This window comes from Triturus cristatus, chromosome 9 (assembly GCF_964204655.1).
Source record: "Triturus cristatus chromosome 9, aTriCri1.1, whole genome shotgun sequence".
Lineage (NCBI taxonomy): Eukaryota > Metazoa > Chordata > Amphibia > Caudata > Salamandridae > Triturus > Triturus cristatus.
This window is the reverse complement of record NC_140592.1, coordinates 1,186,052,472-1,186,196,650: the sequence shown is the minus strand read 5'-3', so window position 1 is coordinate 1,186,196,650 and position 144,179 is coordinate 1,186,052,472. Positions and strand designations below refer to the sequence as shown.

The window sequence follows — 144,179 nt, the reverse complement described above, 5'->3', positions numbered from 1 at the left end:
CTGCTGCGCACAGCCTTTGGTCTTCTGCAGTGGGATCTACCACAAGACCATGCTTCTGGTGAGCCCTGGCACCAAAACCCTCATCTTTCTTCCACTGGTTTAAAAAACTTTAACAACAATAGTGCTGGCCTTAGATAGTTAATCAGCACCTCTTTAAGGTTGTGTCTTTGGAAGTGACTCGTTTTACTTCAATGTGCAGTGAGAAATAAGGATTTTTGAACCCATTTGCCTAAACTGGCATTGCCTACCTTTTTAGTATGCAGTGATTGATCTTGCAACTTGGTCATACAGATTAGGATACAACTGGTTTATTCTTGTTTTCGGAAGCATGAGTGTGATCTGTGCAGCACTGGTCATTTTACAGCACAACTAGTTTTTATAATCAGACTGCATGTCATTATAGCCTATATGGATTGTGTTTGGGCACGTGGCCCAGAAGCATGTGTATGCTTTGTATGTTTGTGTATCTATGGTCCTTCTTTGCACATGATGACTGCAGGTGTGTTTTGAGCATGTTTTCTCTGGACTGTGGCGAGAATACCTGATGCAACCGTACTTTATTTTCCTGCATGGCCAAATATAACACATAGCCACTTGCCTAAGCCTCAGTTTAGGCCACAGCATGATCCTGTGCACACCTAGCCTTGTGTGCATGTTTCTTGACCCTTTTCTAAACCCCCCCCCCCCCTCAGCATGTCTCACAGTTGGACATTTCTCTGTGGATTTATCCTCCATGATTAATTGTAGGGGTCTTCTCTTTCTTCTTCCTCTATTCAGGGACTAACAACCATTTTTCTTTGAGACTAATTGATCCAAATTGATCTGGTTAGGGAAGACAATTTTTGTCTTCTGCGTACTCCTACCCAGTATTTTGTCAAATAGATTTGGGCTGAATGTCTATGTACTTCACTCTGTCCTGATGAAGACCCCAGTTGGTTGGTCTTGAAAGGGGTTGAAATGTCGCCACTCTATGGGTTTATCCATATCTTTAATTGAAGGACTTCCAAAATCAAATGCCCATATCATTGGGTTTGCTATTGATTCACTTGTGTATCATATGGGTATTGGCCCCTTGTACATATTGTAAATACGTATTGTTTTTTGTACCTTTTCTGTTATTTTGTATGGCTCACTGCATTGCACTTACACTGCGCCATCACTTGGAGCACCTATGGTTGATTATATATAATGATCAGTTGATTGCATTTGATGATTCAAATATAAAATCAACTATCTTCTTTCATGTGGCTCTTTGGACTCTTTTGTTAAGATTGACCTATTCCTTCTTCTTTTTTGTTAAGTTTTCTGTCTTTATTTGTGACTTGTTAACCCTACTTTAGAGTGTCAATGTACTACAAAAGAAAAGCATAATTCATGTTTTTTATTTCCTTACAAAGCGCTGCACATTTAAGATTTGATTTATAACATTGTTGCATTAAAACATATTTTAAATATTAGCACCTTAACCTAACAAAAAAGAACATTTCCAACAACATTCACAGACTTATCTGCAGTCTCAGGCAAACAATGATTACAAAATAGATGATGCTCAAATATTGTTTAAATACTTTAGAGCTATCTAAAGAGTACTAAAACCAATTAATACATTGTGTAATATAAAAAATATATATGGTGTAATATGGTCCTCTATTTCCATCCATTTTTAAACCTCTCAATCTTCTGCCACATAGTTTGCAAATGTTTAAACATTAACAGTTATAACCTAAACAAAAATATTAAAATATAAACAATGTATTCATTTAATAATTTATATTATTTACTTTTTTTTAATTATTTAATACACATTCATTTGGGGGTGTTGATGTGCTGAAAATGTGTATGTTAGTAATTCCAGGTTAGTATTAATGAAGTTTATGTATTTTGCATTTATATTTTACATAAAAATATAGTTAAATATTTAAAAGAACCATAAATAACATTTTTTAAATTCCCTTACACTGTTCCTCAGGGAAATCTCCACCCTGGTGGTGGTGATCGCTACTATTAGTTGAAAGGTTACTTGTAGTAACTTTACGCATGTAAATTATTTATAGGAGGCTCATCTTCTTACATATTTATTTACTTAAATACAGATCCAACCTCAGCAGTGATGGTGTGTCTCTTATCGCACATACAATTTTGGGTCTTACACTGCAAACATCTCCATTAAGCTCCGATAGGGAGCACCTGGCATTAAGTTGTATAATGAAAAATGCAAAATACTTTTTTATATCTATATGATGACCTCCTGAATTGGCACTAACCATAGATTGTAGATTCTACTATTCAGCTTGCCCAATTATTACAGCCAGAGTCTATTAGTGAACTTGTGGCTTAAAGTTCCTAAAGGAGCACCTATATATTTTTATACAACCGGATGGTCTTCAATCTGGAATTGTGCAGTCTATGATCTACAAATACAGGAGGGCGCATACTTTATCTTATTTTCTATCCAGCAATACACAAATAATCCCTTATCTTTAGTTTGGACCGATCATCATGAGATACATTTATGCACATAACACCTGTTCATTCGCGCCCAAATAATATTTAAGACTAAACGAAATGGAAAGACATCAATAGTGAATTTTCCTCCTCCTTCCTAAGACCACAATGCTAGGATGATGATGTATCTTACTTTGAAATTAAATATAATTAATCAATGTATATCCCACACCCAAGATGAAATCGTTCCGCTAAAGGAGATAAAACAATAAACTAAATAGAAAACATTCACAGATTAAGCTGTTTTTTTTTAAATCTGAGGAAACCAAATCCTGAAGTACATCAGCATGAGACTATAGACTGTTTCATAGATGCTTCTAATGACTGTAAGGAATTATTCAGAATAGTATTGGGGCTCCGTTACACAGCAGCAAAAAGAGTCACCAATGTTCTATCTTAAAGTGAAGGCAATGATTTAGCAACTTTTATCTTCTTACAATATCTAAAAGATTTGCTCTTGGATGAATACATCACAATAGCATTGATACTGGAGCAGCTGAGAGAGCACATCTTTAGTAAACATAGCAGATGGCATCACTGAGGCAGAGGGCAGTTTGCAAGAAGAGGAAGTCAAATGAAGTGTGTATGAATCAATTCATTCAAATGATGACCAGGTAGGGATTTTGCGAGCTTGGAATAAGTCATCAGAAGCATTTGTATCGTGCATTATAGGGCAAGCTGTTCCAAGGCTTTGATGGAAGGGGATGTTGTAAGACTGACTCTTTGAGTTAAGGTCAATACAATAATCAGATATTTTAGCAACAGTTTAAGAAGAAGAATTGAAGGAAATTGAATAGGGGTAGTAAATTAGTTAAAGATAGTGAAAAGGTGCCTCAGATTTGTTCATGGCTGGGTTTAATTTGGGTGTTTTACATATTGTTCTTTTGCGCTTTGAGCCATAATGTTTTGACATTTTCATTGAGAATTATGTGGCCCAATTAGCTTTGTGGTCGTAATTATCTACAGTTCTTTTCAAACTTTCTTGAAGGCTTGACACTTAAATCCAGGTCTTGAGAATGCAAAATAACACTCCGTTATTAAATGCTCTGGCAATCTCGTATAATAACGAGTGTGATGTTGACATGCAACCACAACCATATCTTAACTGCACAATTGGAAAATCTGCCTTACCCAAATATTGGCTGCAAGGTTGAGACATTACAAATTAAAGTCTTTAACCCAAACTGGCAGCTCCTTTCCAATATTGTTAAGTGCAGGCTGTGCGGCTGCGACTCTGCAACTTTTATGCATCTATTATGATGCTGCCCGATGACTGTAGGCAGTCACTGTTAAAGCCACTCTTTTTAACTCATGGCATAAGGACTTGTAATGATGCCACAAACTGGATTTTCAGCACTATGGTTTCTTCTGAACTGGCAATAATCGGCAAATATTTAAATATGGTGCAGGATCTTCTTAAAAAATCTCGAGAAGATCGTTGATATCCAGAACTTTTCACCATTTCTTAACTTTTTAACACACATCTTTGCACCTTGGAAAATATGCACCTTTTACTTTGACTTTAGCCACAATTGACTCCAAATAACAACATAGCTCTTAAGTCAACTATAGCTGTTTTTTGAACAATTGCTTTTAATTTATGTGTTTGCTCTCGATACCACACGTCTGCTTTCATCAGACGGATTCATATTGTTTTGCTCTTTTACCCTGTTTTTCTTATAACATGTCCTTTTTTAAATGTTCATATGGTTACGGTTCTAACTAACCATACAATAAAATGTTTGACTTAAACACCCGCTTGAAGGTCTTCCACTGCGAAGTAAAAAGGGGAATCTCTGTCTGTGGTGTCCAAGAAGGCCACTACCAATGTTAATTCTATAAAGCAAAGGGGCTAGCTAAAATACGATTATATGTATATATATGTAATTAAATGGGAAGTCTATTCACAATCTGCATGACTAACAAGTTTCATTATGCTGGAAGAGAGATCTCTCAGATGTAATGATAAGTAAAAACAAACCTCAAGATGGGAACAGATCTATTAGGGTGCTATCCACCAATCTGAGGTAAAAAACTCAGAATGTTGCACATCCGGTAAATATCCCACCTCACAAAATTGGCCCCGCCAGGGATTTCAGGCCGCTTGGAATGAGTGCCCTGAGAGTAAGTAAGGGTCAGCATTATAGGAGTTAGAACATTGCTACTTTGCGTCATTGTCAGATGATCTTGTCTGTAATTCAAAGAAATTGGCATCAATTAAAGAGGAGCACACTGAATGAGATGTGGGTTCTACCCATAAAACCCTCAGTTTAATTATTTTTTGCTTTGGACAGCTGCTTTTGACCACTGCTGTTGTTGAGATTCATTACTGGAACCTCGCTCACTGTAATGCTCGGTATGAAGTCGCTACGAGCTGTAGTTTCCTAGGCTCACTTTTCAATACAAGGTCAACTGTTGTGGAGAACTGCGGTAAGTGGCTGTAAGCAGGTTGTGTATGACACATATTACCATGTAGGAGGAGAGAGGAAAACTAGCATCTGCACATAGGTAGCTCAATTGCAGATGATGCACAGTCTAAATTGTTATAATTCAGTCTGATACTGAAAGGATCTATTCATTTTTAGGCCAAGCGTACTAAACAGTGCATGAGGTGTTGCGAGGAATGTTGGGGCTAACCAAGAACAAAGCGGTGCTCAAAGCCCATCCATTGCTTTCCATTGGTTGGTTTAACTTGTCACTCTCATTTGCCTGCTTCTTACTCCTGCCCCAGCTTGTCAAGCTTATGTTTGTCCAACCCAGAGAGCATTGCCTCCCTACAATCTGTTTGATTTTCTGGCATCAGTGCTTTCACCGCTTGCTTTTCAAGCACTACTTTTGTCTTTGTGCGAAGCCCTCCTTTAGACTGATTGTGTTTTGAAGCCACCTACCGCTTTGTTGCCTGATCGCTTCTCCCCACCATTCTCCCTTGTAGGCTCACCATTGGGCTTCTCCCCGTTGCTTCCCTCCACCCATACCTTCCATGTTGCTTTCCCCCAACCTCCATGTTGCTTTTGCCTTCACCCTATTGCTTTTGCATCTCCTCCAACCCGCCCCAATTGCCTTTGCGTCCACTGCTGTGTTGCTTCAGTGCTCCCCTACCATCTTCCATGTTTCTTTGCCATTCCCTCACCATCCCCCATGTTCCTTATGCTCATCCCACATCCCTGTGTTGTTTCTCTGTTCGCCTCCCAACATCCCCTGTGTTGCTTTACCATTCCTCCATCCTCCACTGTTTTGCTTGGCCGTTTGTCCACCACATTGTCCTGTTGTGCTCCACTGTCCCTCACCCTTCCCATGTTGCTTCCACTCACACTGCTCGCCCGCTTTAAAAAATAAATGCTTTTGTGCATTTTATTGTCTTTTTAGTTACTGAGCCAACTCAAATCAAATCAAATCGATCTTTATTCGGATGTCAATAAACAACCATAAAAGCACAAAAGAATACAATTTACAGAAGAAAGAAGATAAAATAACCAACATCTATTTAAGTAACCTACCAAAGCAAGTTAAAAACAAATAGAAAGAGTGCCGTGCAGGTAGAATATTGTACAGCCACTATAAAAGTAAACAGTTTTTCAGAAATTTTGTAAAAGGAAAAAGTAACTTGACTAGCTACAAGTTCTGCCTGTGTCTTACTGCTAATTTCAAAAAAGTAGCTATCAGGTTAACAAATAACTCAGCATCCAGAAATTGAAGAGCAAGAAAAGCGGGGCGGCACCTGCGCAAGCCCCAAATTTTTAAAATCGGGATAAGCCACTGCTTTCTCAAATCCTGATAGAATTTACAAAACAGTACTGTATGTATCGTGGATTGGGAAGAACTCATATCACAGGGGCAAAGTTGAAGAGATTTTTCCCAGGTATTGGATTTAGGGAAAGTGACCAAATGATGAAAAATTTTTAGTCTAAATTTTGTTAGGAGGGATCTCTCATAGTCCGTGGTATTAAAGGTCAAGTAGGGCTGGATAAACAAAGTCGTTTTGACCTGTAATGAATATTGCACTCATATTAGCAAGTAAAAGGAAATAAAACATACCTATCTCATTTTGTAGGCACGCACATGCATGGTGTTTCGAAATTAGGCAGGTGGCTGAGTCAATTACTTTGTTTTTATGTAGCCACACTGCACAGCAAACGGCCGGTTTCGCCAAAATCTAACGTCTGCTAAAATCCTGATTTAGCTATCCCTAACATAGGAGGTGGATTCTGCTGATACGACCACAGGGTCGTATCAGCAAGGTTATCGCCGTTTTGCAGGGAACATCGCTGGAAAACCAGCGATGTTCCCTGCAAAAGGGCGATAACCTCGCTATCTCTGGAATTTTTATCGCCCTGGAGAAACGCGTTGTTATTAACGCGCTACCAGGGAGATAAATTCCAGAGATAGCCTGCGATAATATTATTATCAACGGCCAGCGATAATTCTCGCTGGCCCCCACGAAACCCCGATAAACCAGCATTCTGCAGTTATTGATGCCCGATGCATCCCTAATTTCGGATGCAGGATTACCAGTGCCTTATTTCAGTGGGACCCATGGTGCAGCCAGTGCTTAATTTATTTTAAGAAAAGTGTCAGGGCCCTCGTCAGGAGGCCACTGAAGTTTGCACCATCAATTGCCCCTTCCAGCGCTACCAATGACAGTACCAAGACATCTACTAACCATCACACTTCTGCAAATATGACAATTCAGACTATTCTAGACCCTGAAACCTATAAGAATGGCTTTGGCGGCAGGTATTAGTAATTTTTCATGTATATTGAATTAATAAACAATTGTTTTTGTCCTCCTCTCTAAACTAGCCACCAGGTGGCAGACTGTGGTAAGTGCCGGAGTTGAAAATTAATTGGTAGTGCTAAGCACCGGAAACCACCAGCTCAAATTAAGCACTGTAGCTGACATGCTTATGATGGCAGGAGTGCATGTAATAGTTGAACTGTCTGAGTGCTTTTGCGTCCAAGAAAGGAAACGTTAAATTCAAAGTGAAGAAGTTGGTTGCGAGGTTTGCAGTGGTGGAGTGTGTCGCATTCCTGTGTTCATTTGCACAAACTTTATTTGATTCTCAGGCCGGTTTCCGTGTTTATTTTTGTCCCGAGCGGAAATATGTTGTCGTCTGTGCAAAGCATGGGAATAGAGCAACATTCCTCGGCCGTCTGGAAGCAGGCAGACTTCTCAGTCACTAGCAGCGAAATGTCTTGGCGGGAAACGAGGAGAAAAAAAGAACCCATCTGAAGAGTGAATTAAAGTGATATGGCAGAGGTTCGGAAGCCTTTACACGAGACATCTGGGAGGGGAAGAAAGAGGGATTCGCCCTAATCCGTACTGAAACGCAATATACATTTGAGAGGTCTGGGGCAGAACAATGGGATTTCTGTTCCTACCGCCCGTGAGCGACATAGCGGCTCGGGGGTCGGTCTAACAGCGGCGAGCAGCTGTTACTGAGGGGCGGGTCCCGGCGGGATTTATCGATGTATCAAGCACACGGGTTCAAGGCACTTAATGGGAAGGCTTGCACAAGCCACAAGGGCCACAATGTGCAAGGGGTGTTTGAGCCTGGAATCCCTTCTACATGAAGCACGGATCCTAGAATGTGCCTGGTACCAAGATAATCTGTTTTTTTGTTTTTAAATAAGAGTGGAAGATCAAAAGATGATAGTTTTTTCGTGTGTGGGGGCGGGGGGGGTAGAGAGAGGGAGTGGGTGTGTGTGTCTGTTTGTTTTTGTTACTCATCTTCATGTGTCTGCTCAGAACATAGCTAGCACATTTATCAACTGTTCCACAACCTCTAACCAGGCAACTACAAGTTTAGGAAGTTAGAGAAAACCAGCCTCTTCCACTAGTTCTGCATCAGACAGCGAACCCTAATGAACACTAACGAGTTGGGCTAAGGTTTGGTTCAGGTAGACTCAATCTCACCACATACAAAGATGAAGAATCCAACTCTCGCGCAGGTATGGCCACAAACACCATTACACAAACTTTTTAAAATCCTTTGTAGGTCCTGAGCTACTCTTAGCACAGCCCTATTGCTTAGTAACATGCTGTTCTCATTACATGTAAACACAACACCTACGTCTTTCTTTTTCCATTATTAAAATTCTAATTTTAATCTTGTTCAGGGTTCTCATCAGGTGTTTGTCATTACAATAGGTTTCCATCGCAGACAGTGCCAAGTGTAGAAGTCAAGTACGATAGTGTGGTTAACATAACATGGTACTTGAATCTAGAAGCAAACACAAGGAGATGATAGAGCGCTGAAACTTTTCAGACACCCACCCCCAGTCACAGATCTGGGTTGAATCCATCATCATTCTTTAGCTCACTTCACCACCCCAGGTAAGACACAGCTATATGCAAATCAGTCTAGACCCTGTGCCTCATGGGAATAGTCTAGCCTGAACTGCCAAACTATGTCTTCCCTGGACCGGAAACAAGCATCGTGGGACCGGTTTCGGGGTAACATCCCTCTTCAGCCAGGCTTGCTTGAGTCCAGTGGCAAAGTGAGCAAGGGGCTCACGTTATGGCATACCCTGCCAACTTAGGGCGAACAAAGCAAACAGAAGGAGATGATGGACGGAGCACTGAAACTTTTCAGACTCTCACCCCGTCACAGATCTGGGTTGAATTCATCTTCATTCTTTAGCTCACTTTGCAACCCCAGTTCAGACACAGCTGTATACAAACCAGTCTTGACCCTGTGCCTCATGGGAACAGTCCAGCTCGAACTGACAAGCCAGGTCTTCCCTGCACCGGAAACAAGCATCCTGGGACCGGTTTCGGGGTAACACCCCTCATCAGCCAGGCTAGCTTGAGTCCAGTGGCAAAGTGAGCAAGCGCCCACATCTGGGCGTACCCTGCTAACTTAGGGCAAACAAAGGAAACAGAAGGCGATGATGGACGGAGCACTGAAACTTTTCAGACTCTCACCCCCAGTCACAGATCTGGGTTGAATCCATCATCATTCTTTAGCTTACTTACGGGATAGTGACAGTACTTTTACAAAAAAGCTGTCAAACAACCAGGCAGTTTTGTCCATTTTTACTTGCCTTATGCTACACCTCTTTTCATACGGCACCCATAAAAGGTATGGCATTTGGTGCCAATTCAATCACAAAAAAATAAAATAATTAATGCACCATTGAGAGCCTACCCCTTCTCTACAAAGAGGTGTGGCAGGCATGGAGTCCTCTCTGAGCTGACAGAAGTAGGAGATACGGCTTCCTACTGTTTTATGTAACTTCTGAGTTCCCTTTTTTCTCAGAGTCCCGAGCCCCGATGTTGGGATTCAGAACCCATAAGATATAGGGGCAATGGTTTGACGCAGATACCGATTGGTATGGACTTGTTTATTTGTTTATTTTGTTTATTGAGTTTTATATAGTGCTGGCTAGTCCCGGAGGTATCAGAGCGCTTTACATAAGGAACAACAGCGAGTTAAAGGTACAATAATTTAAACATTTCTTCACAGAAATTTCAAAGTAAATGACAAATCATAAGAGGCAGAGAAGGAAAGGGGGGAAAAGAATATGAGGGTAAGAATAGGTGAGAGGGGGGAAGGGAACCTGTGGGGGAATGGAGTAAAGGGAGTCCAGCAAAAAGAGAAAAACGTTCCACACAAAAGTCAAGGTATCTGAGCGCTTAACATAAGGAACAGAAATAGTGGGTTACAAGGTACAATAATTTAAAAACATTAGTTGCACGGTTTTAACAAAGTGAGTGGAAAAATCATAGGGGTGAGAGAATGTAGAGGGGGCAAGAGTAGTGTTCTGAGAGAGGGTGAGGGGAGAGGAGGGAACCAGAGGGGGGATGGAGTTAAGGCAGACCAGAAAGAGGGAGAGAAACATTTGAGGATCGTCAGGGGGAGACCAGAGGAAAGGGGGAAAGGACAGAGGTCAAACAAAATGGCGGGTCCGGGTCGTGGGTATCGACGGAGGCCAACAACAAAATGGCGGGATGAGCAAAAGTCACAAATCCATAACTAAGAACCAGAGAGCAGGATTTAAGTGCGAAGAGTCAGAGGGGGGATGCAGCCACAAAACCAAAGGGGGTTGGAAGGGTGAATAGGTGTGCAGAGGCTCAGGACCACAGGGGCATCGGTGTTAGCAATCCGCCGGGCTTAGCTCCCGCACCCCCATACTTGGAAAGGACTCTTGGGTCCCAGAAGTCGTAACCGAGGCGGAGCACATCCAAGCAAGGCAGCAGCGAGGACTGTGAGAGCGAGCCGCCCCCAGATGGGCAGACTGCAGGCGGGAACTCGGGTACAGCGGACCAACAGCGCCGTGGCACTTACCTTCGACCCAGCTTAACTCTGCAGGTGAATAAGCGTTGGGGCAGTCAGTTACTCGTGATCTAGAGGGCAAAGGGACGGTCCGGAAGAGTGGAATCTCGTCCCTGATCAGTCAGCCGCCATCTGGAGCCTTCCGATGATGACAGACTGCGCCAAGGCTGGTCCAATCAACAGCCATCCACTGTGACTCACTCCGAGGGAGGCAGCAGAGGGAGAAAACAGCAGCAGTGGGATGAGGAATGCCATGCCCCGATTTCCAGCTGGGTAGGTGACGGACGCGGGAGAACCCCGGGCCAGACTCCTCTTTAGCCGAACCAAGAGGCTCCACTGGGCATCGGCCATGTCTTCTCGATCTCTGCTGTCGGGATACGTGAGAAATTGTGGGGAAAAAGGGGGATTTAAGCCAAAACGACAATCCCTGTCCGGGAGCTCCCGGCCGGAGCTCCTCACTGGATAGCCATCTTGGAACAATGGACTTGGACTTGGGAGTGGAGTAGAGGCTGAACCCTCCAATGAGGTCATCCTGGTCTCTGAACATGTAGGTAAAATTCAAGCAATGAAGCTGTATTCAGCTGGCTCATGGGTATGTCAGAGGGCTGCAGTCTCATAGACAGCACAGCATCTAGAGCCCCCATGGACCTCACCACGGCACACACTGTGAGCAGAAAGAAGCAGCATCCTCTTGCGCTGCGCATGGTGCCGTTTGCATTGATTTTCCTGCGCGGGACAAACTCCGGGCACAAAAAATCAGCACAAACGTTGCAACCTAACACATCTCGCTGCTTTTTGGAGTTTTCGGGTCACTTACTTGGAATTCCACCCAGGTCTAGTATCATGTCCTGAGTAAATGGTGAATTTATACATATAGTGATCTAGAAGACCTGGTGATTGGCTGGATCTTCTCATTATAGTTGTTACCTAAGGATCACCAGAAAGATACACACTGTACCACATGTCTGCCTAGTCAATAAAACATTGTGTCTTGCGGAACAAGGACATTGCTGGAGTTTCAACTGTAAATGATAAATCTAGACATGAGGAAGAACAACAACCACACGTATCCTTCCCTACTAAAGCCCTTGTTACCATTAGGTCACAATTGATGCTAAACTGTAAAAGAGGACAACGCCTCACCTGGCAGTGTGTGTGATCCTAAATGTGCCATTGTGGCATGTTCCCAGAGGCCAGGGAGTCAGCACTGACCTCACTGAGTGTTACTAGCAATCACTTTGCTCAATATAAAACTCTTGGATCAAGCCAGTCAGATTTTGAAGAGGAAGGTTGAGAAGATCTACAGATGGCAAAGCACCTATATGGGACAACATACGGTTTGAGATGGAAACATATTTTGAAAGTTGAGTAATGGCATTGACCAAATATTACTGATTTACTTATATAAAATCTTTGCAATGAAGATCATTCATTTACTGTGAACAGGTGGTCCAATTTCAACCTAAACCACGCTGTGGCTGTGATGATGTAGGAAGTCCATTACTTTTGAGATTGATGACCCCAGTTTTACAACAGCTTTCCGCCTTCAAGAGTTGAGCATCATTAGGTGCCACCAGGTGAAGATGTCCAAGATACTGCAGACATTCAGGTGATGCCACCACTCAATAACATGGATGAGATGAAAGCAAGAATAAAGGCATTGGTAGGGACCTGGAAATCTTAGCACTCAGAAGGTAAACACTTCTACCGCTCTTGAGTCAGCCAATGACACGCAGAGGGCAACAAACCCTAGAGAAACAAAGACTATCAGAAAAATACAAAAAACAACCATCTTTCCCTTGGAAGAATTCTTGGAGAATCTAAACATAAAATCATGCATGGATATTTTGCCAGAATGTACTGTGGGTGGGAGCTTGAGACAGATGAGACAGCAGCATGATGAACCCCACTGTCGAAGTCAAGGCTATGTGAGGTGGATTCAAGTAAATAAATACATTCTTATCCTATATTGTTGCCAGATATATTGTGTAGCTTGCTGCAAAATAGAGCAGACCCAATTCTACTAGGAAGAAAACATCTTTCCCTCATTCAAAAACTTTGGACAGACTTCCAGAGATCCAGATAGAGCAAGGATTTAAAGACTCAAGCAATTATATAAAAACTCTCATCTAGATCTAGTCAGCCAACTCGCATATCTTAGTTCTACTAGAGCAGAGTAGGTTCTTCCTGTTAAATGCTTACATTTAGTTGCAAAACCATTACCATGCTTATGCGTTTACCATTCATGCTTTTACAATGAAATTCCTTGTAAAGGCAGCGTGGTAAACGCATATTTGTTGTAAAAACATGCATGGTAATGGTAATGCATGGTAATGACATTCGAGTTGAAATAGCATGCGTTATAACAGAATGGTTTGTTCCGTCATACATCCATGGTACATAGTACAATTAATAGTAGCCAGCTTCTGTGTTATGGTGGCCCACTCGCCATTGTTTGTTTTTCAGAAAAAAATCCTATAACTGGTGGTTTATTTCTGCAGAATAAAATAGCATGGGCTCTGATTCTCTAGGAGTTTTCTTTGAATGCGTCTGGGAATTATTGTCAATTATTTCTGGGCGCAGCAGCCATGTCTATCAATCAATCAAGTCGTACATGTATAGCACGCCTAATCACCCCAGGGGGTATCCAGATTCTGTTCTTTCATGTATCTGTCAAAGAGCCAGGTCTTGAGTCCCTTCCTGAAGTGAGTCAGCGAGGGTGCGGTGCGGAGGTGAAGGGTGCTCCAGGCTTTGGCGGCAAGGTAGGAGAAAGAGTGGCAGCAGCGGGTACGTGGTGACTGAGCAAGGGTGATATGTGCGGAGTGGAGATTTCTAGTTGGTGGGTGGAAGAGCAGACGGTGGTTCATGTAGGCTTGTCCTTGGTTGTGGAGGGCTTTGTAGGCGTGTGTCAGAAGTTTGAAATGCCATCTCTCCTGGACAGGGAGCCAATGGAGGTCATTCAGGTGCTGGGTGATGTGTGGGCAGGTTGGAAATCAGTTTGACTGCTGTATTCTGGATTGTCTGGAGTCTTTGCATGAGTTCGGTGGTGGTGCCTGTATGGGGTGTTTTGCCGTAGTTGATTCGGGTGCTGATGAGGGCCTGTGTCACAGTTTTCTTTGTGTTGATGGGGAGCTATCTCTAGTTTGGGGAGCATGCAGATCATGTGGAAGGAGATTGACGAAACAACATTGACTTGACGTTTCATGGAGAGTTTGCAGTTCAGGATGTTGGTGAGGGTGCGGGCATGGACTTTTGGTGTGGGGGTGGCTCCGAACTCCGCCGGCCACCATGAACCATTCCAGAGGATGGTGTGTCTGCTGAATATCAGAACTTCTGTTTTGTCCTTGTTGAGTTTCAGGCAGTTGTCCTTCATCCATGGCGTGACTTTCTTTATGTAATTGTGGAAGTTGGACTTTGTCAAGGTGGGGTCCACCAAGAGCGAAGTCTCAAGCTGTGTATTGTCAGCATAGGAGATGGTGTTGATGTTGTGTGAGCTGATAATGTCTGCAAGTAGTGTCATGTACATGTTGAAGAGGTTTGGGCTGAAGGACTAGCCTTGGGGTACGTCGCAGATGGTGTGCTTGGGTTCGAGGTGGAGGTGGACTCTGGGTGCATCGTCTGTCATTCCAATCTGGCATAGTTGATCGATGAGTGTGCAGTGGGAGATGGTATCGAAAGATGCAGAGAGGTCCAGGAGGATTAGGGAGGCTGATTCTCCTTTGTCGAGTAGGGTGACGATGTTGTCTGTTGAGGCGATCAGTGCTGTCTCAGTGCTGTGGTTGGTTCTGAAACCTGATTGGGACGAGTCCAGCAGTTTGTTTCTCTCCAGATGATCGGTGAGTTGGAGGTTAATGGCCTTCTCCAGGACCCTTGGCGGGGAACAGATATGGGACAGTAGTTCTGGAGCTCACTGGGCTCTGTAGAATATCTCTTGAGGAGTGGTCTAACCTATGCGTGTTTCCATGCATTCGGAAAGGTGGGTGTTTTATGGAGGTGTTGAGGATGGACGTGAGCTGGTGGCTGATTTCGTCTCTTCCGAGGTTAACGGGTTGATTGGAGCATGGGTTGGTGGGTGCTCCTGAGTGGATGGAGTTTATCAGAGTGGTTGTGTTTATTATTGTGGAAGTGGTCAGCGAGGGTGTTGCAGAGTTCCTGTGAGGATGGGATTGAGTTTTCTGTGGCTGACGGGCAGGTGAATTCTCTGACAATGGGGAAGAGTTCCTTGGTTTGGTTGACTCTGGTCTCGAGCTGGTTTGTCTGGACCTCCTTTTTGCGGCTTTGAGCTGGCGGGGGTTGTTGTTGAGGACTGATTTGTAGGTGGCTGGTCGGTGTGGTTCCTGCTGCTTTCCAGGTGATTGCATCTGGGTTTTGATGTGCTAAGTTCTGGTGTGCACCAGCAGGCTCGTTTGGTGGGTCTGATAGTTTTGGCTGGTTTGATGGGAGTGACTTGGTCGGTGCACTGGTGATCCAGCCATTGAAGATCTCTACACTCTGGTCCAGGTTGGTGATGATGTTGAGCTGTGCGGTGCTGAGGCGTCGGTCCATTGCTGCTAAGTGACCTTGGACCAGCTGTAGTAGAGGCCATTGTGTCGGTTGGGGGTGGTGCAGGGAAGACCGGTGAGGGTGAAGTGTACGATGGAGTGTTCCGTCCAGGTGAGTTACCGGGTGTGGCTGTATCTGATTCTGTTGCTGGATGTAAAAATGGGGTCTACATGTGTCCTGCTGTGTTTGTGGGGTCGGTGACCTCTTGCTTGAGGCCAATGTTGTCCAGTCTTACCAGGAGATCAGTGGAGTTGGTGTCTGTGGAGTCATCCAGGTGGAAGCTGAGGTCTCCCAGGAAGACGTAATGTTCAGATTTGATGGTGAGCGGGGTGATGAATTCAGTAATGGCATTGCGGAGGCCGGTTTGTGGTCCTGGCAGTCTGTGTGTGAGGGTGCCTTTGATGGTGGTTTTGGTATCTGTGCAAATTTGGAAGTTTATGTGTTCCATGATTGGCGTGGTATCATCATCGGTGATGGTGCAGGTGATTGATTCCTTGTGTACGATAGCGATGTCACCTTCATGTCTTTTGGTGCGGTTGCGGCGTTTCATGTTGTAGCCGCTGGGAGTTGCCATATCGATGTCTGGGGCCGATGTGGTGGTGAGCCAGGTCTCAGTAATTAAGGTCACGTCGGGTCAAGGGTGGAGAGGGTGTCCCAGATTTTGGTGGAGTGTTTGCAGAGTTATCTGGCATTGATCAAGATGCAGCTGAGTTGTTCTGTAGGGGTGTCGGCATCCAGGCCTGGTGTGGCTCTGTTTGATATGGTGTTGATCTGTCCTGGGGTGAAGGTGAACCAGCAGTGAATGCAGGTGAATTCCCACTGTGGAGCACGGTGATGCAAGGCAGCAGTCGTTGTTGCATGCGAGGTCCAAGGCACAGAGCTCTGTGGCGGTATTCCTGTGGGAGTGTGGAGGACCATTGTCCTGGCACTGGGCACTGTCCAGGCACTCTTGGGCACAGACTGGCCTGCCTTTGGTGAGTCAGCGGCGTGCCCACTGCATGTGCCAACTCTGCGGCGATGCCGGACCTCCATTAAGTAGCCCTGGGAGGGTCTGTCTGGGAAGTGGGAGGGCAGGGGGCTTGAGTGACAGGAAAGACGGTGCAGTCGGAAACAGCACAAACAATCTTTAGCGAATGTGAAAAGTGGCGCAGTCAGAGAAAAGCACAATATCTAATGAGGGGACAGACAGTACTTCAAGAAATGACATAATGCCAAGAACAAGGCAAAATACACTTGTACCACACAGGATCAACACAATCACAAAACAAAACAATGTCTGACGAGGGGGCAGACAGCACTTCAACCAATAATGTAAAGACAAAAAACTAAGAAAAGTTTGTTTTAACCAAGCAGGACCACACTAGCACAGGACCAGCAAATTCAAAGGGGAGGGACCGTGGCTCGAACAGCGTTTTGAGAGTAGCTAGTGGACCGGGCCGGTGCCTCTGGCCTACAGAGATAGGCAGAGGGGGATCGGCAAGCAAGACCTAGGAATTCGAGGGCTACTGACTGGCGCCACGCTGCAGCCTCCATTAAGTAGCCCTGGAAGGTCGGAGGGGCAGTTCGAGAAGCTGGAGGGTAAGGGGCTTGAGCAGCAAGAAAGATGGTGCAGTCTGAAACAGCACAAACAATCTTTAGTTAGTGGGAAAAGCGACGCAGTCAGAGCACAGTACAATATTTAATGAGGGGACAGACAGTACTTCAACAAAAAACGTGATAGGACCGGATTCTTGCCTACCTGGTTCTCTCCAAGAATCCTCTCAGGTCGCCAGGATCTTTTTATCTGCTAAATAGTGTAGAGGGGAGGAAACCCAATTCTTAGTACATAATCACCAGAATCAAATCTCATTTAGGAAGGACCACTGACTCCGAATCTAAAATTTGTAAGATTTTATTACAACCAAAAACAACTGCACATACAGGCACCTTAGCACAAAGTGAAGAAGATAAATGGGCACTAGAACAAACGCAAGTCTACGTAAGAGTCTCATACGACTCAGAACAAAAAGAATAACAAGCTCTAGAAGCATAAGAAATGCAATGGTCAATCCCATGTCTACATTAGGAATCATTAGCCTAAAAGAAAATCAGTTAGTCTTTCCCTACTCTTTCTCTAAGGTGACATCCCTACTTAGCATTTCCTTCCCAGGCAAGAGAGTAAAAAGGTGTCAGAAGTGAAGACTTCCTTAGAAGTACATTCACTTAGTCAGAGCTTGTTCTAAAAGCTCCTTCTAGTTCCCATCTAAACCTCAACTGCTCAACCCACGGGGCACTGTCCCTAATACAAAATACCAAAAACGTAGAACATGCCCTTCGGCACACCTCTTCAGCCAGGTCTTCTTCCAGTAGTTTTCCAGCGAAACTTGTACTCCATCCAACGACGGTTAGCTTAAACTTGGGTCCCAGGCACCTTCTCCGCTGAAAGTTTCATCCGTAAATTCCAATGTACTCCCCTGTTGGCTTCTCGTACCATCCTAACTCCTAAAACAAAGACCTAGTCTCTCTAACGAGCTAAACGTCCTTGCACCTGCAACAGAACCATGAGAACGAAAAACTTTTCTCTTCTCTAAGATTTTCTATTCTCCCAAAACCCAAAGCCTTTACCAAGGGAAATCATTTTCGGCCTACAACATTGAGCTAACATAAGAAATGAACAGGCCTTTCTCTTTAAACGTATAAGCGATCAGGCCTTTACACTGTTAAACACATTACTAAATCACACATTAAGCATTAGTTCATTATTCTTTTAAACGTAAATAAGCAACTACACGTGCAACTTTAACATGGCACACATTTAACCTAACACATTGCATTACATGAAAACTAATCATTGTGCATTTACTAAGATACATTTGCAATGCTCTACGACATTATTCTTTGTGAAAATCATGGTTACATTTCTAATCACCTCTATGTTAAACAATTCTAATAATACATTTCTATGGCACGCTTAACCTACGTCGATTAATATGTGGGTGCTGACTAACAGTGAATAAGATGCACCCCTACAAATTTCAGAACAACGTGACGCTCTATCAAACGTAATGCCTAAAACGAAGCCTGTCACAGAAACGACAAAAAGTTAAAAGATGGGTCTGATGCTGCACAGCCAGTGGTACTGTGGTAGTTGGGCAACTGGCAGCCAATATGTTATGATTGAATTAATGCAGTTCTTCCATTATATGCATCTTTAATTGGTCATCTGCAATGAGTTCAAAACACAGCAGCCTGACTTGTCATGGGCATGAAACATCTCTTCTGTTCTACCATCCCTTGACTGACGTTTGTTTGCTAGTTGTTTCCTACATCACCCACAGGGGATGCTGGTCTATCATACACAATCTCCAGGTTTCAGCACTAGATACCTACTTGATCTCTGAGGTGATTTAACGCCTCCCCCCATTCTTGAAAATCCATTAAATCAATGGCAGTGAGACTCCAGAATTCCCTTTCTCCCTCCCTGAAAACTGTCAAAAAGTTGGCCTGTATCACTCACAAAACCTTACACTCTTCTACTCCAAACTCCTTAGTCAAGAAACTGGAAATCTCTGCTTCACTTTGAGCCACCTACATTCTAAAAAGAGCATTGCATGAAGTATTCTCTTTTGGCCGGCAACAACCCTAACTTGGAATTCACTTACCACCAGTGCTTCATACTATCGCCTCTCTGGTAACTTTGAAAAATAAGCTCTCACATGCAAGGTCCATTTCGTTTGAAATATATGCTTCCCATAATGCTTCCACTTGCAATGCTAAGGGGCGGGGTTCAATAATCGTTTTTTATATCTCCACATCAACTAGTTTGCAGCACAGTCACAAGAAGTTGTGGCATCTCTGGGACTTGAACGGAGTTCCCCACCTTCAAAGGCCCCAGCTCTGAACATACATAGCAATACAAGTCTAATTATCTGCAGGTCAGTGTCCTTTGAAGCTGGGAAACCTGTAAAAGTCCAGCGTCAGTGTTGAAAGCACATTTTCTCATCTCAAAGAAAACGTAATACAACAGAATGTGTGTAGAACAGACTAGCAGTTCGCCGAATGGTGATTATTTTGAGCTAAGAGTAAACAAACAATATTGTGCAAGGTCCCCTCGTAGTCATACGTTAAACTCATAAACTGAGGCAAATGAAAATTGTTTCAAAAAACCAAGTAAGGATGTCGCAAAGGTGCAGTTGGAAACGGCGGTTAAAGCTAAGTAAATAAGCGGACACAGATAAAGGGAGGTTGGAAAGGACAGAGCCAGCTACAAAAGATGCACTCTGTAGAGTGGCTGAACATAAAGAGAAAAATAGCTCCCAAAAATGCAAGCGGTGGAAGTACACAAATACTTGGGCCAGGTTCTGGGGGAGGGCCACATGCAAGAAGAGGATAGTGCCAACCACAAAGCTGACACGCAGGAAGCAAGCAATCAAGAGTGGCTTTGAAGCCTACCATTTGTACATAATGGGACGGCTCCAAGACCACTAACAGTATACAAAATGTCTTGGAGAGGCAGCGCATCCCCTGTCTGCGCAAGACCTAAATGATCTTAAATACCACCTGTTCCAAAGACAATTTGGTTGAGTATGAGTGCATCCATTAATCCTATGTTTAATACTATGTTTGCAGATTGACTGCCACAGATTCCTCTTCACCGTCCCATGCTTCCCCTCTCACCATGCCCTTAATTGTTACACCAGATGAGTGCCCTTGCTCCTTTCTGCTGACTAATCAATTCTTCTCCATGTCTATCCTCCCCTTCACCTATTTGTCCTACTCTTATCTCTATTTGGTGGCTAACCCACTACTTTCTATATTTATTGACTGTATTGTCAGTTTACCTTTTTGCTGGATGTACTCATTGTTCATAGTTATTACATGAAATAACAAAACATATAAAAATGTGTGAAATTTCTGCTAAATTTTGAGAATTTTTATGTGTTGCACAATTCAGGAATTCTGCACATTTTTGAAGGCCTAGTTAACACAGTATCACACCTTTAGTATAATACACACTAACAGGCCAGATGATCCTTAAATTAACTATGTCACACATTAGCACGACATGAGGTCCAGAACAAAGCAAAATCATACATGGCTATATATGGCTTTAGATCCTCAACACCCATGCAATAAGACATCACATCCTAAATACACAGGGTAATATGACTTCAAACCATTAAAATATTAGCAAGACATTAGGCCCTTAACAATAGGACGCACACTGACATGAATTAAATACCTTAAGTTGACACAACCGTTCACACAATATCAGACTGCGCTGATCTGCATGGGTTCTTATGCTAAAGATCATTACCATGGGCTGCTACAAATTTCTTGACGCCCAGCTGAAATATCGAGGTCCGCGTCTCTGAAGGACAAATCCATATGATGCTCCACATGTCCTGATGGACAGTTTCATACAATGGTCTGGAAGACCAGCCCATAAAATGTGGCCACATGATAGGCACTGGAATCACTAAACCATTGATGTCTACTGACACATCTACTGCCGGGAACACTGGTTAATGGGTTAAGATCTACAGTTTCTCCCATTTGTCAGTCCTTTCAGAATATTCTTACTTCTGCCCCTTACCCATACCGACAGTTAATTCCTTGCAGAGTAATACCACATGGGGTAAAAATTTCAGCAATGACTGAAATTTCCATTCAATTTGGAATTACTTAAAAACTCCATATGCAACATTTTTATTTTTGGTTGTTAGCACTTGCTTCGCTTTTTTGCCACTGAAGTCTTGGGATCATGTGTGACCACACAATAACAGCACCTGGGCAGCGCCTGGCCAGCCATGCTGACTCTGACAGCACTGTTTCAATCAGGGTCCTCCTATTCAAGTGCACCAAGTCGTTACCCCCAAGATGTAAGATGATAGCGTCGGGGGGAGTGCCCAAGGAAGCTAGCATGTGACCTATCCGTTCTCTGAACATGTTGAAACGCAGCCCCCCGTGCCCGAAAAAGGAGACCCTGAAACCTAACTGTTTTGCGCGCGCTGCCCCATTTCCTGCAACAAAAAGTTACTTAGACATAAGAATGAGGGTGTACTGTCGCCTTGGTTGTGTCTTCTCCTTGGTGAGGTGTCGCTGTCTCTCTTCCTTCGTGACAGGCCGAGGGAACCAAGCACGCTGGCACCTCTTGAGCTTTTCCATTGATCGCCCATCAGCCTTGAATCCGCTGCTTGCCACTCCCGTCCTGGATCATCCGATCCCCCTGCCTGCCCACATCTTGCAGTCATTGTGGTGCGGAGCGCCTCCCATGTAACAGTCATGGATCCAGCCATACATAAATGAAAACCAAACACAGATGATTAGTGTTTTGTCTTTGGGTAAACGATACAGTGTGATACAATGCGTGACACAAACGAATGCAAGATATCTTAGGCATCCAACACACTATAAGTGCACAAGCCATGACCGGTAGCGTGTGCCACAACCAGACATCCAAAGAAACAATGATCTGGCACCTGGGTGCAGAGATAGTGTGTGACACCATAAATTAGTAGTATGGATACATACAAGAAGAGCACATGGGTGCACCGGTACCACGCGACAACCACCGGCCTATATTGCTGCACCCTCCTTGTGACCTAACGGGTTTCTAATGTATAGGTGTTATTGCAATGGGTGTCTAGATGCTTTTCAGCAATCCCCTACTTTGTATGTGTAACTGCACACGCGTGCTTAAGTACTCATGAAGGCGTGACAGCAAGGTATGGGGTGCACAGATGTGACATCATACGTGGCGATAATGTGCTTGGGTGACTTCACCCGGGCCAGCGCCTCGCAAGACTGACCCCAAAACCGTGGAATGGGTTGCTGTCACAAGAGTGTTTCTAAAATTATATTAAATAGACGTTTTATTGTGAGAGTCCAGCCTAGCGTTGGTTGTATTGCGAGCAGAACTTTGAAACCAGACGTTCAAAAAGAGAGCGCCCAGCATAGCACCGAATGCATTATCGTCAGACTTACAGCTGAGAGCGCCTAGCATCGCACCAGTTGTATTACCCCCAGACTTTCAACTGCGAGCGCTTAGCATAGCATCAATTTTATTACATGGGGAAGATTGAAATTAGGCTTACAGTGAGGGTGGCTAGCATAGCACCTGTTGCATACATGGGGACCTCTTTATATTTTTCCGCAAGAGACTAAATGATTTTCTCCTGCTTACCCGTGTCAATATCATTGATACGACCCGATAAAGGAAGCCTTTGAAGGGGAAGGACAAGTACTATCTCCCATCTTGGACCCTTATGAGAAGTGTTGCAACAAAGTGAAATGCTCCTGGCTAACCCCTGTCTTCGACTAGAGGGGAATGCAATCCATTAATTTTGTTATAGATTAGGCTTCTATTTAACCGCATACCATGTACCCGGCCCCCCCGAAGGTGTACTTCACGTGTGCGAGTGCCCCACTAATAAAAGAATAGAAGTATGCAGTGGAATATAATAGCACATTCATGGTTACTTAACCCCTTCGCTGCGGCGGAAATTCCGCCGCAGCGCTGGGGGGTGCGGGGGGGCAGCGCGGTGGCGAGGTGCTCATGACGGAGCCACTCCGTCATGAGTCACGGTTGGGCTGTGCTCATGACGGAGTGGTTCCGTCATGACTCCGCCCACGGCGCTCATCGCCCGCACAGGCGGGGAATTAGCGCCGCGTGGGCGGCGCGGCCGCCAACGGCCGCAGCATGACGGAACCACTCCGTCATGAGCACACGGCAACCGTGGCTCATGACGCGTGGTTCCGTCATGAGCACGGAACGAGTTAAGGAAGGTATGGGGTATAGAGTGGAGTGTACTAGCGCATTCATGGCTACTTAATAACGGCTGAAGCCATGGCACGAAATGCACATCCCTTGCCAAACTGGTGCTATTGGTATTGCCAAATCCTTTTTAAACATAAATGCATCAAAACACACACGATATTTCCTAACGCTTGGTACCAATCAAGGCAGAAACCATAGATGAGGGGTTACCTCTTGCGTGCCCTTTTAGTGCACCTATTAAAATACCAACCCACCATCGTGTGCATGGGGAGGAGGCCCTCCCCGAGTAACTATTTTATTGTCTTCAGATCTAGACATACACATTCAGTCTGTAAATATGACACTAAGTGTATATATATAAATATTGTACATACAGACCATAAAATTGAGGTTAAGTATCCATGTATCATGGGCCCCATGTATACGCAGACTACAAACCCGGTACTGTGTGCATCTCCCTGTCCCCAGTGTAACACAAAACAGAGTGTGTCATTTGGTATCGTGCCTGGTGCACATACGGACTATGTATGTTCATGTAGCCTCGGTGCACCTTACAGACTATACAAATGGTAGTATGTGCATTATGTCCTGAGTCAACCTGTCCAAATATAAACACCGTACTATGTAGTTGCTCGCATTTTGTTTGCGCACATTCAGACTGTAAACATGCCACTGTGCTATCTCATGGAACTAGTGCATACACACGCAAACTGTAAACATGGCAGTGACTGCCTTGAGTGTTTAGTGCATATGCAATATGCTCAGTGCACCAACAGCCGTACCAGAAACGTGATGTATCCAGCGCATACAACTGTATCCTGTGCTTAGCGTACCCACACATAAAATCGCTATCACAATGATTTATGTATATCCTGTGCTTAAAACATACATGGACATTGTCAATTTTACCCATGGTTGTCAGGTGCTTTGTGCACACACACCGACACTAAACAGTGTGGTATGTCTATCCTGCGCTTAAAAATTACACGTCACTATCAACCTTACACATGTTTATCATGTTAAGGTGAACGGACACATACACCGGCGTACTATGTACCATGTGTTATGTGTATCCTGTGGCAAACATGGTTACACCCTATTTATTAAACTTTTTAAATAACAACTGCACGCATTCCGGATCTTCCAGTTAGAGATTTGAAGGGAAGATATGTATATGACGAAGGGGAAGAAGCACAGTGAGGCAAGAAGATGGACATTTTTCCGCAAATGCAACTAACCCTCCAAAATCATAAGTGAAATAAATGGTCTCCCTTCCTCATACCTACAGGCCTGCAAGCTTTCTTATGCAGGATATTATTATGATACGCTGCGCCCCAGACAACGCGAAACAATAGAAAATAGGTCTGGTACTATCAACACGAATTGGGCCATTGAAGTTCATGTGATTGCTTTGTATTACTCTTGCATTTTGCAAAATGTTTACTAAAATGTGCAGCTCCCTGGCCCCCAATCCTTCCCCAAAGAATGGAATGAGGGCCGCACAAGACCTTGAGACTGTTGGCATGGGTAAAATCTTAGGGCACTAGCCTCTGGCCCACACGGTTCCCTCCTGGGTCGAGAGACAAAGCGCAACTCACCCGAATGGCCCCTCACTTTTACCACTCAAGCAAGTCATGACAGGCTGTGCTGTGACGCTCTACTTTGCAGGCATGACTGCACCAGCACTGCATTACAAAAGAGAAAACAGCAACGATTGTTCAAACCGTAACAAAATAATTCATAATTAAAAAACGTGTGTGTGTTGCGGCCTGCCAATGATGACGCAGCTCTTCACAAACCAAGCCATATATGTCCTGGCCTCGGGGTGCCCACTCCCTCAGAGGCAATTATCCTGCGATGAAGCCGGCAAGGGCGTTTCTCTGGCCTAATTAATGCCCAAGTTCCGGTCATAATGAAAGTACTTGGAAACACTCGCACATACCAAATTCATCGCCGCCTTATAATCAGTTAATAATTCACAGAATCGCCTCTAATTCATTGCCCCAACTCTGTTAAATTCACGGCGCTGGTTGCCAAGTTTCAGAACAGAGCCCGCAGCAGACACATGGGGCTTGTCTGGTAGCCCGGGGACGCGCTGCCAATCACACAGAGCATGCAGTTGCCACTTTTAAATGACCTAATATTCACCCCTCCATCATTGCATTACCCCGCAAGAGTTCGCGGCCGTTCGCCTGCACCGAAACGCTACCACTTGCATGCAAATCTCAATCAGCCTCGGGCGCGATCCCATTCGCCCGTGCTCTGTAACCAAGGGATCACACACCATGTAGAGGTGTGCTCCCTGCAAGCGCCTGATACCCCACAGGACCATACGCTGTCCCCAACGAACGATAAAAAAGAGGTTCCATGTAACATAGTTACGCACCAGGCAGATCTACTATACCGGACCTCAAACACCGTCTCCCGATGCACATCAGTATAAAACACGGCGGGCGCGGGTATATTCCCAAAATACGCTCGCTGACCACTACCACAAGTAAGGCAGACAAAGCGCCACATGTCCAGATTGCTCAATCGCGCTGCCCAGATAGAATAGTTCCAAATTATGCGTGCCCACCGCCCTTTTTAATGCGTTTTGTCCCGCTAAAAATTGGCTCTGGCACCCTTGCGCTACCCACGTGGTTTAACCTATCTCCTTGAACCCTTGCATGGGGAGATTACCAGAAAAAATCGGCTCAGAAGACGCCTGCCCCCCAACCTCGCTTTGACCGCGCTTAATTAAACGCGCACTTCCCTCCGCTGATTGCACCCGCCGTGAGGATATTTTTCGCCCCTGAAGTTGTACTCTTCACCCTCTTATTTGCCCCCAGGTCACTCATGCAACGCACTATACCTGCTCCTGAGGTCGCGCTCTTCACTCCGCCAGCACGCTACCTTGCTTGCACGTCGGTCCCAGCCCCTCGTGCCAAAACCAAGCGCTTGAGCGGCTTCCTGACTCCGAACCGATGCTCCCCGCAACTGGCGCTGGCTCTCACTTAAAAGCGCCCGATTCCCTCAAGCTGCTGCTCCACTTGCCACAACTGACTCCCGCTCTCTTCGCCCCTCACTCGCCGCCGGCGAAAAAATCCCGTGCTCGCCCTGCTGGAGACCAGGCGACAAACGTGTGAAAAGGCCTTCGAGCGAGGCTGTAAATTCCCCCCGGCTCCACGAGACAGCTGGCGACCTGAAAAACAGAAAAAAGGTTAGAAACCCTCCCAAGGGAGGGTGCACACGCGACGGGTGTGCCTTCGAGGGGAGCAGAGTGCAAAGAGACTGCACTCCACGCTCCCCACCGTTTTAAAGGAGGTGTCCCGTCACCAGCTGGAACTGGTTCTTGGTTGGGATTCCTCGTGACCCGGAAGCGATCAGATCACCTCCGGGGCGCGGGGGAGGCCCTCACGACCCGGAAGTGATCTAATCACCTCCGGGTCACGGCCCCCGACCAATGCGGGGCTATGGGACGTGGGAGAGACGGGGGGCACGGCCGACCACCATAATGGCGTCGGGGCCGATTCCGGCCCTGCCTTCCTCTACTCCTTGTTTTCTTCTTCTGTGCCATCTTTATCTTTGGTAATTCTCACCTCCTTCTCAGTTACCTTTCTGACTGCAAGAATCTTTAGCATTCTATTTTGGCCAATATATTGCCCTTCTACACTCTTTAGACGTTATCTTGTGTATTTGATAGATGTTTCACTTGGATGGTTTGTACAGTGAACATGTTGGACATGTCCTTTGGTGGTGTTTACTGGATTCTTAACGAGCTATGGTGAAATACCAAACAAGCTCAGGTGCGTCCCACTGGCTCAACAACCAATGACGACTTCCTATCTGCTGTAAGGAGGCCTTTAACATTTCACAAACGCGGTGTGGACACTAGACATGTTGCACCAATCCTCGTGAGACCTTATCGAAGATCCAGGTAAAACATCTAATTTTACACTTTTAAAACCTTATAACACATAAGTACTAGCTCAACCAGTGCTGGAAATCTCCTTACACGTTTCATGTTTTTTTGCCTCTCAACAGAAGTGACTGTTTATTTGAGTCAGGGTTGCTTTCATGCCACCTAAGGAGAAAGGCCTTTAGTGCTAAAACCTGTGATCGACAGTCGTGGCCGGTGGTGAGAGTGCTGCGGGGTGGTGGGGCGGGCGGGGGTGGAGCAGGTTGGGGGGTACTAAACTATGGAATACGGCCCAATGGAGGTAAGTAAACAAATAAATAAATAAATCGAATTTTGTTGCGCACGCTGCATTGCATTTGACAATGCAGCGTGCGCAATGAAATTTGTTTTATTTATTTATTTGTTTACTTACCTCTGTTCGGCCGTATGCTGTAGTTTACTATCCCCCACCCTGCTCCATCCCCGCCCCGCCCCACCGCCCCGCAACCCTCCCACCACCGGCCGCTACTGTATTTAAAAAAGTATGGGAACTATTAAGCTCTGCGCAATGGGGGCGTGATGAGTGAGTAAAGGAGTGTGGTCAAAGGCGTGGGTAAAAAAACTAAATATTCTGTAACTTTTTTCGGTCTTTCACACACAGCTTAAATGAAAATTAAAAGGAAGCTATGTTAATCAGTGGGAAATGCACTTTCGTACAATATGAAACCTCTAGTAGTTGATGCACTGCACCAGAGAGCCACAAAATTGAATCCTGGTTGGTGCAGTGCAGAATAGTGTTTTGTGTATATTTTGTGCTACAAGGTCCTAGTCTGTGACAGAAAGCACTGTGAACATGTAAACCATTATTTTGAACTTGCATTACTCACAGTATAAGGTAGGCTGCTACAAAATGCTCCAAAAGGATTAAGATAAAAAAGTGTTCCAAACAATAGGTTTTCGTAATGCCCAAGCTGTACGTAGTGCAATTCTTTTTATAACTGTGTTTTAAAAGCACACACTACACAGCTTAGCTGGTAGCTCCCTGTCAATACCTCTCAAAAAGAAGAAATATGTGTCATCAGGAAGCTTCAAATGGTTCCATCACTTAAAGCCAATACTGGCTTCCAGGCACCCATTACATTTGCAGATTGACCAGTTACGTGCATTTACATTTCTTCCAGGGAAGCAGGCACTCTAGCAGGAACGCTTGCTTAGTTGTCTGCCCCTCCCTCGGTTTCACAGCACAAGAGACTCCCTTCCTTCCACTTCAGCTGAAGCATTTCAACCGTCAGAATTAACCGTCCTGGGACAGTTGTCTTTTCACACAAAGTAGGGGAACTATTTTTCTAAAATTTAAAAAGTACGGGTACATAGTTCCCCTCCGATCCTTCCACTTCGGCTAATGGCTAAAATCTTTGAAAAAGTGAGTTAGAAGAACCATATGAACTTCATCTACCACAATGTATTGAGAGGACAGATGTAAAGTTTCCAGTGTACGTACCAATTTAGTTAAATGGATGCAGTTTAATAGATACAGGGCCACATGTACATAGTTTTCATTTTATGATTTCCTAATAGAGAATTTTTGTGATTCGCTATTAAGAAATCGCAAACACCTATGTACTAATGTTACCACGCATTACCATTACCACGCATGTTTTTACAACCAATATGCCTTTATCAAGCATGCCTTTACAGCAAATTTCATTGTAAAAGCATGAATGGTAAACTCATATGCGTGGTAATGGTTGTGAAACTACATTGTAAGTATCTTACAGGAAAGTATAAACATTTTCATATAAATTGCAATTGCATTTAAATAGCGCTTACTACCCCTGACGAGGCGTTGAAGCACAGTAGCATGCTACTCTGGAACCCAAAAAGTATTAGTGGGGAATTAGTATAGGGATATAGGGATGTATGAATTTAATCTGAGCTGTGGACATGTTAGTCTGTCGGTTGGATTAAAAAGGTAAGTCGAGGGATAGAAAAGGGGAGGGTCTAGAAAGTGTTTATTTGGAGATCATAGCAGTATGATGAGGTCTGGAAGGAGAGATGGAGGCGGAAAGAGTCACTAGACGTGTATTAGGGAGAAAGAGGAGGTATCGGATGAGTCTAGGAGGTATACATGAGGGAAGAGTTTAGAAAGGCTTGTTTGGGAGATCTGAATAATAAAAGAGGTTTGAGATGATGCAATGTGGGGTAGAGGAGGGAAGAGTCTAGAAAGGATTATTTTGGAGATCATGGTAATAGAAAGGGGTTTGGGATGAGACAGACAGTGGAGGTAGAGGATATATTGAGAGAGGCATAAGGTGATAAATATGGTAGTGCACTGGGCAGAGCAGTGGAAAGAGGTTTGGGATGAGGCAGAGAGTGGAGCTGGAGGAACCATTGAGAGAGGTATAGGGTGAGATATCGGTTAGTGGATTGGAGATGCTGAATTAGGAGTAAAGTAATAAATATTAAGGTACAAACGTACATGGAAGGTATATATGTATAAGGAAGGTAATATATCTAGATTTAAGTTGTATTGAATAAACTTAGACTTTCATGTGTTGCTGTATGTTAAGCTAATTTATTTGTTTGTATTTTTTTACTTTTAACCCCTTGAGTGCCCATGACGAGATGGTCTCGTCATGGGCCGCGGTTGCGCTGTGCCCATGACGAGACTATCTCGTCATGAGCCCCGCCCGCTAATGAAACGCCCGGCACAGGGCGTGGAAAGGGCGGGGCACTCAAGGGGTTAATAATTCGATAGTGAAGCAACTGTAGATAAATAGTTATGATAAAAATTTACTTATTTATGCAGTGGCCTATATACATGTTAAACATAGAATAACATAATCATAAGTCATAAAATACTTTATTTCGGTTCTTTTACAAACCATAAAAGTGCGTATACAATATACAATACTTTGTCACAAAAGAAAAAAAACATACATTTCACCAAGTGCCAGTGCAAAGGAGGAAATACATTGATGGTATAGGCACATAAAAAGGACAGCGTTTCACGATTTAAACATTACTGGTCCAGACAGTTTCTCAGTCTGACAGATAATTTTAAAAACTCCTTGATTTGGAGGATACTGTCACTGTGCAAAAGCTGCATATACAAAAGTGCCGGCCTGATTTGTTTAAAACCAAGTTTTTAAAAAAGAGTTACTAAGTATCGCTTGCGTGGAAATTCATAAAATTTACATAAATAAATAAAATGCAGCATATCCTGCGGAGACTTTCCGTCGCAGCCGCAAGGCGCTGCTGATTTATTAAAAATATCAGTCTTAGGTCTAATAAGCAGGTGATGGAACAGATTAAACCTGAATCTGGTCAGTAAGAATTTTTCATGTGTGGTCAGTGAACCTGCCATGTATGGTTCAAGAGCCTCAGTAGTCTTTAGCATAACAAACTTCCTCACACTATGTTTCTGAAGCTCCACTTCTTCTCTCAGGGTCCTCCTGTCCATCAAGAAGGCCTGTTTAACGGACTCCAGATCTCCCTTTGAAATTAGGCATGGATTGGCAAAAAGTTCAGATCGTCCAAGTTTTGCAAAGTTTGACTTTAAATAGTTTAGCCAAGGGGAACACATTGTCTTGTCCAGGCCCATAAAGTCCTTCACAATTAAATGTGTTAAGGGGTATGTCCTCATTTAGCCATAATTTGAGCCAGCATGTCAGGGGACGTAGAGAAAACAGATCACATAAATATTGCGTCCCCAACTCCTCATGTACAACAAGGTTAGACGTACCAATGGGGACACACAGTAGGCGCTTCATGAATGAATTTTCCACGATCTGTAATTGCTCCCCGCCAACATACCCCCAGATTTCGCTGCCATAAGATGCAGTTGCCACGGACTTAGCATTATACAATTTCAGCATGGCTCAAATGGGTTTTTTCCCCAGTTTGGCAGCAAGGTTGAAAATAGATGCATTAACCCTCACCATTTCTCCTTTCTTTTTTACAAGATGAGGTTCCCAATTTAATTTTGTGTCAAAAAGAACTCCTAGATAGGAGAAAGTTTTAGATAAGGGAATTACTTCTTCACCAATCTTAAATGAGAAGGACCTTTTTGGTTGCTGACCAACTTGTAGAACAAACAATTTTGTATTATTTACCAGAAGGTCTCTGTCCGTCATAAACAAATTAAAAACATTTAACAAGGATTGAAGCCCCTTCTCTGTTCTTAAAATTAAAACCGCATCATCTGCATAAAGAAGTATTGGAATTCCACGCCTGCCTACTCTTGGGCAGTCAGCACAAACATCCTGTAACAACATAATCATAAGTAATATGTACATTTGGTAAGCAGATCTAAGGAATATCTATATCTTTATAAACGTAGTTATAATACACATTTATAAAAAGGAATAGACATATCTAGATACATACAAATAATCCAAATAAAGGCTTATTTACACAGGAATTTGATGTACATTTATGTCTGAGTTTGGTGGTTATGTGGGGAAGCGTCAACAACTACTCAGAAGACTGAGTAGTCTTCTGAAGATAAGTTAGTTATCCGTGGATTTTAAATTTAGGGGTAAAGAGTTCCATAGTTTGGCTGCTTGAACAGAGAAGGATGTGCTACCTGTATTTGGTGATTTTATTCCTGGTGAAGAGAGGCCCTGTTCCATGTATCCCTTTGTGGGTGATACAAAGCAGCTTTAATGTGGAAACCGGTAACCAATGTAGGGCTTTCAAGACATGGGAGATGTGGGCTTGTGGCTTTACTTGTAGCAGTAGTCTGGCAGCAGAGTTCTAAATACGTTGTAGTCTCTTCATAGTTGTTAAAGATGATCTGTGGTAGATTCTTTTGGAGTAATCGAGTTTAGACAGTACAAGAGAGATAGTAGCCTTGACCTTGTGTGGAAATCCCAGGTGGGGGAAGATGCATCACAGAGGTTTTTAGAGCAATGAAGCTTGATTTTGCTGGTTTGTCCACTTGGGCATTCATTTATAACTTGGAGTCCATGGTAATTCTGAGGTTTCTTACTTCCTTAGATACTTTAGGCGGTGTTTCGGGGGCATCGGGTCAGGTGGCGAGTGGGGCGCTACACGTAAGTATTTCTATTTTGAAAGCATTCAATTTGAGATAGCTCCATGTCATCCACTGATCCACGGCTCGAAGGCAACTGAATATTTGTGAGTTTCCAATGTCTTTGGGACTTTCCTGTTTAAGGAGTATTTGTGTGTCATCTGTATAGTTATAGCATGTGGGATGAAAATCATTGATCAGTGCTGGCAATGACTTCATGTAGATGTTGAAAAGCATGAGTGGGATGATAGAGCCTTGAGGGACCCCTGCTTGGGTGAAGTAGTACGGTTTGGATGAGAAAGGGAGGGTATGGTTGACATTTGTTATGTTTTAATATAGGGTGTGGTCCAGTCGAGAGCAGTCCCCTTTATGCCAACTTCGCAGAGTCTTTGTGTTAGAGTGCCATGGCCAACTGTGTCAAATGCAGCTGAGTTCAAGAGAAGTAGTGCAGTAACCCCGTTCTGGTCAAATGTGTTCTTAAGGTCATCCCAGATGGCAATGAGGACAGATTATGTGCCTCTTCCTGGATGGAATCCTGTTTGGAAGTCTGAAAGTATGGAAATATATTCAATGAATGATGACATTTGGGTGAATGCTGCTCTTTCTATCAGTTTGCCCAGAAAATCTCCATTTGTAATTGATCTCTAGTTGTTGGGGTTACGCAGGCCTAGGTTTGTTTTGTTTAGCAATGGGCGTATGTATGCCTTTTTTTAGGTCTTCTGGAAATATTCCTGTAGTTAAAAAATTGTTGATTATTACTTCTTACTTGTGTGGCAGCAGAGTAGTTAGAAGAATTTTATATATAAAGGATTTATAATTTCCTGTAAAATGTACTATTTTTGTGGTGAAGGTTTGCTTAAAAATGTATAGGTAGGTACAAACACTTTTTTTCTGCACACACAAACACACACACATCATATATATATTCACTGAAAAAACCATAGGTTTCCGGGGCGTTATAGTTAGAAATTAGCATTTAAAAAACCCTTGAAATTCACTGAACAAACCATAGGTTTCAGGGATGTTATAGTTAGTTGGACATTTCACTCGTACAAAACCAGAGAAATTCTGCCGTTATACTTAGTTCAGCTAACTATAATTCGCGCACCCGCAATGCACTGCTGATGATGTCACATATTACATCATTCATGACATGGTCAGTGACATCACAACTGTGTATGTGGTTAGAGGTCTGCACGGGTAGTGCACAGGGGATTGTAGCGGTGCATGTGTTAGTGCCTGGGTCATTCCATGAGTACATGGGTACTGACTGGAAGATTAGAGTACTGCAAGGAGAGTGCATGGTGAATTTATAAGTGCTTGGGTTTTGGTGGAGTGATTGGATAAGTACATGGTGCTGGCTGGGTGATTGAAAGAGTGCATGGGTACTAACAGGGCGATGGCTGGACTGGATGGGTAGTGTTCAGAGGATTGTTGCAGTGCTTACGTTAGTGCCTGGGTCATTGTATAAGTACATGGGTACTGACTGGATGATTAGAGTGCTGCAAGGACAGTGCATGGTGAATTTATAAGTGCCTGGGTTTTGGCGGAGTGATTGGATAAGTACATGGTGCTCGCTGAGTGATTGGAGGAGTGCATGGGTAGTGACAGGGCGATGGCTGGACTGCATGGGTTCTGCTCAGGGTATTGTAGCAGTGCATGAGTTAGTGCATGAGTCATTGCATTAATGCATGGGTAGTGACTGGATGATTAGAGTGCTGCAAGGAGAGTGCATGGTGAATTTATAAGTGTTTCAGTTTTGGCGGAGTGATTACATAAGTACACACGTCATATCAGGCCCCGCCCCCTCCCTTCACCACTGTGCAAACGCGCCCCATGGCGGGTTTTAATTTGGGGGATTAAATCCCCTTGAGTCCTGAGGGTCCTTGGGGGCCAACTAGCCCACCAGCTACCTCCAGTAGGCGCCACAGAGCTGCGTTGAAGAGAGGTGTAAAAAGGGGCGTGGCCTCCCAACACCTCTCTGCAACGCAGCTCCCTGGCGCATACTGGAAGTACCTGGTGGCCTAGTTCGCCCCAGGGACTTAATCCACCAATTTACAATGTGCCAGGGTCCACTGTCTATCATACCACTATACACACCAGACATGTATTAAGTCCTGGGCTTTCCTTTCACTGGTCATTTCTATCAAGAGTGCTCACCCAACTGAGATACACAAACACAGAAAGTCTACAACTCCCAAAATTCACTGATTTGTTAAATGATTACACAGGGGTATGGGCGAATGCCTTGGACCAGCTATGAACCTGTGCCGTGTCAACCTTCATTTTGCTTTATCCTTGCATGTTCACTTGTCTTTTTTTAAAAACTATTTGCAACAGTATGTACAATCTCTGATCCTGAGGGACCCCTCAAAATTGCAAATGCTGTATTCCTAGAACAAAACTGGTGTGCACTGTGATGGGGAGGCCTCCATTGGTATCCCCACCATGTAATGGTGAGTGTACCCTGCAGAGGACCCCTCTTCTCAGACCCTTGGTGGTGCCACTATTTCTGTGTTTTTGGGTGCAGTCTCTGAATCCAGAGATGATGCCCACAGGTCTCCCTTATTAAATTAAGCCTAGTGTCTTGGGACACATGGTGGCCACTTTGTGTTTATTTTTTTGTGTTTTTAGGATGTTACCAGAATTTTTTGCATCGTTTTTGCAGTATTGTTTACAAACATCCAAATGGGTGAGCACAACAGATGCTTTGTGTAGACTTGTCATTAGAACTAACTTTAGCTAATGACAAACATCTATGTTAGTAAGTATGGTAGTTGCAAGACAGAGAAAGGATGCTGCCCTTGGAGAACACATTTAGTCCCACCTACCACCTCTTCATCTCTGTTCTATGTTTCCAGGGTCATCTGGAGAGAATAAGTATGGTTGCCATAGGAGAGTAGCCCAGAGGAGGTAGTACCTGGCCAGTTGCCCGAAGACAGTGGCCATGACAATCCGAAATAGGAAGAGGAACGGTAGCCCCCGCCCCCCTTCCCCCAGAAACTCTTCTAAGAAGGCAAACTCAGTTCCAACCAGGTTGATTGCAATATCAACTGGTAACACATTTTTCGCCTGATTGGCAGTGGGCTGTAGAAAACCACAGATAACTGATTACAAACATGGTGTTTAGCGCTCACGGATAGATGTGCGAAACCTAGTGGCACAGAGCATTTTGTAGCACACTACAGTTTGCATGTTAGTTGTATTTCTATACTCATCCTGAATTATGTATTTATCATCTGAACTATTTAATTTTTTTTGATTTGCTTTGCTACTTTCAAAGGAAAATGTTCTTAGATGTTCTACAACAAAACAGATGGAACTTGTATTCACCGGTCGGGCTATCCAATTTAATCAGCCTCTGCTTGTTAACATTTATAGCAGGCAGTACACTAAATACAATGAATCATCATAAGAGGACATAAGGTCTGAATTGCATGACTTTTTACCATGGTTTAGCAAAAGCTTTGATGTGATGCCAACACTGAGAAGTGGGGGTTATTTAAGGTTTGGTAGACGGTCTTCTATGCCACAAATGTGGCAGAGTACACTGTCCGCCATTTTTATTTAGAGTCAGGTGGACTGCCATGTTTCTGCCGACAGAGTACTTGGACCGACGGCCCTAGGAACATTGGGCCACTGCTCGAACATGCTCAGACCATCCGTCCTATATAGGGTGGACATTCTGATGTACTTACGAACAGTAAAAATAAATATGAGCCGCACACCCTGGGAGAAAGTTTCCAGGGGTGTCATGGAAATTTGGTTTCTTTTGTTGTTTTTTTGGGAGTTTGTTTCTAGAAAAAAACAAAAAAGTTTGCTGAGCATCCACATGAAACATGGCAGCTGCTCATCAAAGCTACAGTCTCTTGAGAGGAGCTTCTGTGGCAGAAGGTCATCCGAAGCCCTAGAGATCTCGTCAGGCAGTCAGAGATCTCTACATATATCGCGGTCTGGTACATACACTTCCCTGGCAGAATGGAGTCAAGCCTGCAACACACTACGGGCATGATTAGGATGTAGGTCGGTAAGCCTCCGACTGCTCGTCAGAGGCTTACGGACCGACATCTTTGGTTTGAAGTTGACCATGTGCAGTCGCATTGTAATTGCGGCTTCGGACCACCGACCCGAGGTCCGTCAGTTCCGAAACCGCAGAGATGTCAGTCGCAAGCAATTCCGACCGAAATCTTAATCAGGCTCTAAAGCACCCTCTTGGTTTCTACCAGCAGCAAACAATAAAAAAAACATCATATGAAGAACATGTCATATGAAGAGTACTTTGGCTAAAGTCCAATCCTGAACGTATTCTTTCTTGCTCAACCAATCGCATTAGCCCTCGGTGTATTACAGTCCATCTGGGATTTACTAGGGGTTTATATATGCACGTGCAAGCAGCATTCATGAAGCCAATGGAAGGGATGGAAGGTTCTCCGACACTTTAATCACTGTTCTATACTTCTAACACCACTCCTTGCAATGCTGCTGTGTAAACATGCACTGTTCGTGTTCGTTTTACTCTGCGTTTCCTCTGTTTTTTATTAGCTGGAGTAAAGCCATGCCGGAAACTCGTTGAAAAAGAAGACAGAGCAGCAGTGGTTATCTGTCCTCTGTCTCTGGTGCAAAACCATGATTGAACTTGGCAGAAAACAATGGAAAACTTGCAAGTGGCCTCTCTCCTCATCGTGCATAGATGACTTGGCAGGGAAAAGGCTGTGGACTATAATTGTAACCAGAGAAGGAAATTATAATTAAGGGAGAAAAGCCCGCAGCAGGGGGGCGAGATGCGCTGGGAAAACAAAACAACACTGGGGTTTTTAATATTATCCTTAAATTACACCGAGAGGGCGAGTGTCATGCACAAGTTCTGCTCTTTTCATGAGAGTGTGGGCGGATCCGTCACCCGCCCCAGCCAAGAAGAGTTTGGAGATAATGTGAAGAATGGCACAATGTTTTAGATACACTGGCCCTAAAGCAAGAGGTTTTACAGGCAGTACTGAGGGAGGACTAATGTCATTTAGAGGTCCTTCGTTAAATCGTCTTAGCGAGGCCTTTGGGGCCTCAGCATGTAAAGCTCCATGGTGAAGAAAGAATCTACCATGGATCAGTATGTAAAGTGTTCTTCTCAGGTCCTTATCCAGAAACACTACAGCAGCTTCCCAGGGCTGGTACTTGTGAGCACTAACCCATGCCAGAGGGTGCAATGCTCCACCCACAGACTACTGTCTATCATGCCTCATCATGGATAGTACAGAGCAAGAACAGGGTTCTTCAAAACTGAGAGTGTAAATAGTATGCTGGGGCCAGCCGGGGGTGGCTCCTCCCCACTGCCGCTGCCCAGCAGAGGCAACAGTGAAAAATAAAAACTATAATAACATTTTATTATCATTTTAATTTTCACTGAGCCAGCCGAGTCACAGGGTGGGTCTGGGCCTGGCCATCCTGGGCTTCAGGGATGAGGAGGGATGGGCACTGCTAAGTGGGCGTGTCGGTTTGGCTGGCCATCTTATGACGGTCAAACCAACATGCACACTTAGCATTTCTCCAACCCGAGCTGGGTTGTACAGCGGGTGGAGAACAGACACAGGCTCCATAGACCTATCTCAGCGCCAAACCAGGCAACTCAGACAAATGACAGTGCTTCTCTCATGTTGGGTAATAATATTCACAGCATGAGAGCAGTGTTGGGATCGGCATCTGGGAGCCTGTGTGCCCCAGCCGAGGATCGGGAGAGGTGCATGGCAAAGGACGCAATGTCAGCTAAGTGATATTTTATGTTTTTTCATGTTTTCCTTTGTGTTTTTATTTTTGTATTCCCACCCGCACTTCCACCCTACCACGATCAGTCGCCATTGAGGCCAGCAACCCCAATGCGCTGGGATGTTCAGGTATGAACTGCTCAGAATACACTGTCTACAATGTCCCAGTATGTAAAGTATTAATACTACCCATTCTCCAAGCCAGTATCCACAATGCCCCAGTATGTTCAGGTACTAACCTCCCAGAATGCAGTGTCCACAATGCCCCAGTTTGTAAAGTACTACTACTACCCTTTCTCCAAGCCAGTATCCACAATTCACCAGTATGTAAACCACAAATACTACCCAAGCCAGTGTCAACAATGTCCCAGTATGTGATGTAAAACACTAACATCACCCATTCTCTCAGCCAGTATCTGTGGTTCCCTAGTCCATAATATTAGTATCGAATGGTCAATGCGTCCAGTAACACTCACTCTACAGACCTGTGGTACCCCACTCACGCCCGCTGTAGGACTTCTTTCTGGTCTTCTTATGCAGCCGTTTGAGTGCAGCGTGCCCTGCACCTACAACACCTGCTGGTTGGGGAAGCAGCACACCGGCCCAGACCTACCTTTGGCATTATGCTGCTTCTCTTCCAGTCGCAGATTCAAGGTAAAGGGCCCAATGAGCAAGATTGACTGAGGTTTGGACACATTGTGGAGTAGGAGCTGAAAGATCAGGGGGGTCCAAGTTTAAGCCAGCCTTTGGTGCAGCTCTGGCGAATTATAGAGGTAAATATTTAAATTTCTTTGCCTTTTTTATTTCCTCTTTTAGCCTGCTGGAATGCCTGATGTAGCGCTTACAGTGTCAGTGCAAGTGCGACACAAAGGGGCTCATAAATATGCCTTTAGGTGTCGAAAAGTGGCTCATTCTTTATTCAGTATGCATATATCATTACACTACACACCACTGTCCAGGATCATTACATAGGGTTACAGTCAAACATATTATCATACTGATGGAATTGGTGGACAAACAAATCAGACGTCAAGTAAAAGTAGCATGGGGTGGAATGAGTGCTCCAAGGGCCAGTATTCCAATCCCAGCTCGCGTATATCGACCGCAGTCCACCATTACCCCCATAGTGTCCGCCCACCTTTCCAAAATAGGCAGACTGAAACTGCAAAAACAATCCCACCAATTCGAAACAGCCCTAGTAGTGGTGTCCTGATCCATTGTCACTTAACGTTGACACGTAATGCGTAAGGGACTCCCAGATATTCCTATAATGGGGGTGTATGGTAAATGTTCTATAGAATATATATATTTAATTATATTATTATAATTATGTAATTATAACTCATCCTAATCATATACATTCAGGTCAATATAATCACAACATGTCAGTAGATGAGCTTATGCTTACAGATTTATTTTACCAAATGACAATACATTCTATAGGGTCATATCTGGTATGTACATATATAATTAAAAAATAATTCATATATTTTCCTAAAATGGGAATGCCCCAGCTTGTAAATAACAATACACTTATGTACATATGGGTATCTTCAATAGTACACATAATTGCAGAAGCATAATGTTTGTGTATCTAACCATGTGTGTGTGTGTATATATATATTCACTTAAAAAACCATAGGTTTCACACATGTTATAGTTAGGTGGACATTTCACTCGTAAAAAACCAATGAAATTCCCCCGTTATAGTTAGTTGAGATAACTATAACTCGCGCGCCCGCAATCCTCTGCTCATGACGTCACATATTACATCACTCATGACATGGTCAGTGGCATCACTCATGACATCACTGATGACATCATCCTTGTGATAGAGTGGCGGTCGCGCGAGTTATAGTTTTCTCAACTAACTATAACGGGTGAATTTCATTGGTTTTTTAAGAGTGAAATGTCCACCTAACTATAACATGTGTGAAACCTATGGTTTTTTAAGTGAATTTGCAAGGTTTTTTAAATGCTAATTCCTAACTATAACGTGTGTGAAACCTATGGTTTTTTAAGTGAATTTGTACGTTTTTTTTAAATGCTAAGTTATGTATGTATTATTATATATTTTTTTTAAAGGTTTTTCACCGTACGCGCACCGTGCCATTTAAAAAAAAAAATGTTTTTTTCACCCTTCGGGGTCCTTTAGAGACCCCCTGACAAAGGCTGGGGGGTCAGGAACTCTCTACCCTGCCCCCTTTTCACGTTCGCCACCTCTCTTTTTCACTGTCTCACCCAAAACAAACAAAATGGCGGACGACACTTCCTGATTTCGACCGATTCGAACGTTGACTGACATGTAACCACCAATCAGAATTACGCTCGCGCACGTTAGGGTGTGCGCACCGTGCACGCACGGTGAGCGCACGGTACACGGCTATAGATATGTATGTACTTTTAACTGCAATTTTCTCAGGAAATACTGAACAGATTGACTCCATATATGCAAAAGGCACATGCCTGACCTGAGGACTACCTCTTTGCCAAATTTCAAGTAATTCTGTTCAGCCGTTCGGGCTGTACCTTCGACTAAAGGTCCTATGGGAAAATGCATGGGGAAAACGCGTTTTGGGACCCCCCTTTTTTCTCAGCCCCCGCTTGACGAATCACCCCGAGACTTTCAGGGTAGGAGCGCCCCATTAGTTTTGAAAATTTCGCGAGGATTCGTCAACCGGCGCCAAAGTTATTCAAAATAGAATTTTCAGATTTCCTATGGAAACACGGTCCTAACTATAACTATCTACTGGCGACCGCCAGTAGATAATATATATATATATATATATATCTTACCTACTGGTCACCAGTAGGTAGTTATTAGTTATAGTTACAACCTAGTTTCCATAGGAAAAGCATTTGCTAATAACTTTGGCGTCGTTTAACGAATCTTTATGAAATTTTCCAAAAAGTTGCACTTTTAGATCAGCTCCTATCTTGACAGTTTGGGGGTGATTCGTCAAGCGGGGGCTGAGGAAAAAGGGGGGTCCCAAAACGTTCATAAGTCTTACTATATGAGCATTGAAAAGCCATTTTGTGATTCAGTCCGTCCGCTGGCATCTGTCCGAGGCATTTCTGAAAACATACCGCAGCTCTGTTTGTGAGAGATACCCCTTTCATGCTGCCTCCCACCACATCAGCAGGTAATGCACACTATTCCCACAACACTAGCATACTGTCAACAACCTTCATGGGCCCGCAAGTCTCCCTCTGCGACTTCTCGGGCCCCCACTTTTACGAGCCAGGCCGCCGGTTTGCATCTCTCTGAGAAGAGATGCAATGGAGGCAACGATGATGCCGGTCAGACACCCAACCGTACTCCGACATCCCCCAGCAGCAGTTGCTTGTCTGCCATCCCCGCTCACCCCTCACAAACAAATGTAACAGGAACGTTTTTAAATGTGGAGCCTAACAAATCGGCTGGTGTTGCAGTTTTAATAAAAAAGATGCTTGTGAGGTTGGACAAATAAGAATCTTGGTCATGTATGGATTTACATATAAAACATTTTATAAAAACAAAACAACAACAAATAAAACAATGTTTGTAAAATATTTTATTAAAAGAAAACAACAACAAATAAAACTATGTACAGCCATGGCGTGTCATCCCTCGACAATTTGTGAATCACAGCCTGCAAGACAAAAAGAAACATAAGATGGTGCGTTATGCGTCCAGCAAAGAAGAGTGAGATACAAGGAAGTTATAAAGAGAGAAACAGTGTGAGAGAGAGGAAGAGAGAGAAAGTGAGAGAGTGTGGAAGAGAGAGAGCGAAAGAGAAAGTGAGAGAGGAAGACAGAAAGAGAGGAAGACAGAGAAGAAGACAGAGAGAGTGAAAGGGTGAGAGAGATACAAGGAAGAGAGAAAAAGAAACAGTGTGAGAGAGAAGAGAGAGAGAGAAAGAGAGAGAGACAGGAAGACAGAGAGAAAGAGAGGAGAGAGAGAGAAAGAGTGAGAGAGGAAGAGAGAAAGAGTGAAACAGTGTGAGAGAGGAAGAGAGAGAGAGGAAGAGAGAGGGAAAAAGAATGTGAGAGCAGAAGAGAGAGAGACAAAGAGTGAGAGAGAGGAAGAGAGAAATATTAAGAAAGAGTGAGATACAAGGAAGAGAGAAAGAAACAGTGTGAGAGAGAGGAAAAGAAACAAACTGTGTGAGAGAGAGGAAGAGAGAGAGAGGAAGTGAGAGAAAGAAAGAATGAGAGAGAGAGGAAGAGACAGAGAAAGAGAGAAGGTGTGAGAGAGAGAGAAAGGAAGAGATGGAGAGATGGAGAGGGAGTGTTGACACTGGAGCAAATATTCGCAGCTCACCTTTGTGTCACCGGTGTATCTCCAACCACGTGCCAGGACATACTGCACCCTCAAGTTTAGTTATCTGAAAGATAGTATAGAATTAGTAATTGCAGACTAAATACAACTGCACATGCGTAATTCTCTGTTTCGGCTCTGCGCACCCAGGCTGCTGCATCCCATCCACTTCCATTGACCAGAGGTGTCTAACAGCCGCTGCGCACCCAGGGCCATATTATCAAGAACGGCAATAACATTATCGCCGCTTTAGCGGCAGGGAACTGCCGCAAAAGCGGCGATAAGGGGCTTGATAATATGCCCTTGTGAATTCCCATAGAAGCCCAAGTTTGATGTCCTTCACACCAGAACCTGGGCTTCTATGGGAATTCTCAAGGGCATATTATCAAGCCACTTATCGCCGCTTTAGCGACAGTTTCCTGCCGCTAAAGCTATGATAATGTTATCGGCGTTCTTGATATTATGGTCCCCAGTTTGCTGTAGTCCATACACTTGCACTGCCCAGAGGTGTATAACAGTCGCTGTGCACCCAGGCTGCTGCACCCCATGCACTCCCACTATCCGGAGCTGACTGCCTGCCGCTCCGCATCCAGGCTGCTGCACCTCATCCACTCCCACTGGCCGGAGGTGAGTGCCCGCTGCTGCGCAAACAAGCCTCTCTGTTCACCTTCCGCCACCGGTGTGTGTCGAAGAGAGTCGACCACGTGCCGAAGGAACCTCCTCAGCCTCAATACACGCGGTCAACGGAGTTCACATTTCAGAATGAATGTTGATTGCCAGGATGGCCACGCATCATCGCAGGTTCTACACGTATTCAGCTCTGGTGGTGTTGGGGGGGACGTCAATTTGTGAATCAGAGTCTGTTAGATAAAAGCAAGATAAGATTTTGCGTCATGCGTCCATCAAAGGAGAGAGGAAGAGAGAGAGAGAGAAAGAGTGAGAGTGACACTGGAGAAAAATCTTCACAGCTCACCTTTGTGTCACCAGTGTGTCTCCAACCACGTGCCGGGACATAGTGCACCCTCAAGCTCCCACATCTGAAAGATAGTACAGATAGCCGCGGCCCGTGGAGGGAGTTCCGTGGGGCGGCAAGGCGGGGCGGGGGAGGGGCAGGGTGGGGGGAACTAAACACCGGAATATGGATAATTGGAGGTAAGTAAACAATTAAATAAATAAAACGAATTTCGTCGCGCGCCCTGCATCGCAAAATGCACGGCGACGTATACTCTGTATATTATTACCGTTAGTTGTTGTTCTCATTTGTGACAAAAAAAAATTGGGGGGAAGCTATTGCTGGAAAACTGGGGATATTGGCTGTTTTCACTAGGTTGACAATGAAGTGATAATTTAAAACCACTGAAAAAATTATAGGTTTCAAGAAGAAAATAATTACAAATTAGCATTTAAAAAACCTTTGAAATTCACTGAAAAAAACATATATATATATATATATATCCAAGTCAAAGGGATCCAAAACTCCGGGGCACACTGTCAGCGGGTGCTCTGCATGACGGGCCGGATCCTGGCCACGGAAAACCACATTATAAGTCCAAAGATGCGGCACTCGGGAAGGAGATGGTTTTAAACAGTGCTTTATTGAATTGCACAGCTCAACCAACGCGTTTCAGACTAACGTCCTTGCTCACGGTTAGTGAGTCCTTCTTCTATGGCACTATATATACCACTAGCCCTGATATGGCATTGTGGGAAATGTAGTGCATACAAAACAAAGTTATACAATTTGTATCAAAAGAAAAACAATCATATATTATGATTGACAGATGGATGGATTAGCATCAACAATTCATGGTATAGTACCTACGACGCAAAGGTATACATGCAACCTAGTAGGATAAAGGACCATTGTATAGTACAAAATGTCATCTGGCGGCGGGATACCTTGACTTTAGAAGTAAAGAATAAATAAATAAGAGAGAGTACGGAATCAGTGTTAAAGGTTCAGGAGGGAGGGAAGGAAAGGAAAATTGAAAACAGGGGGGGGAGAGAGAGAAAAGGGAGAAAAGGAGAGACGGGATAGCTACTAATATCTCAGAGTAACGTTTGTTGCTGAGGGAAGTTAATCTATGCCAAATGTACATAAAGTTCTTCATCATTGTTCATCCCAATCGGGGTCTTCGTTTGTAATCTAATAATGTAGCGGGATTCCAACTGTCGCAGTTTTTTAGTTCTGTCGCCACCCCGTTCATTTAGCGTGATCGTGTCGATTCCATAGTAGCACATCGCACGCCAATCTCCTTTTTGGCATGCTAACAGGTGTTTCGCAGTTGCGTAAGTAGTGTCCTTATTTTTGACTGCTCGGATGTGTTCCAAAATACGCTTTTTGAGTGGGCAGATAGCATTTTACATGGAACCAGCTTTCACCCTAAACCCTTGTTGAACAGTATTCCCTTTGGAGAATTCATAAGACTCAAGCGAAATTGCTCCAAACCAGAAGATGCAGAGAGCCGAATACACGAATCCATGGACAGGCTCAAACAAAGAGGATATACTGAATCCATCCTCAAGCGGAATAAAACCAAAATTGGAAAAAATGTGAAACATATTGCGGAGCCAAATGGAAACATCATAACATTAAGCAAAAGAATAACCTGCAACACTAAATTTGCCATCTACATCATTGAATGCACCTGCGGTCACAAGTACGTAGGTAGCACTATCTGCCCACTCAAAAAGCGTATTTTGGAACACATCCGAGCAGTCAAAAATAAGGACACTACTTACGCAACTGCGAAACACCTGTTAGCATGCCAAAAAGGAGATTGGCGTGCGATGTGCTACTATGGAATCGACACGATCACGCTAAATGAACGGGGTGGCGACAGAACTAAAAAACTGCGACAGTTGGAATCCCGCTACATTATTAGATTACAAACGAAGACCCCGATTGGGATGAACAATGATGAAGAACTTTATGTACATTTGGCATAGATTAACTTCCCTCAGCAACAAACGTTACTCTGAGATATTAGTAGCTATCCCGTCTCTCCTTTTCTCCCTTTTCTCTCTCTCCCCCCCCTGTTTTCAATTTTCCTTTCCTTCCCTCCCTCCTGAACCTTTAACACTGATTCCGTACTCTCTCTTATTTATTTATTCTTTACTTCTAAAGTCAAGGTATCCCGCCGCCAGATGACATTTTGTACTATACAATGGTCCTTTATCCTACTAGGTTGCATGTATACCTTTGCGTCGTAGGTACTATACCATGAATTGTTGATGCTAATCCATCCATCTGTCAATCATAATATATGATTGTTTTTCTTTTGATACAAATTGTATAACTTTGTTTTGTATGCACTACATTTCCCACAATGCCATATCAGGGCTAGTGGTATATATAGTGCCATAGAAGAAGGACTCACTAACCGTGAGCAAGGACGTTAGTCTGAAACGCGTTGGTTGAGCTGTGCAATTCAATAAAGCACTGTTTAAAACTATCTCCTTCCCGAGTGCCGCATCTTTGGACTTATAATATATATATATATATATATATCACAAATCTTCCTGTACCTCCTGGCGGCGAACAAGAAAAACAACGTCCCATGCGAAAGCTCGTCAATCACAGGTGATTTATTTGCTCATTACATTCGCTTGTCGTTCCTCACGACGCGTTTCGGGCATCTGGTGCCCTTGATCACATAATGAAATGGCGGTACAATTCAAGTATATATACTTTCTCTCTCTTTTTTTCTCCCTTGTTTTTTTACATTTGACACCACGTGATAATGGAAAGTGACAACATACTATACAAGTAGGCTTTTTTTCGCACTATTTCTTCTTACTTTTTTTGTAACAATCACTGGTATGAATACCGATACGTTATCTTTCTGCATCACAGTATTTAAGTTCACAAATGATGAACATCTCATAAAAAATAATAATGGTAACCAAAACTTCTATAGCAGCAATGAATAAATATGCAACAAAATATATGTACTGAGCAACATTAGATGTGCAAATTGGGCATGTGCAAATTAACCTTTTTCAAAATTACGCTGTGAACAATTAATATTCATATATCTGTATTTTGATGGTTGGCATGTTATGTCTGAATACATTTATATATGCAATTTGCCAACATTATTTATAATGTATAGAGTAATGTCCAACGTATGTGCATAAATGTACATTATGTATGTGCAAAATATGCATGTGCAAATTGAGCTGTGATTAGTGCAAAATATTATGAGATGTGCAAATCGCCACATGAATGTGGATCCGCTTGTGCAAAGTGATGCCGTTCAAAGTTAAAAACGTAAGTTAAAAATTGAGAAGTAACTTTTGATGTTTATACAAGCCAGATGTATAAGAAAAATATTCCTAGTGAATTAAAGTGTCAAGTGCAAATACATTTTAAAAAAAAAGTTTCAAGTGTCAATACGAATTATTGATTGGGAACAAAATAACAATTCAGCACATATTGTTCAGAAGCGAATAGCTTAGACACAAAGTTTGGGAAATACGAGTAGTAATAGAAACAAGAGTGTCCTTGATAATACAAAAATTATGTCTCCAACTGCATCTTTATAAAATGTTGTAAGATGCATCCTAATCCATACAGGTCTAATGTTATCATGCATATTAAAACTGAGCCCAGTTAAAAACTATAAAAAGGTATGTGTTGTTAAGACCGTTGGGATGTTTACTATCAAGTTCTAAAATATATTTTGTTTCTCGTTGTCTAAGTATTTTTTCTCGATTTCCTCCTCTACGTGAAGCTAAAACTGAGTCAATCACATAATAAGAAAGGCAATTAATGTCTTTGTTGTGGACTTCTTTGAAGTGACGGGCGACCGGATATGCCGGATCGCTATTGATGATAGCACGAAGGTGTTGTAGGATTCTCACATGCACCTGGAGCTTAGCACTTCCCACATACCGAAGCCCACAGGTGCATGTGAGTACATAAATTGCGAAATCAGTGCGGCAGTTGTAATTACCATTAATTTGTGCCTCATTTTCCCTGAATGGGGAATAGTATTTGGTAGTATTCACACCAAATTTACATGCACGACAACTTGTGCATCTGAAAAAACCTTTTCTAGGTTTTAACCATGAAGTAGACTGTGCAAGTTCAGGACAGTTTCTAGATAGTTTATCTGCTGTTGACTGGTTTTTTCTAAAAGTGATGGTGGGTTTATCTGGCAGTGTACTATTGAGGACATTATCGGTGAGGACAATGGGCCAATTTTTATTCATAATGGCTCTGATCTTTCTTTCCTGACGACTGAATGTCGTAATAAGTCTCGGTGATTCTTCCGATAAGGTGTTCTGTCCTTCAATATCTGGGGTATGTGGTAAAAGAGATTCCCTAGATTTCTTACTAGCTTTTACAACTGCTTCTGTTAGTATTTTGTTCGAATAACCCCTTTTCCCTAATCTAATTAGGGCTTCACTTTGGCATTTTTCAAAGTCCTCTGAATTGCTGCAAATACGCTTGAGTCTCAAAATTTCCCCATAGGGAATGCTAGTAATTAAATGTTTCGGATGTGCACTGGTCGCGTGTAGTGTAGCGTTTCCTGCTGTAGGCTTTCTAAACGCAGTGGTGACTAGGTCACAGTTCTTAATTTGAATGCAGACATCTAAAAATTCAATTTTGATGGGACTAATACACGATGTAAAATGTAGATTAAAACAATTCATATTAATAGTACTAATAAAAATCCTCTGCACTCTTGGAATCTCCATTCCATATCATAAAAACATCGTCTATAAACCGCAACCAGTGCACAATTCTTGTATTAAACATTTCCCTATGTTCCGTTCTGAGGACCTGCTCCTCTCAATAGCCCACGTGCAGACACGCGTAGCTAGGGGAGAAGCAGGCCCCCATCGCGACACCTTGTATTTGCCTGTAAATGTCTTTTCCAAATAAAAAATAGTTGTTATTCAGACACCAAGTAATCAAAGAAGACAGCATTTTGTTGTGCATCATATATTCACATGGCCTAGAGCTTAAAAAGTGTTCAATGGCTTTTATCCCACTAGAATGCTGAATACTCGTGTAAAGCGATTCTATGTCAAGAGTTACTAGAATCCAATCATTGTTCCATGAAATATCCTTTAGCTTGTTTATGAAATCTCCCGTATCTTTAATGAAGGAAGGCAATGTCTTCACTATATCTTGTAGATAGAAATCAACATAACGTCCCACCTGTTCAGTCATGCTTTTAATAGCTGAAATGATAGGGCGACCAGGGACTGGAACCTTACCTTTATGTATTTTTGGCAATAAATACAGAAACGGATGGACCGGATGTTCATTGAACATAAATAGATATTCATCTGGAGAAATTAGTCCCTCTTGTTTCCATTTTTTCAATTCACTCTTTAATGATTCCTTCGCTTTGTTGTAAGCTAGCGTTGTGGATTTCTCATAGCAACTAGTGTTGTTCAATTGTCGCATAGCTTCTTGTGTATATTGTGATCTAGGCCATAGAACAATGTTGCCACCTTTGTCTGATTTTTTCACAATGATTTCATTATCATCTCTAAGTTTCTTCATCAAGTTTTGATAATGTCTTTGGTTCAAGTTTAGTTTGCTTTTTTTATAATTCACTTGACGATGCAGTTTCTTTAATTCATCTATAACACGTTCATGGAAGATATCCACAGCATCCTTAGGCATAATTGGCAAGAATGTAGATTTCGCTTTATAGGGGCTTTCCCCTGCACCCTTTTGAAGTAAGTCAATAGTGCGTAATTTTTGTTGTGTTGACAGTGATGGTTCTTCGATCTCATTATTTGCCAACTCATGCATAGTCAATAATGTTTGCACATCTGAGGCTTGTAATCCAGCCTGATTTGTCATATCATAAGTATTCTTTTTCTTTTCCAAACCTGTTTTGATCATGAAGAATTTTTTTAATTTTAATTTTCGTATAAAGCAAAAAATGTCTACTCTTGTTGTAGAATAATTAAAATTGCTTTCCGGGCAAAAGTTGAGTCCGAGGGCCAGAAGTTGTTCCTATATATATATATATATATTATCTACTGGCGGTCGCCAGTAGATAGTTATAGTTACAACCTAGTTTCCATAGGAAATCTCAAAATTCTATTTTGAATAACTTTGGCGCCGGTTGACGAATCCTCGCAAAATTTTCAAAACTAAAGTCTCGGGGTGATTCGTCAAGCGGGCGCCGAGAAAAAGGGGGGGTCCCAAAACGCGTTTTACCCATGCAATTTTCCATAGGACCTTTAGTCGCAGCTACAGCCCGAACGGCTGAACAGAATTACGTGGAATTTGGCAGAGAGGTAGCCATAAGGTCAAGGAAGTGCCTTTTGTAGGTCTGGTGTAAATCTGTTCAGTATTTCCTGAGAAAATAGCATTTAAAAGCATATCAATATCTATACGCGCGCACCGTGCGCGCACGGTGCGCGCACCCTGCCGTGCGCGAGCGCAATTCTGATTGGTTGTTAGATGTCGGTAAACATTCGAATCGGTCGAAACCAGGAAGTGTCGGCCGCCATTTTGTCTCTCGCAGTCCGAGGGGGTGAAAAACAAAGGTGGAGAAGGTGAAAAGGGGGCAGAGTGGACAGTTCCTGACCCCCTAGCCTTGGTCAGGGGGTCACAGAACGACCCCCAAGGGAGAAAAAACAAATCTTTTTTTTTTTTAAATCGCGAGGTGCGCGCACCCTGCGCGCACTGCGAAACGTGGGCGCTCGGTGCGTGAAGCGCACCGAGTGCCCACAGAGCGCGCACGGTGCGCGCACGGTGTAAAACCTGAAAAAAAAAATAATAATAAAAACATTACTTAGCATTTAAAAAACCGTACAAATTCACTGAAAAAACCATAGGTTTCACACACGTTATAGTTACGAATTAGCATTTAAAAAACCTTGCAAATTCACTTAAAAAACCATAGGTTTCACACATGTTATAGTTAGCTGGACATTTCACTCGTAAAAAACCAATGAAATTCCCCCGTTATAGTTACTGCAGACAACTATAACTCATGCGACCGCAATACTCTGCTGATGACGTCAGATATTACATCACTGATGATATATGTGTCTTTCTGAAAAATAAATATTTGTAATATATGTATAGCTAAAGATTAATGGAAGAAGACATGGGTAAATAGGTGTCTAAATACAGTGATGTAATATCTGACGTCATCAGCAGAGGATTGCGGTCGCGTGAGTTATAGTTGCCTGCACTAACTATAACGGGGGAATTTCATTGGTTTTTTATCAGTAAAATGTCCAGCTAACTATAACATGTGTGAAACCTATGGTTTTCTCACTGAATTTGCAAGGTTTTTTAAATGCTAATTCCTAACTATAACGTGTGTGAAACCTATGGTTTTTTCAGTGAATTTGTACGTTTTTTTAAATGCTAAGTTACTTTACGCCATTCGTGGCGTGCGCGCCCACTTAACGCAGTTCGTTCCGTGCGCGCACGGTGCGCGGATGGGCCATGTACGCACAATGCGCTTCGCGCACCGTGCGCACATGGAGGACATATTATGCACTTCGTTGTGAAAGGTAAGCTTTTAAATTTTCGAGAAGTTCATATGCCGTAAGCGCACGGTAAGCGCACCGTAAGCTGGCTCAGATATATATATTGATTTAAATGCTATTTTCTCAGGAACTACTGAACAGATTTACACCAGACCTACAAAAGGCACTTCCTTGACCTGAGGACTACCTCTCTGCCAAATTTCAAGTAACTCTGTTCAGCCGTTCGGGCTGTAGCTGTGTCTAAAGGTCCTATGGAAAAATGCATGGGAAAAACGCGTTTTGGGACCCCCCTTTTATCTCAGCCCCCGCTTGACGAATCCCCCCGAGACTTTCAGGGTAGGAGCGGAGCGGAGCGCCCCACCTATTTTGAAAATTTCGCGAGGATTCGTCTACCGGCGCCAAAGTTATTCCAAATAGAATGTTGCGGATTTCCTATGGAAACAGGGTCCTAACTATAACTATCTACTGGCGACCGCCAGTAGATAATATATATATATATATATACGAGCAGCTCCCATGCCAGGCGTCTAATTAACAGCATCCCCTATGGGGAGATGCTTCGGCTGAGGAGGATTCACAGCAATGATGATGATTTAAGGGAAGCTCAGGCCTCAAGCAGGATGAGGTTTCTAGAGAAACGGTATTCTAGGAAAGTGATTGATAATGCCATCCTGAAATCTATGCGTCGGGACAGATATGAACTACTCTCAACAAACCACCCTAGTGAGTCAAGTCCCGAGATACAACTTTTAGTAAGTGCTAGTAAAACTAGTGTGGAGTTCAGAATAATCATACAATATAGCCAGCAACATAAGCAAATTGAATCAATCATTTCAAGTAACTGGCCCATGGTACTAAGTGATCCCATCATAGGGAAGGATTTACCAACTCGACCTTCCATCACATACAGTAGAGGTTTATCAATGAGGGATGAGCTGGTGAAAACCAGCCCAGAAGTCATTGAAAATACGAATTGGCTATAGATACATAAGGGCTTCTTCAGGTGTAAAACCTGTAAGGCTTGTCAGCAGGGAGAAAACCGAACAACTTATATGACTCCATTTAGCACAAGAAGTATTAAAATAGCCAAACTTCTAACGTGCAAAACCGAGTTTGCGGTATACATATTAATTTGCCCCTGCAACCTACATTATGTAGGGAGCACCAAATTACCGGTGCATAAAATAATTTTACAGCACCTTAGGGCAATTAGTAATCAGGATAACACCTACCCAGTGGCATGCCAATTTAAAAGTCAACATAATTTGAGAAGCCAAGACCTCAGATACTTTGTGATTGATACGGTCCCACCAAGTAGACGAGGGGCCAACAGGGAATAACGGTTACGTCAGTTTGAAACCAGATACATTTTAGAGTTAAACTCCAAACATCCAACAGGACTGAACGTGACAGAGGATATGTACACTTGCTTATGAACTGGCTTTTTGAATGGGTAGTTTAAAAAATTTGCATTTTTATCGAAATGGTCTGTTAATTTATATGCAAAGTTTTATCCTGGGTCTTATCATGGTTTTATCTATGGATGATTTAACAATGTATATAGTTGTTTTAAGTCTAGTATTTTACTATGATTCTTTATAGTATTGTAGTCATTCATTTGATGATGATTTTTTCAATAATATTATATATCTTTATACATTGGTGGCTATATGGATAGAAACCTAAGATGGACTCATGAGTAAATTTGCACTCTGCATCATTACATCAAGAAGGAATTTGCACAATTTGCACTTAAGCCAATGAATTAGCAAATTTTATGCTCACATATTTATATATTTATATATTTAACTATTTATCTAACACAACTTGCATTTTGCACTAATCGGGTATTAATACCGATATCATTGGCAATATGCAATAATGAGTGTGCAGAGAAATAGAAATAACAGAAAACCAAAACCAAACTACCAGATGAAAGTCATATTTCAAATACCCTTGAAAGACCATGCAACATCTAGGCATAAGCGACAGATATCCAACCACCGGGCATTGGGGCTCCAATACCCTTGCGCGCAATGAGTACTGAAAATAAAACACACAAACTAAAAATGAAACGCATTTGGTGATTATATAAACTAACGTGACTTTGGTGAATATTTTGGGCACTAATAGCACTTAGGACATAAATAACAAGCACTCTTGCACTTTATTTGCACATATTCACATGTGCCAAACATTATGGATCAGAATATGGATTCAAAGACAGGATATATATCAGGGTTTGTTGTTGAAAGTTTCAACAGATGTTGATTTTATGAAATTGGTTTTATTTTTTACCATCTAAACTTTTTAATATCAACAATATATTGAAAATGGCTCAATCTATACCTCTTTGAATATATCACCTACCTCCACTCTCTGATTCATCCCATTACCGCTATGGACTCCCAAATAACCCTTCCTTCTTTTATCCTATTCATAGAACTAGCAGGCTCACGTGTCTACTACCATTAACCTTGGGTTCCAGAGCGTTGTACTTGCTGAAAGTTTGGTGGGACACTCTACAACACCGACACTCTAAAACTGCTCAACACAAATGTCTTATTTTCTAGCAGGGTTTTTAAGCATTGAATTAGCATAGTTTCATCCACGGCTACAAATCTATTGCTTCAGGTTGGATGGCCAGTCTTTTACTCAAGTGGCCAATAGACAATGGAACTCCATTCTGATGGATCTCTGGCTCTCTACCTCAGAAACCAAGCCCTGTAAAAAGTTAAAAACCTGTCTCTTCAGCTTTGCTTAAATCTTCGCCCATCCTGTTGTCTATTCTCTTAGTGCCTGGATGTTCTTTTTCTGGTCACGCTCTACAAGCACTTCTTTCATTCATTCAATTATTCCGTACACATAGGTGCGTGGTTGGTCCCACATCCCCACACACACTATTTAGCACCTGAGGGTTAGCATGCGTATTGTCGTAAGGCTGAAGCTTGAAAAGCATTACCACTAAGTTTGGGCAGTGAACTCCACTCGCGGAGTTCCCAAAAACTCTTGTTCGCGGAGCAGAGTTTTTCTCCTCGCTTGTGTTCATCAGCGTAAGTTGGCAAGCGAGGAAGATCCACCTCCCAGGCGAGAGATTCCTTATTCGCGATCATCAACATCAAGATGGCGAGCGTGGAAAAATCAACCTCCCAGCGAGATTTCTCAACTTGGGCGGTCAGATTTCTCATTGTGAGTGGTCACATATTCTCACGACCACTCGCGTTGAGAAACTGTCCGTTCGTGTTGAGAAAGCTGTCCCTCAAGTAAAAATCTACTCGAGCGGCAGAAAGGAAGCAGCGCCCGCTTGCGCTGTGCATGGTGCAGTTCGCGATGATTGTACCATGCAGACAAGCATCTGGCACTGAAATTCACCGCGAATGGCATTCATCTAACGCACTCTGCTGCTCGCAGGGCTCTGCGTAGCGTGGCAGAGTTGTTTTTTACTTTGCTGAGTTCCTCATAACGGAACTCCGCGAACTCTGCCCAGGCTTAATTACCACCACACACAATACTACGAAGAAGATTCCCAAGGAGGGGAATTCCTCTGCATGTCAGCAGGAAGGGTTGGGCCACCCAATGCGTCAGGCTCTCCGCTAGTCTCACTTTCCTTCAGTTTATATTTCTGGTAGGTGACTCTTCTCTGTGCCTACCCAGGTCATGTCCCGTGAATTTCCGGAGCCTTTGATTTTGCCAAACCTTGCCTTTGTGAATCTGAACACCATTTTGCAATCTATAAAAACATTGGGTCTGTCCCAGATTTGTGGTTTGGCCCGATACAACGCCATATACCTCACCTCTTGTTCTTGTAACAGTTTCACGGAGACTTCCTGTACAGATGGTGTAAAATGTCTGAAAGGGTGATCCGCTAGGCTGTGCGTGCTCCCCACCGCCATGGAGGCTGCTTCAGTTGGTGGCCACCAATGGTCCGTTGTCCGGTCGAACCTATAGCCAGGGGCAGTCACCAAATCAGATTATGAAGGATCACAGGGTTGGATGTCAAATTAGTGTGTGTTTTTGAGGATCGGAGCTTTATTTATCACAGCCGATAACCTCCCAATTACATTTTAACAGGCATCATACAGATATAGACTTTTTCTTTATATTTATGTTTATCTTATGACAGTTTTCTTTATTTTTGCTAATCTCTTTTTTAATTCCTATCTTTTTAGTTTATTATTTTTTCTTCCATTTCTCTACTTCTGCCTTCTCTGAATTCATTTGTAATCTTTGTGTGTTTTCTTCTAAGTGTCTCCGTGTTGTTTTATCAGTTATCACCTTTTCGGTCCACATTTCCAAGCTTGATTTTTTCCTGTAGTTTCTTTGCATCTCTTTTTTTACCCTCTCTTATTTTTCCTATGTTCCTTGCTTTTACTCTCACCTTTGCTGCCTTCTTGCTTTGTATCCTACTACCATCATTTTTCTCCTTTCCTCTTTCCTATTGACTTTTCTTTCTCCATCCATACGTGCATGGGTGCAAGTGGAGCCAAAGATGCAGCATAATGATCTTCACATAGCAGCTGACTCTGATTTCAGTTTGTAAAGGTATCTGTAGGAAAGCACAATCCGCAACAGTGCAAGAGACACCATAGCAAAAGCATAGATCAGTGCTCTCTTATGCAATGAGCACAGTGCACAGCAGAGCAAGACACGCCAGTGAAGGAAAGAGATCTGTGCAACCTTCTGCAATGAGCACAGTCCACAACAGTGCAAGAGACGACAGTGAAGAAAAGAGAGCAGTGCAGCCAAATGCAATGAGCATAGTCCACAACAGTGCAAGAGATACCCATGCATAAAATAGATCAGTGTAGTCTTATGCAATTAGCACAGTCCACGTCAGTGCAAGAGACACCAGTGAAGAAAACATATCAAGCGCTCAATCAAATCAGCGAATTTCGAAAGCATGGCTAATCACCTGGGAGAGTATCCAGGCGCTGAGGAAGCAGCAGTTGCAGAGAGATCAGTTGAACAGCCAGGACTTGAATGCCTTCCTGAATGCCAAAAGAGAGGTAGTGGTTCGAAGGTGCAGAAGGGGTTGTTCCAGGATTTTGTCACAAGGTAGGAGAAGAAACATCCTCCACTGTTGCTTCAACGAATGAGAGGGGTGTGGGCGAGGGACAGGGATGCGTATCGCAGGTGTCTGGAGGGCTGGTGGAAGTTCATGTGGTGGTTCAGTTAGACTGGACTTTGGTTGTGCAGGGCTTTGTAGGTGTGGATCAACATCTTGAGTTGGCATCTCTACTGTACAGTGAGACAGAGGAGTTTTCTGAGGTGAGGGGTGATGTGGATCCATTTAGGGTGGTTTGAGGATGAGTCTGGCTGCCGAGTTCTGAATGGTCTGAAGTCCCTTCCGGAGGTGGGTGGTGATTTTTGCGTAGAGTGTGTTGAGATAGTCAAGAAGGCTGGCGATTAGGGCCTGGGTGACAGTGCATCTAGTGTTGATGGGGAGCTACTTGAAGATCTTCTGTAGCAAGCAAAGTGTGAGGAAGCATGCAGAGAAGACTGTATTGATCGTGGTTAGCTTGCGTTTTAGTATTATTCAGAAGTTTCTTGCATGGTTGATCGGTGTGGGTGAGGAGCCTATTTCTGCTGGCCACCACAAGTTGGTTGTTGCTTAAGATCAGCACTTCTGTTTTGTCCATGTTGAGTTTTAGGCAGTTGTTTTTCATCCAGCCAGTGATGCTTGTCATACATCTGCTGAAGTTGGCCCTTGTGGTGGTAGGGTCTTCTGAGACCAAGAGGATAAGCTAGGTCTCGTCTGTGCAGTATATAATGTTTAATCTGTGGGTTCTGATGATGTTGGCCATGGGGGTCATGTAGGTGTTGTAGAGAGTGTTGCTGAGGGATGAGCCCTGAGGAACACCGCAGATAATGTGTTTGGGCTCGGAGGGAAGCAATCCACTTGAGGGAGTTTCCTTGAATTCCAATGTGATCTAGCCTCTTGATCAGGGTGTGGTGGGATATGGTGTTGAATGCTGCTAAGAGGTTGAGGAGGATCAGAGCCACCATTTCTCCTTGGTCGAGGATGGTTCTGATGTCATCTGTGGCTACAATCACTGCAATTTCGGTGCTGTGGTTGAAGTAGAATCCGGATTGGGAGGTTGTTCTCCAGGTATTGCATGAGCAGGTGATAGATGGCCTTTTGCAGGACTTAGGTGATGAAGGTGAGCAGGGAGATGGGCCGATAGCTTTTAAGGCCACTGGGGTCCTTGGTAGGTTTCTTGAGAACGAATTTTACTTCTGTGCGTTTCCATCCTTTGGGGGAAGTAGCCAAGATGAGAGAGGCATTGAAGAGGGTGCTGAGATTGCCGCTAATCCTGTTGCTTCCAAGTATGAAGATGTGGCATTGACAGGGGTCCATGGTGGCTCCTGAGTTGACTGAATTCATGATTGTTGTGGTGTCCTGTGGGGTGAGATGGTCCCAGTTAGTGCGTAGGTGGTCCTGGGTGGCTTCTGTGGATGATTGGTGGAAGAAGTCGGAGGTGGTGGGATGGGGTTTGAAGAGTTTGTAGGTGGTGGAGATCTTGTAATGGGCGTCTGCCAGTTTGTTGCAAAGTTATTGTGATGCTGTTTTCAGTGGTGGTGGGGTAGGAGAACTCTCAGACAATGTTGAAGAGTTCTTTGCTGTGGTTAGAGCTGGCTTTGATGTGGTCTGCAAGGGCATTCTTTTTTATTTTTCACATAAGCTGGTGGTAATGGTTGAAGGCTGTCTTAAAGGTGGTCCTGTCTGCGGTATCCTTGCTGGTGATTTCCTTTTTAGTTGTTTACAATCTCGTTTAGCTCTCAGATCTTTGTTGTACCATCTAGCCTGTGTGTTGGACCTCCTGTGTCTGCTGGGTCTGATGGGGGCGACATTATTGGCGCAGTCGGTGATCCATGTGATCCATGGTCCAGGCTGAGAAATATTTCCAGGTGGAAAGTGTTGAGAATGTCAGAGCTCTGGCTCTCTGATACTTTGATCCGGCAGCTGTGGGGTGTGTTGGGAAGCTTGTGGGTGATGTGGGGGGACTGTTGATGCTGAAGTGGATGATGGTATGGTCTGTCCAAGTAATTTCAGAGACGTGACTGAACTTAACTCTGTTGCTTGGAGTGAAGATAGGGTCAAGTGAGTGTCCTGCGATGTGCGTGGGGCACTGTTATGCAATTAGTACAGTCCACAGCAGTGCAAGAGATACTAGTGAAGAAAATAGATCAGTGCCCTGTTATGCAATGAGCATGGTACACAGCAGTGCAGGAAACACCGGTGAAGAAAATAGATCAGTGCACTACACAACAGTGCAAAAGACCCCAGTAAAGAGAGGAGATTGGTGCAATCTTATGCAATGAGTATAGTCACTAGTTGTGCAAGAGACGCCAGTGAACAACAGAGATGAATGCAGCCTTGTGCAATGAGCACCAGTCCACAGCAGTCCAAGAGACCCTAGTAAAGAACAGAGATCAGTGCAGCCTTGTTCAATAAGCACCAGTCCACATCAGTCTCGTGCAGCCTTGTGCAATGAGCACCAGTCCACAGCAGTCCAAGAGACCCTAGTAAAGAACAGAGATCAGTGCAGCCTTGTGCAATGAGCACCAGTCCACAGCAGTCCAAGAGACCCTAGTAAAGAACAGAGATCAGTGCAGCCCTGTGCAATGAGCACATTCAACAGCAGTGCAAGAGACACTAGTGAATAACATAGATCAGTGTAGTATTGTGCAATGAGTACAGTCCACAGCAGTGCAAGAGATACTAGTGAAGAAAATAGATCAGTGCCCTGTTATGCAATAAGCATGGTACACTGCAGTGCAGGAAACACCGGTGAAGAAAATAGATCAGTGCAGTACACAACAGTGCAAAAGACCCTAGTAAAGAGAGGAGATTGGTGTAAGCTTATGCAATGAGTATAGTCACTAGCTGTGCAAGAGACGCCAGTGAAGAAAGGAGATCAGTGCAGCCTTGTGCAATGAGCACCAGTCCACTGCAGTCCAAGAGACCCCAGTAAAGATCAGATATCAGTGCAGCCTTGTGCAATGAGCACAGTCAAAAGCAGTGCAAGAGACATCAGTCAATAACAGAGATCAGTGTAGTATTGTGCAATAAGCACAATCTACAATAGTGCAAGATACACCAGTGAAGAAAACTGATCAGTGGAGCACTGCGCAATGAGCACATTCAACAGCAGTGCAAGAGACACTAGTGAATAACATGGATCCGTGTAGTCTTGTGCAATGAGCACAGTCCACAGCAGTGGAGGAGATGCCAGTGAAGAACAGAGATCAGTGCAGCCTTGTGCAATAAGCGCTGTCCCCAACAGTGCAAGAGATGCCGGTGAAGAACAGAGATCATTGCAGCCTTGTGCAATAAGCACAGTCCACTGCAGTGCAAGAGACACTAGTGAATAAAAGAGATCAGTGTAGTCTTGTGCAATAAGCGCAGTGCAAGAGATAACCGTGAATAAAAGAGATCAGTGTAGTCTTGTGCAATGAGCACAGTCCACAACAGTGCAAGAGACGTCAGTGAAGAAAGGAGGTCAGTGCAGCCTTGTGTTTATGGTGACAGTCCAAGCAGTACAAGAGATGCCAGTGAACAACAGAGATCAATGCAGCCTTGTGCAATGTGCACCGGTCCACAGCAGTCCAAGAGACCCTAGTAAAGAACAGAGATCAGTGCAGCCTTGTGTAATAAGCACCAGTCCACATCAGTCTCGTGCAGCCTTGTGCAATGAGCACCAGTCCACAGCAGTCCAAGAGACCCTAGTAAAGAACAGAGATCAGTGCAGCCCTGTGCAATGAGCACATTCAAAAGCAGTACAAGAGACACTAGTGAATAACATAGATCAGTGTAGTCTTGTGCAATGAGTACAGTCCACAGCAGTGCAAGAGATGCCAGTGAAGAACATAAATCAGTGCAGCCTTGTGCAATAAGTGCTGTGCCCAACAGTGAAAAAGATGCTGGTGAAGAACATAGATCAGTGCAGCCTTGTGCAATAAGTGCTGTGCCCAACAGTGAAAAAGATGCTGGTGTAGAACAGAGATCAGTGCAGCCTTGTGCAATAAGTGCTGTGCCCAACAGTGAAAAAGATGCTGGTGAAGAACAGAGATCAGTGCAGCCTTGTGCAATAAGCACAGTCCACAGCAGTGCAAGAGACACTAGTGAATAAAAGAGACCAGTGTAGTCTTGTGCAATAAGCACAGTCCACGTCAGTGCAAGAGAAGTCAGTGAAGAAAGGAGATCAGTGCAGCCTTGTGTTTATGGTGACAGTCCAAGCAGTACAGGAGATGCCAGTGAACAACAGAGATCAATGCAGCCTTGTGCAATGTGCACCGATCCACGGCAGTCCAAGAGACCCTAGTAAAGGAAGGAGATCAATGCAGACTTGGCACCAGTCCACAGCAGTCCAAGAGACCCTAGTAAAGAACAGAGATCAGTGCAGCCTTGTGCAATAAGCACCAGTCCACAGCAGTCTCGTGCAGCCTTGTGCAATAAGCACAGTCCACGGCAGTACAAGAGAAGCCGGTGAAGAACAGAGATCAGTGCAGCCTTGTGCAATAAGTGCAGTCCACGGCAGTACCGGAGATGCCGGTGTAGAACAGAGATCAGTGCAGCCTTGTGCAATGAGCACAGTTTACAATGGTGCAAGATAAACCAGTGAAGAAAACCGATCAGTGCAGCGCTGTGCAATGAGCATATTCAACAGTGCAAGAGACACTAGTGAATAACCGAGATCAGTGCAGCCTTGTGCAATAAGCACAGTCCACGGAAGTACAAGAGATGCCGGTGAAGAACAGAGATCAGAGCAGCCTTGTGCAATAAGCACAGTCCACAGCAGTCCAAGAGACCCTAGTAAAGAACAGAGATCAGTGCAGCCCTGTGCAATGAGCACATTCAACAGCAGTGCCAGAGACACTAGCGAATAACATAGATTAGTGTAGTCTTGTGTAATGAGCACAGTCTACAATGGTGCAAGATACAGCAGTGAAGAAAACCGATCAGTGCATCCTTGTGCAATGAGCACAGTCCACAGCAGTGCAAGAGATGTCCATAATTACAAGAGATCGGTGAAGTCTTGTGCAATGAGCACAGTCCACGGCAGCGCAGGAGACGCCGGTGAAGAAAGATCAGCACAGTCCACCGCAGCGCAGGAGACACCATTGAAGAAAAGGCATAAACAGATCAGTGCATCCTTGTGGAGTGAGCACAGCTCACAGCAGTGCGAGAGATGCTGGTGATGAAAAGAGAGAAGTGCACACTTGTGCAGTGAGCACAGCTCACAGCAGTGCGAGAGATGCTGGTGATGAAAAGAGAGAAGTGCACACTTGCGCAGTGAGCATAGTCCACAGCAGTGCAAGAGACACGAGTGAAGCAAAGATATCAGTGTGCAAGTGTTTCTGTCCCTGTTGCCCATTTCCTTTCAACATCGGACCGAGCTCCAGTTATGTGAAAGGCTTTGGTGAAAAGTGTTTAAACCTTTCACAAGAAACACTGTGTCACCTGGCCTCTGGACTGCAGAGACGCATTATACCCTATGCATCGTTTCCAAATAATGGCGCTTTTTAGCAAGTGTATTAATAGATAATTTTGGCTTTAGACCCTTGCTACATTTAGGGTTTGATGCAGTGTAAATACAGGGCATCCTGGCATCACAGTGAACTTGGTTTCACACAAAATAATTGACGAGCACTGCAGCCGGGGCTGTATCACGAACAGTTGTTTGGGCTCAGGGCAGAGCCGAGCACCTGTTGTCAAGTGTGCACTGTCTACAGTGCATGCGCCGAACTCAGATTTTCTGGATGATTTTCAGACTGCACATCTCGGAAACAGCGACCCCTCTGTCTCCAAGCTGGGCTGTCAGGAAATCAGGCTCTGGGCAGCACTTCCCAGTTCTACGTGTGCACTTTAGTGCAAACGCCACAGAACAGGAGCTGGGCTCCGCACTGAGGCAGCGCAGCTCTTCATGATAGCGCCCTGGGGATTTATTGTTTAATAGCGCCTAGGTCGCGCCTCGGTCCCAAGCACCTGACCAGGCACTCTACGTCCACAGATGTCTCTCAGTGAAAGTCACTGGTGATCACCCAGAGTGCTGCAGACCAGAGCGTTGCCAACTAGCCGCAGACCATCACCGACCCAGCATGAGAGAGGCCTGGCAGCACCTCCTAGAGTCAGTGCTTGCCCGCTGGGCACCATCGCCCAGTGATCTCAGAGCTGCAAGGCGTGGTGGTTACAGTGCCTTGGCAGAGAGCGGGTCACCTGGACACTGCAGACTGCGCATGCCTGGTGTACCCTCGAGCTGGGGCCGGCAGAGTTCACTGCTCTGGCTGTGCGTAAGAGACAAGAACTGCTGTGTGCCTGGGAGATACCCGGAGGGTCAGTGGTCAGTTAGAGGCGACTGTGGGCACTGCATGTGCCGCGGCGTGGCCGTGGCCAGGGTTCAGTCAGCGGTGCCACAAGATTCTTAGTTTCTCAGCACCGATGACTGATGCCAAGGCTGTGATGTGGTGCATATGGTCCCAGCAAGGCCTTGGGTGGTGTCCCTTGTGACTGACCCTAGATGCACAGCTGGCTCTGCCCGGGGTAGGGGGCTTCAGATCAGCGGATGGTGGTGGGCATGGCTTTCCCTGCACTCAAACTGAGAGTCCGAGAGCCAGACAGCACTTCCCGTCACAAAGACCCATTGTCTGGAGGTGCCAGGTGGGCGCTAGGTCCTGCACTGTTAGCGTGAGATGTACAGCACAGTTACCCAACCAGTGCAGGAGGTAGGTCTGAGAGGGGGCAGCTCAGCCCAGCTCAGCTCTCCAGGGCGGGCAACAGAGAGAGACTACAGTATGCTGAGGAGTGCCCTCATGAACTTATCCTTCGTGATCAATTATGCATCATTAATGCATCATTAACTATTTAATGCAAATAGTTTCTGGTATTTGGCTCCCATGATGTCACAGTCTGGCGCCTGACAAAAGCCCCCATTAGGCTGCGAGTGACTGTTGGCAGTCAGTTTATAATTAGCACTTATTGTGCAACAATCTTGTGGCATTGCAAATATGCAGACTTTGCTTTACTTGGGAGAAAAATGAAAATTCCTCCACCCTCTGCTCCTTGGTTCACGAAAGATCTCTTCGAGGAAAGGAAATCCGTTTGAGCACTGGGGAACAAATGGAGGCCACCAGCCTCTTCCTCCAGCCGGGATGCCTTCAGGACCGATAGAAAGTTGGAGCAGAAACACACATTCAAAGACAGGGCCTCCCGTATTGAATCTCGTACAAATTTGGCCAATAAATCCCTCAAAAGCAAAGCAATCAGATGTGATGACTCCTCTACTTAACAATCTTTGCCCACCCTTTAAAATCCCAGGCGTGCCTGCCTCTCACCCGTAAATTCCTTAAACCTTCGAGCCATTTCACTGACCCTGTTCCTGTTACAAGGAATTGTCATGCCAGCTGTTGCCTCAATGGAGTTACTGGATCTTTCTCCCTGACAAGCCGTATTCCCAGACTTCCTTACAACCTGCCAAGTCACCCCTCTGCTGAAGAAACCCACAGCGGAAACCGAGGATCTGAGTTCTTTTCATCCTGTTTCTGATCTCTCCTTTCTTGGAAAGGTGTTTGAAAGTTGTGTTGCAGCACAATTTGCTTATTCCAATGTTGACAGCGATCTTTGTATGAGTGCACATCAGTCTTCAGATAGGGCTGCATCCCCAAAACTACTTTGGCCCTAGTTTTTGATAATGCACCTTGCATCCTTGGTTCGGGCAGTTCCTATCTACGTGTGATCCTGGACTCATCTTCTGCATTGTGGTCCTGAAGCAGGCTGTTTTACAAGGTTCCTTCCATTTTGGCTTCTATTTCCTGGAGCGACACTCAAGAAATCAGGACTCCTGTGTCATCAGCAGTATGCTGATTAAGCCTGGGCAAAGCACTACGCTACACTCGCGTAGTTTGCGAAGTTCGCGCTACTTCGCACTACGCGAATTGCACGTAGCACAGTGCGAACACGCGTAGGGTAGTGTTGCATAGTGCTGCAGTCATTTTTTGCTTGCTCGCGGTCCTCAACGTCAAGTTGGCGACTGCGAGCATGCAAAATGACATCCCGGCGAGACTTTTTCCTTGTTCGCGATCAGCAACATCAAGTTGGCGATCGCGAGCATGGAAAATAAACCTCCCAGCGAGATTCCCAACGCGAGGAGGTCAGGTTTCTCATTGCGAGTTGTCGCGTATGCTCGCGACCGCTCGCGATGAGAAACTACCAGTTCGCGTTGAGAAAGCTGCCGCTCGAGTAAAAATCTACTCAAGCAGCAGAAAACTACAGCTCGCACTGTGCAAGATGCCATTTTCAATGATAGCACAGTGCCAGTTGCGTGTCCGCACTGTGCAATCATTGAAAACGACATCTGGCACAGTGCGAACAAGGTACTACGCAGTTCGCGAAGTGCTACACGTAGCTCGCGTAGTGCGAACTGCACTTTGCGTAGCTTCGCGAAGTGCTACTTCGCGAACTACGCCCAGGGTTAATGCTGATAAATTATAGATCTAGCTCCGCCTCTTGTCCCTCTGTGATTTTAACCTCTTGTCCAAACAACGCAAGTAGTTCAAGATTGGATGACCGCGGGCCAATTGAAACTTAGCTCCCTAATACGCATTTCTACTTATCACATCTATACAATTAACCTTACCTGTGAAATCCTGAATGGAGGCTTACGCGGGCCCTGACTGCAGGCCGGATATCATTGACAATGCCAGTTCTCTAGGACGCACCCCTGACAATGAACTCACTCTACAAATACAAATCAATGCACCTTCATTGAGTATCTCATCAGTAGATCCCTGACTCTGATCTCAAGACTCTGGACCCATTTCTGGTGCTGTCAACGACAGATTGTGGCATCTCTCTTTTTACTGGAGTTCCTAAAAGATGCCGTAGACCCCTGAAGGTGGTGCTACATGCGGCAGTATGTTTATCTCTGGAACAAAGACATTTGATCATATTACACCACTACTACTAATTCTTTCAATGGCTACTCATAGAGGTAGTGGTCTATAGAAAACAACGTACATCACCAACAAGGCTCTACATACTGCCAGCCCTGACACCTTACAACAAAACTGAAAACATCTGGTGGGTGTAAACCACTACCCATCTCGTAAACACTACTTTTAGAACCTCCAGCTATCAAAATGGAACAAACCATTGATAGAGATCAGGGTGTATATGGTGTATATAATATCCCTACTTCCACGGATAGAGTAATCTCACAGTTACACGCACATACATTCTTCATACACTAGGGCCCATTTCACTAACATACGCTCAAATACTCTACCAGCAATAACCTGTGGAAAGAAAAAACTCCTAAACACCCTGCATCTATATCGGGGTCGATAAGATCTAGTTATTGAGACTGCCCTTAAACATAATCTAAACAATCTATACAATAATAATCAAAATAGGATACTCAATAATTGACAAGAAATAATAACCAACACCATATTCAAAATTATATTGCTTTATCTAAAATTAGTCAAAGAAAATCAATCAGAATAAATCATTTTTCTCATAGTTACCTATTCTAGCTAAACGTCAGAACGGGTCAGGACAAGTCTCTCGGTAAAGTCTCTTAAGACGAAGTCCTCTCAGCAACGATCCTCACCAACGCAGATTCGGAACGCGGCAAAAGGCAAATGGCAAGTGGCAAGTGGCAAAAACCCTCTCTAGGCTAACAATTCTTATAGTAAGTCAAACAAAGGAAAATATAATTTGCATTAACTTCTTCCGTCAAACCTCTGAGCAAAGCGAGAAGGAAAGGATGTAGCATCGCTACATTTGAAAATCTCCGCTCAGGAAAAATCACAAAATAAACAGGAACAGGAACCAAAAAATACATTTGTATCTTGTAGTTTCCACGTCTCCTCGGCAATGAGATCATAGTTCAGAGTCTTTCTTTAAAGCTCCCTTGTTTCCCAAAGCTGCCAAGGACGCTTCATTTCATTTGGAGATCGCCCAAAACTGCTGCTGTCCTCACGGAAAGTTTTAACCAGGCAAAGCAAGGACTGTGGTCAGCTGACTTCAGGACCATATTCAGCAAGGCTCTCTCTCGTCACAAATTTCTACTCGAGGCCAGGCTTTACATGTCAGCCATCTTTGTTTAGGCCACAATAGGCCACAATAGACCATCTTAATTAAAAGAGACAAAAACAACGTTACCACAGCATAGTGATTGAACAGTGTTAACCCCACTAATACCCTTATGTGTATGCAATTATCTAGCTCTTGCAACATAGAAAAGCATTAATCCGAAAAGCGTTTTATGCTTAAAAATAAACAACACACAGCAATCTTTAAACATGTAAACACGCACATTATTATTAAACAGCACACTTATGCATTCCCACGTGTAATTCTCTCTTGTTAAAACAAACGAGTTGATTAGTATAAACACTTACACAAGACAAATAATTAATAATTAATAATTAATAAATTAATATAACAAATAGACATGCCAGAGCTTCAAAACCCAGTTAATTTTCAAACTGAAAACTCTGCTCTAGCAATCCCCCCTTTGGTGATTTTATCACCAAATAAACCCAAAAAAAATTCGTGAAAATTTAGTCCCATTTTAGGAGAGGTCGGAAATGTCTTTTCCTCCTTACACAACACTACACACCAGTCACCCTTTCATCATCCCTCTTTGTTTCTAAATAAACACTCTCCCTCAATTCTTCTAATTCAATTTCTTGTGGTTCTCTTTTCAACCTTTTGTTTTTCTTCTCTTTATTCAATTTCTTCTTCCCTCCCCTGTTTTTACAACACACACACACTAATCTCAGTATCAATAAAGCAATAATTATACAAGTTAAAGGAAACAACATTCTACCTATAATAGTACTACCTATTTTTGCAATAAAATCTTTAACAGCTATCACCTTATTAGCTATTTTAGTCCATAAACTCTCAGCTTCAAGTGGTACTAATTCTTCATGCAAATCAGTAATATTTTTGATATAGACCTTCAGGTCTTTGCTTTCGTCTGGAATGTAAGTGCAACAATGTTGAACTTTCAGCATTCCACAAACTCCACCCTCCTTGGCCAATAAAATATCAAGGGCAAGTCGATTTTGCATTGACATGGCACGTACGGCACTTAATTGCGTATTCACTAAAAGAAACCCTCCAGCGGTATTTGTCGATAAGCGATCCACCACTGTTGACAGTTTCCGAATTCCATAAGCATTTAAAGAAATTCCCACTGCTGGAATTAAAACCCCAAAAATATCACCCACTATTTCAGACCAGGTTTCTCTCTTGAAACGCATTAGTAAATTAATATGTTCTACATCTCTTATTTTATCTATATGAAAAATCTTTGGAAAGACCAGACCCACATAACACGTGCCATACCAATGGTCAGGCAACTTGTAATAAGCCTTGTTCCCACAAACATAATACACTCCTGGGAAAACTGTATCTTCTCCACCTCTGAAACTCCAACCTGTTGCAATGAAGTATGTATCATGGCACTCACTAGTCCCAACAAAATATGTATCATATTGGGATTTCCTTCTTGTAATGCATAGCTTACCCTTCTGTGGTACATCTAGAGCTAAAGTTGGACTAGCCCCATTTCTCAATTCTTTCCCCATCTCAATGTCCCAAATTGTCTCACTCACTTTATATTTCCCTGCTTTCTCATGCATGTTCAATCTCCTTTCCTCTACCATATCCAGGAAAGCTTTCTCCTCTTCTTTCAGACTGCAAGTTAAATTATTCTTAAAAATGTAATCTAATGTTAATCCTTTCTCTTCAATAAAAATTTCACCAAAAGTGTTAGCTTCTTTAGCTGGATTCAGCTCTTTGTTCATTGGCAAATGCCCAAAAATACTATCTCTGTTAGACATCTTATAATCTATTTTCCCTAACAAATAGAAAACACTACTTAATATACTACATGAAATACCATATGTAGCTGGCAAATGATGATAAGTAACACCCTCTGAAACGGATGCAGGTAATTGCATACAAACGTAGCAATCCCTAACTTCCATTGTTTTCACATATTCATACAACAACTTCGAAAAAACATTACTAGAAAAATTATTAATTGACCTATCTTTGTGTATGTAAGTATTACTAATTCTAGTCAAAACTACTTTTTGCGAATTCTTCTCTATATCTGTCATATTTTCTGTATGCATCTCAAATGTAACTTTAAAAGTAACTAATAAAACTAAAACTCCCCACAGTAGCATTAATAATCCAGTACAGCAGCAGCACATTCTACACCATTTTTTAAAGAAGGCACATCTACTTTGATTATCCTCTATGTTAGCCATTTTATTACTTTGACCTTTCTCTTTTGACTTAGCCCCTACTACTCCACTACTATTATACTTTGGATTACTTCAGACAACTGAATTTCAGACTTTCTTTTTTCACTTTTCCTCCAAGTGATTTTTCAGTTCACTCAATTTGGATGTTCATCAGTTTTCACTCCTTCTTCTTCAGTAACATCAAATTGTATCAGATCATCAACAACATCTTGTGCATCTGACTCTTCTCCAATGTCAGTCAGGATAACTTTTAAGATTCCTTCTTTTTCCTCAACCACTTTTCTCAAGATTCCCTCCGAATTATCTCGAGTCACTGTTTCTTCTTCTCCTTCTTCAGACAGTGCCACATAAGACCATTCCGGTGATCTGTACTTTTGGTTGGGTCTTTTTATTCTTTTTATTTCCTCAGGTTCTCTTGATTCTTCTTGCTCCTTTCTTTTTACTTCATTTTGACTCGATACTTCATTCACTTGTTCAGCTTTTGATGTATTTGTTCTTATTACTCTGTATCTCAATCTCTTTACTCTGTTGTTAGGCCAACGATCTCCTTTTAACAAACAAATGATGGACGGAATGCTGACAATGCATACATTCTCCCCCAGTCAAGAGATCTGGGTTAAATCCATCGTTCTTTTGCCCACTACACCACCCCAGTTTAGACATGGCCATATGCAAATCAGTCTTGACCCTGTGCCTCATGGGAACAGTCCAGCCCGAACTGCCAAGCCATGTCTTCCCTGGACCGGAATCAAGCATCCTAGGACCGGTTTCTGGCTATCAGCCGTCATCAGCCAGGATAGCTTGACTCCAGTGGCGTAGTGAGCACGGGTCCCACGTCTGGGAATACCCATCCCACTTAGGGCGAAAAGCGTTACAACAAACAAATGATGGACGGAATGCTGACAATGCATACATTCTCCCCCAGTCAAGAGATCTGGGTTAAATCCATCGTTCTTTTGCCCACTACACCACCCCAGTTTAGACATGGCCATATGCAAATCAGTCTTGACCCTGTGCCTCATGGGAACAGTCCAGCCCGAACTGCCAAGCCATGTCTTCCCTGGACCGGAATCAAGCATCCTAGGACCGGTTTCTGGCTATCAGCCGTCATCAGCCAGGATAGCTTGACTCCAGTGGCGTAGTGAGCACGGGTCCCACGTCTGGGAATACCCATCCCACTTAGGGCGAAAAGCGTTACAACAAACAAATGATGGACGGAATGCTGACAATGCATACATTCTCCCCCAGTCAAGAGATCTGGGTTAAATCCATCGTTCTTTTGCCCACTACACCACCCCAGTTTAGACATGGCCATATGCAAATCAGTCTTGACCCTGTGCCTCATGGGAACAGTCCAGCCCGAACTGCCAAGCCATGTCTTCCCTGGACCGGAATCAAGCATCCTAGGACCGGTTTCTGGCTATCAGCCGTCATCAGCCAGGATAGCTTGACTCCAGTGGCGTAGTGAGCACGGGTCCCACGTCTGGGAATACCCATCCCACTTAGGGCGAAAAGCGTTACAACAAACAAATGATGGACGGAATGCTGACAATGCATACATTCTCCCCCAGTCAAGAGATCTGGGTTAAATCCATCGTTCTTTTGCCCACTACACCACCCCAGTTTAGACATGGCCATATGCAAATCAGTCTTGACCCTGTGCCTCATGGGAACAGTCCAGCCCGAACTGCCAAGCCATGTCTTCCCTGGACCGGAATCAAGCATCCTAGGACCGGTTTCTGGCTATCAGCCGTCATCAGCCAGGATAGCTTGACTCCAGTGGCGTAGTGAGCACGGGTCCCACGTCTGGGAATACCCATCCCACTTAGGGCGAAAAGCGTTACAACAAACAAATGATGGACGGAATGCTGACAATGCATACATTCTCCCCCAGTCAAGAGATCTGGGTTAAATCCATCGTTCTTTTGCCCACTACACCACCCCAGTTTAGACATGGCCATATGCAAATCAGTCTTGACCCTGTGCCTCATGGGAACAGTCCAGCCCGAACTGCCAAGCCATGTCTTCCCTGGACCGGAATCAAGCATCCTAGGACCGGTTTCTGGCTATCAGCCGTCATCAGCCAGGATAGCTTGACTCCAGTGGCGTAGTGAGCACGGGTCCCACGTCTGGGAATACCCATCCCACTTAGGGCGAAAAGCGTTACAACAAACAAATGATGGACGGAATGCTGACAATGCATACATTCTCCCCCAGTCAAGAGATCTGGGTTAAATCCATCGTTCTTTTGCCCACTACACCACCCCAGTTTAGACATGGCCATATGCAAATCAGTCTTGACCCTGTGCCTCATGGGAACAGTCCAGCCCGAACTGCCAAGCCATGTCTTCCCTGGACCGGAATCAAGCATCCTAGGACCGGTTTCTGGCTATCAGCCGTCATCAGCCAGGATAGCTTGACTCCAGTGGCGTAGTGAGCACGGGTCCCACGTCTGGGAATACCCATCCCACTTAGGGCGAAAAGCGTTACAACAAACAAATGATGGACGGAATGCTGACAATGCATACATTCTCCCCCAGTCAAGAGATCTGGGTTAAATCCATCGTTCTTTTGCCCACTACACCACCCCAGTTTAGACATGGCCATATGCAAATCAGTCTTGACCCTGTGCCTCATGGGAACAGTCCAGCCCGAACTGCCAAGCCATGTCTTCCCTGGACCGGAATCAAGCATCCTAGGACCGGTTTCTGGCTATCAGCCGTCATCAGCCAGGATAGCTTGACTCCAGTGGCGTAGTGAGCACGGGTCCCACGTCTGGGAATACCCATCCCACTTAGGGCGAAAAGCGTTACAACAAACAAATGATGGACGGAATGCTGACAATGCATACATTCTCCCCCAGTCAAGAGATCTGGGTTAAATCCATCGTTCTTTTGCCCACTACACCACCCCAGTTTAGACATGGCCATATGCAAATCAGTCTTGACCCTGTGCCTCATGGGAACAGTCCAGCCCGAACTGCCAAGCCATGTCTTCCCTGGACCGGAATCAAGCATCCTAGGACCGGTTTCTGGCTATCAGCCGTCATCAGCCAGGATAGCTTGACTCCAGTGGCGTAGTGAGCACGGGTCCCACGTCTGGGAATACCCATCCCACTTAGGGCGAAAAGCGTTACAACAAACAAATGATGGACGGAATGCTGACAATGCATACATTCTCCCCCAGTCAAGAGATCTGGGTTAAATCCATCGTTCTTTTGCCCACTACACCACCCCAGTTTAGACATGGCCATATGCAAATCAGTCTTGACCCTGTGCCTCATGGGAACAGTCCAGCCCGAACTGCCAAGCCATGTCTTCCCGAGTGGGAAGGGTATGCTCAGACGTGAGTCCCTTGCTCTCCATGCCACTGGAATCAGGCTATCCTGGCTGATGAGGGCTGAAAGCCCGAAACCGGTCCTAGGATGCTTGTTTCCAGTCCAGGGAGGACCTGGCTTGGCAGTTCGGGCTGGACTGTTCCCATGGGGCACAGGGTCAAGACTGATTTGCATATGGCTGGGTTCAAACTGGAATGGCATGGTGAGCAAAAAAACGATGGATTTAGGCCCAGATCTCTGTACTGGGGTGAATGTATGACATTGTTCTGCATTCTGTCCATCAATTGTTATTTTTGCATTTGTCACCCCGAGTGGGAAGGGTATGCTCAGACGTGAGTCCCTTGCTCTCCATGCCACTGGAATCAGGCTATCCTGGCTGATGAGGGCTGAAAGCCCGAAACCGGTCCTAGGATGCTTGTTTCCAGTCCAGGGAGGACCTGGCTTGGCAGTTCGGGCTGGACTGTTCCCATGGGGCACAGGGTCAAGACTGATTTGCATATGGCTGGGTTCAAACTGGAATGGCATGGTGAGCAAAAAAACGATGGATTTAGGCCCAGATCTCTGTACTGGGGTGAATGTATGACATTGTTCTGCATTCTGTCCATCAATTGTTATTTTTGCATTTGTCACCCCGAGTGGGAAGGGTATGCTCAGACGTGAGTCCCTTGCTCTCCATGCCACTGGAATCAGGCTATCCTGGCTGATGAGGGCTGAAAGCCCGAAACCGGTCCTAGGATGCTTGTTTCCAGTCCAGGGAGGACCTGGCTTGGCAGTTCGGGCTGGACTGTTCCCATGGGGCACAGGGTCAAGACTGATTTGCATATGGCTGGGTTCAAACTGGAATGGCATGGTGAGCAAAAAAACGATGGATTTAGGCCCAGATCTCTGTACTGGGGTGAATGTATGACATTGTTCTGCATTCTGTCCATCAATTGTTATTTTTGCAACGATCTCCTTTTATCACCTTTTTCGGCCTAATTTCTTTATTGTTTCTTTCTCCAATCCAAGTTCTCTTTCTTAGAACTCGACCCTCTGTTTGTTCATTCTCACTCTCATCCAATTCTGTTTCAAGTGCCTTCTGTTTTCGTTTTCTAGCAGTTTTCTTTTCCTCCACAGTTTCTTTCACCACTATTTGAGACTTCCCTACTCCTGTCCCTCCTCGGGTCTCCGACACGCAATCTTCTTGCTGTCTACTTGTCCCTTCACCTAGCTTGTCAAGAATGTTCCCTACACCTCCTCGGGGGTCTTCCGCAATCTGTCCCTCTCTATCTTTTTCTGACCCTGTTTCTTCAGGTATAATCTCAAGTGGTTCTTCAGTCTCCTCCTCTTCCGATTCAGGAGTAATCTCTGTGGAATTGCTCTTTTCTCTTCTTTTTTCTTCACTGCTTTTTGAAATTTCAGGCTCTCTTACAGAATCTGATCTCCTTTCTGAGACTCTCAATTGTTCTCTTGGAGTTTTTTCTACTTCTTTTCTCACTGGTTCTGGGTCTTCATCATCACTGGAATCTGATTCTTCAAAGTACTCTTTACCAGTTCCCTCTTTTGGGTTTGGAACTCTCAGAGTATGACTCGCATGCACCCAGTTTTTCACACCAGCACACTTCACTGCAGTTGTCGTTGTTAGAATGACTTGTCTCGGCCTTCCCCACCTTGGAACTAAGCAATTTCTTCTTCTGTGCACCTTAATCCTCACCCAGTCTCCTGGACTCAGATCATGAGCTTGCTTCTTCTCAAGTGTGGTAGCTTCTTCTCCAACCTGGTGAAACACAGAATGAACTGCGTCAGCCAGGCCTTTACAGTAATCCAAAATCATGTCATCAGTTATTGTCATCAACTTATTGACAGGTACAAATGCATGGCGCATTGCACGTCCCATGATTATTTCGTGCGGACTTAAACCAGTAGTTCTATCTGGAGTAGATCTAATAGTCATTAGCACTAGAAGCAAGACGTCCGGCCATTTCATGCCAGTGGCTAAGCACATTTTACCAATCCTGTTTTTGATTGTGCCATTTATCTGCTCAACCACACCAGAAGCCTCTGGTCTGTATGCACAATGTAGCTTCTGCTGTATGCTTAATGCTTCACAAATCAAACTCATGAGTTCATTATAGAAGTGTCCACCTCTATCAGACTCAATCGTCACTGGAAACCCGTACCTAGGAATCAACTCCCTTAACAGTAATTTTGCCACTGTCACTCCATCATTTCTCCTAGTCGGATAAGCTTCAACCCATCTTGAAAACAAACAGACTACCACTAGAACATACCTCAGTCTATTCACTTGGGGCATTTCAATGAAATCAATCTGCATTCTTGTAAAAGGACCTCCTTCTCTGCCTATTGTTCCCAGACTCACCACTGTCTTTTTCCCAGTGTTAAATTGCTGACAAATCAAACACCTTTGACAGATGCTCTCTGCAATTGTCCTGAACTTTGCATTGTACCAGGTCTGCTTGAACGAGCTAATCATCGCATCCCTCCCCAAATGTCCCTTGCCATGATACATCCTTGCCATTGACGACAAAATGGAGTTGGGCATTACTGGTCTGCCATCCCTATAGACCCAAATATGGTCTGTTTCTCTTGGGGCACATCCTGCCTTAATCCAATCTTTTTTCTCTTCCTCTCCTGCCTCATCCTGCAACTGCTTCACTTCATCTCATGTCTCTAAGGCATTAGTAAACATCACAAAGCAAAAAGACATTTCCCCCTCTCGTTCCCTATTAATTGACTGATTGGATTTCGCACAGTATTGAGCAATGTCATTTGCATAACGGTTTCCAACCGTTATAAAATCCTCCCCTTGTCCATGGGCAGCACACTTTACAACTGCTAACTCCTTAGGCAGCTGTATCGCCTCAAGTAATTTCCCAATCACTTCAGCATTCTTTATTGGAGTTCCACTCGATGTCAAGAAACCTCTTTGTAGCCAAAGCTGGCCAAAATCATGCACCACTCCAAATCCATACTGACTATCAGTCATCACAGTCGTCCTCAAATCTTTTCCAATTTCACAAGCTCTTGTCAATGCCACCAATTCAGCAACCTGTGCAGATTTCACTCCTTTCAATGGTGATGCTTCCATAACCTCTGAAACTTTGCACACCGCATATGCTGCACATAGCACACCATCATCATTTCTCAGGCATGAACCATCCACAAACAACACATGATCACTCTCATGTAAGGGAAGATCCCTTATGTCTGGTCTCGGTTTTGTACAATTATCAAGCACATCCAAACAATCATGATCATCTTCCGTTTTCACACCCACATTTTCAATATCCGGCAAAAGTGTTGCTGGATTCACATTTACACATCTCTCAAGAGTCACATTCGATGCTCCTAGAATCACTTTCTCATATTTAGTCAACCGACTATGTGACATGTACTGAGTTCTGCTTCTTGTCAAAAGAATTGCCACATTGTGAGGTACGAATACCCTTACAGGATATCCCATTATGATTCCCTCACTCTGTTCCAAACTCCTGCATGTTGCAGCCACAGATTTCAGACAACCTGGTAAACCCACAGCTACAGGGTCAAGTGTCGATGAGAAGTACGCAATAGGCCTTCTCAGTAATCCATGCTTCTGAATTAACACTGAAAGTGCACATCCATTTCTCTCACTGCAGTACAATTCAAACTCCTTTTCGTAGTCAGGCATACCCAAAGCTGGAGCCTCACACATTCTATTTTTAAGCTCTTCAAATGCTGCCATTTGTTCTCCATCTAGTTCCAATGGGTCTGTCATCTCACTTTTTGTCAGTTTAATCAGTGGCTTTGCTATCAGCGAAAAATTAATTATCCACTGACGACAATAACCCACCATCCCCAGAAACATCCTCACTTCTCTCTGGGTCTTTGGAGCTTTCATTTCCCTGATGATTCTGATTCTGTCATCAGTCACTTTTCTCAGACCTTTTTCAATATTATGTCCAAGATAATGCACCTCTTTCTTGCAAAATTGCAATTTGGCTGGAGATACCTTTAACCCTCCATCTGCCAGATGATTCAGTAAAGCTATGGTATCTACTTCACAAGCTTCTCGTGTCTTTGATGCCACAAGTAGGTCATCAATATATTGTACTAGTACTGAATTTTCAGGCATGATCAAACTCTCCAACGATTTTTTCAACAATTGATTAAATATCGAAGGACTCTCTGTATACCCCTGTGGGATTCGACACCATGCTAAAATACGCTGGCCAAACCTAAATGCAAAAATCGGCTGGCTGTCATGATGCAATGGTATTGAAAAGAACGCATGACACAAATCAATCACTGTATACCACTCAGCATCATGTGGAATCTGATACAGGATCACTGATGGATTTGGCACAATAGGACAACATGCCACCACAATTTGATTAACTTTTCTCAGAGCCTGTACGATCCTGAATTTCCCATTAGGCTTCTTTAGCCCCATTATCGGTGAATTACACGGACTACTCAGTAGTTCTCTCAGGACTCCCTGCTGAATCATTTTCTCAATTATAGGAGTTATTCCCTCAATTATTTCTGGTGTCATTTTGTACTGAGGAATGTTAGGATATGTAATTCCCTCTTTCACTGCAATTTTCACTGGATCTACATTATTCATCAATCCCACATCCTCTCCAGTAAAATCCCAAACTGTCCTTTTCACTGTGTCCCTCAGCTCTCGAGGCAAATCCTCTGGATCAAATACAGCAAATGCACCAATTAACTCACTTTCCCTATTTTCTAGAGTCACTCGGTACAAAACATCCTCATCTGGTGTTTCAAAAGCTATTCCATCCGGTGTACAGAAAATTGTGCAGTTCATCTTGCACAACAGATCCCTACCTAACAGGTTCACTGGACTCGTGTCACAGACAATAAATCTGTGCATGTCTGAAAATTTCCCTATCTGTACTCTTACTGGTTCCGTAAGACGTGTTCTGATTTGTGTATTGGCTACACCAACTACTTGGATTGCTTCATCCGAGAGAGGAAGATTTCTAACATCTGTTGACCTGACAGTTGATCTTGTCGCACCTGTGTCTACTAAAAAAGTAACACTCTCTTCATTTATTTTCCCATCCACAAATGGTCCTGCCTGGTCTATTTCTAGAGTTGCACCAAGTATGCACTCTTCCTCCTCTCTTCGGCACCGTCAATAATCACCCTCAGATTCACTCTCTTCATTCTTTAACAAGTACTGTTGTACCTGATTAGAACGCCTTGGTTTGTTTACCTGCTCATCATTGTAGAATCCCGAATCCTGATTATACTTTTGTGCTCCTCTATTCTGCGGCAAGGGCGGTTTTGGCTCTTGACTCTGCTGTCTCACAACTTTCTGCTGTTGCTGCTGTTGATTTTTCCCCTCGTTCTGTACCTGTTGATTCAAGGAATTTCCCTCATTATTCACTAATGGTGGATTGGTACACTCCGATCTCCAATGCCCCAATTGGCCACAGTTGTGACAAGGAAACTTCTTTTTTGCTTCCTCAAGATTCCCCTTTCCTTTCCCCGCATATCTAGGTCTATTCCCTGCATTATTTACTGGATTATTCGCCTGTTCCATCAACTGTGCTTCCTGTCTTTCTGCAACTTTCACTTGTGCCCACATTGCTTTCTCTTTCAGCTTTCTTTGTTTTGCTTCAATTTCATCACTGAAGTATTTAGCATGTCTCAGAATCTCATCTATTTTCTTACTTTGCCAATCCACTGTGTGCTCACGAATTCTCTCACCAATTTCAGGTCTCAGGCCATATACAAATCTGTATACAAAATGACTCAAATCTTTGTCACCCAGGTGTTCATCTCCACTGAATTGTTTAAACGCCAGTATCAGCCTCTCGTAAAAAGCATGAACTGATTCTTTTGCTTCCTGTTGTGTTCTATCTATTTTTACCCAATCTGTCTCTTTTGCAGGTACTTTACTCTTCAGGTATACCATCACCTGATCGTACTTTCTCATTACCTCTGGATCTGGTGCTCCTGTTCTTGGATCTCTTGGATATTCCTCAGTAGGCCAACTCACAACTATTTTACACTCAGTCCACAAGTCTGCTGGAACAATTATATCAAACAGACTATTCAGGTCAATCCACAGCACTTTTGACAATTTCACAAACCTATCTACCTGCCTATACCACTCGACGGGCTTTTCTCTCAATCAAGGGAAATCATTCGTAAATGATAAAATATCCTGTCTGGTCCATGGAACATGTACATATTCTCCTCCAGGTATTTCTCTAATAGGATAATTATCCACTGGTTTCTCTTTTTCTCTCACTGGAAAAGCTGTATAAGTTGTTCTATCTTCAGATTCCTCTCTTTTCTTATACCACCTATCCTTCCATTTTTCTACATCTCCCCATCTTCGCAATAATGCAACCATTTCTTTAATTTGTCCTGTTCTACCAGTTGCATTCAAATTTTCAATATCCTTTTCTGAAAAATCCATCCTGTAGGTTTTTTGCAAAGCTTTAACCTTATCAATGTCAACTCCCTGCTCATTCGCTATTGCTCTTAACCTGTCATGTGTATTTCTCGCTCTCCAGGTAATGTTTTTACACATGAACATTAATTCACCATCAAGATGACTTTTAAGAATTTCTGTTGGAACTGTCCCTGTAACAAGCTCTTCTAATTCTACCCGTAACCTAGCCACATCAATTGCTTGTGAATCTTTATCCTTTTTCTGAAGAACTTTCATCCAATCATTCAAATCTTCAGCTGTTATTGCAGTAGTTTTTCTCACTGGAACCACTCTCTTTTGCGGTTCTAAAATTGGCATCCCTGAACAACTAGCTTCACTAGCATCTAATATTTCACTACATGTGTCATGTCTGGATTGTCTCAGGTCACTACTTCCTGTCCTTTTTCCTGAATCTCCTGAAGGACCAACTGAACTTATCAAATTATTCCCAACATATGGAATCACCAAACCATTTTCACCTATTCTCTGCTTGTCAAACACAGGCATAACCGGACCTATTGTTACAGGCACCGTAACAGCTTCCAGATTCTTGGTTAACTCCCTAATCTTTTCAGTCAGCTCTGTTGTAGTTCTAGCTAACTCTCTTGCATTTTCGTCACCACTTCGATTCCCTTTCTCCCTGAAAGAATTACCACTTCTTGATTCAGATGTCACATTTTCTGTCTCAATGATACAAACTGTATCTCTTATTGGAGAAACAACTGGTGTACTCTCATCTGGTTCTGGTCTATATGGAGGTGGTCTTTTGTAAATAATGTCATTCAAGACTTCATCCTCATATTCATTAACTCCATATCTTCTCATTTCTGACTCAGGAACCCTCTCTGCTCCTTCTTCAACTGTTCTCATTGGATATAATCCCTCTGACATACTAGCATCTCGCCACCTTTTCATTCGATCATGATGAGTCTCACGATCATGTCTCCTCCCAAACATGTACCTGTACTGTCCTCCAGATCTCTGTTTTTCTCGCTCATGTACTTCCTCTTCCCATTCCACTAAAGCCTCAAACTGTGTAGGTCTTGGTTTCGGGTCAAGACATAACATCTTTTCCCGTAAATTTCTCAACACGGCCAAATTAAATGAACCATGTTCTGGAAATGCTAGAACACCATCCTCTTTGGTATACCTAACCCAATTCTCCAACCATATACAGGTAAGATACCCATATCTTGCAGCCATGTAGGATGCAGGTGTTTTCGGTGGAGGTAACAATTCACCCTCTCTCGTCTTAACATCTTTATCCTTGTTAAACCACTTTTTAATTTTTCCAAAGAATGTTTTCTTCTTTTTCTCTTCTTGGTAATACATTTTAGTTTTTACCAAAACTTCTACTCTTTTCCCGTATTATAAATATACAATACAGATTTTCAACCAATAACAGCGCGACTCACACTAACGCACCAATCCTGGAGCGTCTACGTCACTAGAATAGCTCTTCCAATCCTTGCGCGGCTCACACCAACGCACCAATCCCAGCGCGAACACTATTCTGATCTATTATCCAATCAGAGCGCAGTCTTCCTGACGTCAGCAGTCGCTGCAGTCGCTTGTCTCCTGTCTCCTGTCACTCGTCTACCCCTCCTTTACAAAATCTTTTCAGTAGACTTCGTGTCAAAATTTCTACAAAATCTATTAGTTACAACATATAAACATCTCCATTGTCTGCTTCGCTAACCACAGCATAGTAAAATAAATCTATTTCACAAGAACCTCTCGTTGACACAGTAGCACATCCCTCTATTCTGCCCTTCTAACATACATTCATTAACTGTTTCCTCTAGGACTTGTCCAAAGAGTCTTACAATCAACTAAATGCATATACATTCACGCACATTCATACAAGAAAATATAGTACATACACACAGAATCCTGCTTCCCGAGAACAGCAAACAATCTGCTCCACTACAGAATTATAACACACATTAACCAAGCAGTTTACCCTGCCCAGTTCCTCAAACAAGCTCAGAGAATACCTATTACTCCTCCCGCGATAAGCTTTAACGGTAAACCTTACGGATCCCTGGGACTTAAGACCAGAGTTTCACAGATAACCTTCACTACCATACACACTCCTTATATACCAGAAATATATTCTAATAGTAACATACAATAATGTCACTGATTCCGAACTCAGACAATGTGAATTTTCCTGCATACATACAGGACCAACAATCCCGTCTTTCCCGAGAGCAGCATATACTTCCCTCTGCCCTACTACGGAACTGCTACCAGCTTCCAAGTTCCAGAAGCACTACATATAACTCAACATCACGACTCCAACATATAGTATTAGTACATATACCAACATCAATAATCAATAATCAATATGTAATCTAATCAGATCAAGACAATCATCAATAACCATCCTCTGCTACCAGGAAATTGATAGAGATCAGGGTGTATATAATATCCCTACTTCCACGGATAGAGTAATCTCACAGTTACACGCACATACATTCTTCATACACTAGGGCCCATTTCACTAACATACGCTCAAATACTCTACCAGCAATAACCTGTGGAAAGAAAAAACTCCTAAACACCCTGCATCTATATCGGGGTCGATAAGATCTAGTTATTGAGACTGCCCTTAAACATAATCTAAACAATCTATACAATAATAATCAAAATAGGATACTCAATAATTGACAAGAAATAATAACCTTGTCTAGTGCAAAGGGGGCACAACAAACTCCTTGTCACACACTACCTGTTTAGGAGACACTTAATCTCCCCCCCTGTTGCCTAGTGAGATGGTGATTATTACCCCTCCCACTACACTTAGTCTGGGCACCTCTCCCACGCTATTCACCACTACTGGTCCTGATGAAACGCCAGGGATCATTTTGACCACTTAAAGGCGCGAAACATGTCGACCATTTGACCTTTTTCTCTAGTTACCACAGACACATTACGTCTTGGAAAGTAACAATCTATTCACGTTTTTTATTGTACCAAGGGTACCTCTTGATTAAAATACCCTCCTAGGTAACCCTTAGGTATTTTTATCTTTGCACACACTTCCCTCACCACAGAACTTGGTACTCTCCCTCCACATACCCGCATGCACCCATCGGCAGCTCTCTAAAAAGATCTCCGCTAAAGAGACCCTTCGGGGGACCCGTAGGGCATTGCACCGCCGGCCCGACGAGGGGCACAGCCCGATGATGAAGCATGACATCCCTCGGGGTGTGTGAGGGCAACAAGAGACACTTTTGCTGTCTCCCCCCATCCGAAGTACCTCACCCTAGTCCTTAGACCCATAGATCTACCTTGTTTCTTTTTTCTTTCTCCTTGTTGTGGTTTGGTCTCGGTTGTCTAACAACCATTCCGACCCTGGAACAGTGCCTTCTAGTGATTAAATCAAGAAATAATAACCAACACCATATTCAAAATTATATTGCTTTATCTAAAATTAGTCAAAGAAAATCAATCAGAATAAATCATTTTTCTCATAGTTACCTATTCTAGCTAAACGTCAGAACGGGTCAGGACAAGTCTCTCGGTAAAGTCTCTTAAGACGAAGTCCTCTCAGCAACGATCCTCACCAACGCAGATTCGGAACGCGGCAAAAGGCAAATGGCAAGTGGCAAGTGGCAAGTGGCAAGTGGCAAAAACCCTCTCTAGGCTAACAATTCTTATAGTAAGTCAAACAAAGGAAAATATAATTTGTATTAACTTCTTCCGTCAAACCTCTGAGAAGGAAAGGATGTAGCATCGCTACATTTGAAAATCTCCGCTCAGGAAAAATCACAAAATAAACATAACGGAACAGGAACTAAAAAATACATTTGTATCTTGTAGTTTCCACGTCTCCTCGGCAATGAGATCATAGTTCAGAGTCTTTCTTTAAAGCTCCTTTGTTTCCCAAAGCTGCCAAGGACGCTTCATTTCATTTGGAGATCGCCCAAAACTGCTGCTGTCCTCACGGAAAGTTTTAACCAGGCAAAGCAAGGACTGTGGTCAGCTGACTTCAGGACCATATTCAGCAAGGCTCTCTCTCGTCACAAATTTCTACTCGAGGCCAGGCTTTACATGTCAGCCATCTTTGTTTAGGCCACAATAGGCCACAATAGACCATCTTAATTAAAAGAGACAAAAACAACGTTACCACAGCATAGTGATTGAACAGTGTTAACCCCACTAATACCCTTATGTGTATGCAATTATCTAGCTCTTGCAACATAGAAAAGCATTAATCCGAAAAGCGTTTTATGCTTAAAAATAAACAACACACAGCAATCTTTAAACATGTAAACACGCACATTATTATTAAACAGCACACTTATGCATTCCCACGTGTAATTCTCTCTTGTTAAAACAAACGAGTTGATTAGTATAAACACTTACACAAGACAAATAATTAATAATTAATAATTAATAAATTAATATAACAAATAGACATGCCAGAGCTTCAAAACCCAGTTAATTTTCAAACTGAAAACTCTGCTCTAGCACCATGACCACAGGTCTACGAACCACTCCCTCCACGGCCGTACTTAAGCATAAGCTGAAACTACTCCTCATTCAGAGATACTTTTCTTTAGCTCCTAGATAAATTCAACTCTCGGATAACTCCCTTCCTCGTTGCTTCCTTTTTTCACCCACTATTTTATCTGATCCCCACGTCTGCCTCTCCTTCCCCTCTTTCCTCATACTCATCTATTTCTCTTGTTGTGTATTTCGCCTACACTGTACCACACCTTACTCTCTTCTCCTTAGGTTTACGTAACTCAAGCCTAAGCTGTTGATCTATACGCATATCCTGATGGTCTAATAACTGAAGGTGACCTCCTGTATCAAGGTTGAGGTCTTTTGGCCTTATGTTTTTCCTTCACCTACTATCTCATTGTCTTTTGCTTATGCTGATGTATTTTCTAGTGTACCATTATCTTTTCTTTTAGGAACCACTCTAGTCCTTTAGGGCATGTTTGGGCGATATGAAATGGGATAAATAAAAACAGACATTCAGTAAAGACTAGCAAATGCTTTAGTTTAACCCGCATTGTGTGACACAATGCAGGGCTGCCTAAACCGCCTGCATCCTGATGTCCTAGGAAGACAGTCCATTTGTTGGGAGTTTTGGAGTTTGTGTGGAAAGATGAGACAAAGAAGAATTGGGCACATTTGAGGTAGGTTGTCTGATGCTGTACTTGAGAAGAAAACAAATAATGTAGGCACTGCTTCTCCTGCTGCCCAAGGCCTTCTAAGAATTACAAAGTATGACTATCCAATGTAGGAAAGCTCTCTCGAGAATTACTGGCACCGCATAATTAAGCAAGTGAGTCGTTCGGTACCAGGTAACCCAGAAAAAATTCCACTTGCAACTGGTTTTGATTGCTACAGGTATTAGAACAGCGGAAAAATCGTAGTTTTCTGAGCTTGAGGCTCCCTCACCCACAGTTTATGTATTGTGGAGGATATCTTGAAAAATAACAGGAATAATTGTAAAATGTATATTAGAGTAATGGTAGATTTGTGTGGTAGTCATCAAAAAGAAATGTCTGAACTGACTTTTGTTCCTTTTAAATGACTATAATATTTTATAATTGTTTTAGAAAGCCTATGGCTTAATAGACTCGTTTTGCATTTGAAAATGTAAATCTCACATTGTATTTGATCTCTGATTTCGGGGTTCTCTGTGAGGGCGTCCTGGGTGGGAGTTCAGGTCCAGTCCTGCACTTCCATCGATATAGCATTTCCTTTCCATCAATACTAGGGTACCCCCACTTGCACTCGCCTAGTTCCACATTGCTGTCAAGTGCACTTGAAAATAAATTAGTTTATCTTTGATTAAAAATTCTCTAAGGGGTGACGTGGAATCGTTAGTAAACGCTGCAAACGTTCCAGCGTAATCTTGATTGATTTTTAGGTCTCGCCTGACCCAGCGCATGTGCTTGTCTGGCGAGACTTATTGAGAGGGCTCCAAAAAGTTCTACCAGACCAGCCTAGAGCTACAGTGCATGTGCGCGGGCACGCGCGCCGCTCTTTACCGTGATTACTTTCACTTTCGCGGCCACACGGCCGCTTTGATGTTTGATCGTGATCGCGATCACTTTCGCGGCAGCACGGACGCTATGCATAGCCAATAGGTCTCGCTTTTGGGACCTTATAAGTATTTAGTTCTGCAACTGTTGCATAGCTAAACACTTATAAGGTCCCAAAGGCGAGACCTATTGGCTATGCCAATGCTTGTTTTCCACCTGTCAACACAAATACCACAGTGTGTCACCTTCCATCATAGCAACAGCACAACTGCTGCCCGGCAAGAAGGGCGCTGCAGCCCAATAGCAAGGCGTTTGCCTTCGTGGCCAGCCTACACAGTGCTTTCCCCCTGGGATCAGCACTCGGGGATGTGGGGTTCAATGAAATGAAGGCAATTAAAAAAGCAATGACCAATCAGACGCTGGCTCTAGAACATGTGGACGCTCTCCTGCGATTAGCTTTACAGTAATCTTGCCACTTCCTTGATAAAATGACCCAGGCTAAAAAGTGGGTCAAATGAGGTCATATCAGCTGGCCGGCCTCCATCAACCTACCATGCACAGCTTCCATGAGTTGTCAGCCTAGGTCACAGAGAAGAGTAGGGGTGCACACTGCACACAATTTATGGCGTTGCTTTATAACGTTGACAAAGTTTGTAACTTCTTCGAGTTGCAGAGTTTATCAGGTTAGGACAACTTTGCCTGCAGGTGTGATATACGTAAAAACTAAATTTTATTTCTCTGCAATATGTTTTTTGCTTGGGATTTTCGAGAGCTTTTTCTTCTGCTATCCCTATGTTTGAAGGATTTGTGAATTTCGTGAATAGAAGGATAATTGTGATAGCATTACAACAACAAAAAAACACAAAATGTTCTAAATTAATATATACATATATATTTAGCGGTTGAAAAACAACAAGTAATTCATTGCTAAATCTATTTTTAAATTTAGTTTAATTTTGAATCAATGACAATGGTACAAACCAAAAATTACTATGACCGATGCAGCAACAGCAAAGAAAATAATGTGATTCAACTTCACCCACCTTGGTCACATGACCAGATGGCAATTGCTGATATATATATATCTCGGGGAGAGGATGTAGCATTATGGCTAGAGCGGTCGACCTAGAAGCTGGGGAACTGGGTTCAAGCCTCAGCAACGACGCTCAACATTTTGTGATTCTGGTCAAATCACTTAATCTCCCTGGGCCTACCACAAATGAATGTGTCATTCTGTTACGAAACTGGTGGTGCTCATGTAAAGTGCTCTGATACCCAATGTCTCGGGTGTAGTTCGCATTATATAAAACAAAAAACAAAACAAATATATATATATATATATATATATATATATATATATATATATATATATATATATATATATATATATATATATATATATATATATATATATATATATATATATATATATATATATATATATCCAAAACAGAGTTACCCCATTTAGAAGAGCCAACTTGCAGGTAGGTAAAAATCTTCGTTTATTGTGCAAATTATCAGCGCAGTGGAGGGAAACAAAATCCAAATATGTTGGTGAGCCTGACGCGTTTCATGCTTCTCGAGCATTTCTTCAGAGGCTTGAGTGCACTTTTCATGGAGCACCGGCTGATTAAATTCTAAACACCTGCCCCAGTGGGCGTTGGCTCTCCCAGAGCCTGCTGGTGTTTGCAGTTCAAATCGTTTTGCTGCAGTGAGCTGCTCCCATAAAAATGTCAATGTTCTAAGAAAATATTACCACTGTGGGTCTGGAAATCGTTCCACTGCCTCTGGGCTGTATATTTGAAAACCTGCACACACGGCCTTCCTGCCCTCAGCGCTGCCTGCCAGGTGACTGCAGCTCGGTCCACTTCTATGTGGCAGGGCTCTTCCCCGACCGGGATTGGGCCGTGAAACAAATCCAAAACAGAGTTACCCCATTTAGAAGAGCCAACTTGCAGGTATTTTCTTAGAACATTGACATTTTTATGGGAGCAGCTCACTGCAGCAAAACGATTTGAACTACAAACACCAGCAGGCTCTGGGAGAGCCAACGCCCACTGGGGCAGGTGTTTAGAATTTAATCAGCCGGTGCTCCATGAAAAGTGCACTCAAGCCTCTGAAGAAATGCTCGAGAAGCATGAAACGCGTCAGGCTCACCAACATATTTGGATTTTGTTTCCCTCCACTGCGCTGATAATTTGCACAATAAACGAAGATTTTTACCAACCTGCAAGTTGGCTCTTCTAAATTGGGTAACTCTGTTTTGGATATATATATATATATATATATCCTACTGGCAGTCGACAGTGGGTAGTTATGGACCATGCTTCCATATGAAAAGCATATTTTGACTGGCCTATAATTTGGTGCCGGTTCACAAATCTTCATGAAATTTTCCCCAAAAAGTGTGCCGGTGATTCTTGTTGCGCGTGGAAAGTTTTGGGGTGATCCCTCAAGCGGGAGGCAAAAAAAAGGGGAATCACAAAAATGTTCCATGTGTATTCCCATAGGACTTGTCAACACGCCTACAGCTTGAACTGCTGGATGGAACTACACCAAATTTGGCTGAATGGTAGATTTTTTTATGTAGATACCACTTTTTCTTATTTGGTGTAAATCCGTTCAGTAGTTGTTGAGAAATTTCAGAAAATAAAGTTAGTGGTATATATAGTTGCAATGATGCGGCAGAAAATAATGAGCTCGTGCAAGGAACTGCAGAGCTCTGATTGGCTGCCAACACTTCAGCCAGGAAGTGTTGCCAGCCATCGTGGGACTCTGCTTCACCCAGTCTAAAAAAAATGTAAAAAAAGAAATGGGGTCAGGGTATGAATGCCTTGACCTCATAAAGTTGGTCCTGGGACCCCACAGGCAAAAAAAGCATTTTTAAAAGATTTCCGTGATTATTTTTATTTAACTCCCTGGTGTGCCAGGTCCTGGGGGCTTGCGCATGAAATAGGAAGCGGGCTCACAGGGCCCCCCTCCTAGGGCATATGAAAGCCATGGGGACCGCCATTTCCCCAGGGCAAATGTTTTAAAACTAAGGTGGGGGTGGCCTCCGCAGCCACCCCGCAGCCCCGGGGACAGCCACCTTTTTGAGGCAGTTAACAATATGTATGCGGGTGGGCCACCTGCCCAAGGCAAAATATACTAAAATAATGCTGACCCGGGATCACCACCCCCACTCGGCTAAAGATCAAAACAATGAAGGAGCCGGTATGGCCTCCCCTACATTCCTGGAGACTGTCACTTCCCTGGGGCTAAATATAAAATGAATGCAGGGGAGCCCACGTGGTCCCCCACAGCCATGGGGACCACCAACTCCCCGCGGGCAATTTATCAAAAATAAGGGAGGATATGGACCCCTCCCCCCCCCAGCCCCAGGGAACGCCATCTCCCTGGGGTTGAAATTCATTAATGTAGGGGGTCTGTTACAAACCGCCGACCCTGGGGACCACCACCTCCTCTGGGCTAACTTCTATGATGGAGGTGTCCACCCTTGGGAGGTAGCGGTTTGAATTTGCTTTGTGGGAGCTCACAGCAAACAAAATTCTGCTTTCTGCAAGCCGGAGCTGTCAAACAAATATGCGTGCAGAGAAACAGATTAAAACATTGCTGTGACAGACGGGGTGCTGACTTTCAGTCTGTCACAGCAATGCCGGCTACCGCAGGAGGTGGGGAGTCGGTAGGTACGGCGGGGGCCTTGAGTCTCCTTCCGCAAAACAGGTCACTAGAATAAAGAGGCCGTGGAGGATGGAGTCCCTGGGGCCGCAACTGGTCTGGGGAGGGGGGCCGTGCGGCCCCTCTCCCCATACTATAATGGCCTGGCCCCAGGGGATGGGGTCCCTAGGGTTGAAAATGTCCCGGGGAGGGTGGCTACGCAGCCCCCCTCCAAAATAAAAATTCATTTTTATCTGGGGCACCCAGAATAAAGAGGCTGGGCCCTGGGGAATGGGGTCCCCAGGGAGAGTGACTTTGCGGCCCCTCTCCCCATAGTGTAATGGCCGGGCCCCGGGAAATGGGATTCCAAGGACCATAATCGGCCCAGGTAGGGGGGCCGCGCACTCTCCCCTAATAAAAAGACATTTTATCTGGCGCACCTAGAATAAAGAGGCCGAGACCCAGGGGATGGGGTCATCGGCGCAAAAAAACAGCCTGGGAAGAGGTGGGCATGGCCCCTTAGATGCTGAGTTTCTTTGGGGTCCAACAACCACTCCTGTTACCTCCAGTAAGTCCAACACAGCAGGATTGCTTCGAGCTCGTGGGATGTCCCGTCCCCTTTCTCTACCATTCTGCAAAAGCATCTCCTGGCGCACTACTGGTTTAGGGAGAAATATATTTACTGAAAAAAACAGAGGTTACGAGGACGTTATAGTTAGGCTCAGATTTCACTCATACAAACCATAGAAATTTAGCAGTTATTTTTACCTGAGCTAACTATAACTTAAGCCCCCACAATGCACTGCTTATGACCTCACGCATTACAACACTCATAACATAATTAAATCACTGATTACATCATCAAGTGTGTTTTTTAAGAGGTTATGGAAGTTAAAACTATATACTAACCTACTACAAAAGCTACATATATATATATATATATATAACTGCAAAATCCTCCTGGCCGGCCTATTGTGTCTTCTAGAGGTAGTTGTTTTGAAAGCACCTCAAAATATGTTGATTGTTTTCTTCAGCCTTTTGTACAGAAGTTACCGTCCCTCATAAAAGACACGGGTGACTTTTTGAGAAAAATGCAAAATATTGAATGGAAAAACGATTTTGGCCTCCTTTGTATGGATGTAACTAGCCTGTATACATGCATTCCCCATGATTTGGGGATATAGGCATGCCGTTACTTCTTGAGTGAAAGATCAGTTTCATTCTTACATCATACAGAGATGCTTATCTCCATGATTCTTTGTTGCCTGACCCAGAACTACTTCACCTTTGACGCCAAAATCTTCAGGCAAACTCTTGGTACTTCGATGAGGACCTGCTTTGCTCCTTGCTTTGCGGGTCTCTATTTGGGGTACTGGGAGGAAATGGTGGTGAGAAAGTTAGACATTGTGAAAGAAAAAATTGTAGTTTGGGCCAGGTACATTGACGACATTTTTGTTGTCTGGAATGGTAGTGAAGAGGATGCGAATAATTTTATTGAATGCTTGAACATCAATACATTCAATCTAAAATTCACCCATCAATTCTCCAAAGAGAGTATTGATTTTTTTGACCGTAGACTTGTAATAATGGGAGAGAGACTCGAAAGCAGTCTTTTTCGTTAAGAGACAGCGGGCAATAGTTTACTTCATGCTCACAGTTGCCATCCCAGTACTTTGATTCAAAGTATACCTTTAGGGAAATTTTTACGCGCAAAAAGAAATTGCTAAGAATATCAAAGACCATGTGGTGTCTTCCTATTTAGAACCACCTAGACACCCTGACACCAGATCATTACTCAGTTTACCACCCGTAACTGGTCATCATAGATGTAGTAAATGTAAAGTATGTCGATACACTGTGCCTGGAAATAATTTTACACACCGGGGTAAAACATACAGCCTTGATCAATTCACGAATTGTAATACCCAAAATGTCATCTATGCAATCAGATGCCCATGTTCCATGATTTATGTAGGACAAACGACCCAAAAAGTGAAGAACAGAATCCAACAACACACAAGTAGAATAAAATGCAAGACACAAGGTGCTCCCCTTGTGGAACATTATACCACTATGGGTCACACTCATGAACAAATTGAATGGTGGGTTATTGCAAAAATTATTATCCATCAGAGGGGCGGTAATGTGGCTAGTTCCCTCAACTACAAGGAATGTCGTTGGATACATACCCTTGAGGCTGTTGATCATGGGCTCAATGAGCATGAGGAGACCTACATTCAAATGAATAGATTGTAAGTTTCGACTGTATACTGTGAACTTACCCCCACATTTTTGTTTTGCATAAATTCAACTGTCTTTCAACGTTGAGCTTAACATGTGATCAAAACTGTATCCTATCGTTTCCCAATTTGGCTTGTTTTCCAGACAAACTACATTAATGTAAATATGTGAACTTGGATGGATCTGGATGGATAACGCCTTCGATTCCCCGCTCATGGAAGATTTAATGCTTCCTTGCGCCGAGTTTTCACTAATGTGTTCCACGGGTAATTGTGTGAATTCCTCATGCAGTATAAATACTGTTTATCAAACATTATATGTTAACATCTATGTCTTTACTGAATATATTCTCTAGGGAAATATCGTTTGTGAATCAGCTCACAATTAATCGGGCGCTGATATATATTTTTATACGGAAGCGATGTATAAACATACATGAGAATAACTTTCTAATCCCTATTCCACCCAGGCGCCCCCCCCCCCTTTTTTGATGTACTACTCTGATTTCCTAGTTGGAGATTACACTTCTAGCAGGTCATTCTGGGACTCCCATTCCAGGGCCTTGGAGATTCCGCATCCAGTTCACGTTTTTCGAATAATACCTGCCTCAGACTTAGCCAACGTTCCATGTCGTGTTTTCGATTTGGCTGACTCAGATTTTTCGCGCGCGTTTACTTAAACAGCTGACTGTATCTCCAGGTTCGGCGCTTTGTTTGTCCGGACTGTGAGAGATTGGAAGCGGATTCATTCTGCTCAAAGTAAGTTTGGGAGCATTTACATGTAGGTCAGAGGTGCACGTTTTTCAGCGGCGGGCATTATTCACTCTGTGCTGCTTTTGTCCCTGTTTTAGTCAATTTCAGAGTTTTCGATTGTAACGGGTTGCTGTAGGGCGTAAATGCAAGTTTCTCAACCGAATCGTTTCGGTTTGTTCAATTTCATAGCTTCAGAATATAGAGGCCACGCAAACTCGAATACTTTGGTTGCGTATTGTTAGCTTGAGTATGCCTTTTATCATGACGTTACTAAATTTACTTAATTTACGTTCATGGGGCACTGTAGACATATGCATCAGCCCGCATAGGATCTTGTCATCACTCTGGGAGTTACCATTTAGTGCTGATACCAATCTAAGGATGGTATCTTAGATTCAGGCTCAGACCTTGATAGTGCATTTAAGTTTATGAATAGGTGGCTATTTAATTTAATTCCTTTGTTTACTATGCCACTAACGAAATCTAAAATACGTTTGTTTGTAGAAATTGTTGATCGCCTTGACGGTATTTGTCTGCCCTGCGCAGGAGCTTCGTAAGGTATGTGTCGGCGATAAGTCACCTTACGGACTATGATTATATAGTATATCATACATGATAGTTAATTTGCGTTATTTATTGCAAGAAATTTTGCCATGTCGCAGTGATATTTTTGATTGCTTTCACCGTATGCGACACAAGGATATATATTCAAACAAATCGATTCTTAGTCCTCAGGTGAGCAGTAGCCACGTAATCTCTGTAGAATAATTACTAAGACACACACATAACTTTGAGTTTTTGATTATATGTTCTGTAATTACAGACTGACCGGTTGTTGTTGTCCTGATGAAGACCCGTCTTTGATGCGTATAAATCTACACGTATTCCTAGGGTCGAACCGTCGACGTTATCTATTTGATTGATCCATGCAATTCCACCATTGGAATATTGAATAATACATATTGTGGTGTTATATGCTACGAACCTCGGATCATCATTCTTTTAAAGTGTTTTTTGTCTAAGTATATGTTCATGATGTCAATTTTATGTTGATTGTTTATGTGATTGTACACTATTGCTCACTAAATGTGTTTATGTATTGTCTGTTGGGTCAGTCTTATATTGCAATAACAATCATGTATATTTAAATATATTGAGAATGAAAATCACTTTGCGTTGGTTAGAGTAATGTTTGTTATGTGTGTGTGTTTTCTTGTGATTAGGTACACTTTTCTGTAATAATCTTTTGTACACATTCAGTGTCCCTTAAATCAAGTTCACTCCCAACAGAACCAATTTTTCCTTTTCATATACGTACCCAGGTTCTGAGGGTTACTGGGTTACCCCATTAAATCTAATGGTCAAAAAGAAATTGCAGTACAGAGGAAAGTTTCAAGTCCAAAAAAGAGATAATGACGCAGAGATTTCTCGAACGCGGTTACAGCAAATCCATCATCAAAAAAGCAAGTCTTGAAGTTGACAAAAGATCTTGATTGAGTCTAGTAAATAAGAATTAAGGTAGTACAAAAGAAGGTCAGCCCAAATTAAGTTTCATTACTACCTTTAACAGACAGGCGCCGAGAATGAGAAAAGATTTGGGAAAGTTTTGGCAAGTATTAAGCACTGATAAAGATATCGCCAGCGAAATAGAACAGTTCCCACAAATAACCTTCAGAAAGGCCCAATCCCTCAAAGACACATTGTGTAGAACTTTAGAGTTAAAAATCTCGAATAAAACTGAGATCAGGGGATTTTTCACATGCCGAAAATGCAAAGCATGTAAGAACAGTAAAAATTGTAAAGAATACAAATTCTCTACCACAATAAAACCTTACGAAATCAGAAAGCATGTCTCATGCAACACAGAATATGCTGTTTATGCTCTAAATTGTCCCTGCGATAAAACATACATTGGCAGCACATTGCATAAGGCAAAAAAACGGGTTTTGGAACACCTGAGAGCTATAAAAAATGGAGATAGACATTATCCAGTTGCAAGACACTATCAAGAACGGCATAACCAAAATGAAAATCTCTTAAGCTTTTGTGTCTTAGATTCGATTGATATAAGCATTAGAGGGGGCAATCGAATTCAAGAACTGAGACGTCTTGAATCAACGCTCATCATACAATATCAAACTATGGCCCCTGGAGGGCACAACTGCGATGAAGAGCTGTCGGTCCATCTAGGCTGAGCATAGGTAGATGTCGACAATGTACTTTTGTGAATTACATGTATAAAGAGAACACCAATGAGATCATGACCATAAGAAACTTACAAAAAATCGATTAAACAAAGACGCATATATTAGTTTAATTTGAAAGAATTAAGTTTGTTTCTCTTTTAAAAGATTAATTATTTAGTAACTGCTGCAGCAACGTGATTTGATTTGTTTGTCTAGTGTTATTTATGAATTTTTAATTATTGACATGGACGTAAAATGTTGATGGTCATATTCATCTCTTTTTCTTTCTTTTCCCTTTTCCTTTAGAAAGTCTGTAAAACTGCAATATGGAAGAAGAAGACAATTGAGCTATAATATATTTTTTATCCTCTTTTCGTTTATTATTTTGCTGTTGGTTATTTTCATTGATGGTTTGTCAATAATACATGTTGTTTAACAAAACAATTTATGAAACTAAGAGTGCACTGACACACATGATTAGAATTTAAATTTATGCATAAACCCAATAATTTGAGTATCATAATGATACGTAAATTGAATCCTGGTGGATTTTTGATTTATATGAAAGATATATCCAACAATTTGAGAACCTCTGTCCACTGTGACAATATGATTGGTCTTGATCAATTCGAGAATTAAAAGAGGTTTGGTATAATAATATGAGGAGTAAAACTGGATTATAAAAATAAGATCATTTCATAGAAATGTGTCTATGATTGATAAAGTTTTATTGAAGCCATTGAGCCGAACACAAATGTGGCATTCTTTCTCCAGTTTTTTATTTTAGTTTATTTTTTCTATTCATTCTTCCAAAATTGCAGTTAGATATATCAATAACATTTTTTAAAATGTTTTGAAATAATTGCTTGGGTAAAGAAAGTATTTTCATTTGTTTGATGTGAATGTAACTTGAAAGTCTGTCGATTATGTTCATCAGTCACATGATTTGTGTATTTAAATTGGAACCAACACTGAAGACTTCACTCGTGATCAAAGGGATTGTCCCCGAAACGCGTAGAGTTTGTTAGAGCCACCTGGGTGAATAAACACTTTCTGCAAAGAAAAAAAAAAAAAGAGTTTGTTAGAGCCACCTGGGTGAATAAACACTTTCTGCAAAGAGTTGTGAGTCCACAGTATGCTGTTTTTGATGAAGTATTCGGCGTTGGATTGATATATGTATATGCATATATTCATGTAGTTAATGGAAGCCAACTTTGTAACTTTGCACGTCCTCATTGTACAGCAGAGCAGCCAAAATTAGCGGCAATTTTCTAAAAAAATTGGAATGGATAGGGCACTGACACCTTCACACCAATATCTCATTAGTTCCAATTAGTACATGCTGAAAATAAATGTCTTTACTATCGTCCAATGCCCTGGTGCCAGAATCCCTTCACTCTCACACTCCTCACCTCAAGATCCTTTCAGTGGTGCTGGAATAATTTTCAAAGTGGGGGTACTGCCATTAATGTTATATCAATGAAGTCCTAGAGAATGTGGAAAATCTAAACGTCACACAAAGAACAAGTGTAGCAAATGAGCAAAGCCCATTTAACAGGAGATTGGTAAGGGTGTGGTATGTAATCAGTGGTGTATATTTAGGTCAAGCCTGGAGGCAACGCGCATGCGCTGCATTGTGAGACTTATTGTAGAGGAGTAGTGAATAGAAGTCCCGCTCACTTTCCACCCATATTTGCCATTGGCTTGTGTCATTGTCCATCCTAAATGCTGGCTTCTGATTCACCAATATGCTTGTTAGTTCATCCTTATTACCGCCTCCTCTTCGTTTGTCTCCTCTCATAGCGACTGGCCCCTTTACTTCGGCTGTTACACAGTACGTGTTATTTAGACTGGGAGCACTATTTCCTTTAATCAGGTTCTCCTACTGCAGGCACGACATGCTTTGGTGCCTTCTTCACTCCCTCCTCCGTCCCTTTGTTGTGCCTCCCCCCCACCTTCCCTCCCATAGTCTGTGCCTTCTCCTCCACTGTTGTCCATGACTACCTCCGGTTGCCGCTGACTTCTCCCCCCCCCCTCGGCGCCCTCCCTCCCGTTGTCCGTGATGCCTACCATTTGCAATGCAATAGGGCTTGCGTAAATGCGAGAACTATTGCATTGCAAATGCTTGTTTTAAAATACGGTCATAAATATATTATTAAACCATGGTGTGGTAGGTTACTGTCATTTACCGACAGTACATTTTCCATTAAAATGGGTGCTTAGTTTGCATAGACATGCAGTATTACTGATAAGATTATATAGAACAGAAATAGGGTCAGACTGAGAGAGAAAATAGGCCCAGGCACCATAATAAAAGTGGCCGCCTTTATTGAATTAAATAGCTAAACAAGTGGCCCATTTTTGCAAATTTGGGCGGTTTTGAATGTGTACAGACACACTGTATAAGCGTTTTACAAGGTATGGAAGACTGCATGGATTTGAGATTGCTTGGAGCAATGTTTGTTTTCATATCAGGGAGATTTACAGTTGCAACCTGCCCAGCAGACCATAAAACAGGCCCACAAAGAGCTAAAAAACAGCCCACACACTTACCTGTCAAACCAGTCCATCTGGCAGTGCCTGACTGCCATATAGGCCAGTCCAATCCTGCTCTCAAGCTATGTCTGTGGAAGTCGGTTTTCAGTAAATATTTATCATTTGCACATCAGCAAATCAATTGCATTGATTTGTTTTGATCCTATTGAAATCTTTGCCTCCATCACACTTCAGACTTGTAAAAATAATGCACTTCATATGTGCTTCCCTAACTGCTTCTATGTTTTGAAATATTTGACCAGTTCATTTACAGGTATTTAAACGTTGTGGTGTGTTAAAAAAAAAACCTAAACTGACATCCTGTATCTTTTCCCTCCATACTCCCTGCTCCCAAGCAAGATTGTCACATTGTTCACTTTACAAAATCCTCTTACCTTGCAGTCAGGCAAAGAATACACACCAGTCTCCATGACTGAAGACACAGCCTAACGCCTGACCTCTGCCTTTGAACTCACAGCAAATGTGAGAAAATAAAAACAAAATGTGAAGACATTTTTATTGCTCATTCATCTTCCAAGCTCCGACATAGATTTTGGGGGTGCTGCACCCTGATACCCATACTTCTGGCCCCTTTGTATTATTTGTGAATGGGCCTTTATAAGGATACACCCTGGCTTCACATTCAGGGATAGAGGACAGGAGAAGGCCTCCCAGATTAGACTATGGAGCATCTATGCAAGCCACCAGTGTGAAAACAGAAGGAATTGTTCAGGCTGGAGAAGGGGCTTGTCAGGCCCTCTCTGGTGTCAGAGCTTATTCATGCTGAGGGGATGGAGAGGAGAAAGGTGTTTGTATCAGTCTCAAGGGACCACAAGGGCTGTGTTGTGACTGGCATGTGATAATAACGTGGCCACACACACTCAGCCCTCTGGAATAATAAACAATCTATACCTGTTGTTTTCCCAGAAACCTATACATTAAAGATTAATATGTGACATATAATAAACGTATTAAAAACATGAGCTGAATCGATCAAGAGTCCTAATCCATGGAGTTCTGTTGCTTTGTTTTTCATGGACATCAATCAGGGGTAGCCAGGAATAGCAAAAGTCACTCCCCTTGGTATGTCCTTTGGTGAACCTCTGACTGTCAGCACTTGCTGACCCTTACCTCGGTGGGGAGGGGGTTTGGGGGAGGGTGGATTAGGGGCAGGGTCATGTGGGTGGAGGGAGGGCATTAATAGTCACCTGAACATAAAGTGATCAGGACTGCAAGACTATCCTTAATTTCTGTAGTTCAGACCCCTTGCCACTAGCCCACCAGCAGAAAATATGTTGAGGGTCGAGGGGAGGGACAGCCATGATGTCTTCAAGGGGTCAAAGAGCGCATGGTGTCATTTCTACTACCGTTTGCATGTTATTGACTCAACGCCCATGTTATTTGTTTATCTGCCTGACATTCAGATTGCATACATGCCAACAGACCAGATTCAGTCGGGGACCCCTGACTTTTTGCAAGCCAGAAATGGCTTTATTTTGCCTGTATCCTCCAGATTATTATTTTTTAATCTCCCGCTTTCCTCTTCTAGAGTGATCTGAACAGGCTGAGGCATGTTTGTTAGCTCCTGCTGGAGAGAGTCTGGCCCTTGGCTGAAGCCACTGGGAGAACCGGAAGTGGAAACCTTGAACTGAAGCATCCGAGCTTCAGAGACTGTGCTATTCCTAGAGCGGAGGTGACGTGAGGTCCAGTGAGCTACGGATATTGGTGTGACGCACCGCATCACATCACCGTACTTAAAAGACAAGGTAATAAAACATTCATATATATTAGCAGCCTTTACCAAGAAACTGTGGGGGAGGAGGGAGGTGGGTACTTTCTAACAGTAAACCCTTTATTCCACCTCGACTCTTCATGCACATTTTTTTTTTTTTTACAACTAAATTCATTTTCCAGCTACCGAGTCGGACCCTTGCGGTTCTGTAACCTCTGAAGGTTGGATTGCGCCCAAGGTCTGTAATGTAAATGTCTGCCTGTCCCTGTATATCAGACACTGGCCGCCAGCCGGCTTCTAAGCACCACCAGCGTTGGCAGATAAATGACCTGAGAGTTACCGTGAAATTGGCAAAGGCTTGTTTCTGGAAGACAAGCCACTCTCATGCGGGTTAATGCGCTGATCAGTTACCAGTGATCTCAGTCACTCTAATTAATCCTTCCTGGCCCTCATTCTTACTCCATTGATGTCAGTCCTCTTCACAAGACGTGCACTGCGTGGCCAACTTTCCAACATATTACACAGATCTGATGCTCATTTCAGCACCTCCACTGCCTGAGGATGCACCACAAATGATGCCTTTTCTCCAACTCATCCTACACAAGCAACCAACCAGTTCCATCTGGGATGGAGGCAGAAGCCCCTCCAGTAGGGAAGGTGGGCCGTATATTCTGGGGCGGATCTGCATCACCATTCTTGTGTCGGTCCTCACTTCACCGAGTATATGCCTAAGTGGCAGTCTCAATCCTGTCCATCACTTCATAAACAAGAAGACTAGCTGCTTCCAAAGACTCATCAGGTGACGTCGACCACACCCTAAGCAACTTGCGCACCGATCCTCACAATCACGCACTCTGATCTCACATCCGTCACTCTTGGTGAATGGCTTTCAATCGTCATCTCATTTAAAATCCCTGCTGTTCGAGAACCCTCACTGTACCACTGGCTGCTCCATCTACACCCCCCTACACTCTCTCTGCTCCCTACTCACTCTGCTTTGATCTTGGACATGACCATCCCTAGCCAATCCCTCTGACTCTTCATGGTCATGTGCCCTCAAACCACATGATCTCTCCTCTAATGTTCTCCTTTGCCTCAAATACTACCTCATACCAGGCACCCACCACTGTGTGTTGAATCTGCAGTGGTAATACCTCAACTAAAAAAAATGTGAACACAATCTTCTTCACTAAGTACCATCCAGTATCTTTGACCTCTTTTTTCTATAATTACTGAAATGCCTTCTTTTTAATGAAACTCCCTTACTCTGTATCTTTCCTTTAATGACCTGCTCATCTTCTGTGTCAGAATTCCAATCACTCCACTCGACTCACTTATATAACTATTGCATCAAGCCACCACAATATGCAATCTTCTTTGATCGGTCTGCCTCGGGTGATTACCCTACTCTCCTTTGCTCCTCCCCTCTCCCCCCACCAACCCCCAGCATCACCTGCTTTGCCCCCGGTTGCTCCTCCTCTTGTATCTCTGAACCACCGTTTTCGCTGCTTGGCACTTTATGGGACATGCACACTGTGCTGCCCCTGAAGGCACATGTATTGGTCCACTCCTGCTCCCTATGTGCACCATCCCCTCGATGAAATAATGTTCTCGTCCTGTTTCTCGTACCGTCTTCATGCTGATGACTTCCAGATGTTTCTGTCTTCGCCACCTTCCTGGTCCCTCCTAAAGAGATGCACCCCTGGTTGTCTCACGGCCAATCCTCAGTCAATACCATTACAATTTCTCATGCAGGACTCTTTCAAGAGACAGATGCCACCTGACATTCTGATATTTGTTCCCTCTGAATGAAATCTAAGTCTTCTTTTTAGTCCTACCCTTGCGGGGGAATTCTTCCTAACTGTGACTGCTTCTTCAGGTCAGTGCCAGGTACTAGATTTATGAGCAATCTGCCCATCCTTCTCTTTCCACAACTCCAAAGCATTGATAAAGTCACAAGTTCTTACTAAATTGGATATTTTACAAAGGTTTGCCTGTGGGCCTCTCTCACTACTCCATTGCCCCTTATGCCTAGGTCTTAAACTTTGCCACGTGGGCAATTCCCATCTCCGCAGGCACATTCCCGCCTTTTCCTATTGTCATCAGACCGGCTGGCTCTCCACACACAAAACAGAGCCCTTAACAAGTTACCAGCAATGCTTGTCCTTAAACTTGCTCATGACTCCGCACTTGACTAGTTTTCTATCACCCTGGCACTCTGTGTCCATACCTGTGACATCTGGTCTGCCAGTCAGCATCTTCTAGCTTCACCCCAGCCTTCCTGTGCTTTATGTAGATGCTGGTCCTTCTAACTGCTAGATGCTTCTACTGGAAGTCACCTCTTCCAGTCGCCAGGGCGAGCCCTTGCATTCAGGAATAACGACAGTTCCGAAGGGTAATTTCCTGGCACAGGAAATAAAATGTAATTCTAACATCTCACATTCTTCTAAAAAGTGTAAATACGTAGATGTGAATAGCTGTTGTCTGCTCTCATTTGGAAGTTTACAATTTTTCACATCTTATGAATGTAAATTTCAATTTTCTTTTTTTTTTACATTCATGATTCTCTATTCATACTGTAAAACAGTGCTATTTACTTCCATTACATACTATCAGATTTTTGTGGGGTAACTACCTACCTGCCTGATATGCTATGCACCATTATTATTCACTTGCAAAACATTTCTGTTCAATAAGTTATGCTGTTAAATAAAGAATAAAAAAGTAAATGCCAGCCGATCTACCTTACCGAACAACACAACTGAAAGTTACTTTTTCATGTAGAGCTACCAGGTGTGATCGTTCAAGACACATTTCCTCCCATGCACAGTTGGTACTGGGATTCAAACATTGAAGGGGGTTTCAACATGGCTGCCATGCAAATGCCTAAAATCAAAGCACCTGGTGTGCTCTAGGAGTTGTATTGTATTGAACAAATTGTACTGATGCACCTAACAACAATAGCTAGTAACAAAGGGGTCAACTGAAATCATTCCTAGCGCACTAGACTGCAGAACTGCTCCAGAATACAGAATTTTGTATTAATTAGACAGAGCAAAGGAACCTGAAACGTACAACTGACGCCAATCACCAGCGGCAGTGCACAACTTGAATTAAGCGGAAAGCTCACCACAGCAGGGCCTAGCACCTCTTCCTGCCTCTGGGAATCACTCTAAATGTGTTTGCCTTTGACCCTGGACAGGGTTTACCTTGGATCCAGCTGAGTAAATACCACGATGTGCATTCAGTTCAGGAGGACTGGATGGCCAAACACCAAAATGCCAGTAACTGGGCTCCGCAGAAACCATTTGTAACTGGTAAACTGGATTTTCCTCCAGGTGGTGTTGACCTCTGACCCACTGTCCCTTCTAATCAGTCTCCTGCCACATCTTTCAGCACATCTAACAGTGCTTAATTTGGGCCGGTGGTGGCCACTGGCACTCATTTTTTGGGTATGGACCTTATTTTTTTTCTTTAGACATTTTCCAACAAGAGAGAAAAAAAAAAGAGGAGAGAAGGAGGAAGAGAAAGGCGTGAAAAGCGTCACAAAGGGAACAAGCAGGAACGCCCAAGAGTGAGATAAAGGGGTCGGGGCAGTGGATTAAAGAGGCATGTGGTGGATTCAAGGCGAGGCAGCTGTGGTATTCCGCGTGCGGGAATGGAATAGCGCCAGCCATGGGCTTCTGAGCAGAGCTTTAGCACCGGCTCTCATTCTTTTACAAATTAAGCACTGGGAGCGTAATCGATTTGTTATGCCATGCAAAGGAAGCATTAGTCATATCAATGCCAGAAGTAAAAAATCTAATAGTACAGCTACAAAAAAGAAAAAAAAAAGATTTATGTTGGGGAAAAAGGCATGAGAAGCCCCTTTAAGCATGGGACTTTTCTCAGCCGGCGAGAGCACATTCTTGAGACAGTAATTAAGGGCTCGTGACTGTAGCTGCTTTCAGTTCAAGCACTCCCAAACCGCGCCGCCACGCTGACTTAACTTCACACACATTCCCGCCTGCCAGGAAGGCGGGAAAAATGTCCATTTGCCAACATGAAGGCATCAAACGCAGAGCCGGCACTCATCGCCCGGCCTCCTCACGCCACGCTTGAGCCGCATAAGAAGCGTTTTATTGGAAACAGCTGCCATTCATTGCGCCTTTACCAACTGTCCGCGAGCCTTGTCGGTTTAGGAAATCATAAAACTCAGTCAGTCCAGAGAGGTCCAAGATGGATGGAGGGGACTAGTCCAGAATTGGCAGTGTGTGACTTGATCACTTCATCTCACTGAAGCAGGGGCTCGATTCACAAAGGTAACATACACTTTTGAGTAACTTTACTACTTTTCGGTATTCACAAACTGCATTTTTATAGTAACTTACACTTTTATAGTAACTTACACCTTTGCACTAAGTTCAGCACCACACATGGCCAACCACTGGTACTGCACCACCCTCCCATAGAAAATAATGGAGGTAGGGACTTACTACAAAAGAGTAAGTTACTCGAAAAGTGTAAGTTACTGCAACGTGCAGTTTGTGAATACCGAAAATTAGTAAACTAACTTAAAAGTGAATAGCACTTTGTAGTATGTTTTGGAGGAGCACCACAAAGTGGAGTTTGTGAATCAGGCCCTATGTTTCCAGTTCTGGCCTTTCAGTTAACAAATCAGTGAATTTTAGGAGCTGCTGTCCAAGCTCGGTTTTACTGCTCCATATTGTGTACCTAGAAAAGGAAAAGGAAAGTCCTGTGGTGGAAAATTGGTGCCCTGGAGATACGGAGACATCAGATAACAGAATTCATTTAATACCCAGTGAGTTGGTACGTACATGTGATTAAATTCTGCAGCATTTCCAGACTGCTGCGTCAAGTAGGCCGGGCACCTCTTTTCCTGTACTCGACTTTCATGTAACAAATTATTGCATTTTGGGAGTTCTATTGATAGGTAAAAAATATTTTAAAAATGTATAGAGTTTTACCTAGCATTGTCTTTCTCCCTGTGGTTACTTGAGAGTGTTAGGTGAACCACAGGCGAGGGGGCGAGGGGAGAGAGACACAAGTCGGTGAACAGGGGGGGGGCGAGAAGTCCAAATTTTCTTCATTCACAAACTCCAGAGGTCTGGGGTTTGTTGAAGGTTCACAAGATCAGTTTTCAGACCTCTGTGAAAAAAGCTGTAAGTTGGTTGCACCCTGAGCGTTGAGTTCAGCATGTTCCCCAGTGTGAAAGTCTGGATTCCTGCACCCCTGAGACCTTCCTCCAGTTTGTTACATCTCGCGGCTTGTTCAGATATCACCATAGCGGAGCAGAGGTCTCTCCTGGACAGGTGGTCGATGGGCAGTTTTGCAGATTCTCTTGGTCTCTGCCCCTGACAGCCTTGTACATGGGATAAGGGACCTACACTTTATTATGGCCTCTACTGGGAGCACGTGGGGTATATTCAAGGCTGGTTTTATCTGACCGTGCCACCACAGGCTCAAACACATTATGGTTGATAGGTTTTGGAGCCTTGTTTGAAGACTGCTGATACATTCCAATGGGCGCCAGGTGTAAACAAAGTTACAAAGGTATAAGTGAGCCATCAGAAGCACTCTCACTCACCCCACCTGGTGGTAAGAACGGTGGAGCGGAAAAGTTCTCCTGAGATGGGAGAAATGCAATTTGATGTCCTTGACCAGGGCATTGACTGTAGGAACGAAGTGGAGCTCAGAGTCGAATATACCTTGCGGGTTGCTACCTTTCATTACGTTGGAAGCAATGCTCCTGGCTGACCACTTGGATGGCAGAAAGGTCAGGGCTTAATTTGAGGTGGTGGTTACAGGTGGCACCCACAGGCACTCCTTTTTGGGGACCAGCACCTGTTTATCCTTATCAGACTTTGACCTAGAACAAGACAGGGAAAAGTACACAAGGTGGGGAATGAGGAAGAAGGAAAAGATGAAAAAACGTGAGGAATGGGGAAAGCTGGAACCTGAAAGAGCGAAATAAAGGGGCTAGCAGTGAGTAAGTAAGTAAGTAAGTAAGTAAATATTTTATTTGTACATGATTAATTAAAATCTTTACAAATCGAGTAAAATCATTGTAAAAGAAAATTAAAAATTGCAAGGACAATTAACCAGAAGATGTTTAAAAGTTCTCTCTGTCCTGTGAGTTTGCCAGTGTAATTCAGATTCTAGTTTACCATTATTAAAATCAACTGTCCTCAGTATCTCATGTATCTGACCCCAGCAAGATCAAATTTTTTTACGACCTGACAATTTAATTTTGTTTTGCTGGGATTAAAGCAGAGTTTGACTGCCTGTCTACATGTCCGGATGCCGTGAGTTTTAAAGGAGTCTCGCAAGAATTTGCATCTCAGGTCTTTCAATCTGGGGCAAATACACACTGCGTGGACAATGTCTTCCTTTCCAGCTTTGCACAGGCGGCATTGTGATTGAAGATTTTTCCTTATACAGGGCGGTAAGTGAGGATATACAGGGATTACGCCCAGGCGCATTTTTAATTTTTTTTCTTTCTTTCTTAAGTTCATGCCAACATTAAGGTATGCCTGTGGTTGCATTGATCTGTAGTCATTGAGGATTATCCATCCGTGTGCTTTTTTTGTCAGGGCCTCCTTATCTTCAACTGTGGAAATAAGTCTAACTGCTTTTTTGGCTGTTTTTTTAAACGTCACGTGGTCTGTTGAAATGCCCCACAAGTTGGATAGGCCCAGCACTTCGAGAGAGTCAATTAAGTACTTCCTCGCTGATGAATTTTGATGCCGAAGAGTCTCTTCCCAGATGTTATAATTTAGGGAATCTTTATCGGCGTTGCGTATCTTGTGCCAGGCAATGACGTATGCACACCGTCTTTCTAGAGTTTGTTTCGTGATGCCAAATTCCAGTCGTATTTGTGCAGAGGAAACTTGTTTTGGCAGATTAACCCCTTGAGTGCCCATGACGAGATAGTCTCGTCATGGGCCGCGGTTGCGCTGTGCCCATGACGAGACTATCTCGTCATGAACCCCGCCCGCTAATTCAACGCCCGGCACAGGGCGGGGAAAGGGCGGGGCACACAAGGGGTTAAAGATGAGCCTGTAGGATTTTGATATGACTATGTCCAGGAGGGGGCCATCTTTCCCTTGAAGAGGTTCGCTCCCGTAGGTGAGTGTTGGTAGTAGTTTTGCACAAAGTACTTGGAGGAGCGGGAAAAAAGTCAGATCTGGGAGTTTAGTTTTTAAGGATTTTAAGGCAAGGGAGGTTGCCATTCCCTTGCCTCGCAAGGAGTCCAGCTGAGGTTTAAAGGTGATCCTCGAGTCCAGTATTATGCCCAAGTATTTGTAGGTTGTTACGTTTTCCATTCGTTCTCCATTTATGTAGCAGTTATATTCCCTTTTCTTTTTGTAATTTACTGCCATTGCCTTAGATTTATTAAAATTTATTTGTAGAGCATGTTTATTTGAGAAGGCGTAGGTGGTATTTAGCAGGTGCTGGAGAACTATGGGTGTCTGGCTGATGAGCACCAGGTCGTCTGCGTACAGCAGGTTGGATAGTGTAGTCTTCCCTAGCTTTGGTGCGTGGCAGAAGCTTTTATCTAGTTCGCCCGGTAGGTCGGCTAGAAAGAGATTAAATAGCGTTGGTGCTAAGACACAGCCTTGTTTAAGGCCCTTTGTTGTTTTTATTGGTTTTGAAAGATGTGTGCCTGCGCCAAGTTTGATTTTAATCCAGGTGTTAGAATGTAGTGCTATCAGTACATTTAAAAGATGATCAGGTATACCCCATTTGACCAATTTTTGCCGTAACATGTTGCAATCCACATGATCGAAAGCAGCAGTGTAGTCGATGAAAGAGAGATATAAAGGTTTATTGTTTTCTCTTGCTGATTCCATCAGTAGAGTCAGGGCCATGATGTTTGTGATTGTTCCTTGACCCTGACGAAATCCGGTTTGGGTGTTCGGGATTACTGAGTTTTCTGTGGACCATGAGGTTAATTCCTCTAGTATGTTCCCTGCAAAGTATTTAGCTTCAACATCAATTAACGCAATCAGGCGGTAGTTTTTTGGGTCTTTTTTGTTCTAGTGTTTATAAATTGGACTAATTATTGAACCGTGCCATGACTCTGGTAGTATCTGAGTAGTTTTTGCGTAATTGAATAGCGGTGTTAGGGCAACGCTCCAGAACTCTACGTCGTTTTTGTACAGCATTGATGGTAAGCCATTGGGTCCAGGGGCTCCAGTTGGTCTTCCTTTCGCTATTAGTCTTCTGATGTCGTCTGTCCCAATGGTCGATACCTGTGGGTCTGGGTCTGAAAAGATGTCAACGTCAGACTTTGAATCGTTCGTTTTTAAGAGGGGGGTACTACATTTGTTGTTTATTTCTCTTTGGTGATAGCCTAATCCTTCCGCCACGTAGTCCGTTCTCAAATTCTTTGGCGCTACCTCTTTAGTTGTATCCTCACTATTGAAGTGCCTAGCTAGATAGTTTGTCCACACTTCTTCTGTGATGTTTGAGTCTATACCACGGTGGTCTGGGTTTTTTATTTCTTTTATCATTCTCCAGAATTTAGAGCTGTTTTTTTGATTCGCTTCGTGGAATAATTTTGCCCATAGTTGATCGTTTTTATTTTTATGTTTCTCCCATTTCTTCTGTTTTAGGGATTTTTTGGCTTCCCACAAGGTTATTTGCAAGTCTTTGTTATCTGGATCTTTCCGTATCTTCCTCAGTGTGTGATTTATTATTCGTTTTTGGATCTTCATTCCTGGAGAGAGTGATGTTTTGTTTAGGTTCCCCTTTCCGTTTGAAAGCTTCTTTGTCGATCCCTTTGATAATTTAACTGCGACTTTTTGAATGAAGTTTTGCCATTCTTCTGATGGTGTGTTTAGGCACTTTACTGTTTGAGTGTATAAGGATTTTGCCTCAAAACTTATTGTAGTGATGTTGTTGGAATTACATCGAAGTCGCCTTAAGTTTGATGTTGTGTCTATCTCAGGACCGGTGTATGGCTCTACGTTAGGTAATGCTCTTGCTTTTATAGAGACTTCTTGGGGGAGGTGATCGCTAAGGTCGTTAACCCCTATCCTAAATGTTGTTATCATTGAAAACATGTTTAAGGATGTAAAGGTATAGTCCAGGTGGGAAGAATGTTTATTGGAATGGAACGTGGGGGCCGGTGGATTGTCGTCGGCAAAGCGCCCGTTCAGTGCCCTTAGGTTGAGGTCTTCTAGTTGTCGCAGTAGTTTTTTTGAGTTAGTTGTTGATTTGTCTATTTTAGCCATGCTTTGTCTTGGAATACCCCACGCTGTGCTAAGTTCTTGCTGAATGTTGTTATCATATTCTGTGTTGATAAGGAACATGTTGAAGTCACCACCGACTATGATCTGGTCGGACAGGTCTCCTTCGGAGATTTTTTGCAGTACCTTTATCAGTTCATTTGCTGCCTTTCGTTTTTGTGTTGGATGAATGTAGGTGTTTATTATTATGACCTCTTGAGTATGTTGTTGTAATGTTAGCTGAATTTTTACCGTCAAGATTCCACTTGGGGGGGTTATATAAAACTCTGTGGTTCTTATTGCTCCAATTGTAGCTATGGATGCCAGAATGGCAAGGCCTCCTGATCTGCGTCCGAAGGTAGAGTTTTTGCTGGCAGGGAGAAAGCATGATGTGAATCCTTGGATTTCAAACGGTTCTTCCTCCCAGGTTTCTTGGAGCAGCAGGAGGTCAAATGAGTTTAAATACTGTAGGAATTCAGGGTCGTGTCTTTTACTTGCCAGGCCGTTGATATTCCATATGCAAATTTTTATTTCTTTGGCTTTATCTCTAATGCACTCGGTGATCAGTCCCCTTTGTCAATTTGGAATGTTGGCTGTGTTGATGGTTCGCTGGATCGATGTCCACTTCTGAGTGATAATTGGCAGATTTTTGTCGGTTTGCAAGAGTTCCTGTCCAGAGGCTAGCAGTGGTGAGCCATGACCCTCAACACTAAAGGGGTGGGGGAGGGACCGACAGACCAGACAGTGTGGGGGGGGGGGTGGGCAAAGAGATGCTTAAAAAAATGTACTTACCCGCATTCCGCTCCGCATTTTCCTCATTCTTCTGGAGTCACCTCAAAGGCACACCTCATGGAGCCCCAGGCAACCACTTTCTGCAAATCCCAATGCTCCTCTCATGCTGCAAATAAGCAGTATGACAGCAGCGCCAGGATTGGCTGGAACGGGCTGCTTTGACGCTCCAGCAGGCACAGGAGTTCTGTGCCTGCTCTCCACCTAGCTGTCTAAGACAGCTAGGCGGAGAGGTTTACACTGCGCATGGCAGGCTGGTGGTCGCAAGACAGCCGGCCAAAGTGACATGCGCAGTGTAAACTGGTCGAGTGAGCACCACTCCGCTGCTGCCAGTCAGCAGCAGCCCTGCCCCCAAACACTGCTCAGGCATTCAATAGCAACAGCAGTGGGCTTCTGAGCTAAACGTTGGGTCCCAGCACATTTGCACAAATTAAGCACTGCCATAATCAAGATTACATTTTTGTCACTGTTCTAGCAAAAGAAGCTCTCTTTGATCCGCACAAATACATGGTCCGGGGAGGTGGATATGGTTGCTTGTTTTCTCGCTAAAAGATCACACGCCTTTACTAAATTACTAGGCTATTCAGAACCAATATTGACCCATCACTGAAAATCTACATTTACAGCAGCAGAAGGAGCTTGGAAGTAATGTCCACGCCAGCTAGTTGGTGCAAAAGTTGTTTCCTGTGCCGCTTGGTTTGTGCAAATGTATTTTGTAGTAGTTGGCAGGATGCCCAGATGGCTCCCTAAGACTAAGACACCACTTTTTTATCTTTCATTTTACTAATCAGTGTTGTGAGGTGCAATAATAGAATTGATTAATGTAACCATTACTACAGCTCCCAGAATCCAATAGTGTAAATGAATGCTCATGACTGAATAAGGACTGTTTCAGTCATTTAATGTCGTCTGATCACATTACGAGTCAGTTAGTGCACTCACCAGTGCAAAATAACCTGCCGCTGGTGCGAATGTATGTATTCCCATCCTTGGTTTACTTCACTAGAACTAATTCAACTAACACACCACGAAACAATGGAAATTGGTTTACTGCCGACACGGACAGAGCTTGCAACCGTAAAAATGTGTGGTATGTGTGTGTGTGAGTAAAATGTATGCTGTGGAGTGTGTATGCGTTTGGAGTGAGTGTGTGTTTATCTGTGTACCTAAAGTATGTGGTGTGTGTAATGTGTATTATGCGTCTCTGTGCGGTATGTAGAGTGTTTCTGTGTTATATATATATATATGTGCAGGCGTGTGCATCTGTGCATGCAATTTGATTGTTTGATTGTGTTTGCGCTGCACGCATATCTTGTGTGTGGCATGAAAGGTTGTGTGTGGGGGACTGCAGGAGTTGAGGTTGTGAGAAATCTTTCTTTGCAGCAGTAAACATTTTTTTCCTAATTTTTAAAACACATCCTTTTGATTTTGGATGACGGATTGGTGCCATAAGGCCATGCAACTCAACCAGTCACTGATTTGGGATAGTGGCACACGTAGGAGGAGTTTCTTGTGACATCCAGGGTGCCTAGACCTTAACCATGATTAGCATGGGAATGTGGAAGAAGTATACTAGGTAAGCTAGGAAGCCGAGACACCAGTTTTGAGGCTAACAATGATAATATGATGGAAGTTGGCTCGATCTGTGAACTTGCCTTCAGGTAGCCTTCACGAGACAGAGGCGCCACACCCATAGCAGTCGTCACCTGCTCCAAGAAGCTGCCAGGAAGGTGTGCAGGGTGGCATCAGGTTTGGTACTGGAGGATAGACACGGTTATTGTTGTGTCCCCACCCCCTGCCTTGCTGCTCCACCTATGATATTTGTGTAAAGAGGGAACCCTTAGTAGACCCTTTCTAGCATCCTGGTAAGCTTACTATCAAGCTGTAAGGTAGAAGAGGAATGATTAAAGACAAAAGCTACTAGAACGATTGTGATATAATATTACCGCACTCTGTATATTTCCCACAGACAGTAGGTGCTCACTCTTAGGGGCAATGATCCAGAAGACCCTAAAAATGATCAGAATGCAAGACAGAGTGAGAAGCACGCTCATATATATGAGCCCATAATAAACAATTCTCATACAGGAAAGATGTCCCTCCAGAACGTTAAAGACAGCGTTACAACAATGTTGCAGCAAAGGAACTAAACATCACACAACATTAGATTTTTACTGAAAATTCATCTTTTATTTTCTTGTCCTTGCACTTTGAAAGCAGGGATAAGGGCACAGCCAACGCGTTTCGTCCCTAAGCACAGGGACTTCTTCAGGGCAGAAAGTTTAAAAAAACTGTTGTAATGACCAACAGATACAATAGGGGGTGGCTAGGTATTTCCCTGTGATATTCCAATATGTGTCCCATGAAATTGTAATTTTTAATCAAAATATAAACGCTTCATACTACAGGTAGAGAGTGCATCAAATTTCAGTCAGATCTCTGGTTTTCAAGTCAAATCACAAGTCCCGGCATGATCCTCATGCAGAGACTCCTGTCCTTCAGTGTACAGAAAAAGAAAATAAAAGATACATTTTCAGTAAAACCCTAATGTTGCGTGATGTCTGGTTCCTGTGCTGCAACATTGTTGTAACTGTCTTTTTACTTTCTGGAGGAACATCTTTACCATATGAGAATTGTTTATTTTGTACTCCTATATATGTGTGTGCTTCTCGCTCTGTTTTGCATGGAAGAGGAATGATACTACCACTGGTGAGTCCTAACGCCTCCTGTTTATTTAACTAACAACTTGCCCTCCTTCGTATTGTGCCACTGCATGTACATATACTGCATTGGTGGTCAACTTGATAATTACCCCTCCTGGGGTATTGCAACAAGGGCATTATGCAGAACCTGATGTAACCTATTGTGTTTCCCCTGACTCTTTGATCTGTTTGCAGTTGTGCCACTGTTCTACTTTGACTTAATAAAAAAAGTTTTAAAAAAAAGCTGGAAGATGGAAGAACAACAAAAAAAAGATGATTCACGGACTTGAGTTCACTTGGTTAAAGAGTGTCCTTAGAACCCAGTGACCGCTAAGACCAACTATGGGTGTTTTGAGGGCAAGTTGTCTGCTAGGACAGGGCAAAGGTGTGTGGTACTTCCGCTCTCTCTTTGCCATTGTGAGTTCCTAGCTCTTTCCACATACCTGAGAACGGTTATGGCACACACATGGACAGCTGAAGAGCTTTTGTCACAAAGAGGGCCATGGACATCTGTATTTATGGCACATGTTCAGACCAAATAAGGAGCTTATGGCACATGTATAGTCATTGTAAGGAGCCTTGGAAAAATGAAAAAGCCACAAGAGTCGCTTAGGGCACATGCACAGACCACATGAGGATCTTTGGGCACATAGAATGTCCACATGAGAAGCTTGTGGCACAAGGACACAGTTTCAAGCTTCATGAGGCACATGGTGATCTTGTACTAGGAGCTGTGGTCAATGGACAGGCTGTGTGAGGCGTTCTGGGCACATGCACACTTACTGTGTGAAGACTGTGACACACACAAACAGCCAGCATGAGACATCTTTGGCACATGGAAACTGAAGTGGGAAGTTTGAACCAGATGGACAGTCTGAGTGAGGAGTTTGTGTCATGTAGACTGTCCCCATAAGAAGCTCTTGTCTCACAGACAGCCTGTGTGAGGAGGTTGTGGCACAAGGACATCCTATGTGTGTAGCTTGTGGTACATGGACAGACAGCATGAGGAGCGTGTTGCACATATATAGACTGAGGAGCTTGTGGCAGACGGCAAGCCTATGTGAGCAGCATGGGGAACCTGGACAGAGCTTTTGAGGAGCTTGTGGCACATGAACACTCTCAGTGACGAGCTTGTAGCACATGGACAGCCTGTGTGAGGAGTGCGGGGATGTGGACAGACAGTATTAGAAACTTGTGGCACATGGGCAGCCTGTGTGAGGAGAGCAGGGATGTAGACAGTATGAGGAACATGTGGCACATGGACAGTCTGGATGAGGAGCTTATAGCACATAGATGGCCTGTGTGAGTAGTGCAGGATGTAGACAGGCTGTATGAGAAACTTGTGGCACATGGACAGCCTGTAAGAGGAGCGTGTGGCATATGGACAGGCTGTGTGAGGAGCTTGTGGCACATGGACAGCCCATAAGAGGAGATTGTGGCACATGGACAGAGTTTGTGAGGCGCTTGTGGTACATGGATAGCCCATGTGAGGAGCCTGTGGCACATGGACAGCCTGTAGGAGGAGCTTGTGGCACATGAACAGACTGTGTGAGGAGCTGGTGGTACATGGACAGCCTGTGTGAGGAGCGTGTAGCACATGGACAAACTGTGTGAGGAGCTTGCGGTACATAAATAGTCTGACTGAGGAGCTTGTGTCACATGGACAGCCTGGGTGAGGAGCATGGGGAATGTGGATAGAAAGTATGGGGAGCTTGTGGTACATGCATATTCTGCAAAAATAAGCTTGTGATACATCAACAGTGTGCATAAGGAGTTTGTGGCATATGGACAGCATGCGTGAGGAGCATGGGGAAGGTGGACAGGCAGAATGAGGAGCTTGCAGCCCATGGACAGAGCATGAGGCCAACTGGAGCACATAAACAGCCAGAGAAAGGAGTGTGTGGTACATAGACAGACAGTATGATGAACTTTGGGCACATGGACAGTCTGTCTGAGAAGGTTTTAGCACATAGCCTGTTATCTCACATAACTATAACTCATACCCTAAAGCAAAAATAAATCGTGCCATTGCTATGCACTGCTAATTACCTTACATATTACATCCCTCATGGCATGTTCTATGACATCATTGATAAAATCACTGCAACATCTGAAATGACATAATTGATGACAACACTGTGCATGGGGGCGAGTTATAGTTAATTTAAGGCACGAGTAATACTTAAATGAGATAACTATAACTGGTGATTTTCAGTGATTTTGTTGGTTTAAAATGGTATGTTTTAACTGACATTTGCAACTAACTATAATGTCCCATTAAACTTTGGGTTTTTTCAGTGAACATATACATTATGTATGTCTGCATGTTTTACCTGGGGCGACTGGGGGTCGCCAGTTAGGACCTAGTTTCCATAGGAAAAGCGTTTTTGCTTTACCAATAACTTTGGCACAGTTTGACAAATCTTCATAAAACTAGTTTGCCACTCACTTCAGCTGCTGTCTGGAAAATTTTGGGGTGATTCGTCAAGTGGGGGTAGAGATAAAGGGGGTTCCTAAATGCTTTCCCCATGCAATTTACCATAGGGATTTCAGACATGACTACAGCCTGAACTGCTGAACGGAAATACACCAAATTTGGCAGAAAGCTAGATCTTGGTCCAGAAAGAGCTCTTTTTGTGTTTTCTCTTGCTTGGTGGGAGCAATTTCAAAGTTCCTGCCAAGCAAGAGCAAACACAAAGTCCACTGGTGGGAGCTTTAAAAATGTTCTTGCCAGCCGGGAGCAGACTTTAGATTTGTTTCCCTGCCCGCAGTGACCAAAAAAAAAAAGGTACACTGCATAAAGAGTCCAGGCAAACCTCCAAAGGAATTACAGAGTCGCAAATGACACCCCAAATGCTCTCTTTTGTGATAGTATAGACGAGCAGTTAGGCATGTCAGAGGATAGAGCTAAGCATGATTTACCCACACATAAAGGCATGAAGTGAGACACACACTCAATAAAGAAATCAGACACCAATATATAAAAATAACACATACTTTTCTGTGATTTAGACACCAAGATCATCAGAATCAGGTAAGTACTTTTCAATTTATGAACTATTACAGTTTTCAAAAGTTGACAGTGACATTTTAGGGTGCGGGAATGTTATCATATGGCGGAAAAACATGTACTGCATTCAAGCACTTGACAGTGACTTACGGGACTGTTCTCCAGGACTTAAGGTGAATATGGGGCAAGGTCCAAGGCCTCACCAACAGGTCACCTTGGGAGGCCCTGAAGCGTCAGAGTGCAGAGGTGTGTTATGGCATTGGGTGTCCCTTTTACTTTAATGGGGAATGATCTGGTCCAAAAAAGGCTGCAAGCTGGGACTGCGGGTCCAGTCCGGGGGAGTCCACTGGGAGGCTTGACCCTTAGGATCCTCGGGCACATAAAGACACCCTTGTTCCAGTTGTCCTCAGGCTTTGGGACTCAGATCAATGGTATCTTTTGGCATCGGATCCGGTGCTGGAGTCTCTCACGTTTGGAGGGGGCCTGCAGAAAGAGGCTGCAGGCGGCAACTGGAAGTCCGCTCTGGATGGACCTTGGTATGGGCTCAGCTTTTGTGGGTCAGAGAACCTCGCTGGCACGGTCACCTCCTCCAGACTGGGGCTGTGGGACGCGGGTGCAGAGGTGATTTGAGGCCTCAGTTGGTGGCAGTGGGTTCTTTGTCTTTGGCATAAAAGGGACAAGGAGAGCAGCAGGGCCACTCTCTGTGTGGATCTCACTGTCCCTGAAGTACCTCGGGAAAACACACAAAGTCCCACAGAAAAGAGAACTATAGCTCAAGCTTTCTAGAACAGTCTAAACTCAAAAGTTGTGTGTCACAGGAATTTATAATTTTTACAATATACAATAGAAATCAATTGTAGTGAGTCAAACATATATAGAGAACTAATCACAAAAATAATTCAATAAATTAAAATTTATTCAAATTAGTGCACATTCGGAATTAAAAACATAGCATATAAAAAATCTTTTTAATAAGAAAACATCTCATTTAAAAATATACATATATTATACAATACAATGTGAAGAAAACATCAAGTCGACGCAGCGTTTCGGTGAGAAGTAGATCGTTCACCTTCCTCAGGACAGTTTTCTAAATGACAGAGACATCATATTGTTATGGTCGTTACTCTATATAATTGACTCACAGTATACTCAACTACAGTGATAACAATGTACTATCTTACTCAATAGACTATAAAAACATTTGTTACCACTCAACTTCAACAAAGATATACTAAGTAATGTCTTCTTAAGCATTTAATATATAAGCTATATCCATGGTGTTACTGAAAATCTACATTGGTAAATGGATAACATACCTAGAACATTCTTAGGTCGTAAGCGAAATTCAATCGATTAAAATTGTCCACATGACATCAAGCTTGTCAAATTTTAGGGAATGAGAATGGTCCACTCAACAATAGACCTTTATTTAGAAAGAAACAGAATATTATAAGATTATGGTCGGTAACTCCAGAAAGTCTTTTTTTATTATTAAAAAACAACACTATGGTGGAATCAGTTTTATATATGTACCTTCAGATATTGGCCAATGAATTTGAATGTGTTCGTTGGTGCCACGATTAAAATTAAAAGTCTCTATTTGACAAATGATAAAGAAACACTGTTATTAATAATTACACCAGTTCTTTTATTAAGAACATTAAGCCCAAAACTAATGGAAAAGGCTTACCAAAGGAAGCAGGAAAGTATATACACCCACTGGTAGGCTGTAAGGTAGGTGCTGTAAAATTCACCTACAAATATTCACCCTCTTAATTAAAATTCGTAGGGTACCTGGGCTAGGGGACAACAATTAATAGAATAACCATCCATAATGTGAACGGGATAATTTCATCCACTAGGTAAATTATTATTGTTTTCGATTATTTATTTTTAGATTGTTACCTGATATAGTCGCTTTGATTTCTGCGCTTCCCAGGAATTAAAAACCTATGATGAAAATATAATATTATAGGAATATCCAACAATTTAAGAAACTTTGTGGTCCATAATGACCTACTGTACCATCATTTGTTACTTATGTTCACAGGTGTCACTGAATCTATGTTTTAGGATTCATCTTGAGGTTAATACGCAACTAGGGACCAAGCAAGTTAGCTGTGGGGTTTTGCATAATATTAAAGTAAAACCTCTGCTGTTAATCACTTATTATATTTAACCTCCAAAGATGATTGCGCAAGGAGGAACTAATACCTCGCATAAGTCCTCGAGAAATTACATCTAAACTCGATAACACATATTTCAAAGTAGGTTACTTATTGCTGTCAGAAAGAACTATTATTCGAACCATATTCTTTATTACTGACAAGGATGCTAAAATCAGTAACTTTATCGAAAGTCATTGTTGCAATAAACTTAATGTCAAGAATATAATGATCTGGGGGAAAATAATTTCTATTAATCCTTCCCTACCAACTTAAAGTATTTATGTACTAAAAGCCCTATAATCGCTCCTACAGAGTGTTGCTTACCCATACGCGGCAATCCGGCCTCCCTGCAACCAACGAACGAGTTTCGGGTTAGGATACAAGCTAGTGTCTCTCCCGGAACCGCTTTTATATCCGTGAACAAAACAAGTCACATGATGTATTTAACAATTAATGCTGTTACTGGAACGCCAGACATAATTAGGATTTCACTAAGAAATGCTAGTACTAAAAAATTATTCGGACATAGTGTCTCCAATCAAAATTATAAAATAAAATGAATTAAATTTGTCTTTGTAAGCAAAACAGTGATAAAGAAAAATGGCGGCCATGTTGGAAAGGGAACTCGCTTGTCAGAAATTAACATAAAGTGTCCGTTTGAAGTACGAAATATAAATGCGTGTATATGTTTGAGAATACTAATTCTCAATAGTTTGTCCCTCACATGGTCCCTCGGACCAATATTTTTGAATGGAGATAAATATCCTTGCCTATCTTTTTGGTTAAAAAAGTACTGAATGGTGTCCATTTTTGAAAGGGTACTGGTTGATTATTGCCCCAAGGCAGCGATAGCCTCTTTTCTGATCGCAAAAAATGTATGTGAATATACATACCAAATACCAACCCCAAATGTACAATTAGAATTCACAAGGGACTTTCTATTCTTAATTTTTTATATAGAGCGATTCTAATGTTTATCGTAAACACAGTCAATTACGATTGCCATATGGTAAAAAGACACATAATATCTCATTTAGTTGCTAAAAACCTGTATTTTAAAAATCAAATAAGAATGTTCATTGTAATACAAACAATGAGCATTGCCAAATGACCAAAGTAATATCTAATTTCATTACATGGAACCTGTGGGGTCGAAACTTCTGTATTTATACAACTCTACGAACTCATTTATGTCATTTAGAAAACTGTCCTGAGGAAGGTGAATGATCTACTTCTCACCTAAACGCTGCGTCGACTTGATGTTTTCTTCACATTGCATTGTATAATATATGTATATTTTTAAATGAGATGTTTTCTTATTAAAAAGATTTTTTATATGCTATGTTTCTAATTCCGAATGTGCACTAATTTGAATAAATTTCAGTTTATTGAATTATTTTTGTGATTAGTTCTCTATATATGTTTGACTCACTACAATTGATATCTATTGTATATTGTAAAAATTATAAATTCCTGTGTCACACAACTCTTTAGTTTAGACTGTTCTAGAAAGCTTGAGCTATAGTTCTCTTTTCTCTGGGACTTTGTGTGTTTTCCCGAACTATTGACCCTGTTCCTGATTGATACATAAGGGTACCTCCATTCTTTTTGTACCTGAAGTACCTCGACATTCAGATCGGTCTTCCTTGGCATTGGTGTCTGGAGTAGACATATCAAGCCTTGGCTGCTGTTAGGGGTCCAGTACCCCAGCTATTGATGTTGTGCGGCTCTGGTTGGTCCTGGCATCCCCACACTTGGAGGGAGGACGCATCTGACCTGTAGGAGCACAGCTACTTCTTCCTGGGTGGCTGCTGCACCCGTAGGCAGCAGGTCATTGAACGTAGTTTTGCTTCTTTGGTGCTGGCGGCTGCGAGAGTGTAGCTCCTCTACTTCAAGGGAGTTTCTTTGGCAATTGACGAAGCACTGGCTGCCCTCCAGGTTTCTTTGCATCTGCACAGTTGCAGGATGATTTGGTTGCTCCATGAGGGTCGGGTGCAGCAGGCAGGGTGGCAGGGTTGGCACCAAGTCAGTTGTGCTCCTCGGTTCAGCCATCTGCTTTGTCCTGGGCTTCTTTTGTGTCTGTCAAAATCTGAAGTCCTGGTATCAGGGGGTCCCTTAAATACTTAATTTAGGGGCATTAAGGGGAGTGATGAATAGTAGACAATGGACTACTTACCCCTGGGGTCACTACACCTGCCAGATGACCACTTCCTTTGGAGAGTGGGCACAGTAGCAGCTGCTACCGGGCTGTAGTGGTGAGATGGGGAGGGGAATTTAACAACAAAACAAAATGGGAAAAAAATAAAATAAATCACTTACCTTACCGGCGGCCCACTTTCCTCCATCCTTGTCCTCTTCTCGATGAAACAGGAAGTACCCAGGCTCCTGACTCCCCTGACCAATCACAACGCTGCTTTACAGCAGCGTTGTGATTGGTCTGAGCACCGTGGTTCGGCGCTCAGAGAGGGACTGGGAGGCTGGGCATGTTCTTTACCAAGCTGTGTTGAACATGCCAAGTGCACATGATGGTTTGGCCGGCCCGAGACGGCTGGCCAAACCCTCATGCACACTTAGGAGAGTGCCACCACAACTCCCACTGCTCTGCGTGAATCACAACCCCGCCCCACCTACACCATTACATAGCAAATAATGAAAAGTAAAATGATAATAACAATGTTATTATCATTTTATTTTTCTTGAGGGGTGATGCTCCTCTGCCTTAGTGGAGGAGCCGCCCCTAAGTGGGTATCACCCCGTCCTAGAGTTTCTAATTCCACACACACAAGATGATGGAATTTCTAAATTCATGTTCACTTCAGGCTTGGCCACCCTAGAGATGTGTCCAGCCTGTCAGTGCAACACACCTCCTGCATAGCTAATTTTCCCGTTTGTCCTGGTGCCAGATTGGCCCAGGGCAGAGTGTGGCATCTCCCCAGTCTGGAGAAGCCTTGGGTCACAAACCAAATGCGGCAGAGGCCTTTGAAGCCTCCTGCCTTGATATGCTCAGTTACCAGCCTCCTGGGGGAAGAGGTGATAACGCCACTTCCCAAAGCAGACATTGTTTCTGTCCTCTGAGAGCAGAGCTCTCCCATCCAAGGAGGTCAGGAACTACCCTGTGGTGGCAGGCCAGACTGGCACAGTCATTCAGCACACTAGAAGTCTAGTAGGGTTCAGGGGGTACCTCTAATTTACCATTTGCTTACATGTACTAATAGATCCGTCACTGGAATCAGTGTGGGTTTATTAATACAAGGTGTTTGATACCAAACACCAAAGGTTTCAGGGAAGCCATTATGTAGTTGGGAGACACGTTTGGCCAGTGCGCTTCAAGTGATATGCATTGATTGTTGCATCCATGATTGACCCGACTCTTTTGCTTGTACATTTGTGTATAGAACATTCTTGTATATAACATTTAATGAAACAGCAAATATTTGACCCTTCAAAGATGGCGCTCAAAAATTATCGGCCGCCGTTCCCTCTGACTACCTTGATGTTTACAAATAATCACGTGTTTATAAATGAGCACTTTGTGATGAACTGAGCAACAACACTGATGAAGGACTAGTTCCGAAACACGTTTGTTGTTTTTTCCGTAATAAACGAAGCTGCCAAACTACTCTCTCGTGAGTGCTCAAGATTCCTTTTTCTAATCTGGGAGGAACCTGGGAGCGTGAATATATATATATATATATACATATATATCTCCAAAAGTTCAAATCACCACAGTGAAAAGATGACGATGCCATGTCTTGCTGAATAACAAAATTTAATCGTCAGCTGCTGGACGCGTTTCGCCTGTCCTGCAGGCTTGTTCACCAACAGTATACAATAAAGTTCACCACCATTTTGAACACAGAAGGGTCGTGTCACATGATTGAAACTACCAACATACAGCCTTATGCATCAACCCAAAATCCAGTCGGTAAAATACCGATTCCTTATTAGCTCCCGGTATTAAGTAAAAAATTCCCAATCCCAATGCATCAACCCAAAAGCAGAAATCGGTATTTAAGGAATCCTTAAATAGCGATTCTTTAAATAGGGATTCCTTAAATACCGATTCCTTAAATAGCGATTGCATTTAAGGAATCCCAAAGTGAGATTCCTTAAATGCAATGCATCAAAGGTAAAAAATTAGCGATTTCGCTAATAAGGGGAGCAAATTACCATGAAGATGAACTGCATGGTAATTTGCAAAAACTTTGAAAAATGCACTTTTGTGCATTTTTCAAAGTGTCATGTTGCGCACACACATGCCCTTAGAGCATGTGTGTGTGCAACATATGTGCACATATCATTTTCAGGGGTGCAACAGGGTGTCCTTTTGACACCCTGGCACCCTTGAAAGTGCTCCAGCTATTAGCGATTCGGTAATACCGAATCGCTAATACAGAATGGCTTTACATTCATTCCTATGGGCCTCCAAGCCCATAGGAATGAATGGGTAGGTATTCCTTATTACCGATTCGGTATTACCGATTCGGTAATAAGGAATGTTAAGGAATCGCTATTTGAATAGCGATTCCTACATGCATAGCCTTTTGCTATTCCTTATTAGCGATTCCTTATTTTTCGCTAATAAGGAATCGCAAATGCTAATGTTGATGCATATGCCCCATAGTGTATTGGAAGACAGACTAGTAGTCTTCACAAATGTATACGCCTCAATGCATTATATAACCGCTTCAATTATTGCAAATGCGATAAAATTACATTTATTACAGGTTATAAATTCTGCTTTGCTCGTTTATATTTAATAGTTGATTCTTATTCTCATGTGAACAAAATAAGAAAAAAACAAGAAAAAAACGAGAAAAAAGCAGTTGGTACCTTTGCCCATGCGCAAATGATCAAAGTTGTAAACCTTGTTACGCATACCGGATAAAGATTGTACATATAGAAGTAAATTCAGAAGATAGAATTTCTATCATTAATTTGACAAATATCACTCTATCGGATAAAGAGCAAAATATCTTGAGGCTTGGTCTATCTTTTTGTCCAACAGAGGAATTCGATTATGTCAAAACCAGGGTGGACACGTTCAAGTTTATTAGATCTTTGAAACTAAAGAAACATTTTGCTAACACTGAGAGTCTGATACCACCCACAAAGACTGTATTAAGAACTGCAGAAACCAATGAACTAGTGGTTGATGATATGAACTTAATGCGGGACATGTTACATCTGCAAGAATATTCTGATTCTAGTGAATTTGAAGTCTCTCAGAGTAATATAAATAAGAATCAACTATTAAATATAAACGAGCAAAGCAGAATTTATAACCTGTAATAAATGTAATTTTATCGCATTTGCAATAATTGAAGCGGTTATATAATGCATTGAGGCGTATACATTTGTGAAGACTACTAGTCTGTCTTCCAATACACTATGTTGGTAGTTTCAATCATGTGACACGACCCTTCTGTGTTCAAAATGGTGGTGAACTTTATTGTATACTGTTGGTGAACAAGCCTGCAGGACAGGCGAAACGCGTCCAGCAGCTGACGATTAAATTTTGTTATTCAGCAAGACATGGCGTCGTCATCTTTTCACTGTGGTGATTTGAACTTTTGGAGACATTAACGGATCTTGCCTGGTTGATCCGCACGGACGACGCGCCCTTCGTTTAGGAGCAGCGGCAGTTGGCATTCAAAATGTGGATATACATTTATATATATATATTCACTGAAAAAATCATAGGTTTCAGGGACATTATAGTTACAAATTTGCATTTAAAAAACCATAGAAATTCACTGAAAAAAACATAGGTTTCAGGGACGTTATAGTTAGTTGGACATTTCACTCGTACAAAACCATAGAAATTCGGCCGTTATAGTTAGTAGAGCTAACTATAACTCACGCCCCGCAAAGCACTGCTGATGACGTCACATATTACATCACTCATGACATGGTCAGTGACATCACTGATGACATCACTGATGACATCTCAAATGACATCACTGATGACATCACTGATGACATCATCCAGTGAATGTGTGTTTTTGTAAACTTTAATATATTTTATATAAGTTAATGCCAAGGTGTATTGAAGAATGAGTTGGTGTACAAGTGTCTGGGTGGAGGATTTAATAGGTGTGTGACTGACTGTATAAGTTAGTGATTAAATGTCTCTTACTGAATACATGGGTTAGTGACTAAACTGTGTGAATGTCTGTATCAGTCTCTCAGTTGTTGTATAAGCTGCTGCATGTGTTGATGATTAGGTACATCACTGTCTATATGGCTTACTTATTGGTAGCATAAGTATTAGTATGGGTGGCTCAGTGTTTGTGTGTGTAGGTGGGTGGCAGGTATGTAACTTTCTGCCAACATGTGTGACTGGCTAATTTACTAGGTCTATGGGTTCAATAGTGCATGTGGAAATAGTTGTTTTGGCGGTGAGTGTGTGTGTGTGTGCGTATCACTGTGTTGGAGAGTGAATGTATATCTCACTGGTATATGTGTGATTAACTACATATGTGAAAGGCAGTATATGTGAGTGTTGGAGTATATAAATAACTCTATGTGATAGTGAGTAATTGTGAGAGTGGCTGTATAAATGAGGGTGTGCTTGTGTCAGTGATTGTATAAGAGAGTCAGTATATGTTATTAATTGTATGAATAGGTTAGATACTGAATGTATAACTGTATAGGTGAGTAAACGTCAGTGTTATAGATTCTTTACATGACTAGCTACGTGTGTCAATAACTCTATGGATGAGTGTTTGTATAGGTGTATGAGTACATAAAATAGTGCTATATTGATGAGTGACTGCATGTATGAGTTACTGTATGGGTGAATGAATGAATGTGTGTGTATAACTAGGAAGTAGTCAGTGGGTATATAGTAACTGCTATTGATTTGTCTATGGTTTAGAAAATGGTAGTCCAAATTTTAGAGTGGGTGTATCAAAGGTCATATTATGGTGTGAAGAGGTGCATCAAATGATCACGTGGATGATGTCATCAGTGATGCCATCAGTGATGTCATTTGAGATGTCATCAGTGATGTCATCAGTGATGTCACTGACCATGTCATGAGTGATGTAATATGTGATGTCATCAGCAGTGCATTGCGGGGCGCAAGTTATAGTTAGCTCTACTAACTATAACGGCTGAATTTCTATGGTTTTGCACGAGTGAAATGTGCAACTAACTATAACATCCCTGAAACCTTTTTTTTTTTCAGTGAACTTCTAAGGTTTTTTAAATGCTAATTTGTAACTATAATGTCCCTGAAACCTATGTTTTTTTCAGTGAATTTCAAATGTTTTTAAAATGCTAATTTGTAACTATAACATCCCTAAAACTTATGTTTTTTTCAGTGAATTTCAAAGGTTTTTTAAATGCTAATTTGTAACTATAACGTCCCTGAAACCTATGGTTTTTTCAGCTTCCAAAAAAAAAAAAGAAATTGTCACAAATAAGAGCTAACGGTAATAATATATAGAGTAGACGTCCCCGTGCAAAAATGAACACTAAAGCACCAGTTCCCGCTATTTTCAACAACCAGACAAATCTGGGGCGCGATCCGAAAACAGGGAATAAGCCACGTTTGCAGTAGATATCTCACATCTGCATTTTACTGGTGTAAACCAGTTTGACTACCTTCATCGCAGCCCAGAATCTCATCTGAAGCGCAACATATGTCATAGAGTTACTGATCACGCAGCTCAAACACCCATGAAAGCCACAACACTCACTGCCACCAGCCTCAGGATGTCACCCCCCGGACCACCCCCCTCCCTACTACCACCGAGGCAGCGCAGAACAGGACAGTGAACCTTCCAAAAACGGCATGGTCTGTCAGCCACACAATACTTCAATGTTGGCAGATACGACAGGCAAATATGTGTGAAGGACGCAACTCATCCTTCAATAATAATAATGCCCACAATACCAAGTATAGAGTTGATGTGCTGGACAGACCTCACTAAACAGATAATAAACCTCTCCATGTGTACATATACTGCTGGTGCTTGTAGTGTTGTGGACAGTGGATGCAACCATGTTACCTCAGGTAGTGGGGAAGATCTCAGTCATGTACCTGTATCATCGTCCCCTGTAAGTGGAAGCGCAGTGAGCTGGTCCAACATACACCACTCCAGCGTAGAAGTGTGAATAAATATGCCGGGATTCTGGGCGTGGTTCACTTGTGTGAAGGCCAACCCGTCTGCCAGAGCAGCGGCCCTCACCCTGCCACGTGGCTGCTGCCATGACCGCGGGCCTCCTTGACACAGGCCCCCTGCGAACACAGCGGCACAGCACCGCTGACTTATGTCTGTACAGACTACTGCCTTCAATCTACACTGCGGACAGCAGGCATCACAATTCAGATGGAGTGGCGATTGCAGATGACGCAGTCCAGTAGGCAAGACACATTGCTCCCAGTGCGGCCCGCATGGACCACACATCATCGCAGGCTGATACACGCTGAGCGCCAGAGGTACCACTAACTCAGTGCATCACAAGTCAACGCCACGTGGTCTTATTAAGGCAGAATTTATTAGACAAAAGACATTGCTCCCAGTGCGGCCCGCCCGGACCACACATCATCGCAAGAGTGCAGTAGACAACTAACTACAGCGTCCCTGAAACCTACACAATATCCTTTTAGTATCCTTGCTTCAAGATCTTCTCTTATATCAGTTATAGCTTTACTACAATGACCAAATTCATCTTTCAAGTCCAAATGAACACTGAATAGCAGTCTACACTGCGGACAGCAGAGCTCATATTTCAAATTCAATTTTGATTTATTAATTGCAGAGTGAACTGTACTCTATGTCGTTGGATTTTCTCAAGAGGAAGTCATAAAAAGCATTCCTCGATGTCTGAGCTCACTACTGCCTTCGATCTACACTTCGGACAGCAGGGCTCACAATTCAAATCAAGTTGCGATTGCATATGACGCAGTCTAGTAGGCAAGAGACATTGCTCCTACTGCGGCCAGCCCGCACCACGCATCATCGCTGGCTGCGCACACGTTTAATGCTTCTGATGCCTCTACGTCAGTGCACCACAACTCATGGACCCTTTATGATAGAGTCTTTTGTGTATTATTTCAGATCTGCTGCCCCTACCTCAGTGCACCACAAGTCATGGACCCTTTATGATAGAATCTTTTGTGTGTTATTTCACATCTGGTGCCCCTACCTTAGTGCAGCACAAGTCATGGACCCTTTATGATTAAATCTCTGTGTTTGATCCAATGATTACTGTTGTACTTGTTGCCAGCACCGACCATTCCCGGAGGGTTGGCTTACAATCACCCCACACGCATCCACCACAGACGTCACTGGACATGTGACCCTGGTAATAAAAAAGAGTTGAGCGCACGTTCCCGTACCCAGTTCCAATATCTATCTGTGTCCGTGTTTTCATTATGTATGCAACATGCTGCCCCTAGGCCCTACCACATTACATAGTGCTCTTAACAGCGTGTGCAACCATCTTACCTTTGACAGTAGGGGAAAACTTTAGTTATGTAACTTTGTCTCGGTCATTGCACAAGTACGTACGTAGAGACTGCATCATTAGAGTATAGAGTGTATAGTGAATTTATAAGTGCGTGAGGATCATCGCAGTGATTGTATAAGTACATAGGTTGGTTCAGCCTAATTTTGACAATGAGCTTGTCTCTAATTGGCTGCCCTCCATGTGCCAAAAACTGAAACTTCAATTTTCCATGGCCCTGTATTGCTACAGCTGGAACACTCCACTGAATGTGCATTAAACAATCATATCCACACAGATGTCTCATGTCCACCATCTTTCTTGTATGGAACTATGGATGAATATAGGGTCAGCAATTCCCCGTACCTTCCATGTTGGCCATATTGTGGGACTTGGCTCACAGAGTGACACTTTGGTTTTGCAACCCGGGTGACGGTAGCACTCCAACACGGACACCCGCATGCCACAGCCACTCCCTCACGGCTGGTATACACCCACACCACACTCATCCAGCACAGGCGTCACAGGACACATGACCATGCTAATATAAAAGTCCGGGCGCACATGCACTACGCCATTTTAGAGTTTAGAATACATGGCCTCACTTCTCACTGAATTAGTAGCACCGCAAGCACTGAGCGGGTGTACAACCTGCGATGATGATAGGTGCACTTGTATGTCCTCTGCCATGGCCATATCAAGACTCAGTACCCAATGTGAGACCTATTACATTCCAGAATGGAGCACCATGATGTGGAGGGTGCTGTGACCGCGAAAAGGTGAGCAGTGAGGCCTGGGTGCACAGCGGCGGACAGATACCTCTGGGCGGTGGGAGTGCATGGGGTGCAGCAGCCTGGATGCAGAAAGGCTGCACAGCGATTTAGGCATACGCAGTCGTATATACCCTGCCATTACCATTTCTTATTGCTTTTTGAACAAATTTTCCAATAGCAGAATAGTTTTTACAGGCAGCCAACTTTGCCATCTGTGGCAAAGTAGTTGAGTATTTCTTTTTTCATACTTTGTACCCTTAAATTTACCATCAAATTTTGAAGAACTTTCCTTTCTCTGTTTTTTTTTTAAAGAGGTGAGGTGTGTTGGGAGCATCGAAGCATGCAGACACGAGCGTGACATTCCTCTCACAGCACGTGGTTGCCTCGCGTCGCTTTGGGAATGTTATGTTTTGAATGTGAGAAGGTTGGGAGGTAGAAGTTAATGGGGGTTCAGTCATTCTTGCTTTATACTAGCTGCTTACAAAACATGTTCTGAGGATTAAACCACATCAAGAGAATTACTGTCTTTTCACTCCTGCCTACTGGTCTTTCCTACAATTTCTAATTCTGTACTATCTTTCAGATGTGGGAGCTTGAAGGTGCACTATGTCCCGGCACATAGTTGGAGACACACTGGTGACACAAAGGTGAGCTGCGAAGATTTTCTCCAGTGTCACTCTCTCACTCTTTCTCTCTCTCTCTCTCTCTTTCTCTCTCCTTTGATGGACGCATGACGCACAATCTTATCTAGCTTTTCATCTAACAGACTCTGATTCACAAATTGACGCCCCCCCCTCAACACTACCAGAGCTGAACTCGTGTAGAACCTGCGATGATGCATGGCCATCCTGGCAATCAATACCCATTCTGAATTGTGAGCTCAGTTGACCGCGTGTACTGAGGCTGAGGAGGTTCCTTCGGCACGTGGTCGACTCTCTTCGACACACGCCGGTGGCAGAAGGTGAGCAGAGAGGCTTGTTTGCGCAGGAGCGGGCACTCACCCCCGGCCAGTGGGAGTGGATGGGGTGCAGCAGCCTGGATGCGCAGCGGTAGCTCCGGATAGTGGGAGTGCATGGGGTGCAGCAGCCTGGGTGTGCAGCGACAGTTATACACCTCTGGGCAGTGCAAGTGTATGGGCTACAGCAGACTGGGGACCATATTATCAAGAACGGTGATAACATTATTGTTGTAACAATTATCACCACTTTAGCGGCAAGAAACTGCCGCTAAGGCGCCGATAAGTGGCTTGATAATATGCTCTTGAGAATTCCCATAGAAGCCCAGGTTCTGGTGTGAAGGACATCAAACCTGGGCTTCTATGGGAATTCACAAGGGCATATTATCAAGCCCCTTATCGCCACTTTTGCGGCAGTTTCCTGCCGCTAAAGCGGTGATAATGTTATCACTGTTCTTGATAATATGACCCTTGGTGCGCAGCGCCTGTTAGACACCTCTGGGCAGTGGAAGTGGATGAGATGCAGCAGCTTGGGTGCGCAGAACCAAAACAGAGAATTACGCTTGTGCAGTTGTATATAGTCTGCAATTACTAATTCTATACTATCTTTCAGATAACTAAACTTGAGGATGCAGTATCTCCCGGCACGTGGTTGGAGACACACCGGTGACACAAAGATGAACTGCAAAGATTTTCTCCAATGTCAACACTCCCTTTCCATTTCTTCCTTTCTCTCTTTCTCACACTTTCTCTTTTTCTCTCTCTTCCTCTCTCTCTCATTCATTCTTTCTCTCACTTCCTCTCTCTCTCTCTCTATGTCTCTTCCTCTCTCTCACACTGTTTGTCTCTTTTCCTCTCTCTCTCACTGTTTCTTTCTCTCTTCCTTGTATCTCACTCTTTCTTTCTTAATATTTTTCTCTTCCTCTCTCTCTCTTTGTCTCTCTCTCTTCCTCTCTCTCACTCTGTCTCCCTCTCTCTTCCTCTCTCTCACACAGTCTCACTCTTTCTCTCTCTCTCTCTCTCTCTCTCACACTCTTTCTCTCTTTCTCTGTCTTCCTCTCTGTCTTACTCTTTCTTTCTGTGTTCCTCTCTCTCTTTCTCTTTCGCTCTCTCGCTTCCTCCCTCTCTCACTCTTTCTCTCTCTGCCTCTCTCTCAAACTGTTTCTCTCTTTCTATCTTCCTTGTATCTCACTCTCCCTCTCTTTCTCTCTCCTTTGCTGGATGCATAACGCACTATCTTATTTTTCTTTTTGTCTTGCAGGCTGTGATTCACAAATTGTCGAGGGATGACACTCCATGGCTGTACATCGTTTTATTTGTTGTTGTTTTCTTTTAATAAAATATTTTACACACATAGTTTTATTTGTTGTTGTTTTGTTTTAATAAAATGTTTTATATGTAATTCCATACATGACTAACTGGCACATGCATCAAGCATAATTGCACTGCCAAAAAAAGCAAAAATGCAAAATAGGCACTTAGCGACCGCAAAACCAAACTTTCCAATGCATCAACCGAAATACCGAAAAGACAAGAGAATCGCAAAAAAAGTTCTCGCAAATTTAGCGATTAGCAAAATAGTGAAACCATAATAGCAAAACATACAACTGCTCCCGCAAATAGCGATTAGCAAATAAAGAATCGCAAAGCCATGCATCAAAAAATCGCAATTAGCGATTTCCATGAAATCGCTATGTAGCAAGAGCAGAATAAGGAGAATCTCAACCAGGAGATAAAGTTAAAAAAAAAACAGGTAACAGGTGCAAACTATTAGAAACCCTTTAAAAATGCCTCAGGAGACCCCGTAAGCCTTTCACAATGGCAGCCCTCTACGTGCTGGCAAGGAGGATGAGGATCAATGCAGCAGCCCAGCACAGGAGGAGGATACAGGAGAGGGTATTCCAAGTGCGCATAACATTGCTGGGCCAAAATGAAGATGAAAAATATGATAAGTACCGGCTGAACCATGCTATGATAATGCGCCTCATAGCAGATTTGGAACCCCTGCTGCAGCACCAGACCCGTGTGACCAATGCCATCCCTGCACACGTACAGGTCCTATGCAGCCAGCACCTACTAGCGTCAGGCAGTTTCCAGGGGATAGTAGCCGTAGCCGGAGGTGTATCCCAAAGCGCACTCTCACGCTTCTTCCGAAAATTCCTTGAGGCCATGTTGACAATGATTCACACCAACATCACCTTCCCCACAACCCCACAGGAGTTGAACCAGACAAAACTGGAGTTCTACCAGGTCGCACATTTTCCACATGTCATCGGATGCATTGACTGCACGCATCTGTCCACCAGCAGCCAACGAATACATCTTCCGGAACAGGAAGTCGTACCACTCCATCAATGTGCAGGTCGTATGCAATGCAAAGCATATAATAACGGACATCGTGGCACAATTTCCGGGGAGCACACATGACTGGTATATATTCTGCCACAGTGGCATCCACAGGCGTCTGCTCGGGGGTGAATTTGGAGAAGGACACCTACTTGGTACATATATATATCTAGTTGCGACATCTTGAAACAAAATGTAATAGCATTACTGTGGCTAACCCTTTGCTTTCCACCCTATAGGTGACAGCGCACATGCCTTGCGCGAATATCTCCTGACACCATGCCTAAACCCAGCCACACCACAGGAACAGAGGTACAACTCGTCACACATAAGCACAAGGAATGTGGTAGAACGGACATTCGGCATACTCAAAAGTTGTTTTTGCATCCTTCATAAAAACTGGTGGTGCATTGAAATAGCCTCGAGACCTGCTGCAGGATTGTGGCTGTATGTGCCATGCTGCACAACATTGCCACCAGAAGGGGCATTCCCAATTGAGATGGATAACAGTGACTCGGATGGTGACGAGCAACCACCCGCACAACACCGACAGGTGCATGTGGCAAACACAGCAGAGCGTCAGAAGAGATGTGCACACATCACACAACATCATATTTGAGGTAGGTAAGAATGTGCCATTACAAACAAATGCTGAACGTAAATGTTTATTAACATGAGCACATGTCAAACTGGAGAAGTGCGTTTTGTAAATTTGGAAGGTGATTGCATTGGGCTATGAAGTCAAAATTAAATTTTACCCAGCACTGGAGGGCAATCACCAAGTAGAATTGACCATGGTTACCCCACCATGGCCAAAAAGGAGTATATGCCTGGCTAGCGCCTCTGCCACGTACCTCCAGCCTCCTGTCGCCTACCTCTGCAACATCACCCTGACGTGATCCCGTGGATGTTGAGCTGCGCGAACTGTAGGCTCAAGTTTGTCTGCGGATTCCCCTCAGCAACTACAGATGTTAGTTCGCGCACATTGTCTGCCATTGTGCTAATGTTTTTGGCCAGCTTTGTGATCTGCATATTGATTGTGCCCAAATGTCTCCCCTGCAGGCGCTGCACACATAGCCTCTTAGACTCCACGCCGCCATATACATTTGGAACCTGCTCATCATGTGCCGCAATACGGGCCATGGGCCTGCGCCGTCGTCCTGTTTGCACCTGTGCCTGTGTTGGAGTTGTTGGAGGGACACGTGGCTGGCTGGAGGATGTCGTGGGTGCTGGAGTCTGATCGGATTCCATTACTAGCAGGGAGGGTACATATGCCCTGCGTTTTGGTGGTGGGAGTGGTGTGTTTTCTGGGACCACAGGAGTCTCTGCATCCGTCTCTGCAGGTGTTTCTGAGATGACGAGCTGGTCACTATCCTCGGAGTCTGCCTCCACTGCATCTGTGATGTGAAACAGTGCAGTGTTAGTCTTGTATGATCCTAATTCTGTTAATCATTTGGCATACTTATATCAAAATAAATCACTGATTTAAACACACTGGCTGGCATGCGGTATTGGTATGTTTAATTACCCATTTTAGCTTTTGAAAGATGACTAGTCTGACATGACTACAACTCCCATGATGCATTTTGTGCATGAGGTGAAACGTGGCATGGGGTTTTACCTGTACACTGTGATTTGCCTGGGGTAATGTGCACGATTATACTGTACGCAGAGGATTAGCGCTTGCATGCATCTTACCTTGTGGTGTTCCTGCTGCGCCGGATGTGTCCAATTGTGTCACTCCGACGACTGCCTCAGGCTCGATTGTCCCCTCAATAAGGTCCTCCAGGGCTGTGTTTGCGGGTGCATTCGATGGACCCCCTCACGTTTCCTCAGGTCATACCACCTTTTCTTCAATTTGCGGTGTGTGACTCCCTCAGCATTCACTTTTCCCTTTATGTGCAGCCATATTTTGCGCTTTACAGCCTCTGGCACCTTCAGGGACAATTTACCAAACAGTTTATCATGACTGCTGCTGACACCCTCAATCAGATGTTCAAGTTCCCTCTCAGAGAACTTCAGCTTCCTCTTCCTAGGCGTGGCACTCTTCCCTGCATCGTTTTTGTCCATCCTGGGTCTGGGAACAGTAACTGGATACAGAGTGTGAGGTTTCTCAGCTCACCTTCAGTTCTCTGCCTCCTCCTCTGAGCTCCTCAGGGCACGGAATGAAGCATGGACTGGATAATTTCCTGGTTGTGATGTCATCAGTCTGCTTCCAGTGAGACCCGTTTTTTGCGATTTCGCTAATAGAGATTTTGCTAATACCAAAATTGCTTTTTGCGATTTCATGTGTTTGCGAGTCTCTTTTGTGTACTCGGTCTCGTTTTAGCGATTTATAGCAATTCTCTATTTTTCGGCTATTTTTGGCGAATCTCATGATGCATTCCGGTTAGCGATTTTTTTATTTGCGATTCCTTATTTAGCGCTGGGATGCCTCCGGGTAGCCATGCGCTCTAGAAATGCCTTTTCAATTCAATTTCAATTCAATTCAATTTATCGCAAATAAGGAATCGCTTTTTCTTGTTTTGATGCATGTGCACCTAAGATTCTTATTTGTCCAACCTCACAAGCATCTTTTTTATTAAAACTGCAACATCAGCCGAATTGTTAGGCTCCACATTTAAAAACGTTCCTGTCACATTTGTTTGTGGGGGGGGTGAGCGGGGATGGCGGACAAGCAGCTGCTTCTGGGGGATGTCAGAGTACTGTTGGGTGTCTGACCTGCATCATCGTTGCCTCCATTGCATCTCTTCTCAGAGACCTCCAAACCGGCGGCCTGGCTCGTAAAAGTGCGGGCCCGAGAAGTCGCACCGGAAGAGCTGCGAGCCCACCAGTGGTTTGCAGTGGGAGACTTGCGGGCCCAAGAAGGTTGTTGACGGTATGCTAGTGATGTGGGAAGAGGGTGCGTTACCTGCTGATATGGGGAGAGGCAGCATGAAAGGGGTATCTCTCACAAACAGAGCTGCGGTATGTTTTCAGAAATGCCTCGGACAGATACCAGCTGATGGACTGAATCACAAAATGGCTTTTCAATGCTCATATTGTAAGACTTATGAACAGTTCGTACCCAGGCTCACAGAGGGACAACTGTGGCCCGTACACTCGACTCACAGAGGCAGAACTACGAGCTGTCCGCTCCCAAAAGAACAGCAGCGTAGTAGCTCGCAGAGGTACAGGCACAGCAGCGTACTAGCTCGCAAAGTTAGACAGCTGCTAGCTGACAGACTGGCTTCTAAAGGCATACCTCCGAAGTGGTGATGTTGGGAACAGGCAGCGTGAACGGGTTATCTTCCTAAAAGTGTCCTGGAGTGGAAGTCGTGCTGCCTGGCGCTCACCTGTTTCTCCTTTATTGTTAATAAATCTTAAACCTTCACTGCGTCCAAATCATCATTACACATAGCTCCGCTATATTAAATTGCCCCCGGAACCTTTCTTTTATATTTTCACTCGATGCGAGTCACAATATGGCTGCTAACACTTCCTGGCTTCAAGTGTTAGCAGCCATTAAGAGGACACTTCCTGCTTTGAAGAGTTAGCAGCCAATCAGAGGCAAGCTCGTGCTCGGGAGTAAGGCACCGACCAGATATATATATATATATTTTTCCCTTTAATATCTCAAAACCTACTGAACGGATTTACACCATTTCAACAAAACTGCGCTTTCTGGACCAAGACCTTTCTCCCTGCCAAATTCCGTTCAGCAGTTTGACCTATAGCCTTGTCTAAAGTTTCCTATGGAAAATCCATTGATAAAACACATTTTCACCCCCCCTTTTTTCTCAGCCCCCCCTTGACCAATCACCCCTAAACTTTCAAGATAGGAGATGATCAAAAAAGAGAAACTTTTGGGAAAATTTCGTAAAAAATCGTCAAACCACGCCAAAGTTATAAGCAGATGGAGAACTCCAGGAGGGGGCCAACATGAGTGAAGCCACGAGACTACGGGGACCCCAGCGGGCACCTGCAGCCCCAGCGAGCCCCGCTATTATTTTTTAAGAAATGCCCCCGGGACCTACCCCCCCACCCCCCGGTCTCATTAAAATAAAACACGGGAACCCGCAAGCCCAGCGCGAATTACGCCAATTTAAAAAAAAAATTGGGGGCACTGGGGGCCCTTCTGGGACCCCCTAACCAGGCCTATGGGATCAGGGTGTTTCTACTCTGCCCCCTTCTCTTGTTTTCTACCTTTGTTTCTCTGTTTTCTACCGACTCTCTTCTACCAAGTCACAAGATGACTGCCAACACTTCCTGGTTTGGAGTGTTGGCAGCCAATCACAGTGAAGCTCGTATACGGGACTTAGGGTCCGCCCAGATATCAAAACTTTTATTTTCTAATTTCTCAGCAACTACTGAACGGATTTACACCATTTAAAAAAAAGGTTTCTTTCTGACCCACGCACTACCTTTGTGCCAAATTTGGGGTAATTCCGTTCAGCAGTTTCAGCTGTAGCCTTGCACAGTTTCCTATGGGAAATTGATTTTTTCACTCTTATTTTTTGAATTTTTCAAAAACTACTGAACGGATTTACACCATTTAAAAAAAAGGTTGCTTTCTGAACCAAGCTCTACCTTTCTGCCAAATTTGGGGTAATTCCGTTCAGCAGTTCGGGCTGTAGCTCGTCGCAGAATTTCCTATGGAAATTAACATGGGGAAAACGCGTTTTGGAACCCCCCTTTTTTCTCATCCCCCCCTTGACGAATCACCCCCAAACTTTCAGGATAGGAGCTGACCTGAAAAGTGCAACTTTTTGGAAAATTTCATAAAGATTCGTTAAACGACGCCAAAGTTATTAGCAAATCAACAAAATGCTTTTCCTATGGAAACTAGGTTGTAACTATAACTACCTACTGGCGACTGCCAGTAGGTAATATACACACATACATATACACATACATACACACACATACAGATATATATTTGCTTTACTTACCCTACTTATGCTTACCATCTGTTACCCCAATATATGCTTGCATTTTGCATCGTTTAAAAAGAAGGATCTTTTGGTTGACATGAACATAACTTTTGAAGTACACACATGCAACCAAAAAACCCAAAATCTGCAAAATATCGTTGAACCTTTACTTTCCACGCCACAATAACTATCTTATTTGCACAAGTACCGGCTGTTGTCAAAATGTAGGATAGGCTTTCGTGCAGTCAAAACAAAGAATGGAAGTTGACATTTCATGTCATCTCTGTGATTTATTGCTTGGAGGTTGCATAGTAACATACAACCAGAAAGCAAATAGGGCTGTGGCTGAGTGCTGTTGGCTCATCCAGTCTGTAAATGTTGTTGCCTTCCTTTTGCTCTACAGATGCTTCTTGGTCTTTTGATATATCCGTATTTTCATAGCAACAGGCTGTGCTTCACTGCATTGTCGCTACAGTCTGCCTCAATGTCTTTGCATGGGTGGCGGCGAAGGAGTGTCGCCCCACTTAAATGCCCCTCAAAGCCCCCCAAGATGAAAAATAAAAATGATAATTCATTACCATTTTATTTTTTATCGTCCCATCCTGAACTGAGCATCAGGACAGGGGAGGGAAAGCAACTAATACGGATCCAAACCTACGAGCAAGATTAAATCTTTGAAGCAGGAAGAGAATGACAATTTCCAAAACTAGAACGCAGGCAATGATTTCCCCTACATCAAGGTCCGTCTTCATCTGCGGTTGATAAGAGAAAAGCATTAGTCTATCCCTACACTACCACTATCGTGACATCCCTACTTAGCATTCCCCCGGCAAGATAAGGAAAAGGTGTCAGCACGTGAAGACTTCCTAAGAAGTACACTCCTGTTGTATGGGTCAAGTAGCAAAAGCTCATTATTCTCCCGTCTCTACCCTTGGGGCACTGATCATAATTCAAAATGCAAAAACACAGAACACGCCCACTGTTACATCAGAATCACCTCATTCTCCTGGACACTTCTCATAGGTGAGTTTCCATTGAGTCTCAGTACTCCCAGCTCCTGGCTCTGTGACCTTGATTCCCAGGCCTCCTCGAGTGTGAAAGAACACCATCTCCCAATTATCAGTATTTCTCATAGAAAAGTATCCCCTCCTTCCCAGGCCTAACTCCTAAAACAAAAGGCATTATTCTAACTAACAAACATGACTTTCTCCACCTGCAACAGACACGTGAGAAAGAACAAATCCAACATGCACATCAATTTCAACCTGCCCCCTCTGCTCGAGCCATCAGGGAAATTACATTTCGGCCAACATAAGAATAAGTAAGGCACACAGGTCCTTCGAATATACACATAAGTGAACATTTTCATTTAGACCTTTCACATCATCATGTTACATAAGCACAAAAAATCATTTTTCATTGCAAGCAACATATGAAATCCTACACGTTAAGCACAATTAGTCATCTCTACATGCAACTTTAACATGGTGCACGTTTAAATCAAATGCATTACATTACGTGTGAGCAACTTCGTTAAGCAAATGCAGGCAACTACTAATGATCACATTATTCAATCAATTAATCAATCAAAGCATTTGTAAAGCGCACTACATACCCGTGAGGGTCTCAAGGGGCTGGGGTGGTGGGGATCTGCTACTGTTCGAAGAGCCAGGACTTGAGAAGTTTTCTGAAGGTCAGAAGGTCTTTTGTCTGCCGTAGGCAGATGGGGAGGGTGTTCCATATCTTGGTGGCGAGGTGGGAGAATGATCTGCCACCGGCGGTCACTCTTCGGATGCGGGGGACGGTGGCGAGGGCGTGGTCTGCGGAGCGGAGCTGGCGGGTGGGGGTGTAGAGGCTGAGTCGGTTGTTGAGGTATGCTGGTCTGGTGTTGTGGAGTGCCTTGTGTGAGTGGGTAAGGAGTTTGAAGGTTATCCTCTTGTTGACAGGGAGCCAGTGCAGGTCTCTCAGGTGGGGTGTGATGTGGCTGCGGTGAGGGATGTCGAGGATCAGGCGCACGGAGGCGTTCTGGATGCGTTGGAGCCATCTCAGGAGTTTGGCCGAGGCTCCTGCATAGAGGGCGTTCCCGTAGTCCAGTCTACTGCTGACGAGGGCCTGGGTGACCGTCCTTCTTGTTTCGGTGGGGATCCACTTGAAGATCCTGCGGAGCATGCGGATGGTGTTGAAGCAGGAGGAGGAGACTGCATTGACCTGCTTCGTCATGGAGAGGGTAGAGTCGAGGATGACCCCTAGGTTGTGTGTGTGGGTGGTGGGTGTTGGGGGTGTTCCTAGTGCAGACGGCCCCCAGGAGTCGTCCCAGGCCGAGGGGGTGGATCCAAGGATGAGGACCTCCGCCTTGTCCGAGTTCAGCTTCAGTCGGCTTTTCCTCATCCAGTCGGCGACGGCCTTCATTCCTTCGTGGAGGTTGGTTTTGGCAGTGTGGGGGTCCTTGGTGAGGGAGAGGATCAGCTGGGGGTCATCGGCGTAGGAGATGATGTTGAGGTCATGCCGTCATGTGCGAGCGGTGCCATGGAGATGTTGAACAGCGTTGGGCTGAGGGATGAGCCTTGGGGTATGCTGCAGATGATCTCAGTGGCTTCGGAGCGGAAGGGGGGAGGTGAACGCTCTGTGTTCTGCCAGAGAGGAAGGAGGATGTCCAGTCTAGGGCTCTCTCTTGGATTGCGGCGTCATAGAAGCGTGTTCATAGTGTGTGGTGGCAGACCGTGTCGAAGGCGGCTGACAGGTCCAGGAGGATGAGGGAGGCGGTTTCTCCGTTGTCTAGTAGGGTCCTGATGTCGTCGGTGGTGGCGATGAAGGCAGTTTTGGTGCTTCGGTTGCTGCGGAACCCGGACTTGGATGGCTCCAGGATGCTGTTCTCCTCGAGGAAGCAGGTCAGTTGTTTGTTGATGGCCTTTTCGATGACCTTCGCTGGGAACGGGAGCAGGGAGATGGGCCGGAAGTTCTTGAGGTCCTTGGGGTCCGTCTTGGGCTTCTTGAGTAAGGCGTTGATCTCTGCATGCTTCCAGCTCTCCGGGAAGGTCGCTGTCTCGAAGGAGATGTTGATGGTTTTCCGGAGATGGGGTGCGATGGTGCTGCTGGCTTTGTTGAAGATGTGGTGTGGGCAAGGGTCTGTCGGGGATCCGGAGTGGACGATGTTCATGAATTTGATGGTGTCGTCGTCGTTGATGTTGTTTTAGGAGAGAAGGCGGTTGGTGTGGGTGGTGGTTGTGGGAGCGGGGGTCTCAGTGGTTGCCGGGGCGGTCACGGCGTTGAAGCTGTCGTGGATGTCTGCGATCTTGCGATGGAAGAAGGTATTCAGAACACAAATGCCATGATGTTTCTTTACATGGCACAAAACATCTCTATTATTACTCTTTCACATGCTATTACTGAATACAATCTAGTAACCAAATGTTATCACAACAAAGGGATATATATGGGTGAGGACTACTCGTTATTATAATGCACCCCAACAAATTTAAAAAGCACTATCGCTCTCATCATTGCTATACCGAATGCTAAGATACAACACCAATCTAGCACTGATATCCACTGTGCACATTCTAATGCCCTCTTATGTTTGCGTGGCCCAAAGAAACACAACCCCTAGGAGACCCAGAATGGACCTAATCACACATTCCAGATATATTTGGTAACTTCCAGTCTAAGAAGAATAGACACCGGGACCGGTATGTACTACCCTAGTACATGTGTACATCCGTACAACTGTACAAAGAACTAACCCATAGGGGACGCACCATGTAAGATATTTGAACAGGCTGTTTGGCCTTCAGATGATCTGTGTTTTGAAGTAGCTCCTGGTGGTTTGGTCCTGAATTTTGTGTGAAGTATGTACTACACTTAAAGCAAGATAAGGCCTAAAAACTTGTCACAGCTGCAGTGGATTACAAAATAAAGCTGAACCAAAGTCATTTGTGATCTGAGAGTCGAGGCTCATGCCTTGAGGGCTGAAGATAGAGCATTAATTTGAAGCCTGGATCATTGAGGGAACAATAAACCTGGTAACAGACGAGATCACAGCCGCACATTGTGGAGATCTTTCTGGCATACTAGTCTACATTATCCGACCACAGAATGGCAAAGTACTGTACAGAAATCATCTCTTGCTGTGGAGAAGGCATGTGGTTGCCCAGCAACTATTCCATCAATGGAGAGAAAGAATAACCAGTAGCATGTCTGGGCCTATGAAATAGCTGGTACCCTCAGAACAAGATATTAAAACGCCGAGCTAAACACCAGTGATGACTTGCTGAATGCCATCCCTGCTTTAAACACCTATAGAGGAAAGAATTGACTCAGTATAAAGTGCTAGTGTCCCACTGAAAAGTCACTGTTGGCTCTGACCATAATGCTAATCATTTAGTCATCAGGAAGTTGCTGCTTCTCGATGGGACAAGTAGTGGCCGAATGAATGACTTGTAGACACAGCTGCTGACAGTTATCAGCTTGTAAACCGCCCACTTGGGGACTCTTCTCTAAATAAAAAGCGTATCTCAAATGAGATGGACATTGGCTTGACCTCCCTTCCTCAATCATTGTGCCCGGACTCTGCCCTGCTGCCCAGCTGCACCGGCCGCACTCGCTCGGGTAGGACTACATCCCCTAGGTTTCACTGGTAGATCACACTCTTAGCTGTTGTGGCCAACCATTAAAGGAGGGGGGTCGTGATTTGCTGCTGGTCAACTTTTACGATAACGTCTTTGATTCCTTACGTAGTAAGGTGGTTCATGCGCTTCACCTTGGCCTGAAAGCCTTTTTGCACCCTATTCATACCAATTTTGCATTACTAGGGGTGGGCGATTTCAATATTCAGTCTTGCCCTCTTCCAGAAACACATGTATGTGGTTATACTAATCAGGATGGAGTGGGAACTGTAAATTTCCGCCATAATGAGTATGGGGATGCACTGAACTCCCTCATTTTCAAGTATGATTCACTGTTTCTGAAGTGTGAATGTGATGATAATGGGGAACAAATTCCATCTTTTACAGGAAGACATGCCTCTACAATTACTGATCATTTTTTGGTATCTGTTTCTGCAAGCTGTATGTGTGGTACTCCAAGCATTGCACAGTCTGTAATAAGTAACCATGACCCCATTATGTTACCTTTTCTTTTTTTGGGGGGAAAAAATGTGAAGTATTCTCTTAAGTTAATAATATTACTCCTACTAGGCCAAATGGTGTGCAATTTAAATTGGCAGGTATTGAACCCAACAGCATAGTTCAAGAAATAGTAAATAGAAACTTTACGGAAATCAGTCACTGTCTAAAGGATGAGGTGACTCCTAATATGTTGCTGGCTAGTTTTAATCATATTACCTGCTCTATTAACTCACTCCTGACCCCAATATTGAACCCCATCCGAGGAAGAAACAGGGGATGGTTTGATCATGCATGTACTCAGGCTTTGCAGCATTTGAAGGTGGCTTGACATGGTCCCCCCCGGGATAACACTATAATTAAGTTCCTTCGTCTTAATCAAGAAAGAAAGTTCTCCGTGAAGAGGCGTGGACAAAATTGACACTAGCCACTGAATCAATGATAAGTTATTCTGGGATACGGTCAATGCACCGTTTTTGAAAAATGATACTATCCCCGAGTTTAATTCCTTTGTTTCTTGCGAAGCATGGGTGGCACACTTCTTTGTTTTTTTTTTTAGCAGAACCAAGAGGACAATGGAGCAGAAGCATGTGTGGTGATGTGTAGACGGAACCCTTTTCCACTAGATATCTCTACTGACGAGGTTATCTTATCTTTGCATGATAGTGCACGTGGAAGGGTCCCTGGGCCAGATGGATTTAAAGTGGCCAAAGAATTATGGGGGCCAATTCTGGAAAGGGTGTTTAATGCAAAAGCTCCATACTTGTACCCATTCATAAAGAGGGCGATAAATCAGATCCTAAAAATGATTGCCCCATTTTCGCTCTTGGATTCTTTGGTAAAATTGATGAGTAGGATTTTATTGAAGAGGCTGGACAAGTGGGCACAGAGCAATGCGTTAACTTAGATCTGTTGATTGGGAAATACACCAGAGCCAAACCAGGCTCTCTTCATCTTTGTTTTGCAAACTTAAGTAGCGCATTTGATCTAGTTGATCATACAATGCTTTGGTCACCACTGATCTCTCTTGGTGCCCCCAGGGCAATTATTGGTTTCCGTGCATGCCCGTATGAGAATTTATCAAGTAAAGTCTGACTTGGTTCCCAGGGAGAAGGTTCGCCCACTTTTATGTGGGGATAGGCATCCGACAAGGCTGTGTTTTAGCCCCTTTATTGTTTTCACTTTTTATGAATGGGGTTGACTTTTTTTACCTGTTTTGCAAGCCGATTCTCCCTGCGCTGCCAGGCGTTCTATACCAGTGTTAGTATACGCCGATGACGCTGTATTGTTATCTAAGTTAGTAAACAGAAACTTATGAGTACTTTTGGGGAGTTTATGGCATCTAAAAAAAATGGTGATCAACAAATAAAGAACCTTCACAATGATTTGTGAGCATAAAAAATTGTTCTTTTTTATTGACAATACCCCAATTATCAAAGTAAACCCCTTCTGTTTTTTGGGTGTCCTATTTACGAGCAATGGTTCTTGGGCACAACAGCTTTTAAACGGCAAAGCTAAAATGAGTAGAAACTCTCATGGGATCTTTAGGTTTTCAACTAAATTGAGTAGTCGACCCATTAGAGAAATGGTGGAGATATATATGGCCAGGCGGTGGCTACTACCACCTATGGGGCCAGCCTATGGGGCCATCCATCTAGAAAACCCCTGTAAGTTGAGGGAAATAATTTACTTTGTTTACCTGCTTCCACTTTAGCCATGATCGCCCATTGGGAGATTGGTTTACAGTACTTAGAGGACATGCTTTTGGTAAGACCTCTGCTACTTTGGTTCTCCAAATGGTGGAAAGAGGAAACCGGTTTTACCAAATCAATTATTTCAGATTTTCTAACCTTGGATAACGTCTCTCGTATTTCCTAGCTAGCTTAAATAAATTCTTCTTTTAGCATTTTGTTTAAATTAACAGCATGGTCAGATTCTCTCCAGGTGTTGTCACTCACTAAGAAATGTATTAAAGATACTTTTCTTCAGCATAGATTTGAAAGTTGAATGGGCATTGAGATGAAGAAATCGACAGTGGTATTTTACATGTCTCTTTCTCCTGAGAACGGTTGTCAGAATTATTTATCCTGTGTTACCAACATCAGTGACGGCCGGCACGCCTTGCGGGCGGCAGGAGGGTGCAGGGGGGTTGCGGGTCGTAATGCAAAAAATAAATAAATAAATAAACACTTACTTTGCCGCTGGGTCCCGCGTCTCTGCTCCTGCTCTCCTGCGTCCGACTGCAGGAACAGGAAGCACAGCCAGGCTCCCTTGACTAATCACAACACTACAAATCAGCGTTGTGATTGGTTTGAGCGCTGTGACACGGAGCTCAGCCAGGGGCTAGAGCGGTGGGCATGTTCTCCATGCAGGCTGTAATGCAGACTGCATGGAGAACAGGGAACGTGTGCATGACTGTTTGGGACGGCACAAGAGGGCCAGCCAAACAGTCATTGCGCACTTAGGAGGGTTCTACCACTCCTCCAATGCTTGGCAGACCCGCCCCTCACGCAAAGCTGCAGGAGGAAAAAATAAAATGATAATAACATTACGTTATTATCATTTAATTTTTTTCTTTCTTTTACTGCTGCAGAGTAGTGGGGCGACACTCCTTCGCCTCAGCGGAGGAGCCGCCACTGACCAACATCCAACACTGTTTTGTTCTGACAAGATTCAGAATTGGTACTGTGCACGACTTGGTTGCTTTTCCTACTATGAAGTCCTACCCACCCACATACGATCCCTTGCCCATGTGATGGCTTGAGTAAACAAAGCATGTTGCACTTTATGTTGTTCTGCCATCTATATTTAAACTACAGGCGCTTTTATCTTAAACCTTATTTTCGCAGAACATTAGATCGGACAAAGTTGCCCTAAACTTTTGCTTGCGCTAAATGACCACCTAGTGTGTTTTTGTTGCAGTTTTTATCTTGAAGGCCATTAATCTGAGGAAAAGCATTATGAATTAGATGTTCTTTTGGTTTTGGAAAACTCTAATGACTATAAGGTGATGATGGTCTATTTATTAAGTGTGCTAACCAGATCTGCTTAACACTGTTTTCATCATGTGTGTTATCTGCATTCATTTTTATATTGCTTTTATTATATGTATTATGCACTTTTCAACTTGCCAAATAAAGTTTTTGAACCAAAATGACCTCATTACCAAGTCTTATGGGAATAGCCACTTTGCTACCAAAGGGCTCTGGGAGATTTGTTTGTGCCTCATCAGAAAAGGCTGAAATACAGTCATAGTCACAAGTAACTGGCTCTCCAGTGAAACTGACAAAGACTCAAAGATGGTTTTGGAATTTCCTTCCACTGTGGATTTACTGTACTCAACTTGACATCTATGTTCCGTGAACGTAATTATACAGTACACCTTTACTTGCCAATATGTACTTACCATCCTTAAATTTTAGTACTCAATATTATGGCTTTGAAATTATGGGAGGACAATATTTAAATCCATATTCTGACAGTAATAGTTTTAGTCTAGATGTGTTGTAGTGGTATGTTACATCTTCAGTGGAGTTGGGTAGTTTGAGTGCGGCTGTGAAGCGAAGCTCTTCAGAAATCTGTATGCAGAGGTGTCTTTGTCATGTTTCTTCATTGAATTTTCCATCATTTGGATTGAAGTTTATTTTGTCAATGTGAACAGTCTTTCATCCAATATAATTTTTCCCACTTGCAAAAAGGGTCCATGCATGTAATCTAGTTGTATACTTCCTCTCTGTTTAGGGGAGTAGGATCCTACCCTCCACCCCTAAACTATGCTTTAACATTGCCCGTTTTCTTCTAGAGACAAACACATCTTCCCATATAGTCTCCAAATAAGTCTCAAAAGCTTTGCCCCAGTCTTCCCATGGCATGACCGGTTCACCTGGGATAGCCAACAATGTGGGTGGAGGCACAACTGATTGCTTTTAGAAATATTAATAATACACAACCCACCCTTCCAACACAACACACAGTGCCCACAACTGTCCGTACAATTCCCAAAAAACAAAAGTAGTCACTGTCATCATAGAAAATAATAAGTTTACACTACAAACGTATTCACCGCTGTCTCTGGACTCCTTTGTCTGCCAGCCAGTGGACCCTTCTCTTTAAAGAATATGTGTATCCAGGAAGTTCTCTTCTCGCCCATGTTTGTAAATTCTCTGCACCGCTTAACTCCACACAGGTCAGGATGTTAGAACATCCAATTGGACTCACAAAGAGAACAACCAATGGGATGAGGGAGGATTTTACAAGAGAACAGTGCTCTTGGGAGTGCTGAGAGAGCCCGCCCCATCCAATCCTGGTGCGTCTCTCATGCTGATTAACAGCATTAGAGAAGCAACAGGATTGCTTAGGGGTGTTGGCTTGGGCCCGTGCTGGACGAGAGAACACCAGGACTGGAGCAAGTAGTAGAGAAAGCTAAGTGAATATTGTATTCTACTTTTTTAATTTATTTAATGTGTGCTTAATCACCAACATGCATTACATTAACGTTTTAAAGTTAAACATTTTAATTTTAAAATGCTAATGCAATGCATGTTGGCAATTTAGTAAATGTAATTGCATGCATGCATGCATACACCCATTTGCCCGACCCACCACTTTCTGTAGTTGGCAGCCTCCACTGAAAACCCCCAGAACAAACTGCACTCTATCTTTTAGGTTTCACCTTGGACCAAACTATCCCCAGCCTCCATTCACGATTTACATCGTTTCTGACTTAAACTGCCGGAGGGAGAGAACCCCTGCCACACATTAATCTCCATAGTCGTGAACTGTTTTACTTCTTGTTTGATAAAACATATGGATCTGTTTTCCTAAGCTCTTTTGATATATCTTTACCTTTCCCTGTCAACAAATAGAGGTGGACGAGCCACTGAAAGCCCGAGCCAGACGTCTAGCTCTGGCTCATCTCAACGTGTAATGTTGTCTGTGCCTATTGTGACGTTTTCTTATGTGTTTGGGCAAGGGTCGCACTGAGTACAATTGACAAAATTAAAATGTGAATTCTGCCTCTCACCCGCGTTCCTATCTCATCCTCCAAGAATTAGAGCATTAAACTTTGATGTCAGAAAGAGATATCCATCAAGTGACTAACTTGCACAGTGTGAAACTGGAAAATCTGGGATCAATCCTGGCTTTCCTGCTTGGCCAAATTGTGTGATTCTAGGCACATACTTTTTTTCACCGACCCACCGTTATGTTCATTGTCACATATGAGAGCACCTCCACCTACAGGAGTGCAGGATGTGTGCTGTACAAAAACCTCTATTGTGTTTGATTTAACAGGCTACAATGTTGCTCCGACTATAATCAGAACCTCAGATAAGTATAGTGTGCACACGATAACTGACTGGCCTCTTAGCTCTCTAGGGCCATTGTCTTCAGGGCAGAGGCTGAGGGGCAGGAATGTTTGCTGGTTCATGTTTAAAAAAACCTCACTTTAAAAAAATACTTCGTAAATAATCTGATGTTCTAAAGTAAAAAAACACTATCCTGTGTTAAAGTAATGCATATTTTTGAATTTTGAAGACGCCTTGTAATATTCTAAAACTGAGTGATTTACATTCCAAATATTTTCACGGCTCTGCTCGTGCGGGGGCCCCTACAGCCAGAGATGACCCTTGGCTCCGCTCTGCCCTCCCTGTTAATTTGTTGGCTCACCCACCAACAACACCCATCGACCTCATCCCAGAACTCTGCCCTCCAAGTCCCGGCAAGGTCATTTTATCTCTCCTAGCCCACTACCCCCTAAACGTTAGCTCACACCCTCCCTACGAATGTGAACTGTAGCCCTGCCACTCAGAAATATCGTCAGGGTCCCACCTACACTTCCTCACCAAACAGATTAAGTATCCTGAGGTGCCATGGCCATGTAGGTTCTCAGAAGTCCAAAGATCAATATTGATTTTTAGGTCTCGCCTGACCCAGCGCATGCGCTGCTCTGGCGAGACTTATTGAGAGGGCTCCAAAAAGTGCT

General features: G+C 43.5%; 1 long non-coding RNA gene across 3 annotated transcripts; it reads left to right on the top strand.

Moving 5' to 3' along the window:
• The first annotated feature begins 26,520 nt into the window (after positions 1 to 26,520).
• Positions 26,521 to 125,503, top strand: LOC146799598 (uncharacterized). Of its 3 annotated transcripts, XR_014968950.1 has the most exons (4): positions 26,521 to 27,001; positions 31,964 to 32,019; positions 90,777 to 90,830; positions 92,765 to 94,613. It is a non-coding gene; the product is annotated as an uncharacterized LOC146799598 (long non-coding RNA). The 3 variants fall into 3 exon arrangements; XR_014968951.1 differs by lacking the exons at positions 31,964 to 32,019; positions 90,777 to 90,830; positions 92,765 to 94,613 and adding exons at positions 96,543 to 96,759; positions 125,446 to 125,503; XR_014968952.1 differs by lacking the exon at positions 90,777 to 90,830.
• Positions 125,504 to 144,179: the final 18,676 nt, after the last annotated feature.